This window comes from Chlamydotis macqueenii, chromosome 2 (assembly GCF_036417535.1).
Source record: "Chlamydotis macqueenii isolate bChlMac1 chromosome 2, bChlMac1.mat, whole genome shotgun sequence".
Classification (NCBI taxonomy): domain Eukaryota; kingdom Metazoa; phylum Chordata; class Aves; order Otidiformes; family Otididae; genus Chlamydotis; species Chlamydotis macqueenii.
In genome coordinates, this window is record NC_141557.1 from 12,569,484 (window position 1) to 12,713,662 (window position 144,179).

Genomic DNA, 144,179 nt, shown 5'->3' on the forward strand with positions numbered 1-144,179 from the left:
GCTTTGTGATTGCATGTCAGCCCTCTAAAGCTTCAAATTCGGACAAAATAACAATTAAAAAAAAATATCAGGAAACAGGCAGCAATAGTCAAGCTGAAAATTCCACATCTGATGCAACATCCTTCAGCATTACAATGCCGGTCCAGACCCTAATGTGTAGATATTCACTAATGAAAAAACTTGTGGATTGCTTAGATGCAAATAGGGGAAATGACTGATTTCCTCTCCCCTTCCTCCAAACTACACAGTGTATAAGACTGTAGCATCCTGGTTCTTGACTGAAGTTCTCAGAAACTGTGCAATATATAAATAAAAGGCTTGATGTTTGCCCATGATCTGAGGACTATCCACGCAGAAGTTACCTGTGTCACAGCATCAATTTGTATGAGGGTTTGGCTTGGTCCTTTTTTCTTTAGCTCTAGAACCCAGCAGGGGAAACACAAACCCATAACAACAACAACAACAAAAAACCAAACAAAACAAAACAAAAAAATAAAACAGAAAAAAAAAGCTGAAGTCTCTTTTACCCCACATATCATCTCTCCTGAGCATGAATATCATTTCTATGGGGAGCCATGGTTGGGAGCAATGTTCCAGTAGACATACACTGAATGGGAAAAACCATCTGTAGAGCAGTTCTTCAGACAACTGTGAGCTGCCGCTGCTCACAAGGGTGCTGTAGGACCAAGAAAAGGGAGAAAAAGGAATCACATATGAGCTGCTGAAAGATCACCAAGGAAGATGCAGGGGGTTTGTAGGGGTCTGATGAGTACTCAGAGAGTGGGAGAAAAACTTTTTTATGGATCTCTCTGCATGGCAAGGTTAGCTAGATGGGCTTTCTGCTGAGGGATTGCTGCTACCCAAGTTGAGCCTAGAGACTGCCAGGAGTCAGAGAATCAACGTTAATTTATTCAAAAGGAGAAGATAACAAGGGCTGAGGGATATAGACCTTTCCCCATGTGGAGGGTCCACTGAGGGATCTATCAAATATAAGTGAGTGGGATAGCAAAGTAAAAAGCAGATTATCCCCTTGTGAGAAGGGGATTCCAAATAATTTTGATATATGTGATGCAGTAAAGGATTCAGAGATTTTAAGGACTCTGGTCTGATACAAAACTACCTCAAATTAGATAATGACTGCTTACTTTAACATAAAATAAAGATAGGCCATAGAAATAATAGACCTTTAATTAGGTTTATTCTTCTAAACTGTTGCATTAAAGCTGGTGTAGGAAATACTGGTTTATTCCCTCTTAAAATCAACAAGCTCTAAATTTGCCATTCTAGTTTTAAGCATATGCAAAAGTATTCTAAGAAGCAAATTTTAACAGCTTGTTATCACAAAGTTACTCTGGCTTACTAGGAGCAAATGAAGGAGAATTATCAAAGTTTTCTTTTCAAGATCACAAATCCTTCTCCAAATTCTCAAACACATGAGTTTCCTTATTCACAAAGTATCTCCCTCACATACACATTTGGAAGCCATACTCCTTGACTGCGTGCCTACCTTACACAACACTTAACAGATCTTATTGGATAACTAAACAATTACATCATGCATATCCTACAGTGTCATTACACGCAATATTGTCAAATATTAACTTGTTAAATGACCTACAAAACACTGCTTCGTGGATGTCTTTCAAGGACACTTGCTGCTACAACTTCCTTATTATCTACTTTACAAACCTTTCCAACACAACTCATTAATTTATTACAAGGTTAACTGTTCTTGTTACTTCATTAACTGAAACAACAGGATTTTTCTTCTACTTTAATAGAAGATTTAATTTAGTAATTTAATGCAATTTATTTCATTCATAATCCCAGACACAAATACTCCTTTATCTGTTACCAAATCTAAAATATTTTCAGCAAGGCTGATCAAAATTGTTTTCTGTTTGTAGAGTCTTTATTGTAAAAAGCTTTATTATTAGCAACAAATATTTTAGTACCATCAATGTAGGAATAATACTTGACCTACAAGTCTGTGGAGGAAAACATTAGAAGAGAAAGAGGATTAGAGAGATCTGGCTCTGCTGCATGTGGTCTTGTTGCTAAATTCATCAGATGTTTCAGAGAGAACCTACTCTTATTTCTCTACAAGAAAATATTAAGGCAAGCCTTTCCCCTTTGTGTTTGTAATATGAGATACTCTGCTGGTAGTATTCACTTTATAGACAATATAAACCTGAGGATATCTGAAATCAGTGACGTTTCAGGTGCAGCTAACAGAACTAATATCATATGAAGTTCTTGGTTTTCTGCCCAGAGTTCTTCAGGTATGTGGTAACCCTAGGAATCAACATCAGCAATAAAACCTCATGATGTAAAACTCATGGGAATAGATCGTCTACTGCTGTAGGCTGGCAAAGCTCCATTTAAACTGCTACAACAAGAGAAAATTTGACCCAGGGAATAGCAGTAACATACAATAACCCTCTCCAAGGACTCCTAGAAAAAGAGTTCTATTAAAAAAAATTCACAAAAGAAAAAGCAAGGTTTCATTTCAATCTCAGAAAAAAAAAGCCTGAAAAATGAAAACTCTCTCAAAGTTAATGCTGCAGAGAACATATTTGATCTCTGTGACCAAGGTGGACTTGACCTATGCATCTATGGCCTGAGAGGGAGACATTTAAAACTGAAGCAGGGAGAATGGCAATCATAGTGCATTTCTGGGGGCTATTAGTACATTCCCCTGACAGCTCCTACCAGCGCTGTCTATGGGGACCTTGGAGCTGCTTAAATGCTCTTCCCACTCCTGTTCAAAGAACTGCTTTTAAAAGTACTCTTTAAGCTGGTAATTTATGCTGTAAAGAGGGATTCAAGGCCAAAAATGCATTCACAGAATAAGAACTTGAAGCAATAATGTTATCTGACCCTTTGGTTGCCACCATTAGATGCTGCTGTTTAATGCACAGTGAGTGTTTTATTTTGGGCTGGTTTGCCATTCAGCAAGGAACATTTACAATGGTTATTAACCCCGTGTTCTACATTTCCACCGCAGTAAATATTTTTGCTAGATATTTTATAATGGCAATGATACATTCTGGATGTAAATTCTTCTTGGGAGCTGACCTCTTGGTCGATTAAACAAGTAGTTGGAGGTTATTTGCATGTGCTGTTGCAAGATCATCTTCCTCTTCTAATTCTGTGTGAAAGATTGTTTTCTCTCCTACAGAGAAGGATATTAGTGAGCAGATAATTTAGATTCAAGGTCAGCATCCTTCAAAGCAAGTAGCCTGAGCTATTGCTAGTAATCCTATGACATGCAAGGGAATTGCGTAATATGAGTAAGATTGCGAAATCAGGTCGTGCCTGAACTGACGATGTTGGGAAACGAGGTATTTCCTTCCCTTAAATGACCTTGTGGGATGTTACACGCCCAACCTTAGCCAAGAATGCAACTGAGGAACTCACATCAATTTTCAAAACTAGGCTCCCACTTAATGGTACAGAATGTGGAAAATACCACTACTTGGAGGCAGGATTAATTACTCTAAATAAAGGAACTGTCTAGGTACTGTTCATGCCAAGCAACATGACATACTCACCTCTGAATTTTCCCAGCCCTTTGTTGCATTGCATGAGACTCTAAAAATGAGTCATGGAGCAAACCTACTGAGAACTTTGATTAACAAAAACCAAAAAAAAAACCCACAGTACATTCCATGAATGGTGATATAATAAATGCGACACAAAATTTATTAGAACTTGGTATAACCCGAGGGCTGTAATCTCAGTTCAGGTGAATTGCCTGAGCTATATTGAATATGCATCAATCCTTTGAGCTTTACAGTACGCAGCTTAATTAAAATTAAATATTTTTGTAAGACAGTCCATCAGGTGCTCATCCTGCCGCTCTGAACTGCAGAACTTGGAGTCACACCTGTACACTTTGTACGTATACAACAAATCCCAGGAGAGTTTGTATTCCTAGTTTCTAAAATTGTGTCCTTTAAATGTAATTTGCTAATCCAGCTGTAAAACCTGCTGGATTACATCGGTCTCTTTTCGTGTCCCATCTCAATGCTCCATGTTTTGTCATATCTGGTGGGATTTTTGCAGTGACTGTTTCCAGCAAGTACAGCTGTGTTCTGTCCAGCAGAGCCCGTGCGCTGATCCCCGCAGCTAGCAGTGAATCCGTAGCAGCATAAATTCATCTCCATGATGCTTAGCCTGAGCCTCTCAGCTTTCTTTCTACAACTAAAATACTTCTTGGTAGTATAATAGTGTGCAAAAAGCTAACTCAGGGATCTTTCACACAGCACAACAAATAGACACAGCCTGAATGTGGAGGCAGCGTTTGATGGCAGGCTTCCTGGCTCAGGTACATCTCTCTCCCGAGCTAGAGGGAGGCTCATCCTACGCTACCAGAATCACATTATTTACACTTTCCTCACAAATTTAAAGTCAAACTATTAATACACCTACTGCATCTCTCAAATGGCAAAGAACTTGCAGCCTCATTGTAACGTCTCCTTGCATATGGTCTAAAATGCTGAAGTGGTGAAAGGTTTACACTTCTTTGTGTGTATTTTGCAGTGCCAGGGAATTATGCTTTGCAACGTAATTGCAGCTATGCTGTGTAAAAGCTGCCTGTGTGCACCCTGAAGCAAGGCAGCAAGGCTTGAAAGCAGGCTTGGATCAAGACGATGACTACTACGCACCTTCTGCATTATTGGCCTGAGGCTTACATAGAGAACAGGCTCTGCCTTTGGTGAGATCAGGACTTCTCCCTTTGTTATTTAGAATCCAGTCCAGCAGTTCCTCCATCGTACAATTCCCATGGCTCTCCATGACTAGTCCTTGCATTAATTGGCCCCAAAGCCTCTGTATTCAAAACTTCCATCACATTAAGACCAAAGCTTGCTGCTTTCTTGCTGATTTCGCAACCTCTTTACATGTGGCATTCCCACTGAATTTGATGCAGGTAAATCTGCATGGTCTAGTCTTTCTCAAGCCCTACACAATAGACAACAGCCAGCAAGTTGGCTTCATTGGGGGCCCAGCTTAAGTGCCTCTATGTTAATGCACGTAGCATGGGGAACAAACAGGAAGAGTTAGAGACGTGCACACTTGCAGAGTTATGACCTTGTCGGCATCATGGAGATGTGGTGGGATGGCTCCTATGACTGGGGAGTTGGAATGGAGGGATACAGGCTCTTTAGGAAGGACAGGCAGGGAAGAACAGGAGAGGATGTTGCCCTTTATGTCAGTGGCCGGCTGAATTGCATGGACCTACGCCTGGGGATGAATGAGGAGCCTACCAAGAGCTTATGGGGTCAGGATTAAAGGGAGGGCATTGACAAGTGACATCACAGTGGTGGTCTGCTACAGGCCACCTGACCAAGACAACCAAGCAGATGAGGCCCTCTGTAAAGAGATAGGAGCAGCCTCACAGTCACAAGCCCTGGTTCTCCTGGGGGACTTCAACCACCCCAATATCTGTTGGAAGAACAACACAGTAGGGCATAAGCAATCCAGGAGGTTCCTGGAATGCATTGATGATAACTTCCTCCTGCAGAGGAGCCAATGAGGAGAGGTGCTGTGCTGGACCTTGTTCTACCAACAAGGAGGGACTGGTGTGAAATGTGGAGCTCAAGGGCAGCCTTGGCTGCCGTGACCATGAAATGATGGAGTTCAAAATCCTTAGGGCACTGAGGAGGGTGTGCAGCAAGCTCACGATCCTGGACTTCAGGAGAGCAGACTTTGCTGGTGTCGTAGTTCAGCCCCAACGGGGACCAGACTACGCAGTCTCTCTCTCACTCCCCCCACTCTCCGAGAGAATAGGAGGAGATTTGACAAACAAAAGAAAACCAGGAAAAAAAAAAAAAAAACCAAACACGCGGGTTGAGATTGAACAAAAAGTAAATTTAACAGTAATGACAGAAGATAACAAGAGAGTGATGGAACACAAATACAGTATAATAGCTCACAACAGATCTCCACATCCAGTCTCTTCCAACTAGGAGGGCCTCCCTTCAGCACCCTCCTCACTTATATACTGAGCATGATGTCAGATGGGATGGAATAGCCCTTTGGCTAATTTGGGTAAATTAACCCCAGCTGTTAGCTAATTAGTTAACTATCCCAGCCATAGGGGCTACCAGCTTCAGTTCTCCACCCAGCTCAGGTAAATATTAACTCTATCCTGGCATAACCAGGACAGCTGGGCAGAATACCATGGGATAAAGCTCTGGAATGAAGAGGGACCCAAGAAAGTTGGTTAATATTCAAGGAGCACCTCTTCCAAGCTCAGAAGTGATGCATCCCAATAAAGAAGAAGTCCGGCAAAAACATCAGGAGGCCTGCATGGATGAACAAGGAGACCTTGGATCAACTTGAAAATAAAAAGGAAGCTTACAGAGGATGGAAGCAAGGACAGGTAGCCTGGGAGGATTACAGAGAGATTGTCTGAGTGACCAGGGATCAAGTAAGGAAGGCTAAAGGCCTTACAGAATTAAATCTGGCCAGATGTCAAGGCCAACAAGAAAAGCTTCTTTAGGTATATTGGGGATAACAGAAAGACCAAGGAGAATGTGGACCCTCTCCAGGAGGAAACAGGAGACCTGGTTACCTGGGACATGGAGAAGGTTGAGGTACTCAACGACTTTTTTTGCCTCAGTATTCACTGGCAAGTGCTCTAGCCACATCACACGAGTCACAGAAGGCAAAAGCAGGGTCTGGGAGCATGAAGAACTGCCCACTGTAGGAGAAGAGCAAGTTCAAGACAATCTAAGGAACTTGAAGGTGCACAAGTCCATGGGACCTGATGAGATACATCTATGGGTTCTGAAGGAACTGGCAGATGAAGTTGCCAATCTTCTTGTCCGTCATATTTGAGAAGTCATAGCAGTCCAGTGAGGTTCCCACTGACTGGAAAAGTGGAAACATAACCCCCATTTTTACAAAGGGGAAAAAAGGGAGACCCAGAGAACTCCATGCCAGTCAGTCTCACCTCTGTGCCTGGCCAGGTCATGGTGCAGATTCTCCTGGAAACCATGCTAAGGCACAGGGAAAATAAAGAGGTGATTGGTGACAGCCAACAAAGCTTCACTAAGGGCAAATTGTGTCTGAACAGTTTGGTAGCCTTCTACAACAGGGTTACAGCATCAGTGGATAAGGGACGAGCAAATGATGTCATCTACCTGGACTTGTGCAAGGCATTTGACACTGTCCCACACGACATCCTTCTCTCTAAACTGGAAAGACATGGATTTGATGGATGGACCATGTGGCGGATAAGGAATTGGCTGGATGGCTACACTCAGAGAGTGGTGGTCAATGGCTCAAAGTCCATGTGGAGACTGGTGACGAGTGGCATTCCTCTGGGGTCAGCATTGGGACTGGCTCTGTTTAACATCTTTGTCAGCAACATGGACAGTAGGATAGAGTGCACCCTCACCAAGTACACTGGTGACATCAAGCTGTGTGGTGCGGTCAACATGCTGCAGGGAAGGGATGCCATTAAGAGAGACTTCGATAGGCTGGAGAGGTGGGCCTGTGAGAACCTCATGAAGTTCAGCTAGGCCAAGTGCAAGATCCTGCACACGGGTCAGGGCAATCTCAAGCACAAATACAGGCTGGGCAGAGAACAGATCGAGAGCAGCTCTGAGGAGAACAACTTTCTTACAATGAGGGTACTGGAACACCGGAGCAAGTTGCCCAGAGAAGTAGTAGATGTTTCATCCCTGGAAACATTCAAGGCCAGGTTGGACAGGACTCTGAGCAACCTGATCTAATTGGAGATGTCCCTGCTCCTTGCAGAGGGGTTGGACTAGATGGCCTTTAAGGGTCCCTTCCAAGCCAAACTATTCTATGATTCTATTCTATTACTAAATATAGAAAACACATATTACAGAGGAAATGGTGGGGTTTTTTATTTAAAAAAAAAGAGTCACTACATGTCCATGCTATTAGTGGTGAGTCAAAAAGTTCCTCACAGGTGCAAAAACCATGTGTCATAATAATGGTTTATTTACTTTAAAATCCATGTAGGAGTGTTAGTATAATATATATATTTTTACTGAGACAAATGAGACTGTAAATCTGATTTTTCATTGAGAGGGGGGAGCAAAGAAGGGCAAAAAAAAAAAGGAAAATGGCATTTCATTAAATTAGTAGTGACTTAAATCAATAGTATCTCTTTGACTGCAGAGGTTTTTTGAATGAAAGTTGCACACTGTATTTTAGTTATATTCCATTAGAGAAGTAGAACAGCATTTTAGATCTGATTCTTTTTTAATATCACATCCCATTGTTTCAAGACTACTGCTCCAAATTTGATGCCTTTTGAAAGAATAGCATGAAATTATCTTAAAATGAAATATGAGTGTAATTACAAAATGCTAAGCACTCTCCTAATGCACTTATTGAATATACTATGCCAATAGCATAAAATATGTCACAATTGACAAAATTTAGAACACGCTTCAGTAATTTCACTTAACTCTTAAGAGCAGGCTAGAATAAAAGAGATTCTGTGCACCTTTCTCGCTGCAGTTATAAATGTTTCATTGTTACTTTGGGAGACTAGATTGATCTGAAGTATTTTAATTTTCTTTGCATCAGCAATACAAGAGCAGATAGAGAATTTAGTAAAGTTAAAAATATATTGTAATATTCTCAGATAGTGTAAATCAGCACTGAGATCAATACAATTATGTCACTTTATATTGGATTAAAATCTAAAGATGTAGGTACTAAATCATAGCACCTCCCTGCCCAATTAACTGCTCTATCTGTGGTCAGACAAGGTTGTCATTGCTTCAGCTGGGTGATAAACTATTTGATTCCCCTTTGGTCCCCTTTTGTTTTGCTCACTAATTTGAGAATAGAAGCAATGCAATGATTTTCCTATAATAACTTATGAACAAAAAAATAACCTAAGTTTTCCTTTGTTGATACATGAAGATAGTAAAGCAGCAAATGGCACAGCAGCTGAGCTGGGGAGTGAAATGTTAGAGTTTTCTGGTCAGAAGCTGTTAATCAAGAGGAGCATTGCCAGGGATCTCCTGCAATGCATCCACAGAAACACCAGCTGGAAAAGGGAGCTGCCAATGCTCCTCTCTAGCACATGATCTCTCCTGTTGCCATAGTGTGACAGCCATTTCAGAGTTTTCAAACTTACAATAGGGTTTGAAATGAAGTCTAGTCAGCCACCTTGGCCTGATTAAGGACATCCCCTTCACGCACCTTACAGCTGGTGGTGCCATGTTCCCAAAGCAGCTCCTGAATGCGAGTGCATTGAGGAGCATGAGCAAAACCTACATTTATACAGTGAACCTGAGCAGAGTTACATGCAGACTGGATTACCAGTTAGTTATTTCATTTGTGTTCTCTCCAATGTTTTCAAGCAGGATGTATTTATAAACAATAAATGTAACAATACAATAAAAAATATATATACTTTTTAACATGACTATCAAAAGTTGTCACGACATGCAATCTTATCTTTGCTCACAGCCAGGAAAGAGTTGTACTGCCTATCCACCGTACGGACAGATAAAAACAGGACATCCCTAGAAGACAGAGTCCGTTTGAAGACTCTGGAATTCTTTGCAAATGCAAGTGTCATCAAATGTCCTCGCCACCTTGCACACCAGGAAAACTGCAGAACTGTAGAAAAGTTCATGCCGGACTGGAGCTCTGGAAATCTAGTCCAATCTCCTATGAAGGGGGTGCTAACTTCAAAATTAGATCAGGTTGCTCAGGGCAGTTTCCAGCTGTATTTTGAAAGTCTCCATGGGTGGAAATTCCCTGATTTCTTGGCAGCCAGTTCCAGTGCTTAACCATTCACATTGTGATTTTTTTTTTCCCTTTATATTCATGAGAAATTGCATTCTTCTTCCAAAGTCAGAGTCTTTCAGAAGTGAAATCTAAAGCCAAAGATCTCTGCTCCAACCTTTTGAAGCACAGTGTTGGCCCTTAAGTTTCATCCAATTATTCCAATATCAGTGTCAAAATTTTATTTGTCAAAATCATCTCTTCCAGAAAAAGATCCAGGTTTTATCTGCAGACATCAAAGTTTCCTCTGCTTTCCTTGGCAAACCATTCCAACAGCTAACCATTCCCTTTCTTAAAATTGTGTGTCTTACTTCCAATTTGAATTTGTCTGTTTCCTTCTTCTAACTAATGATCTCTTTCATTTCTCCCACCTCTAAATTAAAAGGCCCTTTAGTTTTCAGCATTTGCCCATGCCCTCTGATGGTATGACTTAGAGGCATATTCTGCAATACAGGAGTGTCTACAACCGCATTTTAACCATGAGAATATAAAAGGCTTGAGGAAAATGAGCTCTGGAAAACAAGTAGTGATTTTTGACTTCTGTCTTGTTCACCTGCAAGGTGTGAGAGAAATGATGAGGGTTTTTTAGGTGCTGTAATCATGTTTCTTTTCAGTGTGCTTTTTGTTCAACTAAACAGACTATCTTCTTTGTACTTCTCAAGGTAAGGCATCTATCTCTACATCCTCTCTAATTTTTCAATTGCTATTTTAACATATGGCTGCCAGAACTGCACAGGATCAATTTTACTACACATCAAGGAAAAATTTTGTCCCTCCTCCCCCTCATTGCTGTTTATCGGCCAAGGATGACACAAGCCTCCTCTTTTTTTTCTTTCTTTTTTTTTTTTCAGTACAGTATTCCAGAGCTTATACCGAGTTGCTTGCAAACTATATGCTTGTATCTTTTACAGAAGCAACGATTTCCACAGTCTAATCTTTTGTTGCAAATTCATGGTCTGCTATCTTTATTCCTACAAATAAGTTGTTTCACTTGATATACTAAAATGCATATCTGTGAAAGGGAATGGCTCCCTTCATCAATCTGTCCTTATTTTTTACTATTCTTTCCAATGTTTTCTCATTTTTTTTAGCAACAGCTTTATATTTACTCCCAAACCTTCAATGGAAATGTTAAACCACACTGGACATACTACAGACACCTGTCAAATATGACTAGAGCGTTCAATTATGATTCCCCATAGATAACTATTATTTGAGTCCTACCAGTAAATTAGTGGTTAACTCATTTAAAGCATGATATATTTGAAATTAGCTTATCTTATGGAACTAAGTCAAGGTATATATATCCATGGGCCAAAATTACCATTGAATATCAGGTAGGAACAATCATAATAAAGACTAATTATTATGAGCTTAAAAATATGTATAGTCACATTATTATTATTTTTCAGCATTTCATTTTGCTGCTCTGAGAGAAATCAGTTCCCTGCTTTGCTTCCAGATGATTGACAGTTCAAGGGTCACACGTTGGCCTGTTTCTCTTCCTAAAGAAGGAAATCTAATTTTAGTCTCAAAGAGACTTAAAAAATCCTAGACCAAGAGGTCATTCAGCTTTATTAACTGCTCTTTGGGCTAGAATCTTTGACGGAGAACTATGAATTTGGAGGTGTAAAAGAAGATTCTTGTAAAATGTTGATGCCTACCCAGATAGCATGTTAGATCTTAAGAGCACCACGAGTCACATAAGAAAAAACGTGCACTGGTTTTATCTTAGAGTCCTTCAGGCAGCAGGAGGAAGGGGAGGGATCTTGAGCATTTGTTCTTGCGAACACACAACATGTGGCATCAGAAATACTTCTTTTCTTTTCCTCCTTTAAGTACAGAAGGCAAGGAGGGGATGCCTAGAGATTGAAACTGATTTAGAAAAATCTTCAAGTGTAAAAAGTTAGCAATCAATCCCCACAGAAACAGAAAGAAGCCAAACAAAAGCATAATGAATGTATGGGCAGAAGCTACTGACATTTTACCGCTATAAGTATATTTTGTATTTTATTGTCACCAGCAATATACATAATCTCAGAGTAACAGACAGGTACGTAGACATGTACAAAGCTTACTGGAGTTACTGGAAGGATTACCAATGGCTTCAGATGGATTAGGCTACTTCTGCGTGATCTGTAAAATGTCATTGATTTGTTCCTGTTACACAGAAGCTCACAGTCTGACACCCTGCAGAAACCAAGCCATTGAATTGCATCTGAGTTCCTGACCTAGTTAACATGTTAATCTGAATTTAGATTCTAAAACAAAACCAAAATCTTTCGTTAGTATCGTTCCTTATTTTCAGGACCTTGGTGGTTAAAGGATTCTCTTAAGATAGGGGAGGCTTAAATTAAAATCTTACCTTTTTTTTTATTTCAGAAATTGAGATTTTGGGGTTAAACTAGCATTGAGAAAATAACTCTGCAGCCTAGTGAGATAAAATTCCAGCCTTTCATCCAATTAGTATTTTCTTAATTTATATAGAATAGCACAATTCCAGTTGGATACTGAATTTCAGAACCACTTCAGAATACTCCAAGGAGAGTGATTGTTTTTCTGAACGGTGGAAAATGTTGGTGAAATTTCTTGCCCCAAAGTGAGCTTCAGAGATATATGAACATGGATCTCACACATACCAAGAGAGTATCACTTCTGCTGTTTGCAAGAATAGATGAAGCTGACAGATGAAACTAATTCCAAGAGTCATTTGTAGCTGCAAATCCAAAACGGGAGAAGGTGTTTTCCTCTAACCCTGTATTCATTTAACAACCTTTGATGGCAGAGCAGAACTCTGAACATTTCTTTGTCATTTCCTCCTGTTTAATACTTCACACAAAGCACCGACTTCTTTGAACCCCATTTTTAGGTGTCTTGTTCTGCCCATAAATTATATAGAGAGCTCTGATTTCACTAGGGAGAAGGCCACCTGAAAAATGTTCCAATCCTCTTTAGACTTTATCATTTTTCCTCCTTCAGCCTATTTCACCATAACAATGACTCTAAAAACATCACAGACTGAGATTCAAATGTAGTATAAATTGCTGCATCTCTTGAGCTACCCTGGTTCACATTAGCTGAAAATAGAACTCCAGTCTGGAAGTGACAGTCCACTGTCCATATAATCAGACAGCATTATGAAGTAAAGAAAAGTTAACAGCCTTGTAAATATTGTGTGAATTAAGTCTGTAAAGTAAATTGACCTATAAAATTAATAAAGTGTGTTGTTGTTTTTTTTTTAATGAGACTTAAATTCTCAGCAAGTAGTTGAATGTTATATTTGGAGATGTGCTGATTTAAACAAGGTGAAGATGTAGCTTAGATTTTTTTTAAAATTATTCTCCTTTCTCAGCTGTTGCATCTTGGAGTGGAAATGGAGAATAAGCAGAACTCTCACTGAAAGGAGGAAAAAAAATAGTAGAGATTGAAGAAGATTCCTCACCTATTTTGGAGAGATTTTGCTGACCATCTTTACCTTGTGTTTTCACATTCTTTCAAAGGGAAATGAAAATATATACTTTTTTCGATATTTATGAAAGAGTTCAGAAGCATGTTCTTTTACTTTGCTTGACTAACTTTCAACCTTTGAAGTTGACAATATGGGCAAGTCTACCTCTGGGAGGAGAAAATGCAATTTCCTAAGGGTGAGTTGGTCAATGGCAGGGCTAACTCAGCAAAGACTGAGTCACTTTTATCAAATGAATCTGGCATCGAGTTAAGGAAAAACAACATGTAGAGACAGAAAGGCATGCAGTATGTATTTTTACTCACCCATACACTAATTGCCTATTGTCTTAAATCCTGCCTAGAGTCAGCTGACTCATTTGAACCATCAGTAAAAATAAAATATTGTGAAACAACTAAGGTGCCATGTGGTGACTCATTCAATATATTCAGCAAACTGAATTCTCAAGCAGGAATTTTTTTTTAATTTTTCGTTTAAATCAATATTAATATTCCTATTTATTTTAAATCTAGTTCTCTTGTAAAAGTCAATGACAGTGAGCTACATAACTTAAAATGCAATGTATGTATATGTGCATATATGTGTGTATATATTCAGGCAAACAGGTAGTGCTTATGATATTGACTATCCAAGAGTGAGATTTTTCAAGAAAATGTGTTAGGCGTGAGTCTAAGGAAGGACCTAAACATCTACAAACCTGTGTGTTGGAGTTTTAGGTGACTGATCTCAGAGTGGTATCCAAACTCTGGCTTATGAAAATGCATTGTCTGTTTCATGTATAGGCAGACTTAGGACCTTCCTGTCGAAATCCAAACCAGCCATCTACAGTTGGCAACCTCAGCTGGGGGCTGCTCAAAAGCAGCTGGAGGTGCCCCGCTGCCTGTTCTGCCCCAGCTCCTCCCCAGTTTGGTGGCTGGCAGTGGGGCTGAGCCTGAGCCTCTGGGGCTAGGGGTCTGACCACAGAGCTCTTGGATGTGGAACGTGCACCTCCTGCTCCTCAGAGAAAGCCCGAACTTATATTTGTAGGCAGCTTTGTCTTTCTGTGTGTGAGATATGCTCTGAGACTGCTGTAGTGATGGCACATTGCAGAGGGTCTGGGCGGACTAACATTTAGATCACCAGTAAGCTCCCAGACATTTTTCAGGTATAACCCTTTGGCAGCTGTCTCTTCCCTAGAAAGCAATACAAGTCTGTTTATCATATGTGTGGTCCAACTTCAGTCCTTGAATTGATGAAGATGGCAGATGTTACACAGACAGGCAGGATCACGTCCTACTATCATGTCAGTTTTACATGGTTCTGACTCCGCTGACTTTGATGGAGCTATCCCAAATTTAAACTGGCACAGGGGAAAGAGCTCTTGATATTTTTAAGGAGCTGATGTCCTTAGACACTCAGCTGTGTGCTCATCTGACATATTATTCACATATGTATTCTCATGGTTAGATTTAATACTGAAGTTCTAGCTTTAGTTTAGAAAATATATGTCTGCCTCTGCTTTATCCTATAGGTCTAGCAGCTGTGACTGACACAATACTTTTCCTTGCAGGAAATGTGTGTTCTTGTGTGCAACTATTTCTCATAACAATGCAAAAATGAAATCTGGGTCACTTCAGTCATTCACTTCCATTAATAGCTAAGTGTGAGTTACCGCTGTTGAATGTATTCTAAAAGCATGGATTTTAAATTTCTCTGCATTTCACAACAAAATAAACAAGAAAGGAACCTTAGTCAGAGTAGTTAAGAAATTCTTTGTTAACCAAAACTTAAATTTGCCATTAATTTTCCATGGAAACACATTGCTTCTGATTTTATGTTAATACAACACTTTTTTTTCACAAAGCTCTTCCCCAAAATATCTGCTTTAAGGAGACTCATGGTTCCCTATACTGCAAAAAGACCAGGGGGGAAGAAGGATTCTTTCATGTATTTACAAACTGTTTCAAACCTAATAAGTTGAAGAAAAGGGTTTGTGACAAGAGTGAGCTTTGAAATCCAGTTGCTCCTGCTGTTCCAGTTAGATTCCTTGACACCTGCTTTTGCTGACCCAGCATTTCTAGAAAGCTGGACCAGATTCAGCTCAGTGGGGCACAGGTAGGCTGATTTAATTCCCTCATTCCTTAGCAGGTCTGATTGTTTGACATTCTTTGTTTTCAAGCCTTAACAACAAATACAGACTTTTTGTGCTACTCTTTGTTAAGCTGTGGCTTGTCATTAAGAATCCAGGACAAAGAAGCTGGGACTGACAAAATCACCAGGAAAAACTGATGCAATAGTGATGCAGATGATGATATATAGTGGTAAAGTTAATCTGGAAAAGCATGTATGAATCTGCCAGAGTGGGAAATGTCCACCCACCATAGCTGTGAAAGCAAATGCAGGTGAAGCTGCCAGCAGCAGCGATGGGGGAGTGGGGCAGCAGGTTCCCATGAGTCATCCCCACTGCCATGGCCACAGGGACAGCTGCTGAGCCTGTCCTGCTGCAGTGGCACCCCTCCTCCCTCAAAGCTTGTCCTCCTGTCAACTGCTCCCATGCAGGAGCATGATCACCACCAAATGCTCTTTTCGGGGACACCACTAGCTCAGTCTTCCCTGCACTGAGGATGAGGAGGATGCCACCTTCTACACTGTGCTTCTACCTTCATACCCCACAGGACCCTTATTTCCACAAGATTCCCACATGGCAAAGAGGAGATAAGGAAGGACTTCCCCATGTAGATAGTAGAACTGATTGACTTTTTTAATATAGTGTTAGTTTATTGTTGCTGCCGAGTCTTGCCCTCCACCCTCGAGATTTTATTTTTAAAAAAAAAAAGTATTTTTCCAAAGTAAGAACTTAAGTCTTGGCTAATATTTTACTAGTTTGTCAGCATGAAATCATAAACAGACATCATTTGTATTTGAAGAAGTGGCAGACTGGAAAAATTGAAAGATAGCAGGGCAAAACCCTGAGGACAGATTTTTCCTACTCTTCCTTTCTGAGGAATTAAGAAAGAAGGAGGGAGGAAGAAAGATAACTGCAGAAAAAATATACATATACTCTGAATTTAAATATTGAATTTAAAAGTGAAGAATATAATGTTTAAAAGTATTATTTGTCACTTTTTATGATTCCTCTCCTCTCCTCCTTTCAGTGGAAAACTCTGCAGATTTATGATATGATAGCTTTCAATATAATTTCCCTAAGTGATTCATATAATGATTGTGGCTACTTGCAGGCAAAAAAAAAGTCATCCATTATGCCCTCAAGAATTGCATGGCAAACCCTAGTGACACTAAACACCCATGTCACTCTGTATCCCATACACTGTTTGACTCACTCACATTTTGGACTGCCTTCTGAGCAGTGATTCAGCTAAGTCCTGCCCAGCTTTCCATGCTGATAAAATAGGAAAAAATGAGAAAGCAGCAACATTAGACTCATTGTATTCCCTCAAAGCCAAGAAAAAGCCTCACTGTTTTCCTGTGGCGGTTTTGTTGACACTTCCTTGTTGTGTCCGTAGTATTGGAATATGCTCATTATTCACAGCCTTGATGCCTGGTTTTAAACACACTTTCCTCAAAAGTTAATTAAGTGATAGTAAAATTTTCAGCACATGCAACTTTTTTTCCCAGGGTGCTGAGTTTTCTGTTCTTATTCTTGAGAGGTCTTTGTAGACCAAAGCTAGAGACAAAGGCACACTGGTGACATGCTAACAGAAAATGAGACTTGGGAAAACAGCATTTGCTTGACACAAAGGCCATTCTGAAGGATGGTGGGATCACTGGAGCTGCCCTCCCTTCCCAGGAGCAGAAGTTGTCATGTTCAACAGCCGGGAGGGAGCCAGTGTCCCTCATTGCTGCCGAAATCGCATCCGTGTAACTTCTTGGCATAAAAAGATTTGCCCCTTTGAAACTGAACAACCTCCGGTGGCCTTTCATTGTCTCAAACCCATCCACCTTGAACGTGATTACTTAATTATATCCCAAACTGGGCAGACTGAAATCTCATTTATGACATGATCCTTTTGGTGTATAATAGTCTTAACAAGCCTTAATTTTCCACTCTGTCTTCCTGTCATAGTTACTTACCACTGCTAAGAATAATGAGATAAAAATGTTAGGTGGAACAGCAAAAAGGAAAAAAAAAGTCAGTTCAGAGCAATGCTTGTGTGGACTTCCCATAGAAGAATACTTAATGACGTTCCTTAGGCACTTCTAAGGACTCAGCTCCTTCTCTGGACTTCAGGTGAAGAAGGACCATGTTGTCAGATTTTGGAGGTGATTTTGCTTTAACAGCTTTTTTTCCAGACATTGTCAGCCTGAATGATACGGTTCATACTATCTGGCCCATGAAATCAAGGAAACTCTACTAATTTACTTTAGCAAAGGATTCTATTTGCATACACTTGCCTCAGTGTGACCAACTCACACCATTTTGTTGTATGGCCTTGAGTATCTGTTGCCTTTTTTATTTTTTAGTTTCTTAACTTTTACATTTAAAACAGAAGTTTCCAACTTTCATTGTAAAGAATACAAGAAAACGTGTTCTGAATGCACCCTGCTGGATCCAAAATCCAGAATTTAAATTAAAAAAAAACCCACAGTATCATATTACCATTATTTTGATTTTCAGACTTCTCAGGCATTCTTGCATTTAGGAATTTAGGTTTTTTTAAGACCTACTTCCTAACTTGTGGAAGCTTGATTCATTGAACACAACCATCAACAGGTTGTAGTGAGCTAGGGGTCGGCCTTTTCTCTCGTGTAGACAGTGATAGAACTAGAGGCAATGGTTTCAAGCTGCGCCAGGGGAGATTCAGGCTGGACATTAGGAAATATTACTTCTCGGAAAGGGGAGTCAGGCACTGGAATGCACTGCCCAGGAAGGTGGTGGAGTCACCGATCATGGGGGTGTTCAAGAAAGGTTTGGATGTTGTGTTGAGGGATATGATTTAGCTGAGAAGTATTGGTGATGGTTGGACTGGATGATCTTTTAGGTCTTTTCCAATCTTGATAAAAATAAAGAAAAAAATAAAATAAATAAAGGTTTGATGTTGACGTACTTAGGTTAGTAAGTTTCCCAAAAAGTGTTAAATTCAGAAGAACTCTGAAAATTTGCTTTATTTTTTTGCCTTTAATGCTTTTTTACTTTTTGCATCTGTTTCACTAGCACAGATTATTTGATTTTCTTCAGTATTTATTTTCTTACACTCTAGTTTAAGACCGATATATTATTATCAGTCTCATAGATGACTCTCGAAGGACAGTATTTTATTGGAATGTAACAGCATATAGAAAATAAAAATCCTAGACAATAAAATCTGTTTCCATTTTTGCACCTGTGTGTGCATATGTATATATGTCTATAAACTGTAAAAAAAAAAAAAAAGATTCTTGGAGTCCTTATAGTTTGACATTATTTTTTCTTTGTTAATGCCTTCATATTAGGAACTTAATTTTAGCCTTAAAATGTAAGCTCATAGTTATATGTCATGGGCTGAAACGACACAGTGAAGTGTATGGCAGATGAGGGAGGTACTGCCTCTACATTTTCTGGTAAGGGATACCTAGGTAGGCCCAAAGCTGAGGGTCTCTCACCAAACTCTGAAAAAAAGCCTACAGTATGAAGGCTGAAGATTTAATCTCTTAGCACTTTTGCTCTGCTTTATGTTTTCAAACACCAATATCAAAAACCCCACTGACTCCCACAACCCCACTTACATTGATCACCTTCAGGGTCCTGGTGCACCCTGGACCTTGGCTGCATGGCCCCAGGAGGCATGAGGACATCTCCTTTTGGGTCTCCACATCCTGTATCAGGGATGGTCCCTGTCCCCTGCGGTGCTCAAAAGAAGTGCTGTACAGTTTTTGGTGTCTCAGGGGACAGGAGGCTGTTTGCATGGACTTTATTTCAGAATCAAGGCTTAAATCTGCTTTGCATTCAACTATCTGCACACACAACTATTTCCCTGAGCAGCCTTTGGGTGCTACCCTTTGTGCCAAAAGGAGCCGTATCCCACAGCTCTTTATTCTTTTATGAATCTTCTCTCTCCTGGCCAAACACATTAGTCTTTTATGACCTCATCATTATCCCAAGATACTTAATGTCTAATGAAAAATATATTTTTTAATATTGAATGACACAGTTACATTTGTTTGGTGACTAGCAGTTTTAGCCTCTCAGACAAATATTCAAACTGTAGTGCTGAATCTGGTTGGATAAATGAAAGAATATACACTCTATTTTTTTAAATTTCTTTTTTTAAGTTGTCCATTATAGTTAAGATAAATCATGTCCTGTCAGAGAACACAGAGACTAGAGTCTGGGTAGATTCCATCCATGTAAGTGCTGGAAACCTTATTGCAGCAATCTCCTTTAGTCAGCTTCTTTGTTGTGTGTTACCACATAATTTTTACCTACAAGCATCCAGGCTGGTTTTGCCCTATGAAGCATCTGTGGTCTGGACTTTGGGGATGGGAATTAGAAGAAGAAGCTACAGAGGACTTCACAGGAGCCGGGTAAACACTGCATCCCTTTGTCTCTTTGCCGCCCTTTCCTTCGCCAGCGGAGCGGGGGTCGGACGGCAGCACACGTGTAGCGGGAAGCGCAGGGCTACAGATTTCACCTGCAGTGCCTTGTTATACAGATCCACCGTGGCGTTCAATGCCTCGCTCTTCTGCTTGATTAAAGATAATAAGGGACAAGTCACTGACAAGCCTTTGAGGCAGGGTGGTTTGTGGAGATAACCAGGGGATGGATTTGTATCATCATATTTATATTTAGGATTTGATTAGTTTTTGCTTTATAATTCTAGTGATATTTTTAGTTTAGCTTATTAAGCATTAGAGCAACCCTCTCTCCAGTGACCGGTCTAATACCTCCAAAGCCCCACGAGGGGCTGTTGGGACACTAAAGACCATCAATCCTTATGAATAATGCATCTATTTCCTACTGAGGCTCAAATCCCATTAATACTATAACATTATTACATCTCTTATTTACTCTTTTCTATCTATGGGATTAAAGATTAATTCTTACCAATTTTTTTCAAATTAAGAAGAAATCTCAGTAGATCCAAAGCATTTCACAGAGAATATACCAAAGTTACTGCCAGAAGAAGGTTGTAAGAAATAGAAAACAAAATCATGACATGGTAAGAAACATCCCAATCATGTGAGACAGGGACGAGCATTACAAGGTCTCACCTAAAATCGCTCACTGAAATGTGTTGAAACCCAGTGTTCTGCATGGTGATTTCTCATGTTGATGTCCAGAATGAGTCCATCTGTGACAGGCGGACAGGACTGAATGGAATTATGGTAAAATATCAACAGCATTATCTGTCTGACCAGGAAAAGGAAAACTGCTGAGATCATCAGAATAGTTTGCAAAACTACTTTCTCTCTCTTTGGATGTTGGTAATTCCAAATGTGCCGTGGTCTAATTAGGCAGAATGTGGATGGAAGAGCCTCGCTCCCTGTAGGTTCACCACAGCAAGATCTCAGCCTCCTCCGCATGTCTGTCTACTACTGCTAATACTTCTACTGCTGATGAATAATTAATTACAGTGAGGATCTATTAAAATCCAGTTGCCCTCAATGTCCTCTTCATAGTTAGCAAAAACAAATAAAGGAAAACCCAGAAGACTGAGTAATTTGCCTAGTGAAGCTGGGAAATGAACAATAGTCTGACTATCACTGCATGTTCACAGATAAATCTTATAAATGAAATAACATACAGTAAGGTGAAGCACATAAAATTCAGAAAAAATACAGCTTTGCATGCATAACTAGATTTTTGATATATTCAGTACCAAATCCAAAAGGTAGCACATTATAGGAAAAATATATTACTGCACCCAGCGCAGATCTGTTACCTTCCTGAATTATTACTGAGGTGTTTGTTACGTTACAGAATTCAGCAAACACATTGCCTTCCTCAGCCCCATTCGATAATTTGCCTTTGTCCAGAACTGACCACACACTCTGTGCTTCTGAAATGCACACAGGCAGTAAAAAGAATATGGAGGTTTAGCAAGTGAGGCACTGAGGGACTAACATTCAGCGATGCTAATTCCAGCTAAATTTATATTGTATTGAAAGAAAGTGCTGTTAAAGAACAGCTTGGCTTACATCAAGACATGTGGTTACCAGATTACTTTCTATCTCCACTCAAAAACATTTAGAGAATTTCTCATTAAAATTATTTAAAGTGAAACTAGTCAAATAAATCTACTTAAGCGTGTTGTTACATTGCCTCATTTGTGCTGAAAAAATGTTGCTTCTTTTTTACATTCTATTTTAACTGTACATATGAGGCTTTACTCGCCCATTAACAAAATACATCACCTCCCAATTGCTTTCTATACCTCCTTAAATGTTAAACATAAACACATATACCATCTGTTTCCTATCATGACACCAATCCAAAATGGCTGCGCTAGACACCTCCGCGTAATAGATCATCTTAAAACACCTTAGCGGATTTGCTTTATGGAGTTATTTTTCCTGTGACAAATTATAAACCTATATTTCAAGAACACAACCAATCTCTAGCCCCAGTTGCAAATTCTGAATAGTTTATCCTTATTTTAAGAAAATGTGCTGGCTTGTATCTGATGAAGCACTTTTTTTTTTCTAAGCCATAGGCCACCTTTGTTGCTATGGTATCCTACAAACCCAGTTAATTTCGTCAGTTGATAATTTCTCAGCTAATAATTTGTGAAGCATTCAGGCTGACAACATTACAGTTCAATATAGTCACTGCTATAACTTACAAAATTATTATGTAGCTGTTGTGTAACTGAAATGGCAGAACAAATTACAAGGTTTATCATCAGTCTGCAATCAAAAATAAATTTCAGAAAAAAAAATCACATTTCTGTTAAAAAAAAAAACCAACCCAGCTTTGCAATGCTTGCACTTGTAAACTCCAGCTATCGAATGTTCAATGGGAAATGGACGAAATATAGTCATAAATGTCACTGAATGAAAATTCGCTTCTGAATGGATTTCAAATGTACTTCCTCCTCAGGTTCAGCTGTATGAAAAAATAACTGTGTCTGGAGCACGTCGAATTCAGTGAGGAATTTCTCCTTGACTTAAATGAGCTTTTGGCCAAGGCCTCACAATATTAATGCATGAACCTGCAAACCCTTATTTCCCAGGGTAGCTCCAATGGATCCTAGACTGATTAAACCTCTGTAGACCTATGTGCAAAAGCAATACTCCATCTGCTCATTCTCCCTTATATGTAAGAGCTCAAATGGTTATGAGACAGTACTGCTACAGGCTTGATCAAAAATAAATGCCATATATCTAGAGACCATGAATAAGGGATGAAACAGCCAGTGTAGAGGTAAAAGAGCTAAGGGGAAAAAAAATAAAGATACTATTGCCTTGGACTGTATAATCTCAGCAGTGTCTTGCCATGGCAGAGGCTTTATTTCAGAAGGACTTGTTAATGCCTCTCGGCTACACAATCCCATGGGATGAAGCAAAAGCAGGAAGGCTTCTGTGGGAGTACCAGCTGCTCGGTAACCTCTTGTCGCCAGAAATAAAGAACTGGAGTACTGATGTTGTTGCCTACTCTATAAACTAGTGGTACCTGAGGAAGCAAAGCAGGAAAAGCTTGAGAAAATAAGTACTGCAGACATTTCCTACCCGAGCCATTTTGTCTCCAAGGAAATTTTGAAAAAAAATGGAGGAACAAGGAGGAAATGCAGGTCCTTTTAAGCTTTAAAAGGCAGAGGGGAAACCTTCCTTACCTGTCCCCCTGCCCCGCTCTCGTGCAGATAGAGCTCCCCTCACTGTGTCAGTCTACCTTAACCCTTCTCTATGGACGAGGCTCAGGAGACCTCCAATGGATGGACTATGGGCTGTCCTCTTATTAAAGCTTGTCTCGCCCTGTTGTGCGCATACGTACGATCACGTACTCCTTTGGTGCTGCATAAATAGCACTCAGCTACTTTTTGAAACATTCACCACAGCATTTTTCCTTCCCCTTGTTTGTAATTTTGCTGCTGCTATTTGTGCGATTTACAGAAGTTGTTTTTATTCCTCAGAGCTTTCAACGCAATTAAAGAAAACAGAGAGTGAATGCTCAAGTAGTTGAGAAGAATGGAAGAGGTAAAAGACGAACAGAAAGGCAGAAGTACCACAAATTACTCCTAAAGAGGAAAGAATAAAATAAAGCTTGTCTTCAACGTGCTCTAACAGGCACCATTCTGGGTTCACTTTGTGACAAATCATCGTAGGTTTAGTGGGGAGCCAGACAGTAACATCTAAACAATATGAACATCCAATTTAAGAAAACAGCAATCACTTGTCTATTGTAAACTTCAAAGTCACGCTGTATTTACAATACCCAGTTGTGCAAATAAGTTGGTAAGCTGTGATACGCCCTGCTGGCACTGACCACTTGTATGCCAGGATTTTTCACACCCGAGAGGAAAAAAGGAAAACAAACACTTGAACAGATTCTGGTTTGGGATTTTTAACTGTTTCATCTTGACCTTTGCATGCACATATGTGTGCCTAAGTGCACAAACATACCACATCTAACCTTTGCAGCAAGAAGCTGACATGTTGGCTCACAGGCTCTGTCCTCATTTTGACCCTGTTAACCTCAGTTGAAGTTGTTGGAACTTGCTAAGGCTACTAATCCAGGTCCATACCAAAGCCACCTGACTTCTTCACCCTCAAATTCACGTCCCTTCCCATCTGCTCTGCATTTCAAAACCTGGAATTAAGCAAGCCTGCAGTAGATGTGCATGTTGAAATGCACCAACCCTGAAATGGCTATTGCTTTCTGCTTTGTAGTTTCCTTGTTGCCCAATAGCTCTGTCACTAGCCTTTTTTTTTTTCTTGACCACCACTTTTTTTTCAGTACAATCTCTCTGAGAAAAAAAGAGAAGGTGGGATCTCAAAAACACCCTTAATAATGGAGTTATAAGGCCTTTTCTTTTTTAGAAGGTACGGTAAGACACAGCCCTAGATGACACACACCCAATAAACAGGCAAAAATTTGCCAATTCTTGTTCTGTGATACACACCCATTGAACATTTTGGGTGGAGAACCTCCAAGGTCAAGCTCAGTTCTTTAAAAATATTTCCATTTCTTGTATACAGATGAGGAGGCAAAATGTCATAGTTCCTAAACCTCGGTAGCCTTTTCTATTTCTAGTGCAACCGTACCTAAGTTTCCCAGAAGACATCTGTGTTTTATTATGCAAAATATTGTACCAATGGTGAAATTTAATATAACCCTCGCGTTGCAGACCATCAATTTGCTTAAGTTGCCATTGCTTCCTTGTCTATTTGTAGGTATATTATCTACTTGCTAGCCCACTGCTGGGCTAACTGAGGTAGGTGGCAAGGGTCTCTCCTTTGCACTATTTTTGCCTCAATCTGTATTTATTTTTCTGCACCATTTTTAGACCATTTCTCATCTTAAACCAGGAAATGTTCAAGTACTGTGAACTGAATTCACACATTCAAAGTCAGTTTCTCAGCATATAACTTTTCCATTTCTGCCAATGATTTTGCTTGATGCTTAAGGGATTTTTAACACTAGCATGAGTGAAGCAGAAGCCATAAGGCAACGTTAAACAAGTTCTGCATGTGTCCCAAGCCAGCATACATGCCAGGCATGCTTTCAAGAGCCATTGCTCTGAAAAAATGCAGTTCACAGAGGCTTGCATTGGGCTGGTGGAAGGTCACCACCAGCATGTGGGTCAGGTCAGCCCTTCAACAGACTCAGATCTGTGTATCTGGGCTAGGCAGATCTCATGTGGTTCCTTCCCTGCATTCCTCTCCACAACTGCACCTTCAAGATTTTGGGCTTGCTTCCCCATCGACCAGGCAGTTCAAAGGCCCACACTCTGCAGTAAAAGTTAAGGACATGTGCCTCCAGCCCAGCCATCACCTTTCTATATTTTTCCCTTCACTTCAAATGCCCACTGAATCTCCTTTCCCACATGAAGAACTTGTCCTACGTGCATTCACCCCTCCAGAACAAATGATTTGGAATAAAGGTGCAGTCTTGCACTAACAATTGCATTAACTATTCCGCTGAGACAAAAGATGAGTCAACAACAGCTTTTCAGATACGGAAGAACTTTTAGTTTCTACTGCCAAAATTATTTTCTCATCAGGGCTTGTCTTCCACAAAGCGACCTGACCCAAAGGTGTTGGTACCTGCAACCAGGTGACTCAAGGCAAAGCATCGACATAGTATTGGACATCGTTCGGTATGGGGGACGTCAGAGAGGAGAAAGAAGAAACCAGACAAGTGATGCTGATAAGAATTTCTTTTTATGTTATTCCAATAAAAAATACATTCATACAGAAATATAACAATCTTGCAAAAAACAATTTCAAATAAAATCTTGTAAAACAAAATTTTTACAAAAATCTTACAAAGAGATTCTTTAGATAACAGGGTGCTTCAAAAACAAAAAAAGAAATTTCACTAATAGAAACTTTTTCTTCTTAAATTTCAAGCAAAAATGTTTTATTTTTATTTTTCAGCTTGATTGAGGCTCAGTTATCACCTGAACAAAATGTACTTGCTTATTAAGAAAATTACAGGCATTTGACATATGGCACACAGCCCCACCCCATCCACACAAGTCTGATGGTATTTCACAATTGAGACAAGCCAGTGCAAGTTTAATTTTTTTTTTTTGTTTGGGGTTGTTTGCTTTTTTTTTTTCTTTGTTTGTTTGGTTGGTTTTGCTTTTGTTTACTTTCTTGTTTATAAGAATTATGACTAAGCCAAGAACAATGCAAACAAGGAGTTAAAAACACAACAAAACCCAACCCTAAAGAGAATTCCACTTTCTGAGAAATTTTGTTTGGTTTGGGGAAGAAAAAAAAAGTGCATTTTCAGGCAATTTAAACAAAAAATGAAATGAGAATGATTTAAGCCTGTGTGTTCCTTAGAACCAGATCACTTGCATATACTTTTTTTTTAAACCACTTATCTACATACATTTCCAGGAAGATATACCAAAATATTAGCATAGTAAGCAAGATCAATAATAAATAGAAAAAGAAACAGGTCACATGTTTCATTGCATCGACTGTAGTGAGCTGGTTTAAAAAAAAAAAAATACTGCTTTTGGACAGACTATTTCTACTCTAGGAAAAAAACAGTCTTTATTTTACCTGAACTATGTAAAATTAGAGCTCAACCACCACGACGACTAGCTCACTCACAGGCCCTCCAGGAAGCTGGAAGGCCAAAAGCCGAGTGTACTTCATCTGCACACAGCTAATATCTTTCAGCATGCCAATATTCGGTTCATATCATTCTTAAATGGCCACAGATACGCTATTCCAGACAACCTAATAACTACAAAACACAGTCAGCAGTCTGAGAAGGACTGAATGCCAACAAAGCCTTTAGCATACTATTAAGCTAAAGGTAAACACTCTAAAAATGCTAGATTTTAATTAACTGTATCTTTCATTTATTTGTCTCCTTAATGACCGTATTGCAGGGAGGGGGGAGAGGGAATATTTTGATGGGCTGTGGCATTTTCTAGCTATGTGTTCTAATCTTTTTCCTTTTAAAAAAAATATTTATATATTATCTATATATATACACACATACACAGACTGTACACACAAATATACATACACAATTATTTTTCTGCCCACTTTTTAAAAAAAAGTAATATAGTTTCTTTCTGTATGACCAACAGATAGCTAGATATATAGATGTGAAACTTGTGCCTTTTAAGCAAATACATCTTTTAATACTTCTGTATCTTTAATATGTATGAAAACTTGACATATTAAGTACAGTTGGGGTGTGTATATACACAGTTGTTGTGCAAGGTCAATATAAAAAAAGTCTCAAGGTGGCAGAACTGGTCAGGTATTCAATTGGCATATGCATTATATTGTAACACAGTCAAATTGTCTAAGTGAAACAAATACTGTACTGACATGAACGACTTTTCTCTATATTTGTCTTTGTGAAGGAGGACCCTGGAAGTAACCTTTGTTTCCCCTCATATTATACATTTGATACAGTACAATGCCAGGTGAAAAGAGAGCCTTAATAAAGCATGCATCACCCATACCCCTGTATAAGACCCCCTACAAGAGAAGGTCACTTGCATAAGGCACCATTATTAAGGTCAACAGTGCATTAACAGCTAGAAAACCAGAAGTTAGTCCTCAAGGCATAAATAAGAGAAAAATTAGCTGCATGAGAAAAATCAGTTTCTAACCAATAGTGGTTTTATCCACCCAACAGAAAAAATTATTCATGTTCCATACATTATGTAACATTAGACCAATTGTATTTTAGCTGCTCTTAACTGGAATCAAAACTGCAGTCCTGATTAAAGAATGGAAAAGCATATAGTTCCCCAGAACCATGCAATAACCTTTGTATTATAATGAAAAGTTATAGTTGTGTTACATTTGTAAATACACAGCTTATACAATGGATTACAAATGAGCTCTGTAGCAAGTAAAACAAGCTACTTGACACATTGCACGTTTAATAGCTGCACCAGACACCTAAAGCTCCTCTCACACAGGAACGGGGAGGTCCCCCATCTCCATTCTGGCATCCTGACTCTTTTTATTCCCCCCTTTCCCTCTCCGTTTTCCCTCTAAAAAGGTGCAGACACCCCTCCCCCCACCCCTTGGAAATGATTGGTGGTCGTCCCATCTCATGAGATATTCCTCACATACAAGACATTCAGACTATTTTTTTTCTCTTACAGTTATAAAACAACCACAAGAAAAAAAATGTGCCTCAGCATACAGTCATCAAGAGATCCTCATCGCATACAGTCGCCCAATCATTAACATTCTCAGTGCACATGCTCACGGCAAAGGCTTAGGAGCCACTCAGAAGGTTAGATACCAGTGTATGAGTCCAGGAAACCCCAAACATCACGCACCGCGGTTGCTATGCCGTTTCTTACATGACTTATTAGCCCTCAAAAGACCTTCAAGGAAGTGAGGTCCTGGAGGCAACTGGGTAGGGTGCAAAATGGCATGCTTTGGCTGGAACACGCATCCCTCCGCTCAAGGCTCTTCAACCTTGACGCCTCTTAGCCCGCAGGATTCACCTCTTGACCCATTCAGAGGTGTCTCTTCATGTGAAGGGCCAGGTGGTCAGACCTGGAAAAACACCTGCAAGGCAAGAGTCAGGTTGCGCGTTAGCCCACGGTTGCTGGCACGCAGGACGCGGTACGCGTGGGTGAGGCACCCCCCTCGCTCTGCCACTCCAAAACACGGCTGGCGGAGGAGGGATTTGGCATTCCCTGGATACACGGGAGGACTCAAAGTGTCTGTGGGCACCCGGGAGCTCTGCAGATGAGTGGCAACACTAGGGACTTCTCAGCACTCATCTGCAACACCAGGCTACAAACCACATCCCAAAGATCAGCAAAATGGAAGGGTTTTTTTCCAGTCCAAATATACAATAATCCCTTAAAAATACCAGACACAGTTGTGTTCCCAAATGATTCCCTCGTATGTGAGAAGCAGGCTAGACTCACTCTCCAACAAGCATTAAAAGTAACTACTTAAAAAGGTGCATTTCAGTCACGTACCTGTCACAGTGACTACATTTAAAAGGCTTGGCACCAGTGTGCTTTCTGAAGTGTCTGGTTAATTCATCACTTCTTGCAAAACGCCACTCACACCCTTCCCATGAACATCTGTAAGGCTTTTCCCCTACAAAGAAAGCAGATTACACATTAGTCACGACTTCATTCAAGGAAAGATAGGTGCTATCCCATTCATTTTCTACGCAAACCTTTTCCACCCCCCAAAGACAGCCAGTTTTATTCAACCTATCTGAATGCTTCAGAACACGTAGGCAAAGAAGGCTTGCAAAATTCATCCGCATGATTCCTACTTAACTATTTTGATGCAATCGCACATCAAATAATCTCATTCTTATTAAAAAAAAAAAAAAAAAAGCGATTAAACAGGCTCGCAAGAAACAAAGAAATCCAACCTTCTACCATTCCTGTTCATCCATAATGGCAGCCTTACTCCCAAACAGGTATCGTTCACCTCAGAAAGGTGATTAAAGACAGCACAGCTAGGCTCCAGAATGCAATTAGGCTACCATATTGCATCAAAGTCCTCTGTCACTCACTCATCTGCCTAACACGCAAACTCCTTTCTGCTGAGCCACATATTCTTGGAAAAGCCTGCGCACCACTTTGAACACTGCTATTTCAGCATTCAAGAAATACCACTTCCATTCGCAGGAACGTTCTCAGCCAGACAGCACTAGGACAACAGTTCTGCAATACTTCTGAGGCCAGCAGCTATTTATGTCTGCTCAACCACCATGGTTTCAGTGGAAGTTGTTCTTTCCTCTTGAAATAATCTTGTTTTATCTGACTTCTGCATGACAATGGAAGTACCCAAGCTTGCTCAGACTTCCCATAAAAGCCACAAAATGCTGAGCTCATGAGTCAAAAAAAGGATCTTTTCCTTGAATTCTCTTCCCACATTTTCGGGAAAAAAACCACTCCATACAGGCCTTTGGATTAATACAGCAAGAATGTCAGGCCAATTCCTCACGTTAAGCGATGACTATTGAGCCAAGGCGCAGTTCTACACATCTAACTGCTGTCATAAAGAAATGTCAAACAATAATGCTCAAACAAGCAAACCAGCACGCTACTTCAACCATAAAATATTTATAAAAGCCCTGAAGTGTCTATCTTCCTCACTTTCTTTCCCAATAACACACAGGATTGTTATTTTTAGTTCAGGTTCCATAACAATAAAATGCTCTTGCTTAGTGTTCTGGGATGAAATTATACAATAAATCACACATCTGTAAGTCCAATTAGGCAGACACGTTACAAGGACTACAATACACTGTGGCTTTCCAAGATTTTTGCCAACAATGATAGCACACAAAACTGTTAAATGATTTACAACCATAGCTATGCTTTCTATAACCAAGGCCTTGGGATGTCTGATTGGATAGACCCAACGTAGACTGAAGCGTGAAAACAAGCTCTTACAGTATTTGGTGATCTGACCAATTTTTGGATATGACATTCCTTTTTTTTGCAAAAAAATTTGAGCTTGCTTTTGCTTTAGAAATAAATGCCAACAAAGCTCTAGTGTCTATTTTGGCGAGACCTTTGCTCCCGAAGACCGCACGCCTGCTTCCCAACTATTGCCTACTTAGACGAGCAGCTCCCATTTGCTGTGACAGCGGACTAAGCTACCACCAACTGTCTTGGCTTCAGCTCACTTCCGAAAAGAACGAGGAAGTGATGTCGTCCATGCTGGTAAACCTCTGCTCCTATTACATCATCTCTCCAAACCTGGGTTCCCACCCAGTGATTGTGTAACGCTGTGACACTGTCAGGGGTATTCCCTACAGTACTTGCCAACTCTTAATAAGCATACGGTTACTAACCTGTATGAGTGCGCTGATGTGCTTTCAGATGTGAACTTTTGGTGTAAACTTTCCTGCAACCGTTAAAATGACACCTGTGAACACGCCTTCTGCCATCTGGCGAGGTGTCACCATTGGTGGGTGTACCTTTTTCTGCAGTCTTTCCAGCGGTACCGGTACGAATTTTCCCCGGTGAAGGCAACTCACCCGGCGTACAATTCCATAGCTGGGAAGAAGGCTCCTTGCTCAGCTCAGGAGATGAAGGGGGAGTGGAAGTGACAGACGAACTCAAGTTTCCTGAACTGGCTAAAACATCGCTTATAGGGTCAGAGGTAAACTTTGTCGTGGGCGAGAGTTCCTCGGAGCTGTCTGAAGATTCGCTGCTCACGTCAGAATTTAAACTGTTGGTCTCTAAGTTCTGACTACTAAGATTGTCCTCTTTTGGGACACACGTGGTCTTCAGTTCAGATTCCTCCTTTTTCTCACGTGCCAGAATAATTTTGGTCCAGAGATCCTCTTGGCTATCAAATTTTATTTCAGACGCAGAAACATAGCAGGGCTCACTTTGAAGATACCGTTCCAGCTCCAAACACGTCTAAGTGAAAGAGAAGGAATTAAAAAGAGAAAAGTTACAAGCTTGCTTAAAAATAAACCCAATTGCATTTTACACTTCAAAAAGCAAGCAGGATTGTAGTATGTTCGACTTGAGGTTTCTAGGTTCAAAACAAATTAAAGGCTCCTCCAGCCGTAACTAGGTGACTGTTACGATGAAAAGAAATCAGTTTTCGAGACCTGGGCAGGAGTTCAAACGCACAGCTGAAGGTGCAAGTCAGCTTTGGTTTCCAAAATAGCATTCTAATGAGTAAGTCAAATTATCATCACTCTCATCACAAAATCTATGTTTTCAGGAGGCTGATGTTGAAAAGGACCATAGAGAACCACAACAAATCATTACACTTTGCTCTTGCGCCCAGTCTAATTTCAAGTTGTTTTGTATCTCTCTGACACAAACACAAGGCTGAAGGGACCCAACCGAACACAATGTGCTCTGACATGCAGTTAAAACCCCAACGCGGTGTCAGAAAACAAAGCCACATTTCAGCATGGCTGCGGAGCTGCCAGTCCGTCTTCTGGGGACATCAATGGAGCAGCAGACATCCTCCCATTTCCTGTGCATGAGAATGCAGCACACTCGACTTTCAAAGAATGTCATTTCCAAGTGTACTGGCATGCACACTGCGTACCTCCCGTGCGTGTTCGGAGGAACACGGGGAACTTCAACAGCAGGCGAAAGGGGAGAAAAAAAAAGTTCCACAATAGAAATGTTCTATTCTATAGGATGCAAAATGGGAAACTACTCTGAGGTCCTGCTGGGAGTCCCACAATGAACAAGAACTTTATCTACTGGCCAAGAGTGCAACTGTATGAGTCATCTCTCCCTTTCTTTCACGCAATGCCAAAGGAGACTTCCTTTTAAAACCCTGACCATCTGCCAAGAAAGTACTCTGTTCAAATATACATGCAACAGTACATGGACAACTTCCCCCCCCCTCCTCCACGCCAACCGCATTCCCTTCTACTCCATGAAACGAAACAAAACAAAAAACAAAACCATCCTAAAGGAGTGAAGCTGCGGGTTTTCAATTTCAATTCACCCTGCTGACTTCCTAGCCATTTTCAGAGCAGAACAAAAAAAAAAAAGAGGGTATGAACTGTTATGGCAACAAGCTGATGTTTTGGGATTATTCTTTCCACTATAGGAAATGATCCATATGGAAGCATTACGCAGAAAACGGACACACCAAGTTTCCATACCGAACTCTACTTATTTTAGCAAGATCATCTCTTCCAAGCCCAGTAGCAAAACCTGATCCCAAATGCCACACATTCCCCCTCGCAGCCCCTTCCCATCTGTCCAAGAGCAGAGCTGCCATGGGAGCAAGCTCCTTTCTCCCCCAGCACCGCTCAAGTAAACTGGGTCACATGTTCTGGCCAGGCTGGGAGTTTGGGCAAAAAAGGGAAGGAAAAAAAAAACCAACAAAACAACCAACAAACAAACGCCAAACCAAACCCACTGCTGCATGCAATATTTGTGTATTTGTCTATAATTAGGTAATTGGTTTGCAATGCAGGGCTAAAAACAACAAAGGTTTCGACAGGGACAACACAATAGTGTATTGATTTTCCACGAGAACAGGTAAAAAAGCGTTTATTAAGATCTCGTTAAACTTTCATATTCCCAGGTAATTTAAATTCCTCATTAGGCAGATTAGTGATGGGGACAGGGGTGAAGCTCTCTCCCAGTTTAAATGCCTCGGAAGGCTACCGGGAACGAGGGCTGGCCCTTCGCCAAAAGCCCAAATGCCTGAAGGAAACCACTTAGCTCCATTTCAATCACGTACTGTGCGGCTGCCTCTTTGAAAGGGGAAAAAAGAAAAAAACACACACACAAAAAAACAAGGCACGGCATACAATCGGTAGGCATGGGAAGGCTGTAACGCTTTGCATCGCAGCCTTCGCGGAAAGGCTGCGGGGATCTGATCCGGTCACCGGGCTGAACCGCGGCCCCGGCCCCAGCCCGGCCGCCGGGGTCAGTCCGGAAGGCGGAAAAGGAGGAAAAAAAAAAAAAAAAAAAAAAGGAAAGGGCAACGAAATATGTCCATTAAAGGGAAGGAGCCTGCGCTCTTCCTCCTTCCCGACCCAGCAGCTCGCAGAGGGATGGCTGTCATATGACTGACAACGCGCGGACGCGGCCAGGTCCCTGCGCTGGGGACAGCGACGTTACCCGCGCGCACACACACGCACACGCACCGGTGTGTGTGCACACGCGTGCCCACGCTCCCGCTGTGTCTTCCACCATCAGCAGGAAAAAAAAAATAATAATAGTAAAAAGGCCCACAGCAAGGCGGGGGAGCAGCCCCCGGGCAAGGCAGGGAGCTCGGGTGACAGGACCCAGCTGGGGAGCCCGGAGCCGGTACAAGCGCAAAAGTTTTGCCAGGACGCGGAGCCCTGCGCGGAGCCGTGCGCGGGGCGCGGAGCCGGCAGGCAGGGCCGGGCGGTGCGGACGGAGAGACCGCGGTGCGCGGCTCCTGACGCTCACCTCGGGACTCCTTCCCAAAAAAACAATCCCGTCTTATTTAAAACCGAAGCACCTGCTTCAAAATCATCCCTACACAACCGTGCTCGGCTCTCCCCGAACTCGGTGCTGACACTCGGGCGTTTGTTTTTTTTTTGTTGTTGTTTTTTTTTTTTTTCCTTTTTTAAATCCGCTTATCCTTTAATACGGCTTAAAAAAAAAAAAAAACAACACACACACCACCCCGACAACAACAACAACAACAACACGGTCGTTTACCTGTTGCCAGTATTCCTCCAGGGACGGCAAGGCTGAGAAGTAACCCGTGTCGTGCACAATCTGGAGTTCCTGGAAGATGCTGCACATTGGGAGAACATCCATGTCTCAAGTTGCAACAACAAAGTCAGTGCTGGTTACCAAAAATATAGATGCCTCCTTGATGGGCAGGGGCCGAGGGGTGTGTGCGGGGGGGTGTCAAACCTCTGTTCTGTTTCCAAGCCCCCCCCCCTTCCTCCAGAGAAGAAAAAAAAAATAATTGTATATATATATAGGTATATATTAATTCCTTGAGGAGCTCGGGGAGGAAAAAAGACCCAAAGTTTCATGCAAAGTTTAATTGCACAGCAAGGCAGGACGTCTCCCGAGGCGGCCGCGGCGGCTCTCCCCTCCCGCGGCCGGCGGAGGACACTTGCGCAGGAGCGGACTCAATATTTGCAAACACGGCGCTGGCTGCAAATGTCACCCCCTGCAAAACTTCCCTATTCAAAGCTCTGCCCGGCCGCGCCGCCGCCCCCGCCCCCCGCGCCCTCCCCCGCCCCGCGTGATCCCGTGACGCCGCCTGCCGCCGCGGCCCAATCCCCGCCGCGCGCCCCGCGCCCCGCGTGCCAATGATGTCAGAGCCGCCCAATCGCCGCCCGGCAGGCATCGCGGCTCCTCCTGGCGTGACCGAGCCTGGCCGTGACGGCTCCCGCCATTGGTCCGATTCGAAATTCTCCCCCTCCTGATTGGCGAGCTGGGCGGCAGGCTATTTTTAGCAGGGTATATAAAGCGGGGAAGCGGCTGCTTTTTCGGAAGGGGAGGTGTGTGCTCGGGAGGAGGCTGCGCGCGCGGGGGAGGGGAGCAGAGCAGAGCAGGCGGCCGCGCGGTGCTGTGCCGGCAGTGGGCGCGCGGGGCGCTGCGGGGCCGCCCGCGCTGTCCGGGGGCCGCGGAGGGAGCCGGGGGGCGGCCCCGCGGCCGGAGAATCGTCGCCGCAGCGCGCGGCCTCCCCGCGGGACGGTCCTGCTGCGGGGGGCAGTGGCTGCCTGGCGGTCCCCGGGCCCTCGGCGGCCTCGGGGTGTCCGGTCTTACCCGGGGTCACCGTGAACCCCCCGTGTCACCCTCCCCGCAAGGCTTCAAGGTGAAGTTCGTGTACTCTGTGAGTGTCCTGAGTGGCGCTTCCCCAGTGAGCCGGAGGGCTGAAAAGTTACTTACTTTTGTTTGTCCCCCAAGGGACAGCCGAGGCCCTCGTTGGCACCTCACTGGGGAAGCTGAGTCCTGGAGCCAAAGAGGATGGCCACGGTGGATCTTCCGCAGCCACCCTAGGCCTAGGTAGAACCGCGGGCCTGCCCCTGGCCTGCGCTGTTGGACAGTGCTTCTCCAAGAACAGTTCCTTCTTTGGTGCCTCCTTCCACCCAAGCACAGATCCTTATTTGAGTGTCAGTATCAGAGCACCAGCTTTTTTAAGGCTAGACCTGTCAACAATACAGATTCCTTAATGTAATTTAAGAAAATGTGGTTGTTCGCTTTCCAAAGGAGTGTCCAGCACATGGAACAAACACTCCTAATGTGTTTCTTTAATAAAAGAACTCCTAATTTTCCGCTGATGCTTCTGTCATAATCTCTGCTCTGTTATTTCCATTTCCCCACTTTTCTCTGTATCTGTTGCTAGTTACCTACAGATGGTAACTAAAGTGTTTAATGTTTGTTTGTTCTGCCTACTGTCTTCTGTGAGCTAGTGACTGCAAGTGTGAAAATGTCAGTCTAACCTTCTGTCCCTTAGCCCCTCATAAACTTAATATGGTGATTCTGTAAACAAACAATGGTTGAGTTTTTCTCTGTCTATGGAAAAAAAAAAAAGCCTACGGTCAATTAGAGCATTATTTTATGTTTAGAAAAACAGACCAATGCTGAAGACTCAAAACATCTAAATCCAGCGAACTAAGCACACTTGGTTTAGTCAGTAGTTCTTTACTTGGCTTCGCGTGGCCAAACACATAAATGCATATCCAAAATCACCTTGTGGACAGCAGATAGGCTTGTGTCTACTTGTGGCCAAAATGAGATCCTCTGAGGAAAAGTGCAGAGAAAAAAAAAAGCCCACTGAAGTAGGTGAATTACACACCTTACTTGAGCCTAGTTTTAGTTCTGTAGAGTTAAATATTTCGTGGCCTGGAATGCGGTGTGGTCTCCAGTCAAATATAACCTGGTAACATAACTGGAAATCATTTGTGTTTGTTTTACTGCCTTTGGAGAAGATTTTATTTTCAAACATAGTGATGGTGAATGCAACTGTCCCCTCTTTCTATTTTACACTTGCCCCTTTTTAGTTGTGTTTCATGTAAGAGAGATCTGGGCTTGTCAGACACTGGGTGAGATTTACTGTGCCCGTGTGGAGTTTGAGGCATAAGGATCTGGTTTTGCATGGTTATTTTCAGATGGGCAGTATGTCCCAGAGAACGACAACTGGGGATAGCAGATGCAAATCAATGGAGGTGCAATGTTAAAAAGAAAGTTCCTTTAACAAAATGCAATTTCAGTTAACAAGTCAGATTTTCTGTGCTTCTGCCAGTCTGTGATTGGTTGAGCGGGCTGAAGATTATTGCCATAGGAAAAAATAAACCAAATTAAAGAAAACCATGCCGTGGATGTGACTATGGTGGAGTAAAAGCTGTTTAAGTTATATCCTGATTAAATGCTGACTTTGATTAGGCCATTATCAATGGATGTTTTGAATAAAATTGAAATAAGTGTCACTGGATATGTTAGTTCTATGTTACAACTGTATTAACAAATTTTAATCTTAAGTAACAAAAAAACATCATTTGAACTAAAGGTCAATCCCAGGCAAGAAAGAATGGGTAAGACTGTAGAGTGAAGTAGACAGAAGTAGTGTTTTTACCCGGTATATTTATAATCGGGAATTAAAATGAAATGGTGAGTCAATAACATGCTGTGGGTTAGGAGGCTGTTCCATGGAATGCAAGCTGAAGGGAAAATACTGGCACTAATAGCAGCCAGGTGGAACGAAGGGATGGCGTGTGAGTTGAAGGAAATTTATTGTAGTCTGTGGAGGATAATAAACATTAGGATAAATTTTAATAGGACCCAAAATGAAGGAAAACGAAACTATGAACAAGTGGAGGTAGTTGAAGATATAATTTAGTCCCTAGTGACTTTCTTCAAAATATACGTACTAGTAAGGTTTCAAATATCCATTTTATACCAGTGGGATTTTTTTTGAATCATGCCCCAGGGTGGAATTTACCTTGAAAACCTTAAAAACATGTTCTAACTTAAAAAAAACCCAAACCAAAATCAGTCAGTCCCTTGGGACTACACCACTTTATTTAGACGTGCCAACCAGAGACAGAGACCACCTGATTTAGGGCAGAGGCGTCTTCATTTGTGGTAGTGGTGAAGGATGCAGAAGGATGTGTACTGAATGGGCAGTAGGGAAGGGAAGGGGTAGGGAAGAAATACAGCTATTGAGCTCCTTGGATAAATTTCTTGTGACTGCCGTACAGCTAATTCAGCATGTGTGCCCTTGATTATGGAGAGGTAGTCGCAGATTTACTTCCCATCCTGTAAATGTTCTGTGTGTTTTTAACTCTGTATGATCTAGGTAATTTATAAAAGTAGCAAAAATTAGTACAAATTATGTAGGATTACTCCAAATGTCAGTGCTCTGCCTGCAGAGTTGCATAACAGGTTTTAAGCAGGGCTGTCCACAATTTAGGATAATCAGCCAATTTACCCCTTTAAAGGCTGCTGATTTACAAATATGTGCAGAGAAAAAAAGCCCTGCATGCTTTAATTTTTTTTTTTGTTCATTAATTTTAATAAGGTTCTGTCTGAAAAGCTATATTGCCACATTAAGTGCCCCACCACTTCTCCGTGGTAACCGCTTTTGTCAGAGATGGTGGACTGTTCCTGGAAAATCTGCTCTCCGGCATAGCGGGCGACAGACGGTATTTTCCAGGTGGGCTGAGCTCCACATGAGGCAGGGGGAGCACCTGTTCTGTTCTTAGAATATTCATGCATTTTTAGAGGACATATTAACTTGCTCTGCACTGTATTCAGTGCTGAGACTAAGAAGAGGAGAGAAAACATCCTGAGAGTGGTTCACATACGGCCAGATGCAGGGAGCTTAGATGAAATAGGCAGGAATCAATAGCTTGTGGTTTGATTAGGATAAATGGACTTTATTTGGGGAAAAAGAGAGAGAGAGTGTGTCAAGTGCATGAAAGCATTGTTGGTTAGCAGAGAACACTACTTGAAATTATCTGCTTCCGAGGTGGTAAGTTGCTAAATCGAAAACTAGCATGCAATGCGATTCTACCACTGATAAAGTAAATGCTCTTTGAGGATATATAAATAGAACTGTTACGAGTAGGCAGGCAAGTGGGGTGATTCCTGATCTGTCACTCTGTCAGAATTAGAGAATTACATTTCAGACCGTAAGCTAGCCTAAGACGGAGTGAAAAGCAAAAGAATTAAAAAAGAAATAATATCAAAAAATACAGTAAGGAAGAATTTGGGTAAGTGTGACCTGAACTTGTTCAGAAGACACAGAAAACAGTAGAGATGATGTGTTGCCCTGCAAATACTGGTAAACAATTAACCAGAATGGAGAGAAAAAATGGTTGTCATTAGCTAATGTGAACAGAACATGAACCAGTGACCCACAACTGAGTCAGAGAGGTGAGTGAGTGGAGTGAGTGTTTTGGTTTTTTTGTTGGTTTTTTTTTTTTTTTAACTGTTCACACAAAACCTGGAGCTATGTAATTTCTACAGTTTATCTGTTACGGAGCCTTGGAGTTCATGCTTTTAAGCTCCTGTTTCACTTTGGTATTCCTAGATGTGCCTAAACAATTGATGAGGTGTTGCCCTGGGAACTGGTCTGTGATCCCCGTCAGCATCCAGAAACAGCATTAGAATAAAAGGTATTGACAGAGAATCCTTTTTCATGCAGACATACTGTAGAATGTCTTTCTTAAGTCTGCATATACTCATCTTGAAGGCAATCGCATTTTCTGTTTCCATAACCGGCACTGGAAAGGTGGTTCTGTCTCTTGGTGCTGTAATTACGAGTAATGGTCCTCTAATTCCTGGCCTGTTTTCAACCAGTTTATTATACCTGTTTCCTCATGCGCCAGTGTTGTCTTTCTGCTTTAAATAGGTCTTTTTCCTCCCTGATGGTTACCTGCTGGACATATTTATGAACAAAATATATATTCACTTTCAGCTTTTTCTTGGGTGACTGTATTAGCAAAAAATTAGACCTTGTTTCCATAAGAGGCTCTGTTGAACAGTCCATTTAATAGTTCAGGAGAGTATTAGTAATAGTTGTAAGTCCTAATTGAGTAGGTATTTAATGGTTTCTCATATCTCAAATATCACTTACGTGTTTTAAAAGTATTTAAAAGCACTCATCCTATGCAGGGTAAATAAAAATTGCACTTAAAAAAGTTAACAGTTTTCATTTTTGTGGTATCGGAACTTTAGGATGACTGGTTTTCTAGCAGTGCATAAAACCCTCCATGATTTAGAAGACCTGAATTTCTATTCTTAAAAAAAAAAAATAAAATAAAAAAAGAATGAGGTAGCCTTCCATACTTTTATTTCTAAATGTGAGTAGCAAGTAAAAAGAAAAGCACACTTTCCTTGCAAATTATCTTTAGGAAAGATGGGGTTTAGGGTAAGCATCCTCATAAGAAGTAACAAATACAAGCAACTGGGACTTGTCTGATGTCAGGTTACTTGGCTGCTTTTAGGAAGTTTACTGACTGCTTCCCTAGGTGGAGGAGCAGAAATTGCTATGAATGATGGTGAAAAAAGCAGCTAGAGCTGAGGAAAAAAAAAAAAATCCCAAACCATTGTAACTGGATGTTCTGTCATTTTCATAGGACCATTTCTTCCTTTTTGCCGTTGCTAATTACTGACCGTTATTTAACAGTGCATTAAGCTGGGGAACTTAATTCAGACCAATTTTGGAAGCTGTGAGAAAAGGAACCCAACATGAACCCATCATTTTGTGGAGCGAGAGACTGGAGGACTAATGATGGTTAGAAATAGCTGGACCGTCTCACTAGCTGCTTGTGAGGCTTAGTATAGAATTAGATTGTAACTGTGAACTCTCATAGAAGAATTCAAAGAAGTATTTCTAAGCAGTGATGCCAATTAGACATGGGGCTGGCTTGCTCAGAGTGGTTGTGAAACTGCCTTTTCTGGGAATTAGTCACGGCAAGACTAGACAAGGAGTTGTGTGGAAGCCTCAGCCAAGAATGGCAGACCGTTGCTTGGAATGAACTACATGGCCCAGGATATCTTTTCCAACTCTGTTCTGACTTTACGTGAAGTGCATTATGTGGGTTGTAAGTTTTTTAAAGGGTTTCTCTCTTGTGTCACAGTACCCCTTTCTGTGGTGCATGGAAGGAAAAATCTGACCTGTTACTGCAACAATAGGGAGCTTTCCTATTAACGGGGCATGGGATGAACCTTTCAGCGCTTGCAACTTGACTTCTTTGTTCGGTGCCACGGCACAGGAGAGTGATCTAGTTGTGTCTCATTATAAGAAGTGGGAATCAGTGCTGATTTCCCTCCCCCACTATTAACATAAGCTGCAAAATTAGATATGGTGTCTGATGTACATATGGCCATACATACGTATTCAAGAACAAAATGAACTGTGGCCTTCTTTGGGACATAAGGAAATAAACACAGTCATCAAAGAGTCAGCACCCTTACCACATAGTGAACCTTTACTCACTGTTCCCACCTATTGTTATTTGAAATATCCCATTTCCTGTTTTCAGTAACTGTTGCCAATGGGCAGGATTCGGATCTCATTGACATCAGTGTAACTCTGGTAGCTTCTGAGGATCAGCAGGGAAAAGGAAATGAAAAGCAAGTGATGGAGTAATCCTGAGTTTCCACCGAAGTGCTCTGGGTTTAGTCACAGTGTCAGAGCTCAGCATGGCGCATGGGAAATAAGGGGAAATTGCTATTTGCTGTGTAAGCCCCAAGACAGACCCCATCAATATACTCACATTATTGTTTTTATTGCTATCGTGCGCTAGGATGATAGCAATAATAATGTAAGGGTATTTGCTCTGTAAGTATCTGAGATTAATGGGTGTCTAAATACATATGTACACACATAATCACTAGTTACTTGTTGATTCATGGAAGCGTCTTGGATCTTCACTGTGAGACTGAGAAGTTGTAAGAAATATATAAATGACTGTGTGAAAAGAGTATTTTTTTCTGAAAGTTTATATTCCAGCCTGGTGAGGAGGAGAAAAAAAAAAAAAAACCACAACAGAAATAATCCTTTATTCAAAGTACAGGAAAAAGGATTTATTATCTGAATGCTATAATGAGGAAGCAGAAACACAGAGGTAATTGGAGATCAGACCCGCAAAGATGCCTCTCAGTCGTCTTTCTCTGCAGGGAAATTTATTGGAAATGTAAACGCCTATCAAGCATTGTGAATCCTTGGCTAGTAATATCTCTGTGTCTCAGTTCCCGAACTATACAAAAAGGATACTACTTCCTTTCTTCAGTCTATGCCAAATGTAAGCTTTGGCCCAAAATCACAAAGAGAGATTATGGCAGAGGCAAGAAACGATCTTCTGAGTCCTAATCCAAGCCTGTTATCATAAGCTCATCTTTCATTTGCTTTTGAATAACAACCAAAGTGTTAACCCTATTCCTATAAGTTTACAGCGTGATGGTGTTCTTATCTGTGATGATCATTTCATTTCCTACTGGCAGTTTCACAAGCCTTTTAAAGCTTTTCCCCTTTGTATTTTTTTTTCCTCCCCCAAGAGATAGGCAGCTTCCTTCAAGAATTCTCCAGCAAGGCTTGCCTGTCTTCTTTGGAGGTGTATGCAATGTGATTTTTACTTAGTTCAGGAATAATCTGTTATTTTTTTTTAATTACATGGTGTTCTTTTCTGCCTTCCTTACCTGTCATTTGTATCTAATCCTTCTCCCTCAAAAATGTGTAGACATTTTTCAGAAGATATCCTAGAAGATTTTTGCCAAATAAAAATGTTTTGCTTTAAATGAACACTTTTTGCGTTTAAATGCTCTAAGCAACTTTCCATTTCAAGGGGAAAAAAATTAAGTTAATATGCATACATGAAAGCCAAATTATTTCTCTCTAGATCTTTTCTGTTCTCTTGCAGTTTATGACATTTATTCATGTGGGGATTTTTTTTTAATCTCATTTGGCATTCATTTGGAAATCATGGATTTCAGAGGCATGATAGAAATCAAAAGTTGTGTTCTTTGAAACAAATACATTGCCTTGTTGTTTTAACTTGAGGGAGAAAATTTTTAACCAGCTGATCTTTTTGGTATCATCTGAGTTAATATGAAATCACACTTTTGTTTCATAAATGCTGATGGCCTTGTGAGATAATTGTGCCTACGTGTCGTAAATCTAATTTTAACAGAAGTAAGGAATGCTTTCTCATTCTTTCTAGATGTCATTGTTAAGAATGTCTTCGGTACAGCAGGATCTTTAAGAGTTTATTTGATTTTTTTTTTTATCTTGTCCACCTGAAACCTAATCCATCAAAATGAATGTGGAAATAATTTGATCCAAAATATTACACACATGAAAAGAATTAGCCACCCATCCTGCACATGTGAGTTGCTAAACATTTACACAGTCATAACCCAAACTATGCCATATTCAAGCAAATTGAAATATGATGCCTACAGAAGCAGTCATACAGGAAAAAAAACCCCAAGATTTATACTTCTGTAGTTATTATTATACATTGTTTATGTTGTGATAACATACGAATGCAACAGCAATGCTGAGTCCCACTGGGCTACATGTGGCAAGAACACACACTAAATGACAGTCCCCATCCCAAAAAGATTAGTTAAACATTATTTTAATTAGGGCTGATTGATCCCTTTAGAGAGTGTATTTCTGCCACTGTTTCAAGATACAACATATTAATTGTGATTGCACTTTTCACAGTTTCATCAATAGCTGATGTCAGAGATGTCTTTGGGGGAAGGATGTAACACGGCAATTTCCCAGGATTAAGAGGGGCTCCAGTTTGCCTAAGTCATGCAGCAGTGGGGAAATGAAAAGAAGGAGTGGGAAGGCACCACTGACAAAGGGTGTCATGAGCATGGCACTGCCGCTGGCTGGAAGTCGGGGATGCTTTGTGTCACTGCAGTTGAATGCTTAGTTTGCAGTGATGACTGCCAGAGTCATGAGTTGACTTGGAGACCTCATGATACTAGCCAAGTTATAAAGATAGATACAGCCACACAGGCAATCTCTTACCTGACCAGCCTGTTTTCGAACAAAGATAAGGGAGACAAAGCAGGGTAAAAGGAAGCTGCAGCGTTCCCAATTTACAGACTAGAAGATCTGACTACACAGATCAGACTAGAAGTTTGTCTATGCAGGGAGATTAACACTGCAGTGAGATTCTTCAGTGGAAATGTTTCCTGCTAACTGACAAGCAGTATCTGTGTCCAGATGAACAGATGGCTTTTGCTTCACTGTGACTCATTATTGCTACATAGTGGGAATGTCCTCTGAAGAATGAGCTTTGGGGGTTTCTATCCTTTGCTCCTTTGTGCTGTTGCTGGGCCCACAGCATTGCCGCATTGCTCTCTAGCTCTTGGCTGATGCTCACAATGTTATTTTTTAGTAGTGTAGGCAGCAACTGTTGAGAAGACCATGTTTCTTTTGGGGAGGCTGTCTCATAATTTGAAAGGGGATATGCCTAAATGTGATCACAGAAGGATCACAAGTCATAGAAGAAAAAAGAGTAACTGGTCAGAGTGTCGTAGAAAGCAGTGTGGGAAGTGAAGCACAAAAATGTTGGGTATTGTAAGGTGCCTCCTTGTTCGAAGGAGAGTAAAAACTTCTTATCTGAGTGTTTAAAGATGTGAGCACACAATAGTGCATGTGCTCAGATAGTTAAAATACCATCAATTCCCTGCCTCTATGAGCTGTTACTCAGAGCATGTGGTGTCTCTGTACATTCGTAAAGTATGAGACAGTGCTATAGATGCTGCTTCACAAATTAAAAGGACACAAAAACCAAAAATTAAAAAAAATACAATTAAATGTAAATAAGGTCTCCTGGAGATTTTCCAGAAATAGAAACACTACTTGTTCAAGTAAAATTCCTTTTAATCCACTAGCTTTCAATCTTCCCAGATCCCTGTCGGATGAAAAGATGAGCCTTGTGGCATGCTTGGAAGGTTAATGAGTGTGGACTCTTTCAGGGTGAAAGACTTCTTACTGAAAATGTGTTATGGAAAGTGTTTAAAAAAGGGTAGTAGTCTCAGCACTTCTGTGAGTTACAAGAATAGTTCTACACAGAGAATAACCATGATTTTTTATTAGCTATTGCCTATGCCATTGAAATATAGTACTGTGAATACCAGCCACAAGTAATAGCTCCTGCAAACACTAAACTCGGGTGTAACAAGCTGGCTTCATGAAATCGTGCTTTGTCAGACAGCTGCGTTCAGCAATGGCTCTTAATCTGAAGAATCATCGATGCTTCATCTGCAGATTGCCAAAGGGCAGGATATCTGCAACAACCTCTTCAACTGGAATAAGTGGTTGTGCCCGTCTCACCAAGGAAAGAAGTCTTTGCCAGGACTGTTATTTAACCCTCAAGGTGCATCCCAGGGTCTAATAGTGCCCCGAAACACAAACCTCCCATCTCAAACTGTCAGCGAAAACAGAGTCCTTTCCAATCCATTCAGTTACTTCCTACAGCATTTCAGTGTTGCTTTAATTTTTTTTTTTCAATCATGAGACACATTTGTGTACCCGTCATCCATGCTTCAGTCTTCAAATGACATATGAAACATTCATTTTCATACCAGGAGGCTGAAGTAGGACAGAGTTAGATAAATACGCAATATGTGTAATTCTTTCATCCATCGTAATCTCAGTGGATGTACTTTTATTTCAGTACAATTGCAATAGTACAGACCACTTATATAAAATCTCTAGAGTAACAATCACTTTGTGAAATGGCTTTTCTTGTGAAAATTCAATATTGTGGCAACTCTCAGCATGATATTTAATTACTTGTAAAATGCTCTTTTCCCCTACCCTTCAAGAGTTCTGCATATGCCTAACTGCATCTGACACTCACACACTTCTAAAAAATGTAACAATATTTGTTTTTTAATTTTAAGACCTCCTTCCTGGAGGCAAGTGGATAGGTGAAAATCTGAGTTCCACCAGAAAAATAAATAGGCTGTCACTGCCTTTTTACATTTGAGAAAATCCTGGGGTGGCAACCAAGGTGCCTTTCAAGGACTCAAAAACTGGGAGCCCAAACCCAACAACACTAACACACTTTTGATGTAAAAAACCTGACTTTCTGAGCAGTATCATTAATTTTAAGAAGCCTGGCAAATAATATTTAGAATTTATTTAATTTATCTGTTGGATGTTGGTTTTAATATTACATCATGCTAGATATTTCATTGCATTCCTTCTGAGATAATTGGGAATCTTTCAGATTAAAAATACAGAATTATGATCCTTCTCCTGGCTTCTGTAGAGACTCCTCTGGTGTCTAATTTAGATTTCATTAGACTAACATGATATCATTAATTAGACATTTTACTGATAAGAGAATAGATTTATGAAGAGAAAATCAATAGATTTTCTCAAGGGAACTCTGATAGATCTAACTTTCCTCGACTTCATGAAAATATTTGAATTGATATTGCATGGTGAATTATTATTAATATTTCTAGTTCTGACCTTGGCACAAGAAGTAGGAATGTAGTAATGAAATACACTGATGGCTCAAAGCTGGGAGATGCTGTCAATACGGAGATAGATTGTACTGTAATACCACAGAAAAAAGAAATGGCCTTGAGGGCTGGGGTAATATCAATGGAAAGAAAAAAAACAGTATGAAATTTAGGGTCATACACTTATGTACCAGCCCCAAGGATTTATTTTGCAGTGCAAGAGATCATCAGTTAGACTTGACAGAAGAACAAATAGGCTGTTTAATCACTGATCAGGAGATCGCCTGATCGCCAGATCACCTGGTTCAGCCAGTGTCAGGAAGGTAAATGAAATCGTGAGGTGCAATAGGCATTTCCAGAGATAGGTACTAGCGTGCTAAGTCGTACGTTAGGTCATGTCTGGAATTCTGTAGCTAACTGTGGTCTTCCATGTTTAGGAAATACACTGCATGTGAAAAGTTGCAGAGAAGGGGGGCATGTGGCCTAGAGAACTTTTGTTGTAAGACAGAGAAAATAAAAAATGATGCTATATATTTGTCCTCTGAGTGAAAAGGAAAAAAATATCAGAGAGGAAGAAATAGTTAACAAAGGTGAAAGGCAAAAGAAGAGTAGTATAGAAGGTAGTTATGGAAAAGTCTAGGCTAGATACTGGGATATTTTAATGGTTTTGATTTTGACTGGGAACAAGGATGTGTATTCCATCTTGCAGTAGGGATAGTGGAATAAAAATGCCTTTTCTTAGCAATAAGAGAGTAAGGCAGCTCTACTGGATCAAGCCAATAGTGTATCAACTTCAAAATTTTCTCTTCAACTATAATAAAATTTATGCAGAAATGCCAAAAAAATCAACTTCAGATGTTGTGGTAATGGAGGACTAGATTTGCATTCTTCCTTTAAAATAACAAGGACAAAAGCCCAGTAACAATAATTTTAGTTAGGGAGCGTGTGTGAGCCTGGCCACTTTCTGCAGTCAGTTCCCTTTCGATTCCCTTAGCATTCAGAATTGTTGGGCTAGTGATGTTAGATGCTGTGTCTGTGCTTTTAAAAATCACTTTATAGACCTGTTGTCCATGATTTTTTTCTAGTCCCTTATTTATTTTTAATGTTATTTTATTGATGGTTGTCTGTTTTCTGTGATAATGGGAGTTTAGGCTCTACACCTAGGTAGATCCCTTGCAGTCATCTCACATGTTGCAGCTCTGAGTAGGAACAAATATCTACCTTTGCAGGGCTCCTCTGATTTCTTGTGTCACCCTTTACCTAATTCAAATCCTCAGCTATGTGACTCTGTTAATATTAAGATATGTTTAGTTTCTTAAGAGCAAAATATGTTTCTGTAGCATAGAAACTAGTATTCTGATGGTATCACATGTTCTTTAGTCATCATGCAATATTTGAAACAAATATGCATGCATTCACTTTTTAAGATACATACCAGACATATTTCAGCCTTTAAATAGGCTTTTTGCCTTTTGAAATGAACACTCAACTGGAGTTGTTAGTTCAGTTCTCACTTTCAAGCTCTATCAAAAAGCAAGGACCAGTGGTGACTGCCCAGCATCTGCACATTACACAACACAGAAAAGGAAGGGAAGTTAAATGTCATTTACAGTGCTGTTTAAAGACAGTCAAGATTGCCCTTGCATGAGTTTCAGACAGGAGAGCTGGAGGCAGATCTGAGCTGGCACTTACTCACCTCCAACACCCCTTAGTCTTCCAGACTCTCTCCGGGGAGTGGATATTCCATTGTCTGCACCTTCTCTTCAACAAGACTGCTGGTGTGATCTGAGTGACGTTCTGCATCATCATTGGCATTTTGCCTGAACCTACCACATACCTTCGGATGTCTTATTTCCTGTACAACTTCACTTTTAAAGCCATGACTCCCATCCTTATTGTTTTTGAGATTCAGATAGTCACAAAGAACTCAGGAAATGTCTCTTCTTTTTTTCCCCCTTTTTTTATAATTCATTCTTTTATTTGCTTAGTTTTTCTAAGTAAGATTTGTTTTCCTCTTTGGTCTATAATATGTCATATTCCTCAAAACAAAACTACAAATACTTTCATAAATATGGAGAAAGATTGTCTGCTTTCCCTTCTCTTAGTAGTTAAGTATCTGTTGTTGCAATAGTTTTAACAAGAGGTGTATTAAATTTATTGAACTGATTCACAACGTGCATTTATGACCATTATAGTACTTGCTGCACAAGCTCTTACTCTTCAGAGATGGAAACTTATCATTGTTGTTAAGAGCCGTGTATGATGATTGCTCTTTACGCGGTTTATGGTTAACAGGAAATAGGTTTAAACTGCAGAACAAGAAATAGACAACTCAGAAGAGGAGCTGGAGAACAAAAGCCTGTTCCATAAGTGATATGATTTTATAGCATTGAGTAAATCATAGAATCATAGAATGGTTAGGGTTGGAAGGGACCTTCAAAGGTCATCTAGTCCAACCCGCCAGCAAGGAGCAGGGACATCCCTGACTAGGTCAGGTTGCTCAGAGCCTCATCCAGCCTGGCCTTGAATGTTTCCAGGGATGGGGCTTCCACCACCTTTCTGGGCAACCCGTTCCAGTGTTCTATAACTCACATTGTAAAAAAATTTTTCCTAATTTCCAATCTAAATCTACCCCCCTCTATTTTAAAACCATTACCTCTCGTCCTATTGCAACAGGCCCTACTGAACAGCCTTTCCCCATCTTTCTTGTAGGCCCCCTTGAGGTACTGGAAGACCACTATCAGGTCTCCCTGGAGCCTTCTCCAGGCTGAACAGCCCCAACTCTCTCAGCCTGGCCTCATAAGAGAGGTGCTCCAGCCCTTTTATCATCTTCGTGGCCCTCCTCTGGACCTTCTCCAACTGGTCCATGTCCTTCTTGTGTTGGGGGCTCCAGAACTGGACACAGTACTCCAGGTGGGGTCTCACCAGGGCAGAGTAGAGGGGGAGAATCACCTCCCTCGACCTGCTGGCCACGCTTCTCTTGATACAGCCCAGGATGCGGTTGGCCTTCTGGGCCGCAAGGGCGCATTGCCGGCTCATGTTGAGCTTCTCGTCCACCAGCACTCCCAAGTCCTTCCCCTCAGGGCTGCTCTCAATCCATTCCCCGCCCAGCCTGTATTTGTGCCTGGGATTGCCATGATCCAGGTGCAGGACCTTGCACTTGGCCTGGTTGAACTTCATGAGGTTGGCACGGGCCCACCTCTCCAGCCTGTCCAGGTCCCTCTGGATGGCATCCCTCCCTTCCAGCGTGTTGACGGCACCACACAGGTTGGTGTCATCGGCGAACTTGCTGAGGGTGCACTCTATCCCACTGTCCATGTCACCAACAAAGATGTTGAACAGGGCTGGGCCCAACATGGACCCCTGAGGGACGCCACTCATGACCGGTCTCCACATGGACATTGAGCCGTTAACCACCACTCTCTGACTGCAGCCATCCAGCCAACTCCTTATCCACCGAGTGGTCCGTCCATCAAACCCATGTCTCTCTAGTTTAGAGAGAAGGATGTCATGCGGGACAGTGTCAAAAGCTTTGCACAAGTCCAGGTAGATGATGTCTGTTGCTCGTCCCTTATCCACCGATGCTGTCACCCTGTCATAGAAGGCCACCAAATTGGTCAAGCACGATCTGCCCTTGGTGAAGTCATGTTGGCTGTCACCAACCACCTCCTTGCTCTCCATGTGCCTTAGCATGGTTTCCAGGAGAATCTGCTCCATGACCTTGCCAGGCACAGAGGTGAGGCTGACCGGCCTGTAGTTACCTGGGTCTTCCTTATTCCCTTTTTAAAAATTGGGGTTATGTTCCCTCTCTTCCAGTCATCGGGGACCTCACCAGACCGCCATGACTTCTCAAATACGATAGCCAGTGGCTTGGCAACTTCATCCGCCAGCTCCCTCAGGACCCGCGGATGGATCTCATCAGGTCCCATGGACTTGTGCACCTATAAGTTCCTCAGATGACCCCGAACCTGCTCTTCGAGTACAGTGGGCGGTTCTTCATCCTCGCAGTCCCTGCTTGCACCTTCTACAGCTTGGGTGGTAGGACAGGAACTCTTGTCGGTGAAGACTGAGGCAAAAAAGTCATTGAGTACCTCAGCCTTCTCCATGTCCTGGGTAACCAGGACACAGTTCCCTTCTGGAGGGGGCCTACATTTTCCCTGGACTTTCTTTTGTCCCCTACGTACCTATAAAAGCTCTTCTTGTTGCGTTTTATATCCCTGGCCAGATTCAGGCCAGGGCTTTGGCCTTCCTTACCTTATCCCTGGCCATTCGCGCAGCCTCTTTGTAGACCTCCCAGGTCGCATTTTGCGACCATTTCCTCCTGCCCTGTTTGTCTCCCTGTTTGTTTTTTCCCTCCATCAGGTATTTATACACATTGACAAGATCCTCCTGAGCCTTCTCTTCTCCAGATTGAACAGTCCCAGCTCTCTCAGCATTTCCTCATATTAAAGATGTTCCAGTCCCTAACCGTGACCCTGAAACCAAACACAAAAAGTCTGCAAGGCTTGGAAAGATTTCTGTAAGACCTCTAGGAGGGTACGTCTTCCATACATCTTCACTTTAAAATATCAAACAGCAATAACAAGATAAATCTGTGAGGATAATTATGGAGGAAGTACACAGCCTTGGTAAAATATCGGGGAACTGCTTCTTCATTGGTGCAATATGCTTGCAATTCCTTGAAGATGTTACAGGCTACATTATTATACAGTGAAATCCTCAGGGAAGTGGAGAATATTAGGAAAGGCATATTTTTTTCTACATTAGATTACGATATAATTTCAATATAATACATTTTCTCTATTCATTCTTGTGATTCACAAGTTTGTTTTTCTTCCTTTCTGGCTACTACTTCTGTGACCCTGTTAGGATTACTTTTAGAGTGAGTTAGGCAAATGAAGGCACTTTCTGAAATACTTTTTCTAATGAGAGTTTCTGGTCTTTCCTTAGTTTCAAGGAGAGCTTGTCTCCTATGTCACCTATTTCTTCTTTCTGTTGTTCTACAGAGCTTCTGCACAGTTTCTCTGTTTTCCCCCTTATTTTGTGTGCTGTAGTAGATATTGAAGAGAAAAATTGTCAGAATATGATTTAATAGGTCTCTCTATGTATATTTGATATTTGTATTCCAAGAAAAGCTTTTGTGTTTTATAGGGAATTCATTTTGCATGCCCAAAATGAGTTTTCAGAATCTTTTAATTTTAGAACTTGAGACCATTAAAATGTATTACAGCATCATCACAAATGTATGCAACTGGAAAAATGTTTTGTCCTTATGGAAATGTAACTTCTATTATCTTCCTAGCTTTATAAATTATGAATATTGTTAGTTGCTACTGTGCCTCATAATAAGTTAAAATAATATCCCATCCCACAAAGAATGCAGAAAAATAAGCCATTTACTTGAAAAACTCAAAATGTTTTCTTACATGCCCAGCTCCTTGGGCCAGCCTGGCCTGAGATGAAGCCGGGAGGTGCACACAGTAACAAGCAGGTTACGATTTTTCTGTTCCTGTCAACTGCTGCTCCTGACCGCGTGTGCTAAATCAGAGCTCTGGAGTCTCTATTTCAGTAAGAAATATAACACCAGGGTCGAAACCTGTCAGTTCCTAGATTAAAGCTTCATGTATGATGGAGGCCCATTAAAACATGAGTGCTTTTGAGCAGAACACATGCGAATGGAGGATTTGTAATCATAAAACTGACATGGTGCCGATGGAAGACAGCAATATATTCATGCCCGTTGAATATAACACAGAGAAAGCTGACTCCAAGTATTCATATATTAAATGTTAGGTCCCAGAAAAGCACAACATTGGCTTTAAAGTAGTGAAATGTGGATAATAAGAAATGTAAGTTCCTTTTATTATCTTTCAAGTGTTAAAACACTGGGGGCTTGTGTTTTCAAGTCTGTCTGGGCAAATATGAGATATATTAAAAAACGACATATATATGTGTGTATATGAGTGTTCATCTATAAAATTGCAATTCTCAGGCAGTAAGTTTTGTCAGACAATTCCAGTAGTGTAGTGTACCAGGAGACTAGATATGGAATAGGAAGAGTTTTGCAGTAGAGCTGAAATTACATTCATATTATGTTCCATGGTTATATGGTTGGACAAAGAGACAAGGTTTCTCAAATTTAGTGTTGAGCTATGAATAGATAGTGAGCCTTTGGCCAGCACTTCAAGATGACTAGTTAAAATAACCTGATACATAACAGTGCTCAGAAGAGACAGCTAACTGAAACACAGACCCTGTTAGCAGTTACACCCTGGAACAGTGTGCTAGAAATACCTTCCTTAAGTAACGTGCTGCAGTAATTTGGAAACGTTAGGGTCTGGTTGTCAGTATATTTAATAGCTGTAACACTGCCGTTACTTAAGCTTCTGCCATTTGAAATCACAGAAGCACACCCTGTCTTTAGTAGTTTTTGGCAGATGGTGGAACAAGATAGCTATTTTTTCCTGCTAGAAGATAAAAATGCTGTTTGACAGAGGACAGAAAACCATGTTGCTTTCGCAGCAAAATTATGAAATCTGCTGGTTTAGTGGGCTGGAATTATAAAATACTGCTTGTACTACAAGGAAGATAACAGTGAAGTACTGTAGGGTGCTGAGGTTTCTCAGGATATATTTCATTTAGTGCTGAGTTGTAAATTCATATTCACTGTAATGGCTTTTCAAAGAAGTTTAATTTTTCACACATTTAAAAAATAATGTGTTTTGATGTCAAAGAAGAATGCTTGAGGCCTTACTGTGTTCATGCAGTGCCTGTTGAGGAAAATTGTCCAGGGTTTTATTTTTAATACCTAAAATTAGACTCTGGGCACAGTGTGGAGGCTATAGATAAACACTGTTGCTGCAGAATTTTTAAGATACCCCCATGAACTTTTTTTTCTGCCTGTTCCCTGCGCAAGATAAAAAGCTGGCATTGTTATTTATATGTTATTTATATGTTTGTGTGGGATATTTGAGTCATTGAGATGTGGAGTGCTGTGCTTCCTTGGTATTTTAAAAATATAAAACTGACAACAATCAGGAAAATATTATGAAGATGATGAAATCCTGTTCTAGGAGCGCTGCAGCTGGTGGCATGTTTACTCTTTATCGTTAGAGGCAGAATTTTAATTTGGCTTGAATAGTCAGTTTCTTTTTGTGCAACGTTTATGCAGTTGTGAACTGTGCTAAAAGGTATATGAAGCAAAAATGAGCAATGCCAGCATAGCATTTGGAGGAAAACTATTTTTTCTGTCTCCCCATAGTTGTGTGAGCTTATATGTAATGCAAAAGAAACACAGAATGAGTAACAGTGCAGAAGCAGAGAAGGCAAGAAGCTGTTCTAGGCTAGGCTGGATGCCAGATATTAAGAGAATTTTTGTTTTACACTAATTTTAGGAGAAGTAGCATCACATCATATGCCATTTATGAATAACTGCTGAAAGATCATGTAGTAGGCCATTACAACGAGGCACATATTTGGCTCAGCTCTAATACCTGTGTGAAGTAGTTTTACTTCAGCTGTAACAGTGTAATTCAGCAGTCGTGTAATTGTCATGGAAAGCTACTGGTCCAGGCACAAATCTCCTCAGTCATCCTCACTCTCATGATGATAATGTAGCTGGTGATACTTTACTCACCCATGTGGGAGAATTCTTGCCTGAGGGGGGTGGAATTTTGTACAGGCAGCAAATTTAAGAGAGTTAAAAGGACAAGAGGTTTCCAGATGCCTTGAATTAAACTGAGTGGTTATTGCTAACCATGAACGTTTAACTCCACTCCCTCAGCAAATCACTTTCAAAATAGATATTTATTTTCAAACAAAACCAGTTGCCTTGTGAAACTGTTGGTTGGTTAGGGGAAAAAAAAAAAAAAAGAAATGACCTAATGCTTCTGAATAAAATATCTGATCTCCTGTTGCCAAGGCTGAGTCACTTCCTGTTACAATAACAAGACTGTCATCAGCAAACTTCTCCAGCCACACAGTGGAGTTTGCCAATGTACGCATGGCTTTATTTGTCCATGTTGTTAGAAAGCTAGCGCTGAAAAACATACTGTACTAAATTTGGAGACACCAGCTTTGTATTAATGTGCATTAGTGTCGGGTCTCGGTTGCTTTTATTCCTGATAGCATAATCTCTGACTTCTTCATGCAACGTGATAATATCCACCCAGCTGTGTACAGTAATGCTGTAATTCTGTCAAGGGATTCTGGACACAACATCACGCATTAATATCATCAGAGCTTTCTCAACTGGAATTTGCAAGATCATAGTCAGCTGTTTCTTATTTACAGGAATGAGATTTGAAGAATATCTGGAAGTTCATTCCACTTGTCACCTAGCAGATAACCTCTAGCATTTCCTTGACTGTGGTGGGTTTTAAAAGCATGTTTCAGCAATCTTTCAAAATATGACGGGGATGTCCCTGCTCCTTGCAGGAGGGTTGGACTAGATGACCTTTGAAAGTCCCTTCCAACCCTAAACATTCTATGATTCTATGACGCACGGGGTGGTTTTGGTCGTGTATGAGGAGGACTGGCACTCGCGGGGCTCGCAGGCAGAGGTGGTCTGCTTTTGCTGTACTGCTGATTCAGCAGAGCAGGAATTCATTAGGGCTTTTACATAACAGGTTGGAATTCATTTCCTGGGCAAAATAAGTTGGCAAAAGCTCTTTCTGCAGTTAAAGCAGCTAGAAAATAAAAGCCCAATACAGTGTTTAGTTTCAGTACTATTATTGCTTCCCCCCTCGCCTAGATTTCAAATATTATTTGGGAGCAGTGTCTGGCAGGCTGGGTTCTGGATGATCTGTCGGATCTGTATGTGAATCTCAGTTACTGACTCACTCTGTGCAACGTAAATGACTGTTCTGAGCCTATTAATAACAGACGGGGGGGGGCGGCTAGAGGCTGTCTTACACATTCTTTGGGGTTTTCATCCTGGTCTTCTGCCCTAAAACTCAAGTGTCATATCAGGTCCTCAAAATTAAAGGGCAATTGAAAAATTATCCTGCACTGTTTTGTGCCTCAGTTCCCACCCTACACGGGAAAGAGAAATTATAAAACTTTTAAATTGATTTGGTATGCATAGACAAGCAGGACTATACACACAGAGAGCTCTGGTCCCTTTGAGTAAACAAAAGAATCTCCCTAGGTTCTGCTTTTGTTTTACTCTGTTTACTATGTTTAATATCCATCCCGCAGGATCATTTATGCTAGTTCTTCCTGAGAGCCATGTGATGGGCAGTCCTAGATAGCCTGCATCTCTCGTGCCTGTGTTCTTCAGCCAAATCACGAGGAGGCCAACCAAATGAAAGTACTTGTGAAGTGCTATTCATAAGAGAAAGGGCATCACACTGATGTGAAGTGTGTCAATTTGAACATCCTTCTCATCCTCCCACTTTCACAATCAGATTGTTATAATCATGGGAAAGAACAAGGATCTTGTTAAGGGCTAGCCAAGCTTAATCAGCAGTTTTCTTGCTTTTGTATTTTTACAAAAGAAAAAAAAATCTTTTCAACTTCCTTTTTTCTTTCTTTTTAGCTTAAAAAAGAAAACATAAAATGTAAGTTGATATGTTTAAGCTGACCGTGATGAATCTGGGATAAGTTACTATGCTCTGTTCTCTGATAAACAGAGACATTATTGTGCAGTCCTGGATAAAGTCACTGATTATACTGTTTGTGCCATGAAAGCAAAATGTGTTGCAAGGGTTTGAGTGTCTGTAATTAGCCAGTTGTAAATGCTGTGGTTGGTGGCTCAGCAGCTGTTGAGATCACTGTCAGAATTTCACCACTATAAAGCAGCTATCATGTGTTATTCCATTGTTTCAGGATGGAAAAGAACAGTTGTTTGTATACGTTTCTTTTTTTCCCTAAAACAGAACAAATGCTGGCTGTAAACTGCCCTTACAGGATTCCAAGCTATATCAGTGGAAAGGATTTGTATTTGCCTGAGTTTGTCTTTGTTTTCAGTGCAACGTATCGGACACTGAGAGTATCACTGCAACTTAAAGGTTCATTTTCCACGGGAGTTTGCTGCCACGGACCTTGAACATTGATTCTGCTGTGGGCAGCTTTCACTTTCCATGCACTGATTTACTCCCAGAATACGTCTGTGAATACGATTGAGCCCTAATTGTGGATATTAAGAATCTCATGCATTTTTTAAGAACATATATCATTTGAATACTGGATTCAAGCCTCCTAGGGCTGTCTTCTTAAAATAAACCTTGCAGTTTGACATGGGTAACCCTTTAGTATTGATGTGTAGACAGCAAATAACTTTGCCACTAGCAAATTGTATCAAATGCAGCAGGTCAGCCACCGATTGCCTGAAAATCCTGATACCTGTAGGTGAAACTATGGTGTAAGACCTTTGGCACTCAAATCTCCTGACTCTGTCTGGTTCAGGGAACGGTGAGTTCTCGGTTACAGGGAGTGGGAAGATGATGTCATTGAAAAGCTATGGCCTTGCTTTGATATTAGTAAACGTGTTCAAAGTTCTCCAGGGACCTCTAAGGGCTGGAAAACTTTCCCTACCACAGTTACTGTGGGATAGAGGTAGCTTCTCTCTCTCAAAATGTCTTTACCAGGTTGTTTTTTTGGGGGTTTTTTTTGTTTTTTTTTTTTTTTTAACTAGAATGCAAATGAAAGGCATGCAGGAAAATAAGTCAGTATCTGCACTGTTTTAGGAAAATGTGTTGAGAATGAGGCTGGATGCATTCTTGTATCACTAATGGGAACAAAGACAGGAACAGAAAAACGCCAGAAGTGTGTGCGTGTGAGTGTGGAAGAGGGGGAGGGGAGACAGGATGAAGTCCTTTGCAAAACAAAGTAGTAGGTGCCAATGCTGATATTTTTAAGGCATGCCTTCCACCAGTCACTGTGTGATAACTTACTAGCAATCGAAACCCAAGGGTTTTTTTTTCCTCCTTTTTCTTTTCTGCATATACAGAGTGAAAAAAAAAATGGAGTGAAAGGTCCTGGCGAGTTGCCAGTCCCCCTGGGATCAGGGGCGAGTGATGCAACACCGTGACTCTCTTTCCTTCTTGCATCTCGCCTATCGCGTGGGGAAGCGAGCACTTGCTTAGCTTTTTCATGCCTACGAGCTGGGCTGGGCTTTGTCTTGCTTGTTCTGATGACAGGCGGCTTCCCACCACTTCTGACTGTGTGCTGTCCTTACAGGGCCCAACCCAGCCTTGGGGACATCTGAAATTTTTAATGTGTCAGGGTCTGAGTTCTGCTGCTGGCCTTTGCCTTTGTAACAGGGCCATCACATATACTGGAGCCACGAGCCCGGGGCATGGGCTAGTATTGCCGATAACAAACATAGACATCTAAGTTTTCCCCACCTTCTCTCTCCCAAATTTATGAGTTTAGCTTTTTGAGATTTAGGGTCTATGTGTTGTGAGTTTTCTTCCCAATTGTGATGCCCGAGTTTGGTTTGTTTAATCATGGAACAGTGGATCCTCTACTATTCTCCGTGCTGCGCTGAGGCTTTTAGCAGGGCAGCGAGTATCACGAGACTCCTGATAAAATCATGGGAATTAACAAGGCTAGCACTCGAAGGAGCTTTGCAGATTCAGCCTTTTTCTGAAAAAAAAACATTCCAATGACACAGAGATAAACTGAATGTTTGAAACAATCTTGGACAATATTTTACTTTGTGGTGTTTTTTTTTCTTTACATAAAGACCCTCTTCAGACCATCTGAATAGGATTTCAATAGTCACAGGATGGCTCCCGTGTCACTTGACCAGTGACATGACTTGGCAGGGGGAGGGAAGAGATGAGAAGAAGGGAAAATTTGGCTCTTTTTACAAAAGTAAAAATATATGACGAGGACATTTGAAACATATTTTAAAACTCTTACTGGTACTTGGTAGTGTCATAGTTCACTTTGTGGCATCGCTTAATGTTTAGTAATATCCAGCGGCATGCCCAGAGTCTCTGGTGATGTCATTGGTGACACGTCTGATATCTGCTCCATGCTCGGCTGCAGCCTGAGAACCTTGGAGCATCCGGCAGCATTCCAGAGTGCTGAGTCAAAGGTGAAATGCCAGCACCAGGGAGTGATTACTGGTTTCACTGGCTGAAATACCAGTTGTATAACACATTGATTATACTTACACAGAGAGAATGCAAAGGTAGAGCAAAGGGATAAACAGCAGGAGAACTACACTGACGGGAAGAGATGGTATTCAAACGTGATAAAGAGTACAGCTGTGATAAAAAAGGGATAATCTTGGCTGGCGTGTATTGTTGCTGATACAGCAACAGACATTTATACGGGCATTTTTATTTCCTTAAATGGGGAGCTACTTCTTTTTAGTGTGTGTGTGTACACTGCTTCTCACATGCAATGCTGAAAACCTGCAGCTGTTCTGATTCATAGTAGCAGAACTAAAGCAATATTCATAACAGGCATCTGGGCAGTACTTACTGAAACTTAGCTCCCAAGCATGCAGCTAAGCCCATGGACATGAAGCACACTGGACACCAGTTCTTACACTTAGTCAAGCTCTTGCTTCAGTGATTGCAACAGCGGTACTTTGCTGTGATTGACTTCTGCCATTTCCCAAGACTGAAATGTATTATGAATATTTGCCTGTATCACTCATTGCTCTTGGAATCTGGGGAGACTGTCATTTGCAACTTCCCTTTTTGAAGAAAGAAACTAGAAGGATACTATATATTACCAGTTCTGCTTTTTTTTTTTTTTTTTTTGTTATTTTGTGTGACTGCTCTGATGTTTAGAACTAACACAGGACAACCTTCAGTGGTATGCTGCATCCTTTTTTTTTTTTCTTTTTTTTCCCTAATGTGATCTGTCTTGGAAAGCTGCTATAGAAAGAGTGAATTTTGTTGCACTCTAGGAATACTAGTTTTGCAGTTTTCTGATATTGAGGCAACAAAGCATTTAAAACTAAAGCCAAGTGCTGCACAAGGTAATGATATCAGAAAAACAACAAAGTTAAGTGGTATTTCTGATAGAAAAATTTTAATTTTTTTTGCCACCAACCATTATGTAAGAAGAATTTCTGTGCATTAAATTAGCTTATCATAACAGTTATCTAATCCTCTTTCTTAATGTAAAGATTCTAGTTTCCAAAGGGAAAACAAAAGAACTTTAATGAAGAGAAAGATCCCAAAAAGCTGTGAAAAAAAAATTCTATTATTATTTGTATTACAGATTAGTGTAATAGCTGTCTCTTAGTGAAATCTAAGAAATGACAGACATGGTGATGGGATGTCCTCCAAGTAGACATACACATATGACCTCTCTCAAAGGATGTTCAAGATCCCAATTCCGTGACGACTTGGTACTGTGCTTAGCTTTATACATGTGAGAAGCTTCATGTTTGCAACCTTACTCTTGCAGGACATCTTGCAGCTCATTCAAGACTCCTTTCTTTTCTTCCAAATGCTAACTACATTGCACACTTTCCTGCCTTTCAGTCACTTCAAGAAATGTGATCCATTAAGTCAATGACAGAACTCCCACTGACTTCTGTAATGCTGGAAGTTAAGCTCTCTGCTTATGAAACTTAAACATTTATGTTTAGAAAAATTTCCAACATTACAAAAAGGTCATTTCAGTCCTGCAGCTCTCCAAAATGGTCCGTGTCTGACATGATTTCCTTATATTTAATATTATTTATTATTAGCAAATTTTATTATTATTCTTGGTGCTAAGGTTTGAGGTCCCATCTACTTTATCTGGACATTTAAAGATCCTATTATCTACTTTTTTAGAATTTTGGAGCTTTATTTCTCAACCCTGCCCTCCTGTGCAAAATGCTGGATGTCAGATTTTTGCTACTATCTGCATCAAAATTGTCTGCTGTTCTCTGATACTATTCTTGTAAAAGATCTTAGTGGATGCTCTGTAATTAAGAGACAGTGGCCAGGAGATGGAAGATGCTGAAGATTTCATTCAAAGTTCGTTTGCAAAGAGATATAGGATGATTTTTCTATTTAGCCTCAATCATGCCGAGGTTGTTCATGTCTTTCTTCTCACCCCTAAAACAGGCATGCTAGAAAGATTTTTGTGTTCTTCATGTCTTTTCCTGCTAAGAGGTAACAGAGAGTAAGAACATGTTTCAGAAGGCAAGAAAGTAAGCTGTAAGGAATTGTGGAGTTACTGCTAATGGATTTCCTACATTCAGTTGTTTCATGATGTTGGTTCAAAATATGCTATCAAAGACAGAGCAGAATAGGAACCAAAGCAGCAGAGCTGACATCACATCTGTAGGTTCAGAGCCAGAGACTGATGACTACAAAGAAAACCATTCTGAGACTGCCCACTTCTTTGCTTCTTTTTTCAGTCCTATAATCTATGCATTAGTGCTTCTGAGGTTTTATTATCCTTTATAGAATGTGTTTCAAATTTAAGATTTTTAGAGGGAAAAGCAGACAAAAGACAATCTCATGTTTCCATTCATCTTCCCTGTGTGTTATTCCAGAGACTCAAAAGGGTGATACATTGTCTAGATTTTGTGACTGGTGAATTTCTTTCTTACAGAGTGTCTTAGGATGACATAGAAATTTTTGACATTCTCTTTTGCATGGCTTCCAGTGGAGGGGCAGATCCAGAACGCTGGAACACTCCAGTAGATTTTCTCTGTTGAATGACATCTAAGCATCCAAAAGCTTCACTAGATTGTACTGTACTGGAGTTGTATGAGATCTGAGGTACTTCTGCTGTGTTTTAGGCTCACCTCCTTTTGCAGTGGTTTTGCACTGAATGGATTTCAGTTGAACCCAGTGGCACAAAGAGCTGAGGTAACCTTACTGGTAAACTTGTGAATATTATAGTTCTCATGTACGTGCTCACTTGGGAGCAAGGCATGATGTCATATGGAATGGCTCACGTCTATTTCTTGGCTTTTGGTTAATTGTGTAAACTGAAACAAGAGTCTGAAGAAAAAAGGACATAGTAAGAATAAATTATGTCATGCTGAGATGAGGTTAATTATTTAACATCTGGCAAAAGCAGATGGCTTCTCAGTTAACACAGTAGAATCCATTCAGTCAGCATCTTGATAAGCACCACGTCTCTCACTGTCTCAGATGCCTTCCTGGAGATCCTGTGTACGTGCTTTCCAGTTGCTCTAAAGACTGGCTAGGCAGCACATCAAGACAGTTTAAAATTATTGTCTGCCATTGCCTGCAAGGCTTTGGTAATTTAGAAGTGTGAATGATGTGCGCTGGCAGACAGTTTCGTACCGTGTGGCCCATTTGCCCAGCAATTTGCCTTTTTACTTAGTAGCTTGAGTGAGTTTGGTGCTGTACATCAATATCCTGGGGTGGAAAAGGTACTTTTTGTTGAGATGTGGCCACTGCATTACTGACAGCACCTATTAAAGCATTGTTTTGGAGTTATTTGGGAGAATATGATTTGACATGGTGACCACACATTATGTGCTTTGTGACCACACACAGGCTTATGATTTGCTAGCTTGAGATGTGGTCTTCCATGAAGGAATTCACAGTAAGTCATCTTCCCTGTTACCACAGGATTTAAATATATGTAATGCCCAAGGAGACATTTTTGACTTAACGTTAAAGCAACATGTCCATCTTGAACTTCTTTCAAGAAGAAATCCCTGTAGTCACATTTGAAGCTCTTAAAGGTCATTCTCAAAGAAGCATTTTCAAATTATGATTATTAGTTATTAATATTTCTATGCTCCCCCTGGGTCCCAGGCAGTATATCTGTGCAGGACTTCCCATGGTCTTCAGTTTTTCAGCAGCCTTTTTTCATGTGCCATTTGACTGCGTAGGAATCTTGTAAGTCTATTCTGTATTAGAAAAAGCTTCAGCCCTGCTCTATTTTACCTTCATACAAGGAAAAAAACCCACAGAAATCAGAATTTCAGGTATATTAAAATGTTGTGAGCAAACAACAAATATGAAATAGCTTTGAAGGAGAAAAAATTCAGTGGGAACTTTATTTTTATACCTCTCTCTTCAGATCCTGCACACCCCTGAACCTGCTGGAAGTGCAAGGCAGCACTCTCAGTGCTGTCATACCCATTATGTAGAGCCAAATGTAGGAGAAACACTTTTCCTAGTACCTCATATTTATAATCTACCAGATATCTCTGGTATTGCTGTTACAAAGTGCTGACGTTCCAAAGCTCCTGGAAGTCGGTGCCACCGGGCTGTGCAGTTGTAGGAAAGTGCAAGTGCTAGGTACGATACTCCGAAAATGCCACTCTCCTCTCATTTAAAAGGATGTAAATCAGAGGTCATTCCACTGTAACCAGCAGATTTTCTGCAGTCAGTGTGAAATCATCATCCAATTCAACAACTTCATGTCTCTGAGTCTGGAGGTACTCAGCTTTGGTGCTTCAGATCCTAGCCAAGGCACGTCTTGTGTTTCCTACTTAACGAACACTTGCACAATTGGTGGCCAACCATTCTTTCTGGAGCATTTACCATTTCCAAATGTATTTATCTTTCAAGTAAATAAATTTTGTGTTAATTAGTGACAGTTCACTGCTAAAATATTCACTTCATTCTTTTATCACCCTGTGGCAGTTCTGCGTTCCATGCCAGCTGTCCTTCACAGCAGGTCTTAAAGGTTTGAAGCCTTGTTTGGTGTCTGTAGTGACCTTTTAAATTCCAGAGTAAAGTTGGGGCTACACAACTCGCAAATACAACACTTGTTAATAAAATATCAGCTTTGTAGCGGTCAGGCTTGCGTGGAGCTTTCAAACTGCATTTTCCATCAGCCTAATAGCTCAGGATTGTATACGTGTGGTGGCACAGTTGCAAGAGGGGCAAAACCTTCAAAAAAAACGCTCCTTTCTCTTCCCACCATGTAACCAGGTCACAATTCTACTCCTGGGGAAAAAAATCATTTTCCTTAGTTACATTCCAACAAACAGTTTTAGTTTTCTTCATGGCTTAAATGACCTCAAGCAAACGCAGAAATGCCAGATTTTAGAAACTGAAAAATTGCCTAAACCTTCAATCCTTGAATCAATAGCAATGTAAGTAAATAATAGTAACAGGGGGAAGGAGAGGGGAATGGGAGGGGGGAGAAGAAGCAGCAGAATGGCTAGCAGATGTTTCCTAAAGAAGATATAAACACGGAAAATGAGCAGTCACATTTTCCTTTAACTTTATAGTGCAGTTTACAAGTTCATTAAACAGGACTTCTGAGCAGGGCAGCCCTTGCTGAAGGTTTGTTTAAGTTGAAACATTCTTGATTTCCTGCTCAACGGACTCACTTGATAAGATGCTCTGTAATGATATAATCAGCCATTGAATAGTTAACAAAACTTTTGGATTGTATAAACCCATGTAGTTTAGATGGTTCTTGACCTTTTGTGTGTGTAGGTAATGATTACTTACATATCTGCAGGCACGCTGAAAGCTCTCTGTAATGTACCCAAAAAAAATAACACTGACATCATTCAGAACTATCACTTTTTCATTCTTTTAATACAGATATTATAGCTGTTTAGACTTTAATGATCTTTGTGTAGAGTTGCCTAAAGCCATTTATTTTCCATCTATTTACTGAAACTACACAAGCAATTCATGTGATGTTTTAAGGATTTATCCAAGTTTAGGTATTGCCTGTGTTCCTCTTGGAAAGCTAGGTCTACCATTACTGTGATGTTTAGCTTTTGTCATACTATGAAAAAAATTTGGTTATTCTATAATGGGACTAATTTTTCTCTTGTTCTCTAAAAGATTTTTAGCTACAGAAAACCTCTTGTTATTAATGAAAACTTTACAGTAGACCTCAATGGATTTCTAATTGACTCAGTAATGCATTTTCATTGCCGGATTAATACTAGACAGCTGGAAGTTGTCTGGTACACATACAATTCTCATATAACCTATAATATGGGATAATCACAATACTTTGAAATAATCATAAAGGATATGGTGTAAATTGGCAAATGGCCTGTTCTGCATGGGATAAAAAAAATTAAAAATCAAACCTTTGAAAACCTATGTCACTGCATGAAACAGTACAGCCCATTTCTAAAGTCTCTCTTCCACGCGCTGCCTTGAGGATGTCTGTACATAGCCCTAATCATCTGAGATCACTGGTACAGCTATACTTCCATCACAAAATGAGAACACTGGCTCCACTATCATGGTTAAAATAGATATATTCCCTTATTTTCCAAGCCAAATATAACATTAAAATCAACTCAAATTATTATCGCGTCTCATCAAATGTGAGACTATTGTTAAATGGTGCATGCAAACGGTATCTGTATCACAATAGACTTGTAACTGTTTTCCATTAAATGTTCTAATATACTATAAATTAGTATTCCATAGCTGATTAGAGATGAGATTTTTGAAAAATACTTAAAAAATGCTTTAAAAATTATTTGACAGGACAGGATATATCTCTCTATCTTTGTATTCGTTGTGGAGCTGCTGTGTTCACTTAATGGAAATTGGCCTGGAGTCTCTGCAAATCCAATGGCAACATTTGGTGTATAGTTTGTAAACTCGTTTGTTATGTTTGTAAATCCTTTTTAATACTCTTGATGGTCTTAAAAGACGTCATTTCTCCCTTTCAGTGTAAATACTTTTCTGATGCTGGCAGTCTCAGCTTTTAAAAAAAATGTGTTGAAGTCTTTTAAGGAATTAGACTACAGTTCTACTAAAAAAAAACCAGGCTCCATGAAGTTCAAAAACTAGGAAGCATTTCAAACTACTTGAAGTTTACACAAACAAAATAAATGTTATTTGACAAAGTTATTCAATGCCATGATTTAGATTTTGTGAGGTTATTTACATATTATAACAAGGATGGTTTTTTTCAGCTGCAGTAAGGAGTACAGTCTCTATGTTATCAATAAAAGCGTCTTCCTTCCTGAAGCAAGATTGCTCTGAATCAGCTATGGTCTGGTTTTTTTTGGTCTTTCCCCTTTTTTTTTCTCACTTAACATAAGATAGTAGCTTCTGGGTGATTTGAAAACTTTTTTTTTTTTTTTAATAGAATATTTACATGTTTATTTACTTATTTTTGTGAGTTGTCTTGTCCAACCAGAAATTTTTTATAGCCAGCAATTTCTGAATGACTGATTTACTTGACAAAATAATTTCTAGTGGCATCAACATCAGCTGCAGGGCTAAACGTAGAGAGAGAAGTACCGTGTGCACTGATCTTTTAGACAAATGCACATGATGTATACATGTTAGGTGACATCTTCCATAGGACTAAGTGTTGTGAGATGTCAACTGTGAGTACAGCAGATAGTGAGATTATGTAACATGGACTAAGAAAGACAGTTCTTAGAAATTCACTGCTCTCTGCATATCTCCTCATAACTGTATGGTAAATTAATGCTCACTGTCACTTCTTTCAATCAGCAAAAGCCGAGCAAATAAAGTAAGCTGTCACATTTTTTTATCCTTTTCAGTGTGAAATTGAAAACATTTCTCAAGCTAATAAACTCGAGTCTAGGACTGCTGGTATGTGCTTGACTTTTTCAAACAGTATACTTGAAAGTGTAGAAGATAGATAAGCTAACAGCTCATTCAGTGAAGTTATTGTGTCGGAGGAAGCATGTCTATCAAATGCTTGCTTTACAAATTTGAATAGATGTCGTTGTTCTCAGTAATGTCATCCACACTATGGCTGCAGGCATTGTTTGAACAGAGGGAATGTGAAGCATTTTTTTTTTTTTTTTTTTTTATTCAGGGATGCTTCTTTGCAGGGAAATCAGTTATTCTTTCTCTGGATCTTCTTTACCAAAACAGTGATTCAAGCAGTACTAGAGAGGCTGAGTAGAGAGCTGGCCAGAGTGTTGAGGATCAAGCTGATGGTTCAGCTGCATGGTCTTCAGAGTATATGGATCCAAGAGTAAGAAAAGAAAGATACCATGACAATTAAATGTTGTTTCTCATTTTCAGAGAAACTGGGTCAGAAGGCAGTATTAACATTGTTGAGAAGTACTAAGGAATCCGTATTTGGTTTTGTTGTTTACCACTGTAAATACAGATGACGTAGGGGCTGACTTCTGTTTCTCCATGGTGTGCTAGGCCCATGTGTTACAGACATCTGCGCATTGCTGCAACCTGGTTGTAAGATGAACACCAACAGCCCAAATACATTCCTTGTCTCAGTTACACCAATACAATCTGGCCCCTTGTTTTTATTTCAGCACAGAGTGAATTCTTTCGGTTATTTATAGATCCTTCTGAGATTGTGTCAGTGGGGTGAGAGTGAAGCTGCACTGGCAGCTGGAGTACTCCAGAGAGATCTGGTGGCTGGCACTTCTCCACTGGCTGTGTAAAAGTCACGGCAGAGAAGTGGCCTTGTATCTTTGCTACCCTGGAGCAAATGCTCTGTGGACTTTGCTTTGGGCCAGCAGTGAGAGACCTCAGCCACAGACTGGAAGAAGAACTATGACTCATGGTTCTGTTTTTTCTGTCCTGACTCTCCAGGAGGGAAGTAATCTCCTTCTCTGATATGTATGATTCAGAGGTAGTATTTTTTTGCCTGTTGTTCTTAAGAAAGGCGTTGGGAAGGAAATAGCAAATTGTATGTAGTGAGCTGGACTTTGCTTTATCCAGAGAAAGTCAAAGTACAGGACTGTAGTTGCTTTACACAGCTGCAGAGTCTGTTATTACTCCTTTATCTGACTTGCCTGAAAAGCTGTGTAGCTCTGCGCTTCTTCATGTATCTGCATTGACAAATGCCTTTAACAGACTGTACTGGGTTTCTGTCAATGCCTTCAGTCCTCCACGGCTCCATTACCATTTCTCAGGGACTCTCTAAGATGGCTAAGGAAATTAGATGGACAGGAACTGAGTGGAAGCTTTCTAGGGAATGAAATAGTAGAAAAGTAATTTTGTAGGTTGGCTGAGCTCTTGATGAGATGTTTAACGCTGCTGTGATTTAATTGTATTGCTAATAGTGCATTAGGGTGCTTGAGCATTTTGGTAGGAGTCTCTTGGTTATTAGTTAAATCAAAGGGAATAAAACACAATAGATGTCATTAAAAATCTCTGTCTTTATTTTGGAGAGGTTTAGTAGCACTTTGCATGTAACTAGTAAGAGACATTGGTCCTGGTTCTTATTTTCATGAATGCTTTTTTACACGCTTTGGCCAGATAATAGACTCCTAATGTTGTCATAAAATATTTATATTCTTCCTTTCTACTCTTGACAGGGCTTTGCTCAGGTACAGTGCCATACTGTACTGCTTTTGAGCATGCCACAGTTGTGCTGCCAGTGCAGGGACTACCTCGGGGAATATGAGTCTGTATGCCTTGGCCCATGGAATAAATGAAACCAGACCCATCATCTCTACCATGTGAATATTTTGGTCTGTATCTTGAACCATTTTGTCTTTGTTGGAGACACCACTGTGCTTTTTAGCCTAACCGTTAGTAATTGATTAAGAGCCAAGTAGCAAAGTTGGGCTCTCAGAAAGGGGAAGTGGATAGTGACCGTACTGTTTGCTAAGGATGTGCCACTCTGCTGCACAGGAACATAAGACAACACAGTCAGTGAGTGAAGGTGCTTAATCTTTTAATTTCTGTAACTGAGAATGATCACCTAGAATTTTCCTCTTCAGATTACCTGCTGTAATTTCTATGAATCTATGGAAAAATAGATTCATACATACAAAGACAAACTCTTATGTGAGCTGAAAAACTTACTGAGAAGAAATTCCTTTGGGTGAATATTGAGTTTTATTGTGTTTCTCGCTGAGGTTTCAGTAATTGCTTCTCTTCTGTTACTTTGTTTTGCATTTCACCTTCCTTGTCTCTAATATTTTTTGTGTGTGTGTTTGTGAGACATCTCTCAGCTGCTCCATCACTACAAGTGTTTCAAAGGTGAGTGTAGTAGTGTCTAAAAGATGTTCTACTGATCTCTTAACCCACACATTTTTATCCTCTTCAAGGAGTATAATTTCTAGATGGTAACTCGGTCTTTGTTTGTTTTGGTTGCACATAGATGACCTTTACCTCTGTTGTCACTTAACTGTTAAATTTCAAGCTGTAACTTTATGGCTTCCTTGCTGCAGAACTGGACAAGATTATTAGTTCTTTTTGCAGTGCTATAAGAGTGTATCAAATCCATTGCTGAAATGGTGTCGAGTGATTTTGAGCCCAAAAGACAAAAAAAACTTCAATCACAACTTTTTCAGCTGGAGTAGTTGAGTGCTTGTTTAATTGCACAAATAAAAAAGCACTGCTTCAACTTGCTTTAACTCAAGCTTGAGTAAAAGATTGTCAGGAATAACTAATCCTGGAATATTACTGGACTACTGGAGTGATTACTAGCTCAGTACTACTATAAATGAGAACATATTACTTCTGCATATTGCTTAACTATTTTCACTGTAGTGAGATGACCACCACTATTAGTAGTCTTTTGGGAATGGGAATAAACTTTTCCAAGAAAATACATGAAGTAAAACATGTATTAATGTTTCCTTTTAATATGTGGAGGGAAATAATTTATATTTTTTAAAAATATGTGCTTTAAAACTAATGATAGCTTCTGCATTGGTTTCTTCATTTAGCATTTTGCCTGTTTAAGACCTTTTTTCTTTTAGGATCCAAAGCAGAGAGATGTCCTGAGGAATCTGAAGGGCTTTCAACCACAAAAATCACTGTACATTTATTGAAACAAACAATTTTTCACATAAGATTCCTGAAAGACAGAAGACTCATCTTAATAGTGTTCATATTTAAGGACATCTGCAATAGAAAATACTCTTTGTGCCTGACAATTAAACGTAATTATTTCCTGTTAAATAAAAGCTTCCATCTCAAATAAATAGAAAAAAAATAGAGCCAGTCTTTGGTACTGTAGTTTCAGTTTCTGTTATTTTGTTTCCCTATTTCACTACAGTTGCTAAGTCAGTATAACAGTCTTATGGTGACGTGAAGATATGGAATAGAAACTTGGAACATACTTATTTATAGGAGATTTGTGGGTTTAGACTAGTTTGGTCATTTTTGTTTAGACTGTAGCAAGAAACTGCTTCTTGGGAAGCAGTAAATATTTTTAATCACAGAAACATATTTTATGTATCTTTGCTCTGGTTAGCCTCTGATGTTACAAATAGTTTTCCACCACTTTCCTGAGAAGATTGTTTCACAGCCTAAAACTTTGATTTGAGAGTTTTATCATTTCTTATTTGCATTGTGATATTAGCTCTTTTCATTGCTGACTTCTGATGAAAACAAGAACGCGGCCGTTAAGGGGGGGGATACACATCACATAATTTAGAAGTCTGCATCATAAATGTCTGCAACTGGTTGGTTGGGTGAGTTCCCTTTAAAGTCAATGGAGAGGCAGAGGCATTTTTTAGGGTGTTCTACCTCTAACATATTTTAGATGTTTAATTAAGGAAAAGAGATGTGGCATCCTGTGCTCCACTGACTATGCTTACTAGATGTCCATTGACTCCATTAAGCCTGGGAAACTGGACTCTTCATCCTGAATTGTAAAAGTCTAATGAGTCTTATCCAGAAAAGTACATAGAAATCACAGAGATGATGAGAACAATCTGCAAGTATTGATACTAATGTGATACTAATTTGCAAATTATTTAGGCCATTTGGCTGTTCCATACTGCTGGCCAGTGAGGAAGAAAGGACAATATATACTTTGCACAACTGGTGCAAAATGCTCACATGGGTGCTGGGACAGTGAAGAGAGACAGGATCCAGTGAAAATTATGTAAGTCATGATGCAGGTAATTCTCCATCTCAGGAAAGCTTTTTGAGACCTCTGTGTTATGTGAGATGATAAGCAGGCATTTGCTGGTAGAAGAATAAAGAAGTAGGGACTCATAAGAAATTTTTTTTTTGAAAACAGAAAAGATGAGTTGGAATAATAATTTGAAAACATTAATAATTTGACAGGCAGACAAAAATACACCGAAAATAAGACAGAGTAAGATGAACTAAGATGATGTTATTGCCCTTGGAAAATCCAGATGAAATTGAGGTCCCACTGGATCAGACACTGGAGGAGCCTACTATCACAAATAATTTGAAAACTACGTATTTTGCTCAGTTTTCAAAAGCATTTTTCCATGTTAAAATTTACAGGTATATTGAATGGACTCAACACCAAAACAATGCTCTATGGGGATTATTCAGTAGATAACCTTCATAGTAAGTGGTTATTTCTCTTTCCTTCCCTTGTTTTTTTTTTCCCTCCTTGTGATTGTCTCATTTGGTTCTTGCCTTCAGCAGCTTGTCTATAATTATAGCAAAGATTATTCAGGAATGTGTTTGTTGGAAGTAAGCACAAGAGCATCACCACAGCTCAACAGCGACAGCTTGATCCATAAATCAGTGACTACCAAAAAGGACATCTCAGCCAGTCATTCACCAGTGGCTGAGACAGCCACTGAGTTGCTTTCTGGTACAATAATGCTATCAAAAATACTAGTTTCAAAAATGCTAGTTTCTATCACAGTGCATTGTATCAAGAGGATTAAAGAACTGCAAGGAGTCTGGAGCACTCATTTTCAAGATTGCTCTAAATTGGTCACCTTGTGTAGCTCAGGTCTCTTTCTTCAGTAAGAAGGAGCCTACGCAGTTACAACTGATCGCAAGTAATAATGAGAAAAATAAGAAAATAGGGACACATTTTCTTTTCAGAGTGCAGAATCGTAGTTCTCCTATAATTCAGTAAGAATCAATAAAGTGCAAAGTTAGAAGGAAGCTTTTGTATCTGACAAATTATTCACTAGACAAAAGACATAAAGTTGAGCCCCATTAGCAGTGACTAAACATACAGATCACAAAATTCCAGTGCAAACAGGTTTTAATGATATGAAATCTACCGATGGATATGTTGCTATATAAATGTGTTCCAAATCATGTGGTTTCAATGGAAAAAGTTTTGTTTAAAGAAATTCAGATTCAATCAAATTCAGATTTAAGTGACTCAGCTATCTAATTTTCATGCGCCTTTCTAATGGTTTGATATGTACACATTGAAGTCAATGGTAATCTCCGATTAAACCCTATGGGAAAGTATATTGCAGTAACTGAATTATTTGGTTTTGTATAGTCAGATTCCTATCTATAAAATTAAGGCTTAGCTCCCTCTAGATAAAATACAGAAGTACATGTAAATATTTATTTAAAGGATTTAAGACTAGGTTTAAGATTAAATACGTGCACATTTTACAGTAGAAGAATGAGCTTCAGTATCCAGTTACGTAATGTGATGGATTAATTCCTTACAGCCTGGCAGTACATAAAGATGGGATGTAATAGGCAAAGAAAAGACATATTCTATATTTAGGTTATAAGAAACACTTTTTAATGCTATTTATAGAGAAAAGTTTAATGGCAAAAAATGAGCTCAATTAGTTGATGTAGCGAACAGTAATTTTTAACACCAGATCTAACACAAGATTCTTATAATCTGGACAGGTTCAGATGATACTGGTGAGATGTACATTTTTTTTAATCTTTATAATAAATCTTTCCTTTTGATCTGCAACCTGCCAGTATCAATCTTTCCTGATCCAAGGAATGCCCATGTGATTTAGTTAGGGCTTAAACTTAAGAATTTGGAACCAGATACCAGTAATAATACTGGGAATCACTAGGAATCTGGAAACAATTGTAGTTGCTGTTGAACGTATGTGTGTATGTACAAAAATTTCAAATAAAGAGTTACTATTAATAGTACTAGTTTAATCAATGAATTTGTGAATTCCAAGTTTTGCTTTGGAAAAGTTTTGTGAAGATTGTTTTATTACTGGATAAATGAAATGGACATAACAGGGTGCCAGCACTGAAGCCCAAGTCATGAGCAACATTTCAATTTACTCCCTTGGGTGGTAAATCTAAGACTTCTCAGAATCTTACCAATGTCTTTAGGCTGCAGCTGAATTTCCTACTGCTATTTTTCTTTTCTCTTTTATTTCTAGGCTGCTCACTTTCTTAGATTGAATTTTGTCTACTGCAACAGAGTTCTCAACTTCAATATGAAACATATTAGAGGAATAAACCATAAACGACTCTGCAGGTTACAACAGAGTGTCCATAAGGTGCCCTCACATAAAAGCATAGAACAAGAAAATAAGTGCAGTAAAATAATAAAAGATCTATTTCACTGCACAGTCCCTCATACCATAAAGCCAAAACTAATGTCTGGCTCTAGCAGACATGCCATGTTCTTTAAAATGGCTGAAAGGACAAGAGTTGGTAGTAATGATTAGTTTCTGTAATGGACAGACGTGAGCTCTTAAGGGAATCGTAACATTTAGCCTATTAGTCCCCTTTGCATCCATTGATCTCTGTTCCTTTGAGGCCTGCAGGTGAGTTTTTGCTTCTTCTTGAAGCTGGTAATGCCAGGAATTTTGTCTTCAGCTATTTCTTTCCTCTCCCTCAAAAATTTAGTTCATGTGTGAAGGACTTGTTATGCTGGGTCCCTACCCAATGAATCTCCCCAGACTTGATGCTTGAACTGAAGATGTATCAAGAATGTATTGCACAAGATCCCAAACAGACATAACTCTTGTTTGCAGCCATAAATGGGATTATTCTAATTTACCTCTATTAAAGAAAGCCAAATGTGTTGTTACTGAGGTGCTTCTTCACTAAAGTCACCGATACACCAGCCCCTTACACTGCATAACTAACTGTGAGATAATTTGCTGCTGTTTCTTCCTGGCTGTTCTTAGAACCAAGTGGTAGAATGAAGAGCTCCTTTTACCTAATTTTTCAGCCCTTTCTTTGAATTTGGTGAGTCTCTTGAAAGGCCTCTACAAGCTAGGACATGAAATGGGTTTGATGTTTGGATCACTGGGAAGGTCAAGAGCAGCACTATTTGGATCCATTATGGGTGGCACATGCAAACTCATGAATGATTAATCTCACAATAGCTTAAGTAGGCTATGTAAGCTCCTCTCAGGTTTATCTCCCACATCCATGAGGACTTGCAGTTTTAACCTCCATATCATCAATTCCTTGCTATTTCTCTGTCTCAACTGTCTTTCCTTTAAAACTGCTACAGTCTTGAATTAGGCCATTATTTCATCCTTGAAAATCAGTTTCCATTTACCCAGTTCACCACTTTCTGAACCAACAGTAACTCATGATTGCTGGGGCCAGAGGGGAATTGCCTGAGAGATGTGTAATGCACTGAGCTAACGTGTAAGGCTAAAGTATAAAATTTAAGTTATAAATGAAAGTGACAAGCAAAATTTTTCTCCACTTAGCTTTATTAATGATGCGATATTTTATTGCCTGTGGTTAAAAGTATTTATTGTCATTGTTTTTAGCTGTAATTTTGTTTCATAATTCAGTTTGCTTTTTATTTTTTTCTTTTTTTTTTTACTTTTTTTTTTTTCCCCCAAGATCACCTTTTTTTTCTGTGCAGATTGTTGTCATAGTGTGGTCCTGTAGTAAGTGTGTGGTCTTCTGGGAGCAAACATATGCAGATTGGCATTAATCTGAAAAAGCAAAGGCTTAACTGTGGGCTTATTTTTAAGCATGTGAGTACATGGCTGAAATCAATAGCTATGCAGATTGTCCTTCTAGGGTGGCTAATAAAACTGCATGTGTTTTTTTTTTGGTTGTAGGCATAAACATGTATCCCGCAACATCAACTAGCAACATCTTGAACATTTATTTAATTACACAAAAAGTCCCACTGAGACCAGAGGGAATACTTGTATGCTTTGAATTAAGTATCTGGTGGGTCACAAGCAGTGTTAAGGATTTTGCAGAATCAAGACTTGAATTTGTGTATCATATATTAGAATGTGTTCAGAGAGAGATGATGACAGTGATCACATACAAGAAAAAACTTTCAAGAGGAGAGTTTGAAAACATGAAATAGGTTGAGTTAGAAAGGAGAGGAGTAAGACCAAGTGTATCAAAACTATGCGAAACACTGACTGCTCTTTAAATGGAAGTATGAGAATGTCCCTTTTCTCTGATAAATAGTATAAAAATACGGAAAATAAAAGGCAAGCTAGAAACCATTACGAGGAAACACTTTTTTTTCTATAGTGTGTGATTAGGTAATAGAGTTCATTCTCAGAGGAAATGAGACTGATGAAGATTCCCCGTGAGAATGAATATTCCCATGGATATCAGTAGTACCTGGAGTTATAACAAAAGGTATACATGCAATGCAATAATACCTATTGAAATGGCCGTTAAACCTTGTGCTCCAGGGCTCAACCTAACCTCAATGAGACTAGTGCTGCTGTACAAAAGCAGATGATATCTGACAGAAATGACAAGTTATATCGCAGTTGTTTTATAGAAAACAGCATTAATGCTTAGAAAGAGCCACAGTCTTTTTTTATCTGTTGTTCTAACCTAGTATGAGAGTTCCAGTTCTTGTATATATCTGCCTAATATCCTTTAAAAGGTGTGGAATGGACATTCAAAGTATTATCTCTTGGTAGTTTTGTGTAGTATATTACTAGTTCAATAGACTGCATTTGAGAGATTTCTTCAATCTGTGTTAAAAAAAGGAAAAAGGAGGTAAAAGAGACATCAGATCTTTATTTGTTTTTTTGGGTTTTTTTTTAATTCATCAGAATAAACCCCATTGATTATTAGATCTTTTCATTGCAGCATTTTTCAGCATCAGTGACCCTATCATCAAATATGTTTCTGTTCTTTCACGTCTTTTTTTTTTATTTTAATATTCTTTTTTTTTAAGATTAAAATTTTGATAGTACTTTCCAATCAAAGATCTTCATAGAGTAGTTCCTGTGCTTCTTAGCTATCTTTCATCTTTGTTAACATTGTTCTAAAGAGAATATATAAGGATGATGGTTGTCCTGAAATCCATAACGACCATGACAGAGCAAAAATAGCATCATGAAACTCCTCTTTGTGCTATAAGTACATGGGTAGCATAAATAACGATGTGGTCTAACAGTAGTGATTTTTACTGAAACTCTGATCCTGAAAATCATGTAGCTTTTTAAAGTTAATTCAAGGTGGGTACCCAAAATTCCCAAATTGCCAGTGATGCCAATTATGTGTATTTCTTTGCCTTGTTCAGCTTCAAGTGTGGATTACAGAAAATTAAAATCTGGGTGGACACTAGCACGTTCACAGCAAATTGGTTCTGTTTCACTTCTCACTTCTGTTATATGCACATCTTAATTGTTTTATGTAATATTTCTACTTAGTTACAGGAGATGTCACTTACTATATTGATTGTAAGATGAACACAGGCACTGTAAATGACATTGTACGTTTTTACAATGAGAGAGAAAATGATTAATTATGAGATGGAATAAATTAACTCGTACATCAAATGCTTCTAAGAGGTGTAAGAGGTGGAGGTAGGAGGTGCCTCCAGTTTAATCTTTTCTGTAGAGGAAATTAGAGTCAAATTATATTAGACATTAAAAAGCAGAAACGGTCTCCATGGCCTAGAAGAGCATATAATTGAACCTAACATTTATAGACACACAACGCATCATATTGAAGTTTATACGCTGTAAGGATCACTTCATTTATCACTTCAAGTACCTTGTAGCATCATAGTATACTCCTTCACAAATTTTATTAGAAAGCATGAATTCAGCCATGGCTAGTATAAACCAACTGGAGCATGCTTGCAGGAGAAGGCACACACATAAGAGGAATCACAATGAATTTGATGAAGTAGAAGCTGCAAATTGATGACTTTAAGTCAGACATGGAAAATTTCTGGAAACTTGATCTTAACCAGTAAAGAGGCTATGAGTCTATAAATTATTTCTGTTCATTTTCTATAGATTTAAGATATAGCAGACCCTGGGGATGAACACTGTTCATCCAGTAATAAGATCAAATTTCTAAAGAAGTGTGTATACTTCAGACTTACTCTGACTAACCTAGGTTTATTCTTTCTTTCTTTGCTTTCACATATAAGTATTTAATGCTTTCTGTCAAGTTGGAGTCACTATTCTAAGTGCTTTACAAGTTGAGAAGGAAATTACTTGAAGAGCAGTGTTTTAGGAGGGGAAAAAATACATTTATGTGCACAAAGAAGGACCCTTTTGCTCATGAACCCTTGATGCAGTATGCAGCATAAATCTAACAGCAGTCATCTCCAAGAGTTCACAACCAACAGTTCAACAAAAGCTTTCAACATTTCCCTTTCAGATTAAATGCAGCTCTTCCTCACCTTGAAAGGTGCACAAAACTTAAGGCATCATTTATTTTGGAGGAGAGGAAAAAGGACAGGGAAAGGGAATGGGATCAGCAGAAGGTCAAGGTTTTGAGCCTGGTGGAAAAGGAATGGCCAAGTGGTAGAAGAGGCAGAGAGAAGATTGAAAGACATTGGGGCTGATTATTAGATACTTAGAGTGGGGATAGTCTTTACTGGTTTTTTTTTCTATGAACTTTTAAAATAGAAATAATTTTCATTCCGACACAGTGTAAAGAGATTTAAAAACCTTTGTGTTTGCCACAAAACAGAATTTGTTTTCCAGATATCTTTATCGCCAATCAACATTGCACGGGCATCTCTTCACATTCCTCCCTCTGCTACATCCCTCACGGTAGTTCTTTCCCTTCCCCATTCCTATGGGCAATACACTTCAAGGATTCAAAATGCTGCTAACTCTCCTGACATCACAAAGCCAGTAGAAAAAGGCGTAAGTCACTAATAAATGTTACATCCCAAAGCTACAGCATGAAGAAAGATGGCCTCTTTCCCAGAAGCTGTGCACTGAATATTTAAATTTGTTTGCAAACCAGCACTGAATGCAGTGTTGTCAGCCAGCGCACGTAGCTGAGTGCAAGCGGTGCAGACTGCAGTTAATTAGTAAGTTTGCTTTCCTAGGCTGTGACTGCAGCAACTTTCTTCTCATAAAATACCTTTCATGTACATAGCTGGAAACAAAATGTTCCTCAGAGAAGTTCTGTCCACGTGTTTAACTCTTCTCCAGAGTGTCATCAATTCACAATCTCCTGAATAAAACCAAATCAATGTTAGTGTGAACATACAAGGGGTTTTGAATGTCTTTATCTCATCTTACTATTATCTAAAGATTTCCTCTTGAGTATACTTTTTCTATGGTACGCTTACTGCATTCTTCTTGTACAAAGTCTCTTTCACATGCACTTATACGTACACTAAGAGTTTTAAGCAGTTGGTGTAATGTGTAAAGTATTTATTGATTGTCCATTATGTAGATAATTTAAGAAAAAAAATCATAGAATTAAAATAAAAGGAATATGCTAGTTATTCATAGATACAATTTGGCAACCAAGTCTACTCCTTGAATATAAAAGGCTAAATATTGTTGTGTTATTTGAAATACTGAATAATTTTTTAATTTTTTTTTTTTTTATGTGAGGCAATGAGACAAGGGTGGAAGGGCAGAAGACAGGGACAATGCCTGATATGTTATCTTTTTTTCCACTCATTCATGAGGATTTATTTTGAAACCTAGCCTGCTCAGGATTTTGGAAGGATCTTTTTGCCTACAGTTTAAATATCTCGGTCCTAATTTTCTCATGTGTACCAGAATACATGGTATTCAGCTTCACTGAAGTCAGTGGAACTACACAAGGGTAAAACCAATAGAAGAAAACTAAACCTTTTAAAGCAAACTTACTGCAGCACCTTCGTAAAGGTGGAATTAGATAGGTTAGTCTGTTAATCACTTGTCAAAGTCTGACTTCATATAAAGCATTAACAGCTGGAGTCTGTTGTCCAGACAAGGATAATCAGCACATCCAATTTTATAAATTGTTGACTGGAAACAATGGTGTAGAGATAACCGTGGAGAGGTTGTGAAAGACTTAACTGGAGTTTATTTGCATTGCAATTCTGCTGGAAGTCACAGAGGCTTGGCTTCCTACCTACTTACTGCCATTTATTTTTGATATGCCCCAAAGCATCCATGACACTTATTAAAATAGAACGGTGTCTAGGCAGCCAGCAACGCTACTGTATCTTGTTTCAGCAGTTACTCTATTTTAAGAAGTTCCAAAGAGGTTCAGTGTACGTCTTCAAACCTACTATATCTGTTGATTCATGTGGCTTGTGAAACCTTTGACCTAGATCAGAATTTCCAGTATTTAAGAAGGGAATCTGTGCAGTTCCCAATGTCCACTTAATGTTGTGGTATAGCAAGCTGTTCTTCTCATTTATAGACTTTTCTTTATACCTTTTTTTTTTGTACAATCTGCAGGTTATATTTGCTTGTAATCTAAAAAATTCCACCTTGCTAATCCATATTATGCATCTTTATTTAGCTGTGTGGTGTCTTTATATACCTGTGTCTTTTTTTGCACAGTATCATTAAAACTATATATGTAAGAACTTCCCTTTCATCTTATTTTTATGTCAAATTCTTTCTGCAATTTCTGGATGTGAGCCAGCCATGTTAGAGTGAAAACTGGAGCTGTTCTTTCCTCAAGCCTGCCAATGCTCTCACAACAGGGAATATTAGTTTATAAATTACCCCAGGGAGAAATGCCAGTCACAGAGAGTTCAGGAGATCCACAGGAGCCAAATCACACCTCTCTGATATTTCACTTCTGTGAGCATTCACATTCAAATGTAAACAATGTTTACATTTAGAGCTGCATTCAGCATTATAGGAGTCCTCTCTGCCTCATGCATCTTGGTGAAATAGTCCTGTCTGAAATGTCTCTTTCTTACAAACTGCCTTGTATTTTATTGGGGAAAAAAAATGGTGGGAAATAAGCCAAACTGTCTAATTATTCCTGACATATTACCTATCAGAATATAACCATCAGCAGAGGAAAAAAAGGCCGGCTTCTCTTATGACGTTCATTCGTGTTGCTTGTAATTTACTTTATTTCATCCAAAGCAGCAGAGTTTTGAACCGATGAGCATTTTGAGATGATGAGTCTCTGTCTCAGGAACTGACAGTACGATAATGCCATGACGTGGAGGGTGCAAGTCAGATAGCATACGCTCTAATGAGGTACATAAAAGAACAGCAAAATATCCCCTCAAAAGTAAAGGCTATCAGACTGGCAGGATACATTTCCAGATCGTTTCAGCCAGCATATCACTGCATGAATCATTGCAGTTACACCAGCTGTGAATCTTCCCTGCAAGAACTGTTTGATGACAATTGTGTCACCAATTTCTGAGTCTTGTTTAATACTTCATATTTACTATCTGCAGTGCTGCTACTGGATATTGCATGATTATGTTGTTTACGGCTCTGTCTTGTTCTCAGTGAATAGGCTGGAAAAACAATTTCTTACTCAAAAGGTTCAGGCCCACTGTCTATCACAAATGTCCTGGACACTTCACGGAGAAAAGAAATGGCAGAAAACGTGACCCAATGGCCTGGAGGTGTAATTAGGTGTCTAATTAGAGGATAAGATATAAGCCCATACATTTGCATTAAATTTGTTTGTCAGAAGTTTCCTAAGTGTTTAGTACTTTCTGGCCTAGACTACCTCTGAGTGAATGTAAAATTTAACTCAGATAAACTTTGTTTAGTTTTGCCCACATAGTTTGTTGTTCTGAATTTCTTTATATGCAGAATGCAACTGAAATGTAATTGCCACTGGAGAGGAATCACACTGGCAAAACAGTATACACCCCTTCTTGTGTCTCATGGGCCATACAACAGGGAGTAGCATCATTTAAACCTCAGTGGGGAAAAGACGTAGAAACAATTGTCCTGTGAGGAGCAGGGAGTTGGACTCGATGATCCATATGAGTCCCTTCCAACTTGATATTTTCTATCATTCTGGGAACTGTGGACCAAGGCATGGTTTTGATCCTCTTTGTGGAACAGAAAACACTGTCAGGAGGAAAAAGACACCATGAGAAACAAGATTTGTCAAGTAGGAAGGCAAAGAATTAGGTTGTGAGTTCACAATAATGACAGGAAGCTGACTGGAGGAAGGGTTTAAGGGTGGGAGGGAGTGTGATCAGACATTAATGTAAAGGTGATGTTCATAGACTGCATTTCAAAAATACTTTGCCATTTACGTTTTGGAAGATGAACAGTTAACTCCCATCAATTTGCATACCTCTCCTGCTGCTCATGGATACTCTATCCACCAACTCCAAACCTACCCCTCCAGCTGACCACTGTTCCTCTCCACATGCCCAGCTCCTTTAGGGCAGTCTGAGGAGGTCTGGCACACCCCGGGATTCCCGCTGCTTTGAGGGTTAGCTTTTTCTTCCCCTCTCCTCATTATCTGTCCCAGCCCCAGACACCTCCTAGCAGGCACAGAAAGAGGGTGCCCCGGGAGGACCAGTAGCCCTTGCTACCACGTGCTCGCTCCCTGCAGCCCCAAGATGTGCTTTCCCACCATCTAAAATTGGCTCCGGGGTGGACCACTGCAGAAGCTGCTGCAGGGCCCTAGGGAACTGGGGGCATGTGCGGGAACTGCTGCTCTAGAGAAAAACATTTTCCACGTTCCCTACGGACAGCGTTTGTTTGTTTATGTTGAGATACAGATCTCTTCAATTGTTTGGGAATGATAGGTTTGTCCCCTTGGAGCTGAAAAACATGAGCTTTTTGAGACAGAGGTAGAGAAAAGCAGCTGACATTCATAAGCTGCTGCTTGGCATGAACAAAGGATATTGAGATAAGACAGTGTTATAGAAAGGTTTCTGTTCGCCCCATTAAGGCCTGATTATGCACAGATACAGTACAGGCATGGGGGAGGCGGGGGGGAGAGAAGGGTCTGTGAAGCGGCTGATCGCGGATACATCACACACTGTGGGAATTTATCCACCAGCCTTCTTAACACCTTAGCAAACCAAGCTGGAGTAGTGTTTCCTCTTTTTGTTTTTCTGGCTAACTGTGTGGTCAGAAATATTTAATATTAAAGCAGGTCAAATAAATAGAGAGAGGAATGGAAAAGTATGCAAATGCTGGCTGTGGTTTTTATCCCTTTTTCAGCTCTGCAGAATTCTGGAAAACAAGATTTTATCAAAATCTTAAAGGTCCCAATTGTTTGAGCAGCTCGTTACGCAGAATAGAAAATGAAAGCAAAGAAGTTTGTAGAGTATAGTTTTCCTGCTTTTGTTTTTAATTTTTATATTGGATATATGTGGCATTTCAGTGAGATCAGATCTGTTTATATTTCTTTCTATATTGTAGTAACTTTGAAAAAAAAAAAGACTTAAAGTAGTTATTATGAGTAGAAACCTTGGCCAGGCCCCTGCACTGAGTTTATTTCTTGTTTGATAGAAGCCAATGGAAAACTTATATCAATGTTAATGCTTTGGGGTTTTTTGTTACATTTATCATGCCCAGATAGACAGGTGATAGATAGAGAGCTACACATGCCTGGAATATTTTTTTTTCATGAAGAAAGTGACAGATATTAACAGACAGTATTACAGTAACAAAATACTTCAGCACCGATTTCCAAAAATTCATGATGGTGTCCATTAATCACGAATGCACAACTTGTAATTATAATTTATAGTGTAAACATTATTAGAATAATAATTAGAGGTTTTTTGAGATTTTTCTTCCCGTTTCTTTCAGAATTGAAATGAGTACACAGGTTGATGGAATCTAAAAAAACATTCGTACAGTGAAGGGTCAGTCTCACATTCTGTATTAAACACAGATAAGCTTACAGTTTGTTTAGAACAACCCATTTGAAACAATCTATTTCAGTAAAAAAAAAACCTCCCTAAGTGGATTAATTATCTTTGTTGCTCAAATAGGGGCTTAAAACCATTCGGTATAGGATCCATAAATGAACCCATTTTTCTAAAGGTTTTTTATGAACTATGTCAATCAAAACAGCAGCAGAGTTTCTTCACGGCTGAATACAGAAATTCAAAATCTGCAGCTAGTTCACTGTATGGCAATTTACCCTGAAGACAGCATATCTCCTCTGAGCTGCAGGCTCATCGCAGCTTCCCATCCAACGCCTGGGTGCTGGTGTCCCCCTTCACGAATAATGTGCTGGCTGGCGTAGGATCTGGTCAGGTCTTTCCGTGCACCCACAGTAAACGTTGACCCCAGTAGCCATTGGAGTAAAATGAAACAATCCAATGGAATCTCAGGTAGCAGGAGGTCACACGAATTTCCTGGAAACTTTGGAAACTTGCCCAAGCATGGAGGCTTTGCAGTGTCACCCAGCTTGACCCCAAATGCCAAGTTCAAAACTGGGCGACTGTCATCTTCACAGCCAGCCGGCTGAGCAGAAGGCAGAGCTATACTTCATGGCCAAAATACATAATGGACCAGTTCCTCAGCCTTTGTAAACAGGGAAATGACTGTAACACAGCTATGCCAATTGACTCTAATCAAGGCTCTTGGCCAAGAACTCAAAGGGCATGTCCACATGGCTCAAACCAGTGATGTATTCTGGATCTCTGAGCTGACTTCAAAAACTTTCTTAGATGGCACAGTGTGGTTGCACATTGTGATATTGACTTGTGTCCCAGAAGCCCCTCAGATTGCCAGTTAACTTGGCTGTAACACATCATGGTTACTACTATGTACACAGGGCTATGTACGTACGGTGTGGAGGAGATCTGTGTGTCCTGCCATGTTGCATGATATTGTGCCCAAAGTGAGACAGATTTTCTTGGTGACAGCAATACTGAGGGTTTGTATATCACCAAAGCAGCAAAAAAATGTGTTTTTTTTCTTTTTTCATTGTTATTTTTTTTCTTTTTCCTTTTTTTTTTTTTCCTTGTTTATGCTTGAATAAAAAAGACTGAACTCTGCTTTTGAAAGGAAGATAGTTTTGCCACATGTTATTGTGGTCATGCTCCTAGTGGGAGATGCATTCACTGCTTTTGTCTTCATTATGCTGCCTGTATCTAGCCCTTGAGTACTGGAGATGCTTGAAGGTTTGAAATTATTCTTAGTGAGCCCAGTGACTGAAAATGACCATCTACTTACCCAAAATGATTCAGGTCCTTTCCTTGCGGATGGCTGGATCAGATGGACGTGCACAGTCCTGCAGCTGATGGCAGCCTAAAGGCCACAGATGGAACGAGCTGGTTGCTGACATCCCGCTCCATCTTCTTGTGCAGTGAAACCAGCTGTAGTGAATGTCAGATCATTGTGGGAAAAATTATGTTACAAGCATCTTATAAGCAGTAGTTGTAAATTTCTGTGATTTTCAGAATGGCTCCTTTCACAAGTGACTTGAGATAAAGTGTGACTGTCTCCATGTACTTACTAGGCTGATGTGCAGCGGCTTTATATAAATCAGTGCTGGAGAAAGGCCTTTTTTAAAGTTTCTCTTTTGGTCCCTTGAGAGGGAGCAATCCAGTGGGTTTATTTGTTTTATCATGCTCATTGCTGATTAAAAGAAGACAAAATGTGGCAAGCAGCTCATTAAGAGAGAGAGATTGGATCTGTGTTAATATGCAAATGCTAATCCGTTAGGACCCTGCTCATACACCAATCAATCAATTAACTCATCTGTCTCTGTATTGTTCATTATTTGAAAAATGCTTTTAATCATTTTGCAATGTATTAATTAATAGCATGCCTATTTGAAAAGAAAAAAAGAAATTTAGAATTCCTTGGGGTATACGTGTACAAATATTTAGTATTCAGCTGTGATCCCATGATTAAGATGTATCATCTAGGCAAAGATAACACAGGGATTTACAGGAGCAGAGATACAGGGCCATTTGATTTTATATCAACTGTTTCATATATATTTTTTATAAAGCACTTGATAGAGTAAGCCATTATTTGTAATAGTTTTATACAAAATAAATTCAGAATTGCGGAAAGAGAAATCAAGAAGATAAAATATATTTTTCCTTCCACTGTTTAAGAGGTATCTGTGGGCCAAAATAATAGCAAATGACCCACTGACAAACTCATTTACTTCAAAATAAATACTACAGGAGATACAAGTAAGGCTCCAAAATTCAATGAGATAGCAATAGACAGAAATGCTGTTCTGGATGGAACTGAATTTTCTAAACAATAGTGACTTTCTATTAAAAAATAAAATGTGTCAGATGAGGAAGGAAATGGGTCACAATAAGGGGATGAAAATTCTAAACTGGGCAATAGATGTGCAGTGGGACAGGCAATTTGAAATTGGTACAGAGGTATGTGGAATTATTTGAGAACAGCATGACCTGTGCTTCCTGAATATCCCAGAAGCCAAGCCGCATTATTTTACAAATGCTGTATGCTGGAGTTTGGGGATGTTGTAGAAAATGGAAGAGCAGCAGTCAAGGTGAGAGGAGAGTGATATACATGAGAATTTAAACAAAGGTGACAGTTGCAGCAAGTGTCTGAGGCAGATTAATAGACACAGGAAAAATAGGAGCTGAGGAAGGTTTGGGATCAAGGACGAAACGAAGGTGACAAAAAGGTAAAGCAAAATGTGAAGCCTGGTTTCAAAGGAGTCAGGAGAGACTGTATGGGGCAAAAGGGTGTTTCTCTGCTGCATGCAGAGCTCTGCTTTTCTCCTTCGGGTGAATATGGCTTTTACGCAGGCGAGTAATCACATTAGTTTAATATTCTTTCATAACAGCCATTGACTTTATAGAAACTCTGTACCTGAATACGGGCTCGCAGATGCAGTGATTTTCAGGCTGAGTGTTCAGTCTGACCTAACAGCCAGTTTCTCAGCTGCCCCAAGGCCTTGTCCCTGTGCCAGGGAGGCTGTGGAGCCCTGTTTGCACCACCACGAACGGACGGCTCCTCTCTTTCACTGCAGCCTTCTTCACCTGACCATTGCCAGAGTGATCTCTGTGTCCTGGGACAAAGAGGAGCACATTGCTGCTCGAGTCTTTGCATTTTCTGCCTTTAGTAATTTCTGTCTTTAGTAATTTAGCCGAAGGAGGCTAGGAAAACTCGTGCATTATGGACTGCTAATTCTCAGCACGCATCTGCCTTGTTGAGCATGACTCACCAAGCTCAAATTGCAGAGTGTTTATCCGTTTGAAATCCTGATGCTTTTACTGTAACAGAAGGAAAATGACTGATCCCCTACTTAAAGGGTTGTTTTCCAAAATGTTACTATACTAATGTTTTCTAGGAACATCCCTACTTCCATAGATAAAGCATCGAGTTAGTTTTTATTAGTGAATATATGCTAAGTGATGTGCATACAGAGTTGAAATGCTATCTATAGTTGTGAATTAACCCTTATTTTTGTATTGCATCAGCTTATACTCTTTTTTTTTTTCCTTTCTGAGTTTTGTGAGTTGTGTTTATATGTTCTATTTTGGGAGGGTATTTGAGAATCTGTTCAAAAGCAGCATGGAGTAATAAAATAAGCAGAGGGCAGGACTTCACCATTTATAACTCAGGTCATGCCTCTTACTTACTATTTATTACTCATATTATTTTCCCATAATAATATTAATATATGTTTTTGCTTCGCCATGATGATTTTCTTAGACACAAAAATCAGATTGTCCCTTTCTTGGATAATGTTTGTTCTGAAGCTCCTGAAAACAGAAGAAATAAATATGGACAAATGAAGGTGCATGTTCAAGGTCACCCTCCAGGCAAGTAGCAGAGCTGGGAATAGATAAATACTGAGATGGCAAGTGAGCACTGTGGAAATGCCAAGGACCAAAGCATGTTTTATTTTGAGAGGAACTGTTGGGTGTGTAAAATAGAGCTACTTGAATAATTAAACCTATGCTCTAACCTGCTGTAACACTGACAATGTACTGGGCTTTAGGGAAGAAAAATGATGTTCTGGAAGGGATGGCAGCTTCTTGGCAGGAGCTGACTGCGGGGTGGACTCTGAGCAGAGAAGGGGCAGTTCCCTACACTGCACCTTGGGTGCTTCATTACTACTTTACTACTTTCATAAGAGAGAAAAGAGCTTGCTACAGAGAACGGATTAGAATATCTGTCATGTCAGATTTCGACTTAGAGCTTTTAATTGATTTGATTTTTGAAAGTTTTCTAGGATTTCAGAGGGTAAAACAAGAAAAAAAAACCAGTTTTCTTCAGCTTTTTCATTAAAATAACTGGAAGTTAATTGCTGCAAGAAATAGCACTTGTAAGAACATAGCACATTTATTTTTTAAAAAAAAAATATTTCAACTGCACATTTTTGACTGGCTCTAATTTTGAACATTGGACAAACACTATGCCTTTCCCTGTTGCAGGACATGGAGTTTGCTAGCAGCAGCTGTGGGGACAGTGTGAGTAACTGCTTTGGAAAACCACTGTGCTAATGTGACAAGGAGTGGCCGCAAGATTCAGAAATAATTTTATTTATTAAAAGCCATCATTCACTCATTGACAGGAAGGACAAACAGGTTACTGTGGCAATAGCCCAAGACATGAGATCCCTGGCACTCACTCCCTTACTCTACCTCTGTGCTCTGAGCCTCAGACTAAAAAATTCTCAGAAGTATTAAATGCTGAGCTGTTTTTATTTTAATTTGCCATCCATAAATCAGGAGTTTCAACACTTCCCTGCTTCACATAGAGTATTGGGTGGAAAAGAGCATGTAGTGACTGTGGAGTTGTATGGCCACAAAAGCCAGCAAAACATCCAAGATCCTGTTGCTAAGGAATATTAAACAGGAATTCTGGGGGCAGAGGAGATATTGTATCCAACAGTATCCCAAATTCTAGTGGACACAAAGGAAATGAATAAGCTGGGACTCATTCATCTCAGTACCAATTAAAAGATTTGGACAATGAGTTCTCATTCAGAAAGGACAAAAAATCAGTAATGGAAGTTTTATTTTGAAGGCATTAAACAGGAAATTCCAAACAATGGAAAGTTTAAAACATTCAATCTAGCAGCAAGACCATGAGTGTATTTCCTTTCATACGTATTTGTTTAGATATGAAAAGAGTGAAAAATATTTATTGCCTTTTCTTCAGTGGTAAAGGCAACATTTTTTTAAAAGTTGTAGGCATCTGGCCATGGGATATGTTTATACATAGCTGAGGCCAGATAGGCTGTAGATTTTATGGGTTTGTGTATGGAGATGCAGAAATCGCATAGCTCTCTGTGCTGATCTCCCCTGCATTCTTGGGAGGGGAGAACTGCAGAACTAAGCACTTCTGACACTTGAAGAATTCACCAAGAGACGTTTGCCTAACCCTGTGATTACTTCTATCTGAGCCTATAAACATACTGTAAATCATTACGGTATGGGAAGTTGTCTCCGTGCATTGATTGCAGATAACAGATGACATTTTGAACAAGAGAAAAATGAAGTCCTCCCGCTCCTGACATTTTCACCACTTCTTTTCTTTACTAATTTTCAATGTCAGATACAGTTTGTGCCAAAGTGCTAAAGTGTTGCTTCCATAGATTTGCAAAGTGAATTAAGCTATCCATCCATCTACTCTGCAGAGCGTATTGATATGCTCCTTGCTGTGTGTGAGGGATGAGAGAAACAGCTTTTCAGAGGCATGGTACTGGTGATTATATGTAAGAATTAACAATTAGGCCACTAGTTTTCAAATCTTCTCTTGGATTTTAGCCTTCGGTCTCTGAGAAAGCTGTGACTAACTGTTCAAAGCTGAGACATGCACCTGTAGCACATTGCCTTGTACCCCAGCTCCCTCCCTGTCCCCTTTGTCTCTCAGAGCTGTTTGGCAGGTTTATTACCGGAGTTAGACATAGAAATAGATTAATTAGAATTTCATAAGCTAATGAAAGGCCTGCACCTTTCAAACCCAACCCCTTTCAGTCACCTTAAATGTATTGTCCCCAGGAAATCTGTCCCCAGGATGTTTTTATCTACCAAATCAGTGATCCTTCATGAGTCTCCCATAAGAAATATGAAAGCCAGAGCAAAACACTCCTCTGTGGAGCTATGTAATCACTAGTCCTGAGTCATCAAAAATCATGAGCAAGGTTTCCTGAAACAGGAAGTCTTGTAAAAAAGTAAGCAAATAAGGAAAAGTGGACATGTATTGGAGTCTTTTAATTCATTACTATTTTAAGGGCTCCCAAGTTCACATTTTCCAGTTTTCTTTCATAAACTAGGGCTAGAATTTTCTTTTAAAAAGATGAAATGGAGATCTTATTGTTTTCCCATGGCTTTAGGAACTACAGCTCGAAAAAAGCTTCCCCAAACACCTCCAAGTATTGCAGCATCTTTAGAGACAAATGCCAGTCATGACCACTAACTTGAATGCTCTATTTTAAAAACAGTAATTTATGTCACTATGCTCAGGAGTGGCATGGCACAATGAAGTGCCTTTAAACAGCCACAGATGTTTCTAGCATTACTATAAATTGTTTCTCCTAAGTAATTTTTTGGGGGGAACTAAAAATAGTTGCGTGTGACAGTAGTTAGACAATGCAGATGATCCATCCTGGACTCCACCAGCTAGTGACTAGTTCTCTATCAGTCCTGCATGTCTGTGTATAGATCTTAAAAAGAAAAACACCAGAAGCCCAAAGCAGAAGAGTTGAGGGGTCAGCTTGGGAACCTACACAGCTGATGGCTGGCCTGGAACTGTGCATGCTTGTGTCTGAGTCCTTGTCTGACTTCAGGAGAGATCTTCCCCTCTCCTTCCCGCTTATGCCTTATTTATCCTGTTTGTAAGACGAGGTTAATGATCTTTACTTCTTTTGTAATGCACCTTGAGATCTGCCAATAAAAACTGTCACAGGAAGAAGGCTGGGGCTGTTGCAATGACTGTGATGGTCGTTCCCAGGGCTTTGGTAATAATGAAGATGGTATGGACCCAGAAATAAATCCTTTAACTAGATGGGCACTCATTGGGTGCAAAAATGTGAATTGCATCAAATATCAATTGCATGTCTTGAGTAGCAAATCTTTCTTCCCGATTTGGAAATTAGCATAATTTTATGTGATTTCTAGAGGATCCCTCTTAGCAACCTGTGCCTGCCAAAGCAAAATGTCTAAACAGTGATGAAAGGCTTTACTGAATCTCACCTTTCAAGATTATTTCCTGAGAATTAATATTTTGTCTAATTGCTTCGTGGAGATACTGGATCCCACTGCTGTATTTGCACTTCCCTGCTGAGCCCCATTTTGTAGAGCGAGCTAAATCATATCCCTAATTCTTCTGTTGTGGTCTAGGCCCTCATATCTGAATCTTATCCCTTTCCCTGATCTCTGATAACCACAGCAATGCCATTTTAGTTAAGCACTCAACTTGATTTCCTCTTTTTGAGTGAAATTCACCCCTGGGAGCTTTGTGTGGTAGGGCCACATCACAAAAAAGTGATGAAGTCCATGTGGCTGTGTTGCTTCTAGAGATGTCTTGAACAAATGTGGCCCTGAGCCCAACCCCCATGCGCTTTGTCTGCAGGTCTGTCTGCAGCCCCCAGCACAGATATTAATGTGTCTTCCTGGACAGTTCTCCAGGATTTGTCCCCACTGTGAAATCAGTAATGTTTTGCCAGGGATTTTGAAAGAAAGCCAAGCCAAAACTTTAGCACAGTGCAAATATGAAACAAGTAGTAAGGAAAGAACATGGGATCAATAAAGATCTTTGGCCAAAAAAACCCTTTTGCTTAAAAGAAATAATGGAGGCAATTACGTTGCTTAAATTAAAACCCTGTTAAATAGTAGCACAACTACAATGAATCAGTAAGAAGCCCAAGGTTTTTGTTAGCAGGTTGTAGCCCACAGCGACAGACTGATTAATACTGAAACTGCCTCCAGCAAAGGGATCCTGTGTCAGGAGATGAGACCTGTGCATTACTCACAGAGGTCTCCTGGAGAGGCCAGGAGCACTTTCCAGCTGTGCAGTTTCGGCCTGACAGTGGGTCAAAATATACAAGCGTGGAAGCCAACAGGAGAGAGTTTCACCTGGCTTGGGAAGTTTTAAGATATTAATGTGCTTAACAAGATTTGTATTACTTCTATAGTTGCCATCCTGTTAGCTACACAGCTGGATTGAAATAGTATGCTTTTGGAAAATGTTGTTTTCCTGGGTTTTTACAAAAACATTTCCCTCTACTCTCCTTTCCCTCTCCCCTCTTCTCCCCTTTCGTAAATCTTTCATAACCAAGATACTTTTCTTATTACAATTGCTGTGTCTGACATTAAAAAAGTTTTTAAATTCATAGCACATTTCTTGCTGTTAAACTTTGCTCAATAATAGACCATTACTTTACTTGATGCATGACTCTCTGAAAACTCCAGACCAGTAAATATAACAAACTCATGATAATTACTATGTGTAACATGTTTGCATTCAAACATGACCTTGAACTTACTTCTCAAACATTTCAGAAATGTCAGCTATGATGATGATCTTTGTTCATTACTGGAAGGAGTTTCTGGGTGTGAATTGTGTAACAAACATTTGTATCTATTAAAAATGACACAGTAGAGCTATTTTTATTGTTTTAAACTTTTAAAACACTTTTAAATCTCAGTAGCCCTCTGAGTCATGCGATCCTGTGACCACCTTGGCACTTTTCCAATCCAAAGTCTATTAAAAGCTTTGACAAAAGAAACCTTAGTTTATTCCAGAAGCAGCGACAAGGCCAGCCTGTACACTTATTAACACCCTGCTAAAAATGACATAGGCATATAGCAGTGTATTTTTGCTAAGAGGTATGTATTCCTAATTTAAAAAGAAAATGATATTATTTTGTGCAGAAGTTAATCTGATAGGGTGTTAATCTACACAGGAAAACATCCACAGCAAGTGAAGGTGATACAGTGATATAACCCCTGCCTTTTTAATCACCTAAGCTTGTTGTTGATCTGTCAGTCCCCGCTGGATCAGCCTCTCCGCGGTGAGTGCGATAGCTCAGTGGTGCGTTCCCCTGCCTTGGCCTTGTCTCCCACTGCGGTGGCAGGAGGGTGTTTGGGGCACCAGGACGCACCGTCGGCTCCATCCTGCGGAGCCGCAGTAGCGCGGTTCCCTGTCCTCGGTTTAGGCGGTGAGCTAAGGAGGCTACAACTGACCAAATTGTTCAGGCAGCTTGCCACGGGAGACAAAACATTTCAGTGTGAGATGCCATGACAATGGAAACACACAACTGCCAAAGTCTCCTGTCCTCTAGTAGATGACAATGACCTTTAACTTACAGCTGAGAAGTGACCCTCACCGATACTGCGTCCTGCAATAATTTAATAGCTTTGCTCCCAGTGGAAAAAAAAACAATTGTCTTAAGGAAGAATTTGGCTTTTGTCTATGAACTGGTGTGGCGTAAAACCTGACTGACTGCCTCCAAACTAGGACATGATACCATCTCAACTGGAGCTGCCTGTATTCAGAGGATGGTGAGACTCCTTCCCTGCTTCCATCAGTGCATCTTGCTCAAATGCTACATTCACCAGGAGTTAAAATTAGAGGGTCTCTGTCCTTGTGCTAAATGCAGCAACCAATTCCACTTCTCTGATGCCTGTTTGCTTCCAAAGCACCAAGACTGCTTTTAATAACAAAGTGAAAGTGACACTGGTGCCACTCATTTATATTCCCCTATGCACATTTACATTCAGCTTCTCCTGCGTCTTTCCTAAATTAGGTACTGTCTGCATTAGAATTCAAGCCATGCCAGCCACAGCTATGTTTAAATGTGGTTGTGTCCTAGTATGATTCCAGCATACCATTTCTGACCACAGGGGAACAAGGATTTTTAAACTGTTGTTACTGTTTGCCATCCCTCCCAAAGCAGCTGCACTGTGCTGTAGATGGCAGGTCAGGCCTCCAGCTGATATAAACTGTCTGATTTTGGTAAAGCCACACATCTTTTGACATGTCTATACTCTGCTTCTGTTTCTCTGGATAGACTGTACAGACCATGATTTGGTACCACTGTTATTCTGGTAGGCAGAAAACGCATGGATCTTGTTGCTCAGTTCATTACTGGAGGATACCCAGGCCTTTTAGGGACAGATACAGAATGGCGTAAAAATAAAATCTTCTGGAACAAAACACATTGCATGAGAACTTTGTTAAACAGGAATAGTAGCAAAACCACTCCTCATAGCATCTCAGTAGCAAGGCTATTCCTTCCTCTTCAAGGTTAAATGCTGCAGTTATGGCTAAAAATGTATGAAGATAACCCTTTGAGAAAGAATCCTTTACTCAAAAACATGCTGTGGATTCCACTTTCTTGTTGGAAAATGTTGTTTCAGTTGGAAAATGGAGATTCTACATAACACTTGGATTTGACTTGTATCAGCCACTCAGAGGAATAATGCACTAGTGTAAAATTGACCCATGTAGCAATGTTCAAGGTGGTGGAGAATTTAGCACTTATACTTTTGTTTTAAAAGCTATTAAATGCCAGCTTTACATCACAATGGACAAGTAACTGATCTGCAATTCACAAAGCAGCAATGCAACAATGGTATTTTCAACCCCTCCAGTGCAATCTGGTCCAAAACCTGAGATCTCTGAGCTGGGATTGGTACTAAAATTCACAAATCAGACTGGAGGTCATCCACTAGTTTGCCTGTTGCTATTCATTGAATGATGGAATCACCTTCCTCATGCGGAAGTCAGATTTAAATCCTTGCCTATACCTTAACTCCTATGGCTGAAAACTACGCTGCCATTCACAATCAAACTCTGCTGTAGACCTGTGTAGGGCAAGTGATATATTTTTGACCGCTTATGGTAAGAGATACACTGCAATTTAATTAGAAAGTTGCAAATTTTTTTCTGTATCATCAGGAAAGGCGACTCAGGAATTGCCATAAAAACATTTCTGGCAGGGCAGACAATGCAGTTTTTCAGGTAGGAAATATAAGTGTTTATATCATTAAGGATACTGTTTCTCCAAAAGATATTGGAAGCTTTTAAGGGAAAAGTGTCTCAAGTTTCAATTAAGAGACTATCCTGAAAGATCTGGTATTTGTCTCTTCTACTCAGGCCTGCATGTACGTATCCACTCACCACTAGCAAGTGGTGTAAAAGGCAAAATGAATTTGTTGAGCACACTGTTGAGTATGATGGCATACCTGTGAAGCATGTGAGAAAGGGAATATTGGTAACGGAAAGAAGAGTGCTTGCTCCTTGATTAAGGCGGTGGGCTCGTACCCAGGAGATCGGTCTGTGCAACAGACTTATTAGCTGGCATTGAGTAAGCCACTTCAGTCAGGACTTTCGGAAGCCACTAATACCACACTTGAAAATAGAGACAATAAAAGCTGGGAACATAATAGCTTTTTGCCCTTGACCTGTCAGTAACTTCCTCTCTGCTTTTGGTCTACCACTATCCCAACAGAGCATTCGTCATCACGTGTCTCACCACCCTTCTGCCTGGTGTTGGTGATTTGAAGATTGCTTGCTGGTGGCCAGCAGAGATTACAACAGCCACGCAAGCTGAATGAGGGCTAAGGGGCTGCCTGCGGTCACTCTTTTGTAGAGAAATGAAAGTAAGTCTGAGTTAAGGTTGGAAAATGTTCTTGAGTGAGAAATCCCACTTTTGATTCGCCTATTGAGCATCTATTACTTTTACTTCTTAAGTAAAAAAAAAAAAAAAAAAAGTAAAAAAAGTAGAAGTATATTACTTTGTAAGTCTTGCGGGAGGGAAGCCTTTAATGGAAAAGTATCTCAAGCTTCAATTAGGATGTTATCTGAAAAATATCTCATGATCATAAATTAGAATAATCTAATTGGACCTACCTCATTTTTATACCAGCTAAGAATGTGACCTTCTACCTCTATCTGAATAAATTTTCAGTCAGATACTATGCTTCTTTGTAAAATGTTTCAAAGCCTTTCATGGGCTGTTGAATGGCAAATTTCAGTGCTTTAGGCCACCTTCTTTAATTTAATGACACAGTTGTGCAATTAAAGAGATAACATATTTTTGGTGTGGTGTACATTTGAGTACTGCTAGTTCTGTTTCCCTACAGAAGAAAAAAAACTTTGTTTAATGGGAATGACCAAAAGCTGTAGGTGGACTAATTTGTGTTTGGAGTATGTGAAGGAGTTTTTATTTTTCAAACAGAAACATATTCTTTTGATTAACGGACTTTCAGTCTTCAAAATGCCTTTGCTATATCCATGTTTGGATGAAAAGCATATGTTCACTGTCTAATAAGCTGTTATACTACTGCTGGCACAACTTCTTACCACAGGTTTGCCACAGGAACCATGATTCACACTATCATGTGTTCTGGGCTACTTAAAATTACAGTTATTAAGCAGTTCTGAGAAAGGCAAAGCTCTTAAAGAATCAGCACATCCTGCAGGGCCTCAACTGTTTTACAAACATGTCAGATATCTCATCCCTGCCACCCACCCCACCATGAATCTAGACAGGCATTTTCATAAGGTTAGGTCCAGAGCTATATCCTGCAAGAATCTCTTTAGATCATTCATCCTTCAGAAATGTTCTTGTATTTTTTTTCTTTAGTTTTCTGTTTTTCCCTTTCACCTTCCATTTTTTTTTTCTACTGCTTACCACTTCATGTTTTCACTTCCCCAAAACTATTTCACAGTGTTCCTAGCTCCCTTTTCTCTTTAGCTTCTTGCCAACCCTTCTTTCACTTCACAATTCCCCCTACACCACAACCACTGTGCATCCATGTAGCAGACCTGAGTCCTGCTACGACATTAGCTGATATCCAACAGAGATAGATTTGGGCTTTCCCTATTGTCAGCTTGGCAGTATATTGAATCCAGCAAAATTTTTTTTTACCACTTTTGGGGTGGAGGGGGAAACTTTTGGGGGAAAAAAAATGTTAAGGGGAAAAAAAGAAACAATTAGAAAACCCTATTGCAAAGGGCAGTCATTTTTTTTTTTTTAAATGGGTGTGTCTGTCATGCTGGGGCCCACAGCTTAAAATAAATAAAATCCTGGGATGACTGTGCTGGCTAATTTGCGAGATAAGCCTTTTATGTTGGGGATTTTGTCTGGACAAAGTGAACGGGCTGGAGAGCTGAATATGCAAGCAAACCACTTACCATGCCTCTTGCATCACACACACACATAACTAATACGTTAATCATCAACGTTCAAACACAGTTACCAGATATGATGCCAGAAATAACTTCTGTGTCTGTTGTTTCGGTTGACCTACCATATTTCTTCACTGGTCTCTTGTTTCTAACCCTCCTTCACTTTTGGTTTTGAAATCTGTGGACAGATCAAGAGTTTTATAAAACCCTTCCTCAGCTCTAACTTTGCCTTTGTATGAAATATCCCTCTGATATGCCAAGCATTGCCGTTGGCTATTAACTTTCACTTAAGAGACTATGAATTAATTTGCCACGCTGACATGGGCAGTTTGAGGCACAGCATGAGTCACAACTCATGTTATAGTTTGTTCAATTATATCCCAGTCATTTGAGCTAATTGAGTCAAATGATACAGTGTCACAGGACTTACTGTAAGTCCAAAGGATTTCTCCTTCTGCCTAAGCTGCTCATCTTCAACTGTCAACAGCTCACAGCATTTGGCGTAATCGCTGCCGGATCCCTGGCAGTGAAAATCCCCAGCAGCCCGCACCCCTCTGCGTCTCAGCGGCTGCCGCGGGCGCCGTCAGCGTGCACCGGTTCCACTGCTGCTCTTTGCACAGCCGTGCTCTAATAATCCTGCTCCCGCTCCTCCCTTGCTGAATAGCTGCTGCTGCGAGCGGACACCTCTTGTGGCTTTACTGGAAAGAGGAATGGAAACTTGTGGAGCAAAACTGGGCTGGAAATGTTTGTTTTTTTCTTTTGCTGAGCTTCACTTCTGTGCCCACGAAGGACTGCATATTTGGTTCCCACACTGTCTTTTCCCAATTGCAATTCCTTTGTTTGCAATGGCATTAGTCCCATTTGACACTGGGGTAAATGACAGTAGCATTTACTCCTGTGTTGTAATAAAGCATTGCATTTAAATGTGGACATTTTATGTAGTAAAGTACTTTGCAGATGTAAACTGAGTAATCTTCCTGCCAGCCCTCGGAGATAAACAAAGAATATTATATCCATTTTAGAGGTAGATCATCTGAGGCACAAAGAACTTGAGACAAGAAGTTTGGCTGCCTAAAATTAGACACCTCAGTGCAAATGAATAGATTATGAATCCGTTACTGGTGTCAGAAAGCAGCTATTCCCCTCCAAAAATGCCAGGAAGACAGCAATAAGTGAAGTATTTGAACTGTACTTCACAGCCATGCATGGTAAAAGCTGGGGGGGGTGTTTAGACACTGAGTTCCCAAAATTAAGCACAAGGAAAATTTTTTTTTCTGAGATTATTTTCAAGGGAAAATGTGACCATTAATCAAATTAATTGTTTTGGCTTGTAAAAAATCAGTCTTTAATCAAAAATTGCCTTCAACTGAAAAAACTTGCCATTTTCTTTGGAAAAGTGTTTCTTTTATCACTCAAAAACTACAATAGTACTTCATGTGAAATTCTGAGAGCGCAATGACTATGAGGGTGCACTCTGAAGTAGAGCCCAGACACATCTTTCAGACGCCTCGGGTTTTGATAAGCATGAAGCCCTGGGAGGCTTCTCGTGCGGGTTACAGAAACAGGGCCTGGAATTCTGCTGGGGCTTTCAAGCCAAGTTTCACGAAATCCTTGCCTCATTTGTTTGCACCCAAACTCTGAGAAGTGAGAGTCACTCAGTAGCAGAGAGCTAGCAGGGTGTGGGTTAGTCATGCCTCAGGGCAGGACCTGTGAGAGGCCTTAGAAGTCCTCTCCAAGTCCTAGACCAAGGGATCTTCTAAAGAAGGTCAGGAGGGAAAAATGCCAGTGGTGGTTTTGGCTGAAGGTTGACAGGCTGTTATGGAATAACTTTTCTCTCAGTAAGTCAGAGCCCAGAGGGACTGACTTTTCACCCCTACAAGTGCTGCTGTTTCTTTGGAAGTCAAGTAGTGAGTCCTACCAGCTCTTCAAACCACTAACTTGAAGAGGATCTTTAATTTACTGAAAAAAAAAAGTTTAATTCAGTCAAGTTTTGGTTTTTTTCCTGGATACCAGGAACTGATGTATTCCCTTTATAGTAGAACTGATAGTAAAATGCATCACTGGAAAGAAAAGCATCCCTTCCTCCTCTTTTATTTTTGTTTTTTTTTACCCCTGCTATAAAATAACCTTTGGTTGTATGCTTTGCTCAAATAACATACATGATTCATGTTTGGTGACTCCACATAAGAAAAGTGAAGATTTTACCAGGTAAGATTGTCTCATTTAATTCCGCTAACTGGCTTCATACTGGACTGACATTCTTACAATTCAAAGAAGTCTGTTTTTCCAATGCAAAACACTTGAACAGAAGGTCAAAACAATGGAATGTTGATTTAGATGCTACACAGGGACTATTTGCACATAACTAGTTGCAGGACTACGTATTGGGTCTTCACTTCAGACTGAAACTTAAGACATATGCATATTATAAGTGCTGAATGATCTATTACTTTGCCCTCTTGGCTGCGAATTGCCTTTGTGCCACTAGGCACCCGAGCACAGCAGCGCTGCTGTAGCCATCACTCTGGATGGACTGTCAAAGGAGGAGAAGCTATACTCTTACACCAACAAAAATTGGTTTTGATGGAGGTCTATTTATACATTTATAAAACAATGTAAAACACACATCCGTTGAAGCATTTCACTAATAGCAGGAATATTTATTGCATTTTTCTGAATGTGATGACCCAATTTACATGTCGATTTGCTTAGCATCTGCTGTGATACTGCAGGAAGAAACCCCCATATAACTGCAGAAATCACAGAATAGAAACATGGGTGGGAGGGGATCTCTGAAGGACATTCACTCCAATCTTTTGCTTGAGGCAGGCCTGTCATCAGCATTAGTTCAAGTCAGGCATGGCTTTGTCTACCCTAAATCTTTAAAATATCCTGGGATGGAGATTCCACAGCCTCCCTGGGCTCCCGTTTTTAGCATTTCTTCATTCTTCCAGTGAAAATATTTATCTCTTTCATCAACTGAAACCTTCCAAGCCACAGTTTGTAGCTGGTGCCCCTTACTATGTTGTCTATTACAGCTGAGAAGAGTTTTGCTCTCTTGTCTTCGTAACTACTCTTCAAGCAGTTGTGGGAAATCCCAGAGTAAATAAGGGAAGTCTATGTTACTACATTCATTAATAAATTTGAAAACTTGTCTATTAAAATATGCCAGACTACAGCTACTGAGTTGCAGGCTTCATTCATATGAGCCTTTCTGAATCTCCCAGCTGAGATTCACCCTGCAGAGGTGAGGTACTCCCATTAGGAAGACAGTCCTACAATCCCTATCAAAAGTCAGTGGAAAGAAGACTTCAGGTTTCCAGTATCACGTTCTGGAGGTGCCTGACTCTCACCGCTGCTGCTGTTAGTTAACTCAGCAGCTGGGGACAGCTGCCTGAAAGTAGGTGGAATTTGATGCTTCATATGTCCTGTACCGTGTGTCTCGTACTGTGTCTGATATTTTTCCTGTGCAGAAGAGGAGGGTACAGCTTATCCTGCCCAAAGTGTTAAGATAGCAAAGGGTGTCACATGTTGCTATCATTCTTACCACGTTAAGAAAAAATCCACAATTTTCCCTTCTTATTTTCTGCATATTTTATATGTTCCTTAAAACTTACATCAGGTTTTATTTCCTTCTAAAATGAGAATAAGATCATCAGAAACTAATTAGATCTGGTTCTAGTGTAAAACCACAATGGAAACTTTTCTGAAATGTCAAAGCTGCCATAGTTATTACTTGTTCTGTTCTCTAAGGGAACCCGGGCAGTTTCTAGGCTTTGTGTTATTTCTTTTCTTACCATTTCTTTTTTGCTTTTCTTTCTTGTTGTTGTTGTTGTTGCCTAATACACACAACAATGGTAAAATATAGTGAAAAAGACTATTGTGCATCCTCATACCATGTGTACCACTCTCGCTTTTATTTTTCTGTTCCCCAAACACTGACATTAAGAGTCATGAGCACATTTGTCTTTTTATTTCCTCCAAGATATCTGAATTTTTTTCTTTTTTTTTTTTTTGAGATTTTATTGCCTTTCTCGTACCCTTGATGAATTTTTGATCAAAGTGAGAGTGGAAGGATGAGCAATGTTTTGTTATGTGCTAATACTGAGGCATGAGTTAAAGTCCCCTCTGGTTCTCAGTGGGAACCTGAGATATGTCTTGTGTCAGTGTTATGACCACTGGGCATTGGGGAAGGAGTGACGGTGGTGTCTCTCACTTCCTAAAATTCCTACCCTGGTATTGAAGTGGTGATTGGAAGCTAGACTGCAGCCTGAAGAAGGGCTCTAACCACCTGCCAACAGACTCCTAAAATCGCAGGACTAGAAAAGCTCTCAGGAAATTATCTAGTTCAGTGTTCTCCCTGTAGGCAGGATAAGCTATGTGAAGTTGTTCCTCACAGATGTTATTCTAATCTGTTCTTAAAAGCCTTCAATGTAGAGAGTCCACACCTCTGGGAATTTCTGTTTAAATCTTTAAAAATTTCTAAACTAGAATCAGTATCATAGTTTCTAATTTGGAGATTTCTGATTTTTTTTACAGGAAGTAAGAGCTAATATTCTCATTGTCTAAATGGGAAACTGAATTACAGATCATACTGTGCTGATTCTGACGATGCAGAAAACTCCACCTTCCCATAAACCAGCTATTCTACACAACGGGTATACACTTTAATTCTATCTTAATGAACATAGCAACAGTTCACAGGTGTTGATGGTATTTTCTGTATAATTAACCTCTAATATATTAATGTATATCAAAGACAATAGTGCATTGTTTCCTGTACATGTCCTACAAAGTGTTCTCTCCACACGTGGCATGTGTTTTTCAAAGCTTACCACATGGTTGCTTGTTTCTTACGATTCTTTCTAAAAGCTTGCAAAAGATTTCTCACCAAAGGTGAATGAATTAGCAAATAACTGGAAGGGATTCAGAGAGCAAACAAAAACAAAGGAACAGAAAGGACTGTAGAGGTTAATGTTGTATTTTGAAATTGCATTAGCTTTCAAGGGAAAAAAATCAAGACAGGTTGTAAATGGAAGTAAATTTCAATGTTAGCAAGTTTAATTATTTTATTGTAAATCTCGCAATATTAAGTATTTGCTTTGAGCTCAAAGCCTCTGAACACATGGGATTCTTGTTTTTTTTGTAATTAAAAAACAAAAGTTAAAACAAAAAAAAAAAACCCACCCAAACTGAAGCGTCTAGTGTCAAATTGCAGTGTGAGATGAGAAATTATGTACTGAAACTTTCCAGTGGATTAGCTGTTGGCATTTTAGACTGACTTCCATCTGAATGGTTTTCTGGGATAAATAGGCTAGTACCTGTTCTAGCAGACTCTTGCTGGTTTAGATAAAGCCAAAGGTTTTGCAACAAATGTTTTTCATTTTCTTTACAATAAATTAGGCTTGATATTGATGGCTTAACTTTTTACCTTCATTAATTATTATTTCCCTCACTTTCTCCCCATGTGTCCCCTAAGGAGATTTAAAATACTTACTATAGAAGGATCTTCCTAATAAACAAGTCCTTGCCATACTCTCACATCATAAAATCACTTCTGTAAATTTGTCAGATTTCCCTGTAACTGCTTTTTTTTTTTTTTTTTTCTTTTCTGTAGCCACTTCTCCTAATGGAAGGTTGTTCCTGAGCTTGAATGAGGTGATAGTTTGAAACTTAATTTCCAGACTATGTTATTTCCTGGTAATTTGCTTCTATGGGGTAGCTGTCATCTATCTTCATTTTGTATTACTGCTTATCCTGACAATATACATGTCTATCTATATTACAGTGCTAAGACTGTTTGGGATTCTTACATGCGACTTTGTAAAAAGCATGAGGTAGTTTTGATTATTATTATTTTTATTCAGTAAATGGAAAATTCCCATGACTTCCATAGAGTTCTTGATTGCTAGGAACTTTTAACCTGCTTGCCTAACTTTTTCTATTTTAAATCTCCCTCTAACCTGCAAGAACACAGAAGAATGAAGTAGTTTGTGTAACGACACATTAATAGCAGCTAGATTTGTAGGTTTTTGGGGTTATGTTGTTATGCAGAATTATTAAAGGCCTTCAAGGCGGATGCCATCTTTGGCTAAATTCAGGAGGTAACTACTATCTTTAGTTACTCAGGCTCACAGCAGAACCCAACAGAAATATAAGTCTGCATGAACTTACTGTTTGATGGCACGATGTTCAATATAGCTGTAAGTTAGCCTGTCCGCTCCTCTCAGCTTTGTCTTTTGTCCAGAAGAATTTGCAGTTCTTCACAACAAAATAAACCCAGGATTTTGAGCTTCCTCACCTGGAGTGTAATCTTTTCTTTCTCTTTCATGGAAATAAATGACAACAGAAGGAAAAAAACTGGTAAAGAATCAAATCTTACAATCAATTCCTAGAAAGCCGTACTATAAATATTACTTATCCCCATCTACAATATCTATTTGTGATTTCCCAGTGTATCATATTTGCATTCAAAAAGGATAGAAAAGCATTTTCAGGGTTGATATACACGATGAAGACCACAGCAAGGAGTCCATGTCACCAAACAGGAAGTGAAAGAGTATTTTTGAAAATATCTATTTCAGAATAAACTGAAAAAGGTATTTTTGTATAGAAAAAATAGAAATTATGTTTACTATTTCTAGGACTTGAGGAGTGTAAGAAATACTAATTTTTAAATTTCTTATCTCTTGTATTGATTGTTTAGATACACCTTCGAAAAATAGTCTTCTAGTCCAGCCCCATTTAACTGTTAATGACAAATGAATGCAGGAAAGAATAATTTTCTTCTAGCTTCTGTATGCATGATTATTTATAATAGTTACAAGTGATCAGGCTATGGTGGCTCAAAGAGTTACTATTTAGAAGCTAAAGCATGTCAGCTGCTTGTGTTAAGTGCTCCAAACCGTTTGCAATCAATGACTAAAATAGTGCTTCAAGCTAACGTATTTCACTTGGGAGCTGCAGTGGACAGCAGCGTACACTGCTCACTTAACTGGCCTCAGCTAATGAATGGTAACTCATTAAACTGCAGTTATTTGATCACTTACAACATGAATGCATAGATGAAAGCAGGTATAGGCCAGTGAAAACTGAATTATCTTTAAAATCACAGATCTGACTAAGTACTATAAAATGGTGTATTCTGGTATTTAGTATTTGAAATTATCAGAAACATTCCCTCTCCCTCTTTTTTACCTACAAACACGCATACTAATAAGTGATTTTTCATTAAAATGCCTTGGCTGCTTTGTCTGTTTTTTTTTTCTCCTTTTATTTTTAGCACTTCAATTATGATTTTCCTGTAGTATGATTAAAAGTACAATCCTGATGGTTTCTGCAGTGATACAAAAATCTTCTCCCTCAAGATCTATTAGTAGATTTTTCTCCAGTGATTAAATGAATAAAATGCCTATCACATTCCACTTTTATTTTACACTTAAATATTTTGTCTATTCAGAGGCCAGAAAAGTTTAAAGATGGAATTTTTTTTTTTCAGAAAAAAAAAATGTTGTTCTGATTATCCCATGAAGCAGGTAATAAAATATATATCTCTCTCTCAATATTGTCCTCTTCCTCCAAAAACTATTATCACAATTTTTCAGATATCTTTAACACTCTGTGACCTGGATGACCAACTGTGAATAACAAAGACCAAGTGATGAATAGCTGGAATGATTAGTTTGCAAACAAATCATCATCTGAGTATCACTTGTCCAAACTATTCACCAAATATTTATAGAGTAAGAAAGCAGCATTGCTTCATGAGCAGTTTGATTAGATGTGACACTCGGTATGAGTCAAGGAGCTGTGATATAGATGGTGAGCCAGATTTAGTGTAATACCCAGAAATGAAGACAAGATGTGCTTTCTCTGGGGCCTTCCAACCACTCATGTAGCAATCAAACCAAATATACATATGATGAAATCATCCAATTTTCATGGACCCAAATTTATGTTGAAGAGGACAGTCTCTCATAATGCAGTTCAGAAAACAGTGAGATTTTACAGCTGGCACCTTAAATTGTCTTTTATGATTTATTAACAATCCCAAGTTATTCTGGCCTTGCTATCCTCTGGATATATGCCTCTTATTAGAAAAAGTGTTTTGGAATATTTTTTTTTTCTAGTTTCCTTCTGGAATTTTGAAAATATCTCCAATATAATATCACCTTTGACCTTAACTGATATGTTCTTTCACATGGTTAAGGAAGATACTGTGAAAAATTGAATGTAATACACAGCTCCAATGTGTTAGTAGGAAGCTTCCCATAGGTTCCAGTAGTTTATATTGCTATTCTGATAGCAGTGCTTCAATGCTGTAAAAATACATTTTAGTGCTAATTAAAGAGCTAATCCAAATTGTTCAGAGGGTAGCACTGCTACTATTATCTTTTCAGTTAAAAAAAAATTAAAATAATAAAAAGAAAATTTCTATATTTCATTGAAAATTTCTGTATTTCATTGCTAAATTGAAAGACAATATATTTTTGATTGGAACCTAAACTATTTTGATTCAAACATTTTGCCACTGGGTTTTTTTGGGAATCCTAGCTTTGGTGGAAAAAAAAAGATGGTCTTTCTTAGGATTTCAGATTTTGCAATACATTTTGCAAAATTATTAACAGAAACATTAACATCTGGACATGACTGTTTACTTTGCTTCCCTAGGTTTCTGCCAGCATGATGATTCTGAATTCAGTGAATTTACAGTGCTATAATAGCATAGTGGAACAGAAAATTGTGTTGTACTGTACTTCCTTTTGCCCACAATGTTTAAGTTAAGCAAAATTTTGCTTTCTCTTGCACGTCACCTAGTTTATGGCATAGAAAAGGAATTATGCAACTGCTGTGTAAGACATCTGAGTAATTGTTTTATGGAAGGCCACATGTGCTCCACCCAGTTAAAATCTGAGTTTGTTCTCACACCAGGTGTAGATGGGCTGAATGTGCACTGAGACACAATCTCACTTGGTATGAACGGGCAAGAGTCCATAAAGTTTATGGGGCTACATAAATATATAAAGCAGTTCCTTGGAGTTTTCCTGTTAAAAACTGTCTGCTCCACTGGAGGAATTCTGCATTTAGCAGAGGTAAATTCAGAGCCAGGGATTTTGCACCTACTATCTTTTCTTCTGTAAATTGTCTCCAGATTCACAACTGCTACGATTAAGGCTGGGAAACTGAATGCTTGTTGAAGAAAAAGGATTTAGGCAGGAAATCTGAAAACATAGGATCATATCCTTGCTGGACCAAAGTTCATGTAGGCCATTTTCTCCTCTTGGATCAGAGCCAATGCAGCAGGAAATGATACAAATTTTGAGTAATTTGGCCCCAGAACTCATACTGATCTCTGACAGAGTGGTGAACACAAAATGCATTACTTCTTCTAATACATTTATTTTTGTCAGTTGTAACCAAATATATTTTCAATATTTATAAGAGTATATAGGTATACTTATTTACACACACAAAGTTTTGACCTGTATAACTTCTTTCTGTGATCAGTTTTCCACTAAGACCTTGTGATAAGGATTCAACATTCAAAGAAAAAAAAAAGGCCTTGAATCCTTGAACTCTGACAATTCCTGAAGTAGTTTTAAGAGGAAATGTTCTGGTTTTTAATTTAAAATGAAATGCACACATCATTTGTGTTCAGATAGTTTACTTCTTTTGAATGGTTGGAGTATGATATTTGTAAAGGCTGTTTTAACAATTTAACTATTGTGAAATTGAGTTTACCAAAGCCTACAAACTTGTGACTCCCTGTCATTAATGGAGAGACATCAGGATCTCCAGACAGTGAGTTTGAATGTATTTGGAGGATATTTAATGTAGGAGGATATCTTCTACAGTGGCAAAGGTGTTTTATTGTTGGTTTTTTTGGGTTTTGTTTTTGGAGGTTTTTTTTAATGGCATAAACAATTTTGGTGAGTGAGTAAAATTTGGAAAAAAACCCCAGTAATTTTGTATATTTTTTAGATAATGTTGGAAAAATACAACCCTTTGCTGCAGTAGGATTTTTTAATGGGCTGATGTGCACAAACTGTGGTCAGTGACTTGAATCAAATACAGTCCCTGAGGTAAGAGAAGATGTTCACCCCACGCAGACCACCTTCTCAACATCAGCAAAGCTTCATCTCAGATCCTCTGTCAGATCTGAGATTGAAACAAGGATTTATGAAAATTACTCAGTGACAGAAAACAGATTTTCATTACAGGAAATATTTAATTTTTACAAGCTTTTCTTAGAATTAGTAACTTCAGCTTTCTAACTTCCTCCTGTTGGTATCTCAGTTTACACCACTGTGACTGTTGCCATAGATATGCAGTATGGTTGTTTCCACGGTAACACATGGTGTGCCATAAACAAACAAACTACATAGCAATAACTTAATTTGAATGTCATTATTCTATGCTACTGTAGGCAAAATGTAAATATTAATTGAAAGACGATGTGAACAACATTTAGCATTTTTTATTGGCATATTCAAGTTGTTATTTAAATGCACATTTTAATGAAAATCCAGCATGGCAAAGTCATCAGGTCTTTACAAAGTATGAGATAATAGTTCAACAAGCTTAAAATCGCAGTTCTGACTCTGCTTTTACTCTGATCATGTAGCTTCACCTGTAGGCCTCAGATTTCACCTGTATAAAAAAAGGATAATGATATTTACTTGCTTTTAGAAATCAGATTAAATGGTTATCGTTCACAGAATTATTTAAAGTAATTACTGTTGTTATTTTTTAAGTTCTTCTTCTTCTTCTTCTTCAAACAATTTATCTGAATGACAGAAAAAGAATCCAGAACATATTCCTCATTACACCGGATCTATTCGTTGAAATAATAGCAGTCTCACCAGAAACTGCACTTGGGTTAAATGTGTGAATTGCATATGACCCTGAGCTTCTGATAGCCATAAAATATCAGTCTCAACATTTTAGATTGTTCAAAGAGTATAATTTTAAATGCCTAAACTATTGCAATTATGGCAAACAATTTTTTTTTTTAATCTCATCTATGCAAGCCACAAACCAGACCTGATTTCCACCACAGTCTGATTAATGGCATTTAAAATTGTTCATATCTTTGGATCTCAAATTAAAATAACCTATTTTTAAGATGATCCAAGCACAGTGTCTGATGCTATACATATAGCACGTGGGCTTTGAAAGAGAAAGACAAGTTTATTTTCTGTGACTTGACTAAGTATTGTGAAAAATAAGGTGTCAGCCTACATGGTTCATTGAGGCTGCATAAATGTTACACACATGGGTAATATGAGGGAAGTTATATTTAGAGAGTGCAATAGATTGGAAAGAGAGGTAGGATCACAAGAGTATTCAGTCTTTCAGTGCTAGTAAAAGCATGTAGGTTAAAACCCACCTGGGTAAATCAAGAAAATGTAAGTGATTTTAGAATAAAGCTTCACTAAACATCCATGAAGCTATCATCAGACTGTTCACTGTGTGAAGAACTCATGTCAGCTTGGAAATTCAGCACTGGGAACATCTGAGATCCCCTACCAGCCAGAAGAAAAACCACCCTCCCCAGCAGCTGCTCTCCATTCAAATCAGACAGGAACTGCTGAGCAAGGATGTTGAGGCCTACCAGGGGATGTGTAAAATTTACATGTGTTAGCCAGCCTTGGCAATAGAGGTAATGATTTTTTTTTCATTCAGCTTCTTTTATATGAGTAAGCTGGTATGGTTTTACTGATATAGCATCAGATTATTTTCTCTGTCACCATGGGCAGAAGGCTGAAGATCTGTTATTATCTCTGCTTGAGAGCTAAGGGAAGGTAGGCTCAGACACTTCATTCCTCCTGGTTTCCCAAAATATGATGGAGATACTCTGTAGCCCAGCTCTGTTGCTGGGAGAGGACGTTAACCACAAACTGTCTCCCAAGGAATCTTCCAGGGATTCCTCTTCTAGCGAGCATTACCCAGGGCCTTTCTCCAAAGTGTGGTATGTCTTTCTAGAAGGGCAGGGATCTGCCTCCTCTTGGAGTTGCTCTGTGGAGATACAGCAGTTACTATTCACTACACTTAAACCACTAAAGTGAGGGAAGGCTTAGTAATTTTCTGCTTCTAGGAACAGAAATCCTCGTTCATGTTTTATCTTTGCTCTCTCTACAGAAAGAGTGATGCTGTAGAAATATATGCTTATAGTTCATTAGTGAACTCTGCATTTTCACCCCATTTCCTCGAGCTTGTGTTCTCACGTGCAGTATATTGGCACATGCCTCTGCGTGATACGACCGAGACCCAAGTCAGCAAACCAGGAAATGTCACTTGCAGAGATTGCTTGGTGGAAAACACGCAAGAGCAGTTTCACCCCTTTAGCTTTCACAAGTTAGTAATTCTTTGAGTTTTTTCTGAGTTGCTGTGGTGTCTGTGGGGATGAAGAGACTCAAAGTATCAGAGTAGACCTGCACAGTGCACATTGCACTGTTCTTGCCAGGAGAAAGATATCTGGGTAGCTACTACAGCCTGCTTGGCAACTGCAGCCAGCCTGATGTGACTATAACTTACTCTGGTGTGTCCACGGAAGTGTCCTAGAAGTCTTAATATCTGAAGAGGCTGGCTGCCTGCCTTGCTTCTTCCTTTTCTGTTCTCTGTAAGAAGGAAGAAGAGAGGAATAGGACTGTAGTTTGATTTAGCTCACGTTCCACTTTCAACTCCTGCACCGCTATGAAGTGTTGAACCTCCTTTGTTGCAGCTGAGCCACTTTTCCCAAAGCTGTTTTATTGCAATAGCTGATGGCTGATTTAAAATCACCTATATGCAAAGGATTACATTAGGCTAAGCTTTGGTAAATAATAAATAGTAAAATTTATCTAGCTTTAGTGGCTGGAAATTTCAGGCGAGTGAGTGCTGTGAAGCTCAATGCTGAGAAAGCAGAAAGAAATCCCAAAAGGCTTCGAATTATTCTTTAAATCTCATGAGTACCAGTGTGGGGATTCTTGGCTGACCTAATTACTGAATGGTCAGAAGTGGCGGTAATTTGCTGGCCTGTAAAGCAATGTTCAGGTCTCTTTTCTTTGTTGCATTTCGTAAGATAGCCTGATAAATGATAGAAATACTGAAAATGGACTTTCCTAATCACAGCAGTCAAAGAATAAAATATATTTGTATTTGTATTAAAAGCTTAGCAGAAGAAAGTACGAAGAAAACAAAGGTTTGTCTTTTGTTAAAAGCTCTGAAAATGCACTAGCTAAATGTGCAACTCATATCAGGGCTTGCTAACACCATGCTATGCTTTTTATTAAAAACCCATGAAGAGCAGCCCTCATGACGAGAGCAGCCGCAAGAAGGCAGTACCACAGTAAGAGGGCTGAAATGAGTCAGGTCTCAGCCCTCTCTTCTGCCAGCTGCAGAAGGAAGCTGGAAGACAGGGTATAGTTAACCCTCAACATCCCTGTCACATCTCACTTATAAAATGTTGCACCTGAAGTCACGGATTTGGATACCTCCTCACCTCACCCCTTCCCTTCTCCACCACAGGGCTGGGCCCTCATCTTTGAAAACTGTGGTGAAATACCGAATTGTCGCTTTCTGCTGCCTGGCCTGCACCTGACACATAAAAAAGGGACTTCAAAGAAGATGTGGGACTTGTACCTGATGGTTGCAGCTCGCTGGGTCCCAGGCTCACAGAGGCATTACCTGTGCATTGCCAAGCTGCAGCCTGGTGTGACAAACCCTCTCCCACCGTGTCCCAGCACAAATTGGCATGGCTGGGTCCATGCAGCCTGGTGCAGGCTGGCTCAGGGACTGGGAGGGCAGACACAGGCAAGGTCTGCCTTAGGAGCACTGTGATCTCAGCCACAGCTTCATCAGCACATTTACCAGCTAGAATTATCAGGGGTTGAAGTCGTAGATTCAGACTGGGAACTTTTTAGGACCGGTAGTGACACAATTTGCTGTCATGTGCAATCCCCAAAGCAGTGTCAGTTGTCCCCAGAATGGATTTTACTATCGTATGTTAGCCAGTAAGATGAACCTCAGTCAAGATGTCAGCTCTGAGATTGAAATGAAAAATTGAAGAGGTTGTAATGCTGAATAAAATATGATATTAGCCATAAGGCATTTTAAAGAGGTAAGAATACAAGGCTGGGATGACAGGCCTCGGTGTATTCTGTATCTTGGGATCTTCTACTTATTTGGATAAAACACCTTTGCACAGCAGATGAAATCTGATGCAATCCCGTCATCTGACTGAATACGCTTGTTTTCCTCTGCTGCTGCAAACATGTGAATTGCCCCAGTGAGGACCTAGTTGTGCTAATCTGCATAGGGAGATCAAGGTTCCTTCGCTCAAGGATCCTGGATGTTTCTTGCATGACTCACACACTTCTGAGCTGGTAAAGCTGAACACCTTCTAAATGAGAGAGATTGCCCCTCTCCAGAGAAAAACTGTCTGGGAAAAGTTTAAGTAGAGGTGTCCAGTTTTTTGGTGGGGTTTTTTTGGGGTTTTTTTTTTTTTTAATATATATACATGGGAGGAAACTGTGCAGAGTGCTTTTGTCATGAAGAGCTCTGGGGTAGGAACTCATTCTTCAGTTTGGGCTGCTGTTTAGCACAAGAAAACCCCTTGTCGAGAGAGGAGAAGACTGGAAAGAATTAGTGTGCAGCTGTTTGTGTGAGCTCGGGCTTAGTCACTGTCTGTATTGCAGCGTGCGGACTGACATCCAGCTCCTGCCGCTGAAACACAATGGAGTTCTGGCTTCACTGGGTACTGGGTCAGATGGCAAGCCGGAGAATAAATAACAAATCAACATTAATTGAGGTCACCTATACTTTAAGTAATTATACAGCAGTATGAATGGCAACGCAAAACAAACATTGGGAGCACAGCAGTGAAACAGCTGGAGGAAAGAGGATCTCTTCATTCAAACTGACGCTGTAACTGCTAGACATAGTTTTCAAATGAGTTGTCCTTCTTGAATCTGGCAGGCAAGATCTTTTGGTTTCACAGGAAGAAGCAATTCTCAGCGGAGCTGCTCTAGCCCAAGCTGCAGCAGTGAAGAGAGAGCTTGACAATTCAGGCCCTTTTAAGGTTATTGCCATTAAATTAGTCATGTGAAAACACTAAATATCAGCTTGTGAGATGATCCTTTCAGCAGGCAAAGGCCTTTTAATTTTTATTAGAGCAATTAGTCCTTTTATAAGTCTCAAAATAAAATTAATCATTGTGATAATACAGCATTAAATAACTCTCCTGGTTTCAGCTGAGCGCAGGATTTTTGAGGAGGGTTTTTTTTGTTTGTTTGCTTTGAGGGGGTGGTGTTGTCTTCTCAGTTTACAGAAAGTTTTATAAGCAAGCATGGGCTTGGAGGCACAAATCTCTGAAGGCAGTGTCTGTGTTCAGGAGGGAAGTTCACCAAAAAGGCAATTCCTTAGCCTTTCTCAATAACATCTTCTTCTTTCATATGAATACACATACAGCCCCAGCACAGTTTCCCATGAAACAGTGAAATGGCACATCCATATAAAAAGATCAGATGTTAGAAAGGTATAATTATAACTTAGTCCCTTCACTCTGTCTATTTTTCTCCTCCAAGACAAGTTCTACTTAGATAAATAACATCTTGTTTCTTCATTTGCATTTTTAATGTCTTGTTTACCTTTTCAGAGACATCAGGGTACAGAGTGGTTTTTAAGTACTTTTTCAACATATTTTAACCATTGCAGCATAAAATGTTTTTATTTTGCTGTTATCTTTACTTTTTTGGGGGGGATTTCACACATTTATGTATTAAAAATCACATGATTTTTAATAATATACACAGTCACTTGTACAGTACTCCTTGTATAAGTGCAAAGCATCAAAGTCATGCTACCAAATAAAAACTCTCTAACAGCTAAGGCATTGATTTTAGTTTACTTATCTGCAGAAGTTTAAGATGTTATTTAACCACAGCTCTTTGTTCTATATTTCTGCTTGACCTCATTGTGTGGCTGCAATCCTCTGTTTCAGCCACTTCGTAGCAAAGTCCAGCATTTCAGCTCCGTCTTCAGGTGGCCGTTAACTTAATAACCATACTTTTCCCCAAAACAGCTGGGATATGGGCACAGTTTCCCTAAGTCTCCAGTGGAGAATGGTAAGCCAACAAAAAGACAGTGAATGCAGCTGGGCTGGGGAACAATAAACCAGTGCAGTGAGATACTTCAGTGCTCAGCTGTCAAAAGTCATGGTCTCTGATCTCACAAATCCTGAAATGTGTTCCGTGTTCTCTACAAGTGAGAAATTAAATAAGATTAATCAAATTCAGACATATAAGCATGTGTGTGTGTTTCCAGATGCATGACATAATAATGTTGGCAACATGATACAATTAAATTATATATATACTGCCAGAAGATCTCACTATTTGGGGTTAAATTCCAGCAGTCAATCATCTCAATGTTAAGGATCTTTTAACAGCATATGAAGCAACCAAGGTACAATAACAGTCAAAGCGAAAACATCATAATGTGTATATAGTAATGATATTACCATTTAAATATTTAAATCATCTTTAAATAATGCAACAATTTGAAGTATTTATGCATGCGTACTCATAACATGTAATAATTGCACCATTGAGATATCAGTATGGGGTTCATTTTATTTAACTGCAGAAGTCTACAGCTCAGCTAGTCACTCAGCTTCTTGTATAGTTACTGGAGAGAAATAGCCCTTGGAAGGGCACAGTTCATCTGAGTTGTTTGGAAAGCCTTTAGTAAATATAATGTCATAACAAAGCAGGAATTTAAGGTCTTCCTAGGCACCTGCAATGTAGTTATCCACATCTTGTCAAATGAGTCCGGCCCTTATTGATTACATGTTCTTGTCTGTATCTTTACCTTTGTGAGGATGATTAGCAATCTGTACTGATGTCTTTTAGTCTTTAGTAAATAAAATCTTAATTAGATTTTTCTTTATGCTGATATTTACTATGGGGGAATATTGAGTTCAGTGCTATTTTCCTGTTCTTTTGCCACATTTTGGCTTGAAACGTCCCCTTTTTAGCGGAATGCTCCAATCTTGCCTTATAGAATTTTGCAATAGTCTATTTTGATAAACAGTAACAGTCCTTTTTTTTTGTTTTGACATTTCCAAAACAAACTTCTGAAACCTCTTTCCTCACTTAATGTCTGTGGTATTTTGACTTATTGTGTCAGTCTGCTTCTGGACACAAATTCCATGTTCTGACTTGCCCCAGAACCATAGGTGATCTCACAAACTCAGAGTTTACTTCAAATATAAGAGCAGCTAATAGGTTTTAGGATGGCCTTTCTAAAGGAGTAGAGGAGGCTAAAGCCAAATTTATTCTAAAATAGACCTTTATAAATTTACTTAAAAGACTGATGTGGTTGCCTTCAATGTCAGGGAACTGTGACAGCAAACATGGCAACTGAGTAATCCATCTTTGTGTGCCATGTTTTATGTCACTCAGTGTACAATGACCTTGTGGGTAAGCATATGATGTGCTAAGAAGGAAACTGTATCTCAGTGTGATTAAGAAGATTTGATAATTCTTATCACATACTTGGGGCTTGTTCCAAGAAGAGAGAGCACAAACTGTTAGAAAATATGAGCAAAGTTTTATAGCCCTACTGATGTCACAGAGCACTTTTTTTTTGTGTGCTGGTAGCATGACCAAAAGGAAATATTTGTCAATATTTCCTGATCAGCAGGAATATTACAGTTCTGTGTGCACTTCTCTATACTTTATAGTTTCTATAGTTTTGGAAAGAAAGGACTACTGCTCTGCTTTCTTTCTGCACAATGCGGGATAAGAGATTTCACCTCATGGTTCCTACCATTAGCTGCTGGTGGGATTGCCCAGTTGAATTATGTGGCTTTGAATTAACTATACAAATTATAACTGCAATTGTAAGTATAATAAATTATAATGTATTAACCAGCTACTGTATTTTACCAATAAAAGCTATGAGTTTGATTCTGTAGTAGAACAGAAGTTTCCTGAACCACAAACTTTGAGAATTGATGCTTCATTGATCAGTGTTTCTGAAAACTGGAATATGTCCTATAGCCTCAGACTGTTACACGTTTGGGGACTGGGCTTTCAGAGTGTTGGAGCCCATCCCTCAGAAGCTTTTTGCCTATATTTAACTTTGCCTACCTGAATGAAAAGGGCTTACTACATTCAATGAATCTATTTTTGATAATTGCAATAGTTTAGGCATTTAAATTTTTATTTAATGAATTATTTTCACTCCCTTGCAGAAATAAGTTCATTATATTTCCCAGTGTAAGTGATACATAGCTTCTTTGAAGCTGCAGTGTTTGCATTTGGGTTTGTATCCCTGTTTCAGCAAAAGAAGAAGAGTGCTGCATCTGTTTCCCCTCTGATCAAGCATCTGTTTTCAGCATAGTTCACTTGGGGCCTTTGCTGTAACTCCAGAGAGTGGCTTCTTGCTTCTGGTTACATACTGATATATATTAACTGCACTGGTAAAACCTCTCAAGGCTAAGCATTATTAGGGGCTCTTATTTCATTTTCCCACAGCCTTCACTTATTGGGCTGAAGTCTGTTCTAATGCTTTTTTAGAAAGACTTGCGTTTCTAATTGGGCTACCCCATGCCTGCCTAACTACAGCTTAGTCCAGTTAGTGCCATTTGCAAAATAACTTGTGTTACAATTCTGTACTGGTTTGGTAAATCGATGAAAGAAGCTGTCCTTTGGTGGGAAAACTTTCATCTGTTGTATGATTCTATGATGATTTTATGATCTACTCAATCAGCTATGTAAAGTGAGAAATCAGCTTCCAGGTCTACATCATGTCAGCTGCCTAATGGTATTGATTTAAAAGCTCCTGATTTTTTTTTCTAGTGAGTGTCAAATGCTCATATCAATATAATATGCTCACATATTGTTGAAGATGCAACTTCAAATACAAATAATGTTTAAAGATGATAGAAGAAGTTATGAAAATTTGAATGGAGGAAGTGCCTCCTTTGATCTGACTATGAGGTAAAGTCAAGAGCGTGAGTGTGGTATAAAGGGGTTGAATTTCCGGAGCTATATGATGTTAATTCTTGTAACAATGTGTTTGATGTATTCTAGTAATCAGTGTTGTCTCATGTGTGAAAACAACATTGTGATGCAGATTGTAGCTGTCAGATGACTCTCTCTCAATTATAAAATAGTCTTCAGAGACCAAGAAATGGAACCATGCAGTAAATGACACAGATTATTAATCAAAGTTTTCATCTTATTCTGCATTTTCTGAAACTGAGGAGCTACTTGTGAATTCACTGCCCTCCTAGCTCTTAATTACAATCACATGTGAACAACTTAGCTTCTGGACACCAGCTGATACTACTTGTGTTTTATTGAATCATATAAGACACATGACCCTCCTTGTGCAAGCATCAAACCAGAGCATTTTTGTTCTTGTGACTGACTGCAATTAATCTAGTAATTTTTCAGAGTTAGTGGAATTTCAGTGACTTTGCATCTCTCAAAAATCAAGTCAATTAAATCAGGAATTTTATTTGATCATATAGGAAAAGTCTTTCCTCCCAGTGTTAAAAGGGGCTACACTTTCCATTAAATGTTTCTGAACTCCTGTTAGTTCAAGGCACAGTACTGGAATGAGTCACTGAGATGAACTGAGATGTATAGTAACTGGACATGAATTTTTTAAAAATTACATATATCATTCAGGAAGTCAGCAAATTCTAACTACATAACATTTTTTGTCTATTACTGGAGAAAATTAGGGATCCTGTTCTCAAACTTTACCAAGTGTTTTATAAACTAACAATTTAATGTCACTCTAGTGAGAATTTTCAACAACACATAGTATTGGAGAGTTTATAAATTTCTTCTCTGCCTGATTTTATGCAGAGAAATGTCTTTTGGTGTAGATGAAAGGACTTACTGACATGGGTAGATTAGTTCATAAACATTTTTCCATGTCTTTATTCACTTTTACTGAATAGTGAATAGCTACTGAAAATTATTTTTCCTTTCAACTTGTCCAGTTAACCAAATCAAATTGTTCAGTCTTCCTACAGTGCAGTAAGTCTTTCTAAATGTGTAATAATTTGTTACTGGGATAAATCCATCCCTCACACACCAAAACAAGACTTCTTCCAGACTCATGGGATGTGACAGTCTTGTAAATTTTTATCGTTTGTGATGTATAGGTCTACTTGACCATTGCACATAGACCAATAAATCCACAGACTTCTGAAGATACCTTCATTTTATAATTTAGTAGACAGTGATACCATTTATGGAGGGAATTTTTCCACCCCTTAGTGAATTTTGTATAGGATATTGGCCTAGATTGTCACCTGGCATCTGAAAGTAGAGGAAATGTATTGATTTCGGTAGCATTACTCATGATCTACAGCAGTTCCAGGGATGTTAAATTTAACCCCTCTTTAACAAAAATGTTTTGAACAAATGGTGGAAAAGATATAAGTTGAGTTTCCAGCACCCAGAAATGACCTTTTGTAAAAAAAAAAAAAAACTCAAATAAAGCAAAATCCTAACCTTTTGTTAAAAGTATATAAACTGTAACACTTCCACACTCCCCTCACCTTTTGTAGAGGTTTTTATTCTGTATGAATTTATATTTTGCAATTAATCAATGATTGCCATTTATGGTTCGTCCTAACTTAACTTTCCTCCATTATGATTGCTGTTTTGTTGTACCTAACGCTTTGGAAAGTGAAAGGTGACAAGAATTGCTTAATACCATTGAAGTCCAAACTATTTGTTCCTGCAATTTGTGAAAAGAAGACAAAGGGATCCTAATGATCAGTTATTTTAGCTCTCTTTGATCTCCTGACATCATGTATAAGAATAAGTTGTAGATACTGAAGGTACACAGTACTGAAGTTAGAAAAAGGTTAAATAGAACATAAAACTCACCCTAAATGTAACTTGAAAATACTTATTAACAATAATGCCATTTTATTCATTAGTCGGACTGAGGCCTGAAACAACAAATATGTGTGTGCACTTATACTTAATTCTCTGATAAGTCCCAGTGAATCCTAGCAGAGGGGTTTAGGATCTGGGGACTGAAATAACTTGGAGCTCTGGTAGCCAAGTACTGATATTTTTTATTCTGTCAATTTAAGACTTTAATGTCCTCAGTAATCTTCCTTGTTCTTTGCTAGAAATAGGACAGCCAGGTAATACATATGTTGGCGTCTCATCTCTTCAGTTCACACCTCAACATTGAGTTTTATACTACTGTCCTGGACTGTGAATTTTGGTGACTGAAGTATGGCAAAATCCATTTTGCTACGTTTGGCAAAAAAAAAGCTTGTCCATACAATATGGACATTAGTACCTTTATCACCAGAGTTAAATTAAAATCCTTAGTGGAAGGTGCATTGCAGCCTAGAAAAAGCACAAATTTTCATGGAATAGACGAGAAGAGGACTCTGTTATAAATTGTAGTGTAGTTCCTGAGGACTCACCAGAGATATATTTTTCTATGTTATTTCTAAGGATGAGTTTCTTTTTTTCCTTTAAGAGGCATTTGCATTACAGGATGTTTCCACAAAATGGTTTGGCATTTCAATTCATTATTTACCCTTCTAAAATGAAGCTGACCTAAAATCTCCATGCTCGAGAGTGTTACAGTAGGAGTGTTAATATTAATGCTGTTTTTTTAACTCCCACACTGATGGGTTTAGGCAATAGTGCTAACTGAAAATTCTTAAAAACATTATGCTTTCTTTTAGCTTCTGAATTCTTAGGTCACAGCAGCCACTTTATAACATAATTTAAACCGTGCAGCATTAGCTGCTTCTACCTGAGATTGCATTTTGGCCTCTGTAGTGTTTTAGATATGAGCCTATATCTAAATTTTAAAACCTCTAAAAAGAATATCTCCCCTGTAGAAGTCACCTGGTATCTTCAGAGGGAGGGAGTAAAAGAAATGTAGACCCATTTTAAGCCCTCTGTTCTCAGTACGTCTGAGAAGAGGTTCAAATTTCTGAAATTTACTAATTTCTTACTATGAACTTTTGGTGAATTTGGTTATTTTGATTATTTTGATGATTTTTGATGAATATCTGTGGATTCAGTAGAAATGAAGTGCAAGATTAAATTCTAGCATATGCTTTTCTTACAGCAGCTGACAAAGTCAAATCAAAATAATGTCACCAACTGCTTTTTTAATGAATTTTTTCTACTTGTTTAGTGAGTTAAATCAACTCACTGAATAATAGATTTGAATCAAAGGAAGCAGTGTCAGTCTGAGGTTGGTGGTAAGGGGAAAGGATTGAGACTGTCCCTTTGGTATCATCAAGCCATTCCATTATCTTAATTATGCAAGAATTTCAGAGTTTGTCCTTGGCTCATGAGCTAAGGCATACCTACTGAGTCCTAATTCAACTTGAGCGTCTTTAAATGCTTGTTGATATCCTTAGTAATCCTTTTTTTTTTTTTTAAGAAATTTGTCCTCTCCTGACTACTTAATAGCATTGAACTAGTATGGCTACAGGGAGGAAGAAACACTGTCACACTTTGTTGCTAAAAGTGTAGGTTCTAAGAAACTCTGCAAGAAATAATCTGTTCCAGATAGACCAAACAATTCCATTCTTACTGGTATGAAAAGATTGTATGTTACTTCTCACATGCATGTAATGTAACTCTGTCTATCCATTTTATATAATCTGACCATTCATTTCATCTATTTCTTTTTTTTTTTTCCTCTTGCAGTCAGTTATTAAAAAATTGAGACCAAGTTTAAACCTATTATTCAAAAACTAATTTAAGTATTTGGACTTTGGATTTGGACCTCTGGTTTGGACCTGTCTCTCTCTTTCTTTCTTTCCTCATTACCAATCTCCTCCTGGGTGGAATGATGCCCTAGAACTCAGAGGCATACATACTTGACAGTGTAGTACCTTCTGCAGAGGATAAATGGTAATGTGACGCTTACTTAATATACTTCTTTCCCTGAAATGAAGTGATATAAGCACTGTGAAGTCATCAGAGAAGTGATGTAAGCAGTATGATGACATGAGCGGCACAAAGGAGACATCATTGGTCATTCTGCTTTTCTTTTAAAATTGAGAGAATGACAGTAAGATACGTAAACCTCTATGCTGATTCATCCACTGTTGTTTCAGATCCAGGTTCAGACACTCTTGCAGGCTGAAGGGAAGAATTTTCCATAACAGATAAAGAAGTTTCCATAAACTTGGGGAGTAAAAAACTTTTTGAGAACTATTATACTCTAGTCTTTTGTAAGTAGGGCTAGAGAGCATAATTCAATTTCTACTGTAGATATTAATTCTTGTTGCCCACTACCTATGTCTGTCTGTCAGAGAAAAAGAAAAATTTTACATAGATAATATGAATTATTTGCAGTCTACAGTTTTCATTCCACATGACAGAAATACTACAATAGCCTTATGAAATATAATAACTTCCAGTTATGATATCATATGGCACAAGGTGCATGTAAAGCAGAGAATTATACAGACATTATGAAGCATCCATATCCATGGAGTGTAAAGAAAAATGATATTCAATTTTCATGTGCAGTTTAGATTTGAATTTCTTTCTTGAGATGAAGACATTAATATTTTGATAGTAAAAGGTCATTTTTTCAGTAGCATTCACAGATTGCCAGTAAAAGATAACGCTTCCCTAGTGGACAAGCTTTTTTTGCAATATGTCTTCCACATACTAATGAAATCCCCAGAAAGCAATGACTGGTTCTGTAGTTTGCTAGATAAAGAAAAAAAAAAGGAAAAAGAAAAGGACTTGGGAGAGTACTTCGTGCTGAATAATGTATTTGATTTATTTCACTCCTTTTTCTGCTTGCAGAATATCTAAAAATCCATTTAAATTTCAGATTTTTATGGATTTGTTTGTTATTCAGAGATGCTCAGTAAGCACTTATTACATTATTGTATTCTTAGTGAAATGCCCACACCATGTTCTAATGGTGACCTAAGTAATACATTGTTGTTTGGTTTTCCTCATTGGATGACATAAACACTCTACCTAGGAAGAAAGAAATGTCTATCTGAAAACTTCTTAAAAACGTATATTTGTATGAATGTTATCACCAGTCTCAGAACTACAATTATCAGCTGCAGCACCTTAGGGCTCTTCTCCTTACTCCTCTGAGAAATATTTTTAATGTTCCCAGGAGATATAGCTGGTTTTCATTATGCAGAGAACTTGGAAGCCTCACCCAATGGTACTTACAGAGCTAATTTCTTGGGGAATATTAGCAGAAGTAATTGGAAATTTTCTAATGACAGAATTTCCCTCCTTGGGAAATTCCATTTTGTTGAAATGGGAACTTCCCACAGTAACGTAACAGTTTCAAAGAAGTGAAGAGCCTGGGAAGGGATAGGGAAGAGAAATGCGGAAAAAAAGACTCACCCATACCCAAAGAGCCTCGTCATTATGTTGTTGAGCATAAAATGGGAAAGACATTTTGGGTTGAGGTTCTGCCTTATTCAGAACAGAACTTCATCTCCTACTGGGAATCCCAAATAATGACTTTATGTCACCATAGATTTGCAGGGTGTGTCTTTCCTGTTGGAGATATCCTGCTTTATATCGTTAATTAAATATTCATCATGTCAATTTCTTGAAACTCCGTAATCTGTATGCTGGGGGAATAGTTAAACGTCCAGAGGAATTTTAACTCTGAAAAGTATCTTCTTTAGCTGTTCTTATTGGATCTGGAGCTCCAAAATTGAAGCATTTTGGATAAATATCTTTAAATGTATTTGGGATTTGATACAGCAATTGTGCTTTTGTTGCAAAATAAAGAGTAATTTTACATTCTTACCTCTACTCTGAATTGACCTGCTTTGGATTCATTCTCTTAAGCATCATGTCAGGCTAGAATCTCTTGTTCAGTTAACTGTCCTAGGAAACAGTAGTATCTCCTCCTCCCTCCAAAGTAATTAAAAACCAAGTGAAGGTGGATGTAGTCTTCCATTTGATAAGTATAGCCTTTTTAGATGCACAGAGTTGGCTGCGCTGAATCCCAGAGTGTTGAAATGTGTCCAGTTTGGGTAACATCTAGATGACAATGTTTTCTTCAAGGTACGTTGTAAAAATATCAGCTGTTACAAGGCTAACACCTGCAGGATCCCACTAGAAAAATGTTTACTCCACAATCACTCTTTTATTAAAGATAAAACCATGTAGGTTTATAATTTAAGGTATGCATTATCTTTAACTTTAGACCTCTCTGAACTACAGAGAATAACTCCCTGCCCCCCCGCCCCGCGTCAAGCTAAAGTTTGAGTTTATATTATGTAAATTAAATCCACGAATTCAGAACAAACTTTTCAATCAGAGAGGTAAAAAGAAAAGCAAAGAACTTGAAGCAGCCAGCACATGTCAGGTATTGAGCAATTCGTCTATCATATTCTAAGTCTTTGAGAGACTGCTCATTGTTCAGCTTATATAGGATAATAATTCAAAATCGTATTTCACTACATTCCATACAGTAATCATTTAAAATCACATTTGTTTATGTACTTCACTAACCCACTACCAAATTTACCATGAATGATCACAAGCAGCTACAAAGCTAAGTACATAAAGAGATTTTTTTTTTTCCCTTGAGACAAAAGTGGCTACAGCATTTGTATCATCCAGAGTAATCTGTCCTTTGACTAGAAACACCAAAAGCAAAGCTTGGTAGCTGTGGATTAAAATCTTTCAGTGGAGTTCAATACTATCATTATTTTACTTGAAGATAAAACCAGGATCGCTGTGGGTTAATACTTAACGAGGAGGGCACTGTTATTTAGTGTGTGGTGTTTTACAGTGATTTACTATGTGGGTGTTTATGATGATGGGTATTTACAATTATACTGAGCAGCTCTAAAATTTCTTATTTTGATTAGTCAATATAAAAAGAGAGGGGATCTCTAAAAGGAGATTCAAATTGTTTCAAATAGTTCTGAATTGGATTTCATACTGTGTGAAATCATGGCCTGTAGAAGGCAATGGTAGTTCTGCTGTTAAATTCAATGTGGCAAAGATTTTGTCTTATGTTCTTGGTGGTATTGACTGCACTCAGCAAAGGCAGAGGGGGAGAAAAGATTTCATAAGGGAAAATCAGAGGTCCCTTGACAGTTTCATCACTTTCTTCATACCTTGTACCATTTCCCTGTCCTAGAGAGACCATTCACTGCCCCAGCCTTTATATCAGCTTTCCAGAATCCCAGCAGTGACCTTGAAATCTTAGCCTTCCATGCCAGAAAAACTTGTCTGTGTGTTTCTGATCCAGGTGATTTTTTTTTTTCTGTTTGCTGTCCTAAACAATCTCACTTCACTGTGAAAACCAACAACCCCCTTCCCTGATCACAGTTGTGAGAATTATGTTCTCATAGAATGGAAAGGACCTTTAAAGATTATCTAGTCCAATCCCCCTGCCATGGGCAGGGACATCTTGCACAAATGCTCTGTGTGATAGTTATGCTCTAAAATGACATGTTTCTCTCTGGTGCATTATGACACTTTGTCTAAAGAACAACTGAAGCTAGAATACAATGCTATTAAGCAGAAGGATTAGGAGGTTGATTCTCTAATGTTTTGAACCATGTGTATTCAGCAGTCTGTGTGATAAATGGGTGTAAACTGCTATTGTTCTAACTTGGTAACACCTTGGACCCACTATGCAGAGCTGTAAGTGACAGCAGCAGGGAGAGCGCCACGCGGGATGGTTGCCTTCTGACCCACATAAACCAAGATAACATCAACAAAGATGACAATAGGAACAAAGTCAGGCAATCACTAGAGTTTTTTATCAGTTCCACTGGTGTGGAGTGTATCTCCAGGTAGAGAAAACAAATGGCACCCAAAAGAAGAGCTGAAGGGACTGAAAGATGTAAGATGTAAGCTCTTAATACTTGCTGAAATAAAAAAAAAATCACAAGATACAAATTCATTCATGAAAACCTACTTTCCCTCTCTATCCTCCTCCCCTCCATCACTCAGCAGAGAGTCTAGAAGAATACTGCATTTTTGGTTCAGTAAACGAATAATAAATTGAAAAAGAAATACTCCACAAAGATGCTACTACTCCTGCTACTACTATCAGGTCAAGATGGTAGAACTCTGAAGCTGAACCCCGTCATACAAAACGCAAATATAATTTTGGATTTCAGGTCAAATGGAAAACATTTTGAATTCCAGGATGAAATACAATTTTCAATTATGAATTACTTAATATTACCTGAATCCTCTTTTGTTTGATTTTTTTTAAATATTGTTAGATGTTAATAAGAAAAAAGATTTCTCATTATTATGGTAAAAATAATAACATGAATTTGCATTTCAACATTTCAAGATACATGTAAACATTTGAAAATCTTGAATATTAAATACTGTGTGTGTGTCTTAGTGTGTTTTTTTCCTTTCCTTTTCTTCTTCCCTTGACTGTAATAACCAGTTTAGTACTATTGTGATTTCACAGATAATTCCTCATTTCCACCACAGCCACCCCCCTTTGAGAATTCTCACTCTTCAGAGAATCCAAAACCAAAGTTACACAGTTTTACTTAACAGTCCAGGGATTTAGAAATAGGAACAATTTTTGTTCTCGAGTCAAGAAGCTCTGAGACATCTGTTTAATTTTAAACAGTTAACCCTTGTGTCCCTATTGACTTTAGTGGGAATAGTGGCAATCTTAAAGGTAACATGAATAAGTGCTTTTGTTAGTTCAGGACACTACTGCCATTCTCACTGGAGTTCAGCAATGAATGTATGCAGCAGAAAATATGCATGGCACTTGAACCAGAGGGTTTTTTGAAACATAGCACAGCCAGGCCCATATGCTGTGAAAATAATTCACAATGCTGTATTTTTGATGTCTTCCTCTTGAAGTTAGATAAGTGTTGCAAAGTGGGAAAGGTTACACAGCTGCACACATGCACATGCCAAGAGCTCTTATCTTCCTGTTACGTTACAAGAGACTGAGCTGATGAGTTTATGAAATTAAGGGTTAGTTTAACAGCGCCTTTGAAGAAAAGTGTTTTAGATGTCATTGTAGAACACTTGTCAGTAAAAAAACAGCCACCTCCAGTGAAGTTTAAGACAAAACAAATGCTGAAAAAGGTCAGAAGGTCTACAGAGCCCATACAGGGGGTTATTTTTAAACACCAGTGACGGGGCTACTGTCATGGAGGGATCATCAGCTCAAAGTGCACAGTTGCAATTCAGTAGAAGCAGAGAACTTTTCAAGTTGTTTGTGACCCTGAGAGAGGAGTAAGATAACACCCTGTGCAAGTATGGATTAATTTTTTGACTGTGGATAGTTCTCACAAAATCACGAGTTCAGCCAGCACAACTGCCTCCTCATGTTCCCACCACGGGGGGAATGGGATGGCTCAGAGAAATGTAGCATTAAACCCGCTATACTGGGGTTGACCTGAGTTTTGTACGGCCTCATAAGCCACCATCAATTTGTCAGTAGCAGAAGATTACAGAAAAAAATTAAGCAACTGTGCTTGTATGATGAGATCGGGAAGCTGACAGCTAACTTGGCTGACACCACTTAGTTTTCAATAGAATCAGTTTCCTGGGCCAGATGGATAAAGGAATGAGGCTGGAATACATGCCCAGGGTAGGAGGAAGTACAGTACTTACATCGTCTTGAACTGTTGAGAAACTGCAGTCTAAGAATCAGGGCAAGTACAGTATCTCTGTCACTGGCATACTTCTTCCCGTCTTTGGCTAATCAGCAATGTAGAGACTCTCTGAGGCAAAGGTTGCATTTGGACTGTTGTGGTTAATTGCCACTAGTGAGTCTATCCTCTGTGCATTTAATTAATCTCTCTTTGAGCCTGTTTGTACATCTGACATCCTGAGAATTCTGTGGCAGTTTTTTCTGTGGCCAAAGTGTCCTTAAAAAAAAGTACTTTGCTTTGAATAAAAGCAAAGCAAAGCAAAGCAGAGCAAAGCATGCATATCCTTGTTCGTCTGTCCAGTCACATAAGGCAATCACAACTGAACGTCAGACATGGTCACTGAGCCGTTCTGAAAACAAAGAAGAAAAAGTGTGAAATGGAAACTGCAAATATCTTATGTAAACTTGTCTTTTATCCTCAGTCTCTCATTTTCTTAAGTAGCATTGTAATTCCTTTTTAAAAAAATTCTTCAGTTTTTCCCCCCTCTAATTTTCCACAGCACTAATCACCAATGAATGGCAAGAATGAAATTATTTCAGGATTGATCTCAATGCTGGAGGAAGTCAGGATATTATGCTTTCAATTGTGATACAAGAAAAATTGCAGAATGGGGCTGCTCATTCCATTCTTAGTTTCAGAGACAGAAGATATACAGGCTGTGCCAGTCTGCTTGCCCTTTAGCAGCTGAAGAAAATAATTACATCTTTGCATACCTCAAATGTATGTCCTGACCCTATATTTAATAAGGCCCCTCCCTTGTATCCACAAAGAATACATAGTAGGATTTTTGTTCCCAAAACAGAGACCCATATAACCAGACATACTCACCTAGGAGTCAAAGTCAGTTTCATCACGTATGTCAAAGATGCACTCTAATGAAAATTTTTTAATGACTGGTATGACTAAGGAGGAAAAAGATAATTTTAAAAGAAATTGAAAAGTTCATTGCTCTTTAGTGGAAAATATGGATTGTTGCTATATTTGCTGCAGAGATTTTGCAAAAAGAAAATACAAGTTCTTTCCAAGGCCAATGGGGATCATACCTTTGATCTTTTTGTATCTATGAAACATAAAGCTTTTAAAATCTCTGCACTGGAATTTTATAATCTCAGTTACTCAGTTGCAGTTACTGTAAAAACATGGATAAGCTTTGCATTATTAACTAACGTGTTTTTTTTCAGACTGAAACAAAACTGTTTCTTTTGGCATATTGTCACTTTGGGTAATCTTAAACAAGGGAAAATCCTGAAAGTAGGCTTACTATTTTAATAGACCTGGTTTTGATTTAAGTTCAGGGCTCTCATCTCTCTGCTGGGTTTTCAACACGCTCTTCGGTCTGTTCCAAATGAAAGCTCCTCTGGACAGTAGTGTGCTGTCTACTGTTGGATCGGTTGTCTTTCGCTGTTCCAAACAGTAAAGCTGTCATACTGTGGTGAAGACTTGGGATTTCTCTGTCATAGCTAGAGGATTTCAGCTAGTTCATATTATGTCTGTGAAGTTTTGGAGTCAATTAGGTTAACACAAGAATAAACATGTGCTACAGGCTTCATTATGGTATTGTAAATAGAACATGAATAACAAATGCCATTTAATTACAGCTACCAATGCAGTCACAGAAGGTTAAGTATATTTCTAAAAGTAAATACAATAAATTCAACTAATGACCAAAATTAAATATCCAAGGCTTTATATAAGTTCCTAAATACAAGACTACTCTTCTTAAAGCTGGCAAGCTGCTACGTCTTTCACCAAAGTAAGAAAGGTTTTCTGGAAATTCAGACTGAGCCTGTTGAAGGCACTTTTGGTATTTAGGGTCTTTTTCCTCCTTCATCTCTTTAGGCTCCTTCCAGCTGTTAGAAAAATTTATCCCATTTTCTTGATCGTACTCAGATATCTTTCTTCTTCTGGATGCTACTTCAGCACCCCCCACCACAGCCCCTATGAACAGGATTTAAAAACAGCTGAATTCTCAGAGTACAACTGGCTGAAAAGGTAACAGATTTCTGTGGCTAAAAAATTAAACAAATCAACAGTAACCATGGAAATTTTTTGGTCAAAAATTGAAAACAAGGTCAACTTCCATTTAGCTTCAAAGCCAATTAAACTGAATAGAAGATAGGAAGCTGCTGTTTTCCAAACATGTCTGTGTGACTTTATAGCCTATGACCCCTGGCCACTTTAATGAGACTCAGGTCAGCTCTGTAATACAGAATTTTGCTGGAGCAGCTATGTTGATGAGGAGGGTGGTAAAGTGTGATGTGTGATTGACAGAACTGTGCTGGTGAAATCGCTAGCGTAAGCACAGTCGTATTGGCAAAACTATGCTTTTGCTGATGCTTTCTTTTATTCTGAGGGGAGAGGAGGAAGGAGAAATGTTCTATAAGATTAAATGATTCTAGGCAAAGCACAGTTTTATTTGTATGAAATGCATTCAATATTAGGAAGGCTTTGCTGCTAAAATGTATACATGATTAGTGTCGGCCAGTCAACGACGGTGTGTCACACTGGCACTTCAAATATGTATATTAGTGTTAGGGTAGGAGAAGTAGATGTCGTAAAGAGTCTACATTTACAAAGGGGTCTCTGACACTTCTATTTTAAGTGAAAGTATAGCAAACAGAAAAATGAAGAGTCACACTGTCACTGAAGAGCAAGCTAGATTTTTACATGGAACTGAAACAACCCCTCATCTGACACTCAGAGATCACAGAATTCTGTGATGTCTTCAACCGAGTTGCAATTTAAAAAGCTGAAAAGTAATAGAAGTGGAACAAGACCCCATGTTACTGATTGATATATCAGAATATCTTTTTAAAGAAATTATGCAATTAGGTTGTTTTAATCTGGGCACCAAGTATCCAAAGAAAAGAAGTGGCTTATTTTGAAACATCAGTTCTATTGGGTAATTACTTTAATTAGGTAGTTTTTGAAAACTGCACATTAGCTACATGACAGATCAGAATTGTTTTGGTCTATTGAGTAATTATTTAATTAGGCTACATTTTAAAAACTGTTTATCTTCCATATAATGGCTGGAGCTAGCTCGTTCTGGTTTATTTTGTAATTATTTAATGAGGCCAAATGTATCCATTGTAAAAAATCCTTTCCAAGCACAGTGCTTCTCTGTGCTGCAGGGGAAAATAAAATATAAAAAAATTCTATGGTGTTCTAATAAGAATTTACTACATGTAGGCAGCAAATGTCTTTCATTAATAATGTTGCGAGGATGGAAACAAGGAGGACAGAAAGGTTACAGTCTTTGTAGGGAAGTACCAATGCAAAAGACTGAAAATGAATAATAAGAAGAATGTTTGTCACTTTTGTTAGACAGTCTATACAAAGGTAAAAATGAAACGCAGCCAAGAGTCATCTTTTTTTTTTCATCTGGCCAAGGGAAAATGAATCAGGGATACAAGATATTCTGGCAAGGTAAAGATGATTCAGAGTTTTTAATTAAATAGAGATAAAAGATCAAAGCAGAAGCATGGTCTAAGGAAACTTTGTTTCTTTGTAAAAAATCAGCCTGGATTAGAGGGGTGTGATGATCCAACATAATTTTCAAGCTAGGGAGATCTGCAAACTAGATATGATCCTATCAACACTGAAGTCAGTGCCACAACTTCCACTGATTTGAATGGGAGAAAACCTGAATGTGTGTCATTTCAAAAATGAGTTATATTTTGCAAGGAGCCTTCCAGCAAAACAGTCCTTATGGAAACCACTATTCCCAAGTACGCTTAAAATAATTTTTTTCTAAAAATAGTTTTGGTGGTAAATGCATGGATTAATGTGTATTTTTCTAAGATATTTAATATTAATATTCTTAAAAGGACATTAGAAAATCATGGAAAGAGTACTGTAAAGCCTAAGGCTCTTCCTGAACTTTTGTACATGCAGGAGCCTTGTACAAGATTCTTGCCAACCAACCACAGATATGTGATAAAATTTATGAGTGCGAATTTCATGGGGTGATGTTTTTAAAAAAGGAAAGACTGAAGTGATATAGAAACTGTGGACATGGGAGAAATAGAAGACATCAGTGGTGTCTACTCACTGCATCCCATTGTGAAGAATTATATTCTTCAGATGTCATTGCATGATTTTCTACTGGTTGATAAGGGAGAAAAAGTGAAGGTAGAACAGTTTCCAAGTAAAAGGAATGAAATGGCAATAGTGATAGTGTTGCTGTAGCTGTCATGTCTAACCTTGCCTTACTGAAATAGCAATAGAGTTTCAAATAAAAAGATGAAACTCATTTCTGTAGCTGTAATATATGAGACCTTTGCCCTGAATCCATCCAGAATTATGGCAATTTAACAAATTACTACCCATCAGTAGAACTGCAGGAACTGTCAGTGTGTATGCTGTGAGCCTGTGTCTGGCAGGGGGTTTGAATCTGTTCAATGGAGATTTATTTTATGTCCCATTATCTCAAAACCAGGAAGAGCTTGTGAACATTTGTAGTAGTTCCATAGTAACAGCAATTGAGCCACCCTTGCACTGTCATGGGTCCGAGCCAGTAGGCTCCTGAATTACTTGGGAGAATTTCCTTGGCTCCTGAAGATGGGTGAGTCACAGAGCTCATGGACAGAAAGCTTTTAAATCCACAAGGCATCATGAGCTTAACACATTTGAGTCACATAAACCCTTGATTTTCATCCAGGTGACCTGTATGGCGACCAGTAATTTTTGTTTGTCTATATCGTACACAATGACTGAGGTCTCAAGGAAAAAAAAAAAGGGGAAAAAAAGGAAAAAAAAGGAAGAAATAAGCAAAAATTCATGCTGCTTGAACTGCCCCTAAACTATATTTACCTGGAATCTGAGTCACTCATATTAATTCGTCTCCATTCCACTCCTCAACTCAGTGGCTACCTGAAAGGATCCAGTTAACAGCTTTAAAAACTCCCCAGGCCTCTGTTCCCAAATGGGTAATGCTTCTGGATAGAAGTAAAAAAAAAAAAAAAAAAAGCCTTTCTTGGCTTCATCTCAGGAGGTTCCTCTTTCCTTCAGACATTCCTTCTACTATATTCTCTGATTCTATCCAGACTATTGTCTCTTGCCAGAATCCCCTCTGAGGTTTGGTGGAAAAAGCCCTACAAACAACTCTTCACTTGACTTTATTTTTCCTTCTTTTGGTCTCTGGATGTTGGGACAAATTTCTCTTTCCAAGGAAAAATCTGTTTAGGAGTCCAAGAGTAGGACAGTTCGAGGAGTTTCACTGTTTCCTTCACATCATTCTTTATGTAAATGCGGAAAGAGAGTGAGGCAAGAATGAGGGGAACAAAAAGGACTGAAAGGTTGATCTTTGAGTATTTAAAGTGGTTTGGTCCTTAAAATCTTGAGAATCCCTGGGGTCTGCTAGAGTCTTGGATTATTCTTTCCTACAGCCCTGTACCTCCTCACAGGTCCTCAACTCATAGCTCTCTTGATGAGTTCTTATGGCAGGACGCTCACTGTACCTAAGACATACTTTATTTAGTAATGAATGCTGACTTAACTTAACAGTGTGATAAAATTGAGGGTCCAGAAAAGGGCAATCCCCTTGCACAGGATGTATGTTGTGTGTCTTTCTAGGCTTTTGTTGCCCAAAGAAACAAAACTTTCTTCTTTCTTAAAGTCAGTGCCTCAATACTAAAAGGAAAGGACAGCAGGAAGATAGGCCTAGCTAGAACCTCTTTAATCAACATAAGCTAAATCAGACTCAAGGCTCTTCCATGCTTTCAGCTGCTTCTTATTCCTTGTGTCTCTGATATTAATAAGACATAATCTCTGTGTGCCTAGGGCTGGTGGTTTTATGTCCTCTTCAAAGCACTAAAGCAATGTATAGCCTCTAAGAAGCTCAAATGTGATTTCTCCATTGTCTAGAATAAGAAATTACTTGTACATTTTTTTTTAATTTTACAGCTAAATTTTAGCTATTTTTAACCTCTCTAATAAAAGACATCAATATGAACTCTGTGGTATTTTGCTTGGATTAATCCCATTTTAGAATTACACAAGTGCAAAAAATCTGTTTGAAAATATTAAGTCAATTCTTTTAATACATAAAAATAACTCAGAGTGCTCCTGTTTATTTGTATGTAAAATTTGGGAAGGGAGGGAAAGTGCTTTTGGGCTGCTCTTAGTCAGTCCTTCATATGCCAAGTTTTGAGTTTTGATGCCAAGTGTATTTTTACAAGTCGGTTGTAAACCTTTGGTAAATATTATTTCTATTGGATTGCTAACAGAAGCTCAACTATAGAACCAAAAATGTTCCGCAGAGGTTCTCAGTTGTGGCAAAACACAATAATATGTGTTAAAATAGTTATGAATTTAAGGAGATCATATCACATTCTGGCAAAAGTTGCCTAAATCATGCTTTAGGAAACCCTTCGAAGTTCCCATTTAGTGCTCTGAATTTTCTTTCCAGCATGGCTGATTGCCAGGATATTTGCGCATGAATTAAGTTTTATTGCCTCATTATACTTGACTGATTTATGTAGAGGCATTTGTGTAATGATGAGCAAACCTTTAAAGGTTTTAGGGGTTTGATTTGCTGCAGGGAAAAATCCCGCAGTTTCGATCTCGCTATTGGTTTGGATTTCCTGAGAATAGGCTTTCTCATCACATTTTCCCCAGCATTTCCTAGTAATAAACTTGGCTAAAACAACATGCTTGCTACAATCAAGATTTACAGGGGTTTCTCAGAAGCACTATGGTTGTCATTCCGGAATAATGGAATTTCCTTAGCTCGTAAAAGGAAATTTTAGGGCAGTGACAGCTTGTTTCGATATGCTTGTAATGCTGTTTTTCTCTCTGAGGGGTGCAGTGGAGTATTTTTAATGCTAGAGAAGAAAAAAAGAAAAAAGTCACTTGAGGAAAATGTCTGTGTCTTTATTCTCCAAGTTGATCACGTGTTGCTGAGGAGTTACTGAGCAGCAGGAATGGCTGAGGCCGTTTTCCTTTGCCCTGGGAGGCTGGACACTAGGCAGAGACTGAGGAAGCCCGTGATGGGCAGTGACACAGGGCAGGTGAATGTGCATCTGCCAGGACACCCCGTGGGATGGTGGCTCCCCATGGAGGGCGGTCAGGGGCTGTGGGAGTCCCCGGGGCAGCACCCAGGGTCCATCTCAGCTCCAGCCAGGAGGAGGGCAGCCCCAGCCTGGGCTTTGGGCACCTCCCTGGGGACAGAGACAGGCTGGGACATTGGACCATCGGTGGGCTGCCAGGGCAGGGCTGCACTTGGCATCCCAGCACAGGGACTGACAGCCCTTGAGGGGCTGAAAGGTGTCTTGTGCTATGGCCAGGGTTGGGGAGACCCCAGGGAGCTGGACAGGCCCTGACAGCATCTCCCAGAGGGGAACCTTGGTACCAGCAGTGCTGTGGCTTGCAAAGCTGAAGATAAACTGTAAGGAGTGCAACACAAGTAATGTGTAGCTCTATCAAAACCTGCGGGACAAATTCCCTAGAACGTGGGCAGAAGCAGCGCTGCCATCTCACTTCACAGGCCAGTTCCTGCACCTTGCCAAAGCAGCTGTTCCTCGGGCTGAACTTTGCTCCACCAAGCTCACAACACAACACCAGCCTGTTGCAGAGCTCAGCCAGAGACCAGGCATGTGGTCCCTCGTCCTGGAGGGACCAAGGAGACAAGGTGGAGCTGGGCACAAGCACAAGCATCTGGGAAATATCTTAGGCTGAACAGAAAGGTGTTTTTTGGACTGTTCGTGTCTGCTGGCTTTGACAACCACTTGCTGCATGGGTTTTCTGGATCACTTTCTTGGACTTAACTGCCTACATTTCCTCCAACTTCCATTTCAGTCACAAAGTAGGCACTCTGGATCTCATCTTTCAGTCCTCTCTCTATAACTTAGCTCCAAAAAAAGGCAATGGCAACGAGCAAAACCCACCAACCTGCTGGGCAAGTAGTGTTCAATATGGCTTTTTTGAGTGTTTGGATTTTTTGAGCACAAAAACTAACTTTTCTTTTGTGTTTTGTCAATTGTTGCTACTCAGCTAAAAGTGACAAAGTGGGTGCTGACTGAAAAAAAAAAAATCAGTCTCTGCAATGCCAAAATGTTATTATTTTGGGGCCCTGATTGGGAGGAGAAAAATGTTCTATTTTCTCCTGCCGTTGTGTCATATGTCATTTAGGAAGCTTTGCTGCTAAAATGTATACAGATTTTTTTTTTTTTAATGAGGAAATTGAAGACAGCACAAAACCTTTCAAATGTTTTCCTGAAGTAATTATGTACATATGTGTGTTCTCTAGAAAGTATGGTTACTTTGGCTGGGCAAAGATCTGGGCAACTTGTACCAGTGTTCCATCACCCTCATTGCAAAAAATTATTCCTTATATCAAGTCTGAATCTGCCCCCTTCTATTTTAAAATCATTACCCCTTGTCCGATCACAACAGGTCCTGCTAAAGAGTTTCTCCCCCTCTCTCCTATAGGCCCCCTTTAGGTACTGGAAGGCCATTAGAAGGTCTCCCTGGAGCCTCCTCTTCTCCAGGCTGAACAGCCCCAACTCTTTCAGCCAGTCCTCATAGGAGAGGTGCTCCAGCCCTCTGATCATCTTTGTGGCCCTCCTCTGGACTCAGTCCAACAGGTCCACTTCCTCGATTCTATGATTCTATTTGAAGATATCTGAAATGGGTTTGGCCAGGTTAACCCCAGAGCTGGAACTGGGTGAGTAGACACTGTAAGTAGCTGAAGTTCAAAAGCAGCCCCACAGCATTTGTGTAGTCTCTTGATTACACAGTGCCCTGTGGATTTAATAGACTTTGCCAATACAGAGCACAGATCTATGTACTGTACTGTTTTATGCAATGGAGACTTGCCTTCAGGCTTAATGCACCTCACAAACTCATCTCACATAACTGAGAAGGTGGAAATCTTAGATTTAAAGCCTAGATTTAAGTAAAAAGAGAATTTGTACCTCCATTTAGAGAAAACAATGTTTACTTCTGCATGAAAGATGCAATACTCACTATAGAATACTTTCAGATCCAAATAGATTTTAATTATTATTAAAAATATTGGACTGACTTCTCAAGTGTCTCACATCACATGTCAGTCCATGAGGGGTAATGGGGCTGCATGATGTGCAGCTATCGCCTAGCTCATCTGACAATTGGAGCATTCAAACATTCTTGGTGACTTTCTGCAAGTCACTTGTGTTATTTGTCATATGAAATATATAAAGAAAGTGCTAATGCTCCACATCACGCCATAAACATTTTTTTTTCTCTAAATGCCTTTTTTTTTTCAGATGATGGTCCAGATTAGAATAAGCAAAAGGTTTGATCTTGTATACTTCATAATTTGTTTTGTATTTAAACTTTCCTTCCATTTTGCTTGTGCATGCAGCTGTATCTCCTGCTGCCCAAAATTTAAGAAATATTCCAGCCCTGATATACTGGAGTTTAACTTTTCTTTCTGTATTTTTTTTTTGTTTTAATTTTGCCTCTGCATCTGTGGCTTTCTATTAGTATGGAGTGTTAAGACCGTACTAGCAGACCAATACATCACTTAATTCTACTCTTTTGTTACAGAAGGAGCAGTGTGGTTCTGAACAGTTCACTGTTGTCATAAAATCTCAAGCTTAAAAAAATACCCAGCAGCTCCCCTAACAGTAATCTTCTTTATGATTTGCAAACAGTGATGATTTTTGCATAGATTAATCTACAGTGTTTTGGTATGTACTTTTGATGCCCGATATACAAAGGCTCGGCTCAGATTCTTGGTTAGATTTTAAGATAGTCACATTTATTGCTTGCTTGGATATCCATAATTTCAAAATAAGGGAAGTGCCTGAGGAAATTTCTAGGATCTTTTCTTTCACAAAGGGGAAGTAGAGGCAAGATGAAAGATAATTTTTTTTTTTCTCTCTGGTTCACGCAAGTTTAGCTGAAGGCTTTGATTGTTTCTACAACAATTAAGCTATCATGTGTTTTATTGTTTGGGCTAGGATTTTACATTTAGTTTTCCTTTATCAGAATCATACAAAATCAGCTCCTGCCTTCTAAGGATGCAGTCATTTTTTCAACTGCCTCCAAGGTTGGGCTTTGTTGATGACTTTTAGATTCTGTGTCCCTTTGGGGTGTGAAGATATGACCCGCTCCTTGATGCTACAGTTTCTTTGAATATGGCTGCAAACTCAAACAATTGATCCTTCTCTTTCAGAAAATAAATGCATGAGGAATGTAAGTAAAAACAAAGAATCTTCATTTATAAATAATGGTGAATGTTTGCCAGAAAGTTTATTGTGGTACGAAAATAGACACATCTATTCTTTCCTGTATGTGCAACATTTTCACCAAATTCACATGTTTGGAAGTAATCAGAATACCATCACTAATTTAGAAGGTTTTATCTTCAGAATCTTATGTAAGTTCATTTATTAGTCTTTCCTTAGAAAATAGGACGTACTTAATTCATAATAAAAACTTTCATAAAATTACTTCCCTCTAGGAAGCAGACTCTTAATGTTAAAATTAATAAAACAATTACTGAATTGTTTGCAGTACAAATTAGGCTTTAGTATAAATTGTCAGGTCTGTAGTAATTTTCTTTACTCTAACTAAAGATATAGTATCTATTATTATGTACTTACCATTCTCAATACAGATGTCTGACCATTTGCTGAATAAACCTGCCCAAATTTGTTAAATGTAATTCTGCTAAAAGGAGTGCAAAATATGCTTAATACTGTATAAAATTACTGAAGAAGAATTTTCGCTGAATAATTCTGCTCATATAATTTTGTGGATTCACGGAGTTTAACTGATGAGACCGAAAACCAAGCAGAACCACTGAATTTCTATTCTGAACCCTGGCATATCATTTTTCCTAGTTACTCTTGACTGGAAAATGAGAAATTATGTGTTTATTTGTGCTTATTTTCATGTAACATTTTGATTTGAAGGTATAAAGGGAGATAATAAATAAATTCTCTTGAGATTTTTTTCTGATGATGAATCACCCTCACTCTTAAAAACCTACCCCTTCTGTTCTTTTGAAGAGGGTTGACTTTGCTTTCACCAATTATTGTTTGCTATGCTTTAAACAAAAGCCCGTATTTTCACTGTTAATATCTGTCAGTCAAGTCACCTCTAAATCTTCTGTTTGATTAGTTAATCAGGTAGAGGTCTGTAATCCCTGAATTTTAAGGTATTTTTTCTATAACTTGACTTATTTTTTGTGACTATTTTTTTCTGCATCCATTCCAACTTTCAAAAAAGTGTTTCTTAAAACATAAGCATAAAGAACTGCTACACTTTTCAGGACTCAAACTGAATCCAGGTTTTGCATTCACACTTAAAAAATGCTACTGGAAAATATGAAGTGTATGTGGAAAACTGTGCCACCAAAAATGGTGGCTCTTAAACTAATCAACTATGTTATATAATTTTTCCTATCTGAATTCCACTGAAATCTCTGTCAGTCATCATCATGAACCTTGAGATATGTTCTTCTTTCATATAGTTTGCTTTTTTTTTTCTAAATGAAAGCTTGTAGACAACCCACCATGTATACTCAGATGCAGATCTTTTCATTATAAATTTTGCCCTTTGCTATTTATCTAATAATTTGATCATCTTTTAGATGGCTTATTATGTATGTTCATGCTCTATTTTTGTCCCTTCGGTGGAAGAAATATCAAGAGAAAATCTCTCTGGCAGTTGGGAAATGCACACTTGGGAAGTACACACTGTTTGTTAATATTACAGGAAAATATATATATACATTTTCAATGCAGCTTTAAACTTCCCCTTTTCATTGTTAGTAATGTGACTTAAATCACATTGTCTTCAACAAACAGTGACTGAAGTTGGGCCCAGCATAATTTAATAAGGGTGACATTTCTTCTGTTGGTGCAAGGAGAGAACTACATGCATTCATACTTGCTTGGAACTTTCTTGCATTGTGTGTTGCAGAGGAGTTCACAGGGTTCATTTTGCACAGAGCTACAGAATTCTTGTCAAAGTAATTCCTTACATAGACCCATTTATCACTCAGGTATCATAGACCTGCTAGATATCATGTTGGGAGAGCAGTTATACCGGACCCTGAGAATATGAAATGGGGGCCATCTGGAGATCTGGATAATGTTTCATTTTGCAGCTGAAAATTTGCATTCATCATTTAAAGACTGTGAAGATCTCAGAGAGGTTGCTTGGCTGAAATCAATCAGTTGCTTAGAAAGAAGAAATATCCAAGTTCCCTGGAGCAGATCTTGCATAAATTGGTGCCAGATTTGACACTGTGAAGTCAAGGCAGTCATACTAGTTTTATCAAGAAACATATCTACTTTCCGGTCCTTTCATGCCTAATGACTTACTGAGTTATTCTGCCATTAAAGTCTTTTAAATATCATTAAAAATCATCATGTATTTAAAGATAGACTTATGGTCAGATTCTGAAGTTTTTACATGTGAATGCATAGTACACAATCTCCCAGTTTTTTTACTTTGATTACTGTGCACTCTTTCTTTGACTTATCCAAAACAATTCACTTTGTTTACTAAATAATCTTTTGCTTGTTTCTTTTTTCCTTTCTCCTACCCATGGTATTTATTTACCTCTGATTTCCTTGGTATATTTACTTTCAGGATGCAGTTGATGTTCCCAAAATAGTGGGGATGCAGCCTTCTGTCAGATTTTCACTTCATCCACCAATAATGAATTGCTATCCAGATGTTTCCAAGGTATTGTAACTAATGGAACTGGAGAGTGATGCTTTTTATATACCAACAGTTTGAAGGGACATCAAGAGCTCTGCAATGTGAGCAGAAATAAACTTTGTATTAAAAAGGCAAGTCTTTCAGCACGTAATATTGGTTTCCCTAAATGTTCAATATTGATCTTTTTTCTCCTAGTTCTGTTGTCTTCCTAAATTCCCATGTTTTGATCAGAGTGAGAAAGTGTGTAGAATCTCTGCTGGGAGACTCTACAGCAGACAAGGATCTTCCAGCTTAAGGAGGTTGTTAAAAAATCTTTATCCATGAGCTCTAATTCCATTCTCACAGTGGAAAATATAGATCATAAAGATGTTTATGCCTTAGTATTTTGATAAGACATTTCTTAATTCATAATTAATAAATAATAATATAAATCCACTCCTTACTGGCTAGAATTTGTATTTTTTCGTTGAATTGAGCGGTTCCATTGATAACAGTGAAAATGCATTCTTACTGCAAATTTTTATTAGTGGTTTTGTAAATCATGTATGGGTTTCAGTTCAATGAAAAATGTGCAGGAGAAACACTTTGTATCCTGTGGTAAGTCAGTTTATTGAACTATAGTTTGCATACTCTTTAGCAGTTTGTGCAGCCATCTGAGAGAGCAAAAGTGCAGCTTTTGTCCTCCTGGGGCAGCACCGTTGGTATGCCGTGGCTAACACTGCTCAGGACAATCTTACTAAACACCTGAAGTGTCTACTCTTTTCATTACTGCATTTAAAAAAAAAAAAAAAGAAGAACTGTTGACAAAGCTTATTGCAAATATGTTACAGAGATGAGAGCAGGGATTAGCACTCCTGAAAGTGGGGCAAAGCATTGGATCTCTCCAAAATATTATCTGCCTCTACTACTATTCTGTTCCAACACTTCATGTTCTTTCACATTATTTACCCTCACAAAACTGTGTAGAGAGGCAGCTGTGCCTTTATCTCTGATTTACAAGGGAGGAAGTTAGAGTAGAGCTATACACCTTGCCTACTTCTGTACAGGAAGTATATAGTGACTATGGAAGTTAAATGCTAGATTAGTTCCCTGTTCGTTTGGCCTTTCTTCCTCATTAAATAATTTTTGGTTTTGTAGATGAAAATGAAGGAGTTGTTCACTGTGAAATGCAGTGTAGTGTAGAACACAAATTCTAATGCTTTTACATGACTAGTGTTAACATAGTAGACGCATATGAGCAATTGCTTAATGAAAGGTGGAACATAGCAGGAATCATGGCAAGATTTTACTTGGAAATGCATGTAAGCTGTATAGAAATTGAAATTATTTGTGTGTAAAGAATACACAGTAGTATTGCCCACAACTGACAGAAAACTGGCTTGAGATGGTGCAGCAAACCACTACAAGTCAGTAGATTTGAAATGAGAGTGGGTAATGGAAAGCCTTTGTTGTTGGTTCACACATTGTGCTATCACAGAAGTCAGCCCGAGACAAAGTGCAATCATTGAGTCTTTTGTGTGAAGAACCAGAAGATGTGAGGTGGATGGTGGAAAACATTTAGGTATTTACAATTTGTTATTGCATACCAGAGCAACTGTGAGATAGTAAGATTAACCAATTGCCAGATAACATCATATCAAGCATCTTTACTGGGGTTGCACATCTTAATGCTTATCTCAGAATTTGGGGAATTATCCAGGAACCTTGTTTCACAAAATGTCTTCTTCCCTACATTTAGGATGATTCAGAGATAGAATAGGGTTGGGGGCTTTGGTTATAGACTTGCCACAAGGCATCCTAACGAAAGCTTAGTGAGACAGGATGGATGGAACTGGAACAGTTTTATATAATCCTATACAAATAATATTGTGCCATCCTATAGAACAAAACACTCTAAATTGCTTTGAAAAGCCACATGATTTCTGTGAGATCCAGCCATCTGATTTTTCTCAGGTTGCTATTGATGGTCTCATGTATCACAATCCAGAGTGATATACAGTACATAATCATTTCACTTTATTTCTGTGTGCAGAGAGTTTGTTATGGTTGAGCGTTGCTGGAGGGTACACTAGATGGCATTCTTGATAACTGTGCTTTTCTATATACAGTTGCTGATGCTCAAATATGGGTTAGAGATTCCTGGAATAATTTCAGCAAGTGTGCTATGTTCCCCATATGTGCCATTTGCTTAAATGCTACACATATAGTTCTGGCTGTATATCACTTTCTTAGATACAGGCGAGTGGATGACTGGTGTTTCAGCTTTGACAGCTCGTTAACTAGTCGTCATCGAATTGCTAGGTTACCTGTTCAGAGATAGTATTCCTTTCAGTGTAAGTCAGACTGCCTCTACTGACTTCAAAGGAAGTAGGCTTCTTTATGGCAGCTTTGGATCTGGCCCACTGCCTTTAAACCTGCACCCCTTGAAAGCTCTCCTGTGAAGAAGCCTGAGGCAGACAATTATGATGACCTTCTTCATGATCTTATTGTAATATTCATCCTGTGTCCCCTTGTAATGTTTGGCAACACCAAGTTGCATTTAATGTTAGATAAAAAACAGCTTGGGGCAAAGCCATTTCTGTTTACATTTTGAACTACAGAGCATTCACTGGGGATCTGTAAAAATAAAAGCCAACAGAGCTGATGTCCGTCTCTTCTGTGGCCCTTATCTGCACCATACAAATGAGCACAGTTAGTATTTAGAGTTCTTGCAGAAGATAAATCTATTGTATTTACATTTTTGTTAGCAATCCAGGAAACTTCAGACATAAGATTTGTTAAAAATAAATATTTATGAATTAGATATAATATTTCTATCTGACACATGTAGCTGTGGGAGGATTTTGTGCTGTATTAATATAAAAGAATGAAGTGTGATCAAAATGTCTGTGTTAGTTTGATTCAAAACGTCTAAGAAGGAAGTAATCTGTCAGTCAAGAATTATTACTTGCTAGAGGGATATTTATCAATCATTCCAACTCAAAAAAGAAAAAAAAATCAAAGAGCAGACTCAACCCAAATATTCATCATTACTCTAGCTTTTGAGGTTTCAGAGATTATTTTCTGGTCAGTGACTGTTTTTTTGAATAAACCACTACAAGGCACAAGCAAACGATAGACTGTTGATGAAAGAAGCTTCTGTATCTCTTCTTTATAGTCATCAGACTATGATCGTCAAGCGTGATCTGATGTTTTGAATCACTGAGCTGAAAGAGATCTTGGAACTTAATCTAGTGTATCTGCATGCTCTAAGACAGAATGTAGTGTTTTTAATCTATGTCAAATAACTTATTCTGACCTCTTTGCATAGCATTTTGAACATATGTTGAAACTAACTAAATAAACAATGCAATCCATCCAGATCTGTAATATTAAATACATTGAACATTAACTTGAACATTCAGATGAGCAAAATAGGGAAGGAATGCAGAGTGTAGCAGTAGAATTTGTTTTTCATTAAAGGAGTTGCTTTATATGCTATAAAATTATTTTTATATTAATATACTGTAAAAAAATCTTAAAATTTATGTTCCTCCTAAACTTACCAAGTTTGTTATTTGGCCATCCCTGTTACAGATTTTCCATTCGCACCTATTTGTATGACTAACGCCAGGGTTAAAGTAGGGTCAGTCACACTGCCACATGTAACTAGTTCAGGCAAGCATTTTGTTGAGCAGAAAAAATTAGAGTCACTAACTGACGAAGAGTATCACCTGGAGTTTTATTTGTGTAGCTGTGTCATGTTTTGTCTTTTGATGCACAAGGCTGAACCTCTCCCTGTGATTAATTTTGCCTGTTGGTTTTAAACTCCAGAGTAAGTTGGAGGAATAAAAAAGCAGGAAAACTTAGAGGAAACTGTCCGAATTCTTTTAGTGTCGTCTCACAGTTAGTGATCTGTTTCACTAGAAAATGGTTTATCCAACAAATTTAACTGTTTTTTTTAAATATATACAAATATGTTCTGACATGTTCCAATGTGCTCAGCGTTTGAAGTTACTCATAAAATGACATACTTCAGTCAAAGGTTGACTGTGAGTTGTTCAGAAAATGCCTGTAGGCACCTTGTCTGTGTGCCATGCTCAGCACAACCCTGTTCCAGTAATAAGCTGCAGATTCTAACCTAAAAGATTGACTACTGTTTTGAGTTTTTGACTATGTTTATTATGTACTGCTTGTCTAAGTATTTGGTCATCTCTTTCACATGAGACACCATTTCTGTTTCCTTTTTGGAGAATTTCCCATGCCAACATCAGCTCTCAAGACAGGCTCACAAGCTGTTCCAGCACAAACACTTGTACATACATATTTGTATGAGTCAATCTGTATTTACATGCTAAGCAAACAAAAAATTGCTGATATAAACACATTGGCAGAGAAACAGAAGCAATAGTAACTACCCTCAAACTGAATCTATTATTCTTGTTCTGAATAAACAAGTATTTTTTTCTTGGTCTCTCTACCTTTACTGTTATTTATTTAAAACTCTTTCCTGTAGTGTCTTCTTCAAAACAAACAAAAAAATCTATCTGTACAGGTACAGTTACTTCATCCTTTGAAAGATCACACAAGCATTATGAGGACCCTAAGGAGAATGTCAAGCTATTAACAAAACCCTAACTAGGTCAGCTTTAATTGATTACAGGTTTCATAATGAGATTTCACACAGTTCTGTACAGTGAGTAGCTGCATGGAGTTGAGTCACATGTAATTTTTGAAGAGCAATTGTAACAACACTTTGTTAGAATGCAATGTTACCTTTAAAAGAAGGAGGCATACCAGAATGCTACCAAGAAGTGACTGTATAATTCTTATATTAAATAAATTTAAAATGTACAAGTATACATATATGTATATATGCAGACATATGCATCTAAGTATATCTGTGTATGTGTATGTACAAATATACATGTGTATACATATACACATGAACATAAATATATAAAGTTACAAATATGCACACTTCTGGCATATTTACCTATTATACAATTTTATAGGAAAAAGAAGACATAAATATAGCTTTATTTTGAAGACAGAGTAGATTTTGGTTTTTCTAAGCTATGACAAAAGTAATTTTAACTAGAAGTCCAAAGGAGGTCAGTGTTGGGTTCCTTGCTGTGCCAAGAAAGGCTAATGCGTAATTATGCTGTGCTTTTGGTGTCTCTCTAAAATAAAATCTCATTGGAACAGAGAAGGTTTCAAATACATGTTGCTTTACTTAGACTTTCAGTGACAACAATAGTTTTCACAGTTCATTTGCTCTTGTTTTACTTTGCACAGCTGTGCATGGGAATCTGGTCTGCAGGTCATTATACAATCTTGATACTCCTAGCTGAATCATCTGCATAGATTGATTGGAAACATACTTCACCTTTAATGTGGGTTTTTTTCCATCTACTTTTTCCTTCATATTTAGTTCATTGTGTTATTCCTGGAACGCTGAGTCTTTTTGACATTCGTACACCCGTGAGGACAGCAAAAGGTCTAGCTTGCACTATTAGGTGCAAATTAGATCTAATATCCTATACTTAAATAAATCTTGAAGTACTGTCTTAAACTGATAAATGCCAAGAAATATAAATTGAAAGCAAATTTGGATCATACTGACATGAAAAATGCCATAGCACAAAGATTTAGATGTTGAATATTGACCTTAACTTTGCATTCTCTGGCTTTTCCTGGATAAAGTAAAAAGCTTAATATTAGGCTTTTATTCTATTCATTAGCAATCTTTCATATTGTACTGAGGCTGTATGTCAAGCAAAAACACATTAAAAAGTGTGTTATATCACTAAGAGATGATGTAAATCTTTATTGAGTCTTTGTCTCTTTTCGCATTGAAGGCTGGTTAATCCCTTCCATTTTCTTTTATGAAGGGATAGATAGACCACACAAGAGCCAGAGGGATGAGACTAAATTGTATAATCTCTGACCACAAAGTATGAGCATGTGTGGTTCTGAGATACGCAGGGCACAGCTAGCAGATCTGGAGACTGACCACACTCAACCGTATCATCTTTTTTCCACCAGAAGTGATTTCTCTGTGTCTGACAATGGTGCATTAGCCATGAGCTTATTTGTCTTTATATTACATAATTAAGCATAAGTTATATTTGTAGACCTTATATGGAAACATGTTTGTAAGAAGCTGGATTATTAATGAAGATAGAAATTACAAGAATATACTGAATGTCTATGTTTATACCTTCTATATAAAATATGTCATCTTGGATTTCCCACAACAAATGTTATTAATTAATATTATTAATGAAGATAGAAATTACAAGAATATACTGAATGTCTATGTTTATACCTTCTATATAAAATATGTCATCTTGGATTTCCCACAACAAATGTTACCATATTATATTATTATTGTTCTCATCACAGAGACTAGATTATGGCTAACAATCTCTGAAAATTTTTGTTCAGCCTAAAGTAGATACCCACCATGGCCACTTCCATCAGCTTTGTATATGGCACGTGGATAGGGCACAACCTGAGTTTGAATTTCTTTTCAGCTTTCAGGAATCTTTCAATTCCTTGTTGCTTATCCTCAGGCAAATGCAATAACCACTGAGCTCCAGGTAACATTGGCAGCTGGAGGAGGAAAGATAAATTCCACACGCTTGTTGAAGCTTGCTTTGTCACTTTGTAGAAAGGAATGCAGGATTCTGAGAGTTTTAAACAGAAAGCACAGTTGAAGTAGCCATTTAGTACCCAAGACCCAAAGGATGTGTCATTCTCAGAGGAGCTGTGATCACTTGTCTGATTTCTTTCTGACCCGAAGAACCTTAGTTATTTTCTGCATAGCCTATTAGCTCTGACCACCAAAGGAAGAAATCCCTTTGGCAGAGGAAGGAATTAACTTTCATCTCTCAGTTCCTGGGGAAGCCATTATGTTTTAAATAAATGGATAGTTGCTCTGTGTCCGTCTCCAAGAACCCAGTAGCTGTGAAAAGGTTTCATGTTTTCTGGGAGTCTGATCCAGTCTATATGCATAAGCTCTACCCTGATAATGCTTACCAGGTCAGGAAGACTCTGGAGGGGCTTCGGTGAAGGAACATCTACTTGACACCCAACTTGTTCTTCAATGTGATCTTTACGGTGCATTGTTCAGTCCCACCAAAACATAAGTGCTTCTGTAATTGTGCAGAAGTGAAGCTCTTTGGAAAGTTTTGGCCACAAAAGGCAACAACGGTGAAGACTAGGTGCCTTGATGCTTGCATGGCACCTGATCAGGAGCTTTCAGGAACACCGTTTTGGATGTAGTTACCAAAATATCACCCTTTCTTCAAATAGGTGCCTAAATCCTTTTCTTTTTGTTTATTTTGCGTTTGGATTCAACCTTAAATCCCAGACAAGGTAACATCTTGCCCCTAAGCAAGACTTGTGTGATCTTGTACTCAGTGAGGGGAGCTTAAGTTTGAAATCGGCCCTTTAGTCCCTTGTCAGTTCTCCAAAGAGCTGGCTAGCTCTCAACATGTCAGTTTTGCAGCAATTTAATAATGAGAACAATGATTTGGAAAGAGATTTTTTTTTGGTCTTCTGAGTATATATTGTGCACAAGTAAAAGGGTGTGCTCAATGCAAGCTCTCTATCAGCAGACCAATGTGATGAAGAGTATAGCAAGATATTCTGAGTCAGGTCCTATTTCTAACTGCAGGTAACATCTTATCCTCAATGAAAACACATTGCTATTGATTCAGAGAAGCCCAAAATTTCTTCTTGTAGTAAGGTAGGATGTAAGCATTTACCTAATGTATGAAGCACTGCATAATTTAACTACAAACTTGAAAGGTTCACTGAGGTTCATATGAAGGAGTCTTTATAAGTAGGCAAGTATCTGTTTTTTTTTTTTATTGTAGAGATTATATTTTCATAGCAATACTATTATCTTACATGCTCATCTCTGAAGAGCTTGCTTTCTCCAAAAGCAGGAAATGATTCTGATAAGAAAGAAGAGTACATTTATGCAAATAGTACCTACAAAACCACTTCCTTTGAAGAAATAACATAAATTATATGGGGCATAAACTATGTAGACATCTTATGTATTAGTAGAAAAATTAGGCATGATCAGCACAGTAATATAATCATTTTTATCACCTATTTCTACGAATTCAAGAGGTTTCATGTTTGTCCCCTGGAGGAAACTACCTCCTTGTGGCTGGAGAGTATACTTTACAAGTGAAGGACCAGTTCCTTAGCTGGTGCATCTCAGTATTGCTAGAGACACTCAAAAGGGAAACCTGCTTCTATCAGTGGTAGGACAGTTCACTGCTGCTAGACAAAAAATGAAAATTCACATGTGATTTAGAGCTCTTGCTTCAGAGATGGAGATACTTGACCAGAGAAAATGTGTGAGAT

General features: G+C 39.0%; 1 protein-coding gene and 1 long non-coding RNA gene across 4 annotated transcripts; one reads left to right on the forward strand and one right to left on the reverse strand.

Annotated features, from left to right (window-relative positions):
* Positions 1–25,533: 25,533 nt before the first annotated feature.
* On the reverse strand, positions 25,534–34,430 carry KLF6 (KLF transcription factor 6). 2 transcript variants are annotated; one of them, XM_086741943.1, is made up of 4 exons: positions 34,000–34,430; positions 30,852–31,239; positions 28,822–28,945; positions 25,534–28,399 (listed from the first exon to the last, which is right to left on the reverse strand). In XM_086741943.1, the coding sequence occupies exons 1-4, from the start codon at positions 34,099–34,101 to the stop codon at positions 28,348–28,350; spliced, it is 666 nt and encodes a 221-aa protein (XP_086598069.1). In that variant the 5' UTR covers positions 34,102–34,430; the 3' UTR covers positions 25,534–28,347. The 2 variants fall into 2 exon arrangements, with proteins under 2 accessions (XP_086598069.1, XP_086598068.1); XM_086741942.1 differs by having other exon boundaries at positions 30,666–31,239.
* Positions 34,431–38,404: 3,974 nt separating this feature from the next.
* LOC147601585 (uncharacterized) lies at positions 38,405–104,806 on the forward strand. 2 transcript variants are annotated; one of them, XR_015257791.1, is made up of 5 exons: positions 38,405–38,679; positions 92,802–92,952; positions 99,023–99,141; positions 100,101–100,141; positions 104,465–104,806. It is a non-coding gene; the product is annotated as an uncharacterized LOC147601585 (long non-coding RNA). The 2 variants fall into 2 exon arrangements; XR_015257790.1 differs by lacking the exon at positions 104,465–104,806 and having other exon boundaries at positions 100,101–100,779.
* The last annotated feature ends 39,373 nt before the right edge of the window (positions 104,807–144,179 follow it).

Excerpts from the sequence above, each read along its gene's own strand:
- KLF6 (XM_086741942.1), bottom strand. The coding sequence starts at position 34,101 with ATGGATGTTCTCCCAATGTGCAGCATCTTCCAGGAACTCCAGATTGTG. Across the intron at positions 31,240-33,999 it reads TGGAGGAATACTGGCAACAG|ACGTGTTTGGAGCTGGAACG; the intron begins GTAAACGACCGT and ends TCTTTCACTTAG. Across the intron at positions 28,400-28,821 it reads AAATGTAGTCACTGTGACAG|GTGTTTTTCCAGGTCTGACC; the intron begins GTACGTGACTGA and ends CTTGCCTTGCAG.